General features: G+C 36.0%; 5 protein-coding genes, 1 long non-coding RNA gene and 7 other non-coding genes across 17 annotated transcripts; 2 read left to right on the top strand and 11 right to left on the bottom strand.

Annotated features, from left to right (window-relative positions):
• Positions 1-45,851: 45,851 nt before the first annotated feature.
• On the top strand, positions 45,852-127,411 carry LOC116176281 (sortilin-related receptor-like). 3 transcript variants are annotated; one of them, XM_031494773.1, is made up of 7 exons: positions 45,852-45,998; positions 125,576-125,732; positions 125,793-125,924; positions 126,127-126,477; positions 126,526-126,734; positions 126,782-127,256; positions 127,308-127,411. In XM_031494773.1, the coding sequence occupies exons 2-7, from the start codon at positions 125,603-125,605 to the stop codon at positions 127,337-127,339; spliced, it is 1,329 nt and encodes a 442-aa protein (XP_031350633.1). In that variant the 5' UTR covers positions 45,852-45,998; positions 125,576-125,602; the 3' UTR covers positions 127,340-127,411. The 3 variants fall into 3 exon arrangements, with proteins under 3 accessions (XP_031350633.1, XP_031350634.1, XP_031350632.1); XM_031494774.1 differs by lacking the exon at positions 45,852-45,998 and adding an exon at positions 77,295-77,439; XM_031494772.1 differs by lacking the exon at positions 45,852-45,998 and adding an exon at positions 104,500-105,074.
• On the bottom strand, positions 46,438-60,337 carry LOC116176279 (sodium- and chloride-dependent GABA transporter 2-like). 3 transcript variants are annotated; one of them, XM_031494768.1, is made up of 11 exons: positions 59,996-60,336; positions 59,713-59,955; positions 53,097-53,360; positions 52,960-53,050; positions 52,063-52,195; positions 51,681-51,919; positions 51,419-51,635; positions 51,220-51,372; positions 46,895-47,098; positions 46,673-46,843; positions 46,438-46,615 (listed from the first exon to the last, which is right to left on the bottom strand). In XM_031494768.1, the coding sequence occupies exons 2-11, from the start codon at positions 59,942-59,944 to the stop codon at positions 46,526-46,528; spliced, it is 1,794 nt and encodes a 597-aa protein (XP_031350628.1). In that variant the 5' UTR covers positions 59,945-59,955; positions 59,996-60,336; the 3' UTR covers positions 46,438-46,525. The 3 variants fall into 3 exon arrangements, with proteins under 3 accessions (XP_031350628.1, XP_031350629.1, XP_031350627.1); XM_031494769.1 differs by having other exon boundaries at positions 52,960-53,044; positions 59,713-60,337; XM_031494767.1 differs by having other exon boundaries at positions 59,713-60,336.
• Positions 48,596-48,668, bottom strand: Trnam-cau. Its single transcript has one exon. It is a non-coding gene; the product is annotated as a tRNA-Met (tRNA).
• On the bottom strand, positions 48,743-48,815 carry Trnam-cau. Its single transcript has one exon. It is a non-coding gene; the product is annotated as a tRNA-Met (tRNA).
• Trnam-cau lies at positions 48,889-48,961 on the bottom strand. The gene has a single exon. It is a non-coding gene; the product is annotated as a tRNA-Met (tRNA).
• Positions 49,040-49,112, bottom strand: Trnam-cau. The gene has a single exon. It is a non-coding gene; the product is annotated as a tRNA-Met (tRNA).
• Trnam-cau lies at positions 49,186-49,258 on the bottom strand. Its single transcript has one exon. It is a non-coding gene; the product is annotated as a tRNA-Met (tRNA).
• Trnam-cau lies at positions 49,333-49,405 on the bottom strand. Its single transcript has one exon. It is a non-coding gene; the product is annotated as a tRNA-Met (tRNA).
• On the bottom strand, positions 49,480-49,552 carry Trnam-cau. The gene has a single exon. It is a non-coding gene; the product is annotated as a tRNA-Met (tRNA).
• Positions 71,047-85,062, bottom strand: LOC116176280 (laccase-9-like). The gene is made up of 6 exons (XM_031494771.1): positions 84,733-85,062; positions 72,841-72,940; positions 71,820-72,787; positions 71,568-71,774; positions 71,304-71,522; positions 71,047-71,257 (listed from the first exon to the last, which is right to left on the bottom strand). The coding sequence occupies exons 1-6, from the start codon at positions 84,824-84,826 to the stop codon at positions 71,106-71,108; spliced, it is 1,740 nt and encodes a 579-aa protein (XP_031350631.1). The 5' UTR covers positions 84,827-85,062; the 3' UTR covers positions 71,047-71,105.
• On the bottom strand, positions 95,013-104,457 carry LOC116176278. The gene is made up of 5 exons (XM_031494766.1): positions 104,310-104,457; positions 104,087-104,256; positions 97,335-97,391; positions 97,019-97,283; positions 95,013-96,968 (listed from the first exon to the last, which is right to left on the bottom strand). Exons 2-5 carry the CDS (start codon positions 104,235-104,237, stop codon positions 95,423-95,425), a joined length of 2,019 nt encoding a protein of 672 aa, XP_031350626.1. The 5' UTR covers positions 104,238-104,256; positions 104,310-104,457; the 3' UTR covers positions 95,013-95,422.
• Positions 111,093-111,804, bottom strand: LOC116176282. Its single transcript, XR_004146418.1, has 3 exons — positions 111,600-111,804; positions 111,372-111,554; positions 111,093-111,177 (listed from the first exon to the last, which is right to left on the bottom strand). It is a non-coding gene; the product is annotated as an uncharacterized LOC116176282 (long non-coding RNA).
• Positions 127,412-134,100: 6,689 nt separating the features above from the next.
• On the top strand, positions 134,101-139,417 carry LOC116175980 (RNA-binding protein cabeza-like). Its single transcript, XM_031494379.1, has 9 exons — positions 134,101-134,245; positions 134,393-134,627; positions 134,959-135,129; positions 135,181-135,262; positions 136,035-136,063; positions 137,571-137,695; positions 138,371-138,653; positions 138,702-139,041; positions 139,248-139,417. The coding sequence occupies exons 2-9, from the start codon at positions 134,417-134,419 to the stop codon at positions 139,294-139,296; spliced, it is 1,290 nt and encodes a 429-aa protein (XP_031350239.1). The 5' UTR covers positions 134,101-134,245; positions 134,393-134,416; the 3' UTR covers positions 139,297-139,417.
• Positions 139,418-144,179: the final 4,762 nt, after the last annotated feature.

Raw genomic sequence — 144,179 nt, 5'->3', positions numbered from 1 at the left:
AGGCGCCATCCTGGAAAAAAGGAGCACTTTTTCAGTTTCTTGCCTATATATCGGCAACAATTATTGATACGGAAAAATAGTTCAGATAAAAAATATAGTTTATTAAATTGCCCATAAAAAAGCATATTAACATTTTTCTGTATGCCCAATACTTTAGCTATAATCCGACATCGAATAGGGAATCAAGTATCCTGAGCTCTCGAAACAGTCGCGCAGATATTTTTTTACAACTTTTTACAAATCATTAAAAATTCATTGAAAATTCTACCAGTATTTCTTATATATGCGAAGTCGTCGCACTCAAGCTTGGTATGAGACACGTTTAGTAAGGTTTCTCATAAAACTCTCTCTCAATAGAACTTTCATCTTCAATGTGAGCACTGAGTGTCCGAACAGGGTCAAGGTCATTCTGAAGGTCTGATAACGATGTCGGTTTTAATATCTCTCACTAGCAGGCACGTTATACTTATGCAGATAAGGGCGTTCTTCAGCTTCAGAAATCATTTCGTTGCTCCAACACTTTTACACATTTTCGCTTACCTTTTTGAAAAAAACATGATGTATCATCAAACATTATGTCATTGGTAGAATGCTTTATCGCACGACGATTCTGTTCATTTTTTGGCTCTATTACAGCTATCGATGTAGTCATAAAAAAGACGGCCTCCTATAATATTACGATACGGGGCCTAAACGCGTTCTGACGTATTCAACGTGAGATTACAGCTAAAGTACTGGAGATACAAAAAAAATGTAAATACTCTTTTTTATAGGGAATTTAGTAAACTATATTTTTCATGTAAACTATTTCTTCGTGTCAGTAATAATTGCCGAGACATGGGCAAAAAACTGGAAAAGTGTACCGTTTTTCCAAGATGGCGTCTCGAGCGCAACAGATTTTGACAGGGACTTTTAATATGTTCAATAGAAAGTCCCAATAAATGTGTATACCAAAATTCAGATCTTTACCAATTAATGTTTTTATTTGTCCAAAATTGCGCTAATTTGACTGGACTATATCATTTTGTTTTAAGATTAAGACATTTTCCCAAAAAATGCTGAAAATTTCGCCTATAAGCTAATGCGTCCCCTTCAATGAAATGACTTTACATTCTATGTAAGTTGTACTTAGGTAAATCGAATTACATAGACCTCTAGTTTTCTCAATTTGTAGTATTTAGTATCTTTCTCAATTTGTTTAAAATTAAGTGTTTAACATACAAAATAATAAATGACATTCCTTTGCTTCATTCTACGTTAAATTTTACACCTTCGAAATTGATGTTCTCAGTTATAATTGCACCAAATCTAAAAAAAAACCGCGGAATATCTTCAAGCAGAGAATCCAAATCGTTTTTAAACAAGATGCTGCACGACCCCCTTGTTAATTTCAAATTTTGACAAATTGTCAAATTAGAAATAGGTATCTATATAATTGACAAATTGAATTTACCCCCAACTCAATAAAATGGAAAAAAGGAGATTTCTTCGAAAGGGTGTCTAATTGATAGCATTGTTTATTTGAATGAATTATTATTAATAATTTACCATAAGAGCAAAATGTTTCTCAAGGCTGGCGTAGGTGGCAACCACGTTAATAGAATCAACAAAATTCGGTACGAAAAATGAGGCATCCTACCTTAAATAAATTGTTTCAAATTAATACAGACAACAAGCGACAAACAGACGTACGGACAGAAAGTTCAAATTCAAGAACGAGCTGCGTCGTTTGTTAATAATATGTAGGACATTACCATTGACGACGTACTTTATAAAGAAAGTTGAAAAACTAAACTTTTTTCGGTAAAACGGTTGTTTTGACTTCGTGATGTCGCCACAACGCCATAAAAAAGGTGTCGACTATCGATTAGAATTATTAATTTAATAAACAGTATATTTCGTTTTCATACGAGTGTAACAAAGACATTGAGTATACGATACTTGTGAAACCACCATTTTTGCTTAGAAAAGATAACAATTTCAGGGGATGATTAATTGGGGTTTAACTGCATCTGCATAAGGCAAACGAATTGGAATGTAGTGCTAATTTGCAACTACCAGTTTGGTAGTCTTATATTTAAATATTTAACAATAATAAGGGACATTTATTAGATTACTAGCAGTGCAGAAGGAAAGAAAATTAAACATAGAAACTAAATAATTAGAATTAAAATTAATAGAAATTAATGTTCCGTAAATTTAACGGGTGGTGAGACACCCCAGACCTGCTCTACCACTTAGGCCCACCCTCAAATAAAAAAATAAAACGATTAGTAGAATGAACTTCTATTGAAAAGGAGAGAGAGATAAATAAATCGAGTGGTTCTAAATAAAGAAGAAGAAAAGAAAAGGGAAAGAGGGAAGAAGAATAATCAATTGTTTTGCTCGCGTTTTTCTCTTACACTTACCATTTTTCCGGTCCGGGCCGATTCTAAGTGCTCAAAGCGTTACTCGCTCTAAATGCTTACATTGTTTTCCATGACGCGGTAATTTAAAATACGGGTTTAGACGGAAACATGATCCACAGTCGCCCTTAACATACATTTTTTTAGCGAGATAGTTCTCAACCGAAGCAAATATTTTCAAAATCAATCTTTGCAAGAAGTGCAAGCAATGCAAGAAATTTCTTGTGAATATGAATAACGCTGTTAGTACAAAGGAGTTAAATTAATGTTGGAGACACCCTTCACAGACAATAATTTCTTCGCAATGGATGAAATCATTAATTTGGCGAAAAGTTCTAACTAAACTCGATGTAAGGCACTGTAACATCAAAGAGCAGGTCGTGCAAAACATGGTTCCAATTCAGTTTTGGTGGTTTTTCATTTTTAATCGCCAAACCCTTATCAATGGAAATTACATTATAGTTATTTATTATACAAGACGGTAAATGGATGTTTGATTAACCATCGAGTAAATTAACTTTCAGCTTCCCTTTATCTTTATCGTCGTGTATAATACGAAACTATTTTATAGCAGAAGCCATTATAAAACTTCTGAAAGTTCTGTAGGTATTTAATTTAGACGTCCAAAATAGCAAGCTTAATTTCTCCCGTCGTTTCCATAGCAATAATATTGTATTCTGTCCTGAAATTCATTTTATATCGTGCTTCGCGTCCCATTTTTAGCAAGAATGACAGACGTCATTGGCATTTACAATGATTCGTTTCACTTTATCTATCCTTGCCGTTTATGTGATCACTTTATCTCTACTTACGGTTAAAAAGACACTCATTCGCACCTATTAAAATGTCAGTTTAACATCTGCTATTAGATAAAAAAAATAAATGCCGTGACTTGCAAGTCAAAAGACAATTCTAGACCAAATTTGAAACACTAGGTAAATGTAGTGTAATTGTATACTAATATGGAAGATTTACGACCTCGATTTATAGAGTTTTATAATTAAAACAGATAGATGGGATAGAGAAAATTTAATTTACAAAAACTCACTTCTATATTGTTCTCTTGTGCACATTTTTAACGCAACAGAAACACTAGTTTATCAATGCATCAATGTAATTTTAAATTTCAAATTAAAACAGGTTGCTCTCCACACTTTGGTTACTTTAACGCCATTGCAAATTTTACATTACAGTTTTTCATAAACAATCCCTAAACGTCTCAGGCCAGAACAAGAATTTTTCTTGTAGCAACTAATTCTGAAGGTTTTATGGTGTAGTGACCTAGCCCTACTGGCATTTGCAATATACAAACAGAATAAATGTAATAATAATATAAAGAACGATCAAGACATTAAGTTTTAAAACTGTGAATATTCCTTTTATACGGCGTAATAGAAACTGACAAAACTGAAACGGAAAACATAACGAATCGTACGCGTTTTCACAGCGAAGTTATCAGCATCAGCGAAATAATCCCGTTGCTGATTATGACAGTTTTGCTGTCAAAATGCGTGGGATTTATTAATATCTTGTTGACTGATGATGTGATTGGATAATGTACATTATTGCTTCATGGCAGTACTGAAATGTGGTACTTGCATTTAATAATTGGAGTGCGACTGGTTATTTATGGACTAATACGGTAGGTACATGTCTGTATGATTCACCGAGTATTTGTATATGCAATTGTGGACTGTGGTGGAAGTTGCACTGCGTCCTCCAAAAATACTTCTAAAAATTTTAAGTAAAACTCGGTTGGCACATTATTGGGATGACATTTTTAAAATCGTAGCCGTACAACTAAAGAACTGTGAGCTATATTTAGACTCTATAAATCGCAATGGTGGTTAGCTGACCCTCTAAAAGGAAATTTGGTTGCTTACGTTCAAAGTTCTGAACCTTTTTTAAAATTAAAGAAATGTACTGTACCCTGTTGACGATGGTTTCTTTAAAAATCCACCGATTCTTTCACGATTTTGGCTGTGAAGCATCTAATAAAATTAAAGTTAATTAACGATCAATGTAAGAGAAGTTTCCTTGAAATCCACTCACGTTTAACCTTAAGTAGATTAAAAGCACAGGATACTTTTAAGAAAAAGACTAATTAATTAATGTACAATGCACCACCTAGGTATATAACATTTATACAAATGCAAAACTTGACGAATAGTCCAGAAAAAAGGCAAGCCTTTATCCCCAAACTGCAACATTCTTGTGGCGTTACCATTAATTTTTTACGTTTTAATAAACGTAAACATAATAAACTCACAAGAGATCAAAAGCTTTCGGCTTCGTTTACCATCGCTTAATTGAGGTGTCACTCACAAAGCTTAAAAGTCGCGAAAAGCAAAACACAATAGCCTTCCCCACACCCGCGTTGCCCTAAAAGCGGGACAGAAGCTTTCTTGCGGGATTATGAGTTCGCACAGAGAACGATTTCAACCTGTTAGCGATATTGATCAAATTCTGTAAATAACACACAATTGCTACGTGATTCTTTATTATAATGAGGCTAAAAAAAGTTTTACTGCACGAAGTCGCTTATCAAAAGTTAATAACCCAAAATTTCGCTATCGCTTCAAGAAATTGCGCATGATAAGGGCAGCCAAAATGAAAACGTTCCATACGATTTAGGGTCAAATTTTGATAAAAATCCGCCCCGGCCAATTTATGCGTAAAGCATTTTTTTATGTCTTCATTATTCTACTGGCATGTATTAGACCGACAAGCGCTAAAAGCAGGATAAAATGAATTAGTAATTAACGTATAAGTGGTTTACTTAATTGAGTTCAGGGGTTTTTCGAGTGTGTACTAGTTTTCCCCGTCGTAATGAGTCAGATGGAGAACCCGCTTGAATAAGTCGAACAAAAAAGGCGCGATCTCTGTTTGATATATGCCATTAGTTAATCCTCAAAAACTAGACACAAAGGAAGCTTGCTCTATTAAAAAAAAGTTATTGATTGTCTCTTTTCAAGCAAATCGGTTTTTTTGTACACTTGGTAGAGTGTCAATTTTTTTGTTATAATTACTATTGTAATTTATACTATGGTGAAACCATGCGAGTTTGGCATTAAAGATGGCTAATTTCCATTGCAAAAGGTTACCCATCATCAATTGAGCGAAAAGACAATGAAGATAAAAGAAAATTTAAACTTACCACTTTAGCTCGAAAGTTGACGCATTTTCCAGCAAAGACATGTCCCCACACGCGGCGAGCGCTAACTGACGCCGGCGCTGGATAGCGCCACGCGAAGGCAGCGCCCGGTCCCAGTACGGAGACGCTTTCAAATGCTACTGGGTCAATACTATACTCCTGATGAATTCACCTGGAGTTTTTAACACTGAACGTGCGCCATACCTTTGGCATCTGCAAATTCCTTCTATTCAAAATAGAGTCTGGCAGCCTCATCATCCTTCGCACCGTCCCCGTTAATTCCGCAGCAAAAGCTGAGACTTCCCCCTAATTTGAAAAGTAACTAATTTGTCTATCCGTCGGAATCGTTTTAATACAATTTCAAACACGACCCTTATATGTCAACACGAAAAATTTATTTCAGTCGCCTCGTTAATCATTTAAGTCAATAGGAAAATAATCAATAGTCGTATAAATGAATCACTTTGACTGCACGTCAACATTTATTCTGCTCTCCAGTTTAACGGTTCTTGCACCTACGAAAAATATGGTTTTCAATATTTTCTCGCCGGAAGGAATTCTATCTGTTGCATCCCTCGCAGCAGTCTAAACGGTAATTTTTCATGTTTTACCACGATATGGAGGAGGAGGAGGAGTTCTACTGATTGCCTTACAAATGATGATTACTGTAAAAGATTTAGGCGATGATGCCAAAGTTTACTTCGGAGATTTGCAAGGATCGATGTGAGTCAGAATCTGGGTAGCGAATGTAAGCAACAAGTTTCTTTTGACGACAGTCTGCTTTAAAGCGAAAAGGCGTCATTTAATAATGTGGGGTAAGAGCTCTCTTAAACTGTGAGATTATTTATAAATTAGTCATTCTAAGCTCGAGAATTGTAACGTTAGGGCGCGTTGTAGGGATTTATCTTATGCCGTCTCTTTATTATTATTCGAGGAGGGGTTTTCTGCGACTCATTTAAGCAGTTCGGTTAGTGTGAGCACTGAAGGAATTACCTACGTTTGCGCTATGATCGTTCGAAGGAAACTTGACTCGAATTAGGTCGGGTTGTTTTCCAGAGAAAAGTTGAAAAACCAACAAACCAACAGTAATCATTGTTGTGTAGTAGTCCTTCCTTAGTCATAAAGAAGAGTACACTTTTTCTTATTATCAATTACGCTTTTCAGTATTTGTGAACATCCGTGATTTTTGCACAGAAGAAGTTCCCTATTGACCAATCTCAAAGTGATGCCACTCCTTCAATCAACCCCCGTCAATTTAGCAGTACCATTTTAGATTTCTTGATAAAAAAAGGTGAGGTTCTTTATACCTAGAGCCCCTTTTAGTTCTTTCCCTTTGACTTTCGAGTACGATAGCTTATTCCGGTATTCGTATCAAGTCAGTCAGACTGGGCGTCAGTTTAGCGTCTCCGTTTTAAGAGCTAGCGTAAAACCCTCCTCACTAATTCCGAATCAGTTGAAGGATTATGTCGAGATTAAAAGTTATTTACGAGCTTTAGAGGTATAATATTTTAGAGCTGGTTTAGGTCAGAAAAAATGTATCAACGCCTAAGTAAATTAACTTGTGATTGAACATTCATTTAATTAGTAGGGCAGAAACGATAGAAACGAATCAGTAATTAAAGATGTCCGTTATCGTTAGTAAGGCGCCATTTTGTAGACGAAAATTAAGCATTAAGTAAGAATGGGGTGTTCCAACTAAGGACAAATCAATTAATCGGTATTAGTTTCTTAACGTCGTTAGTAAACAAGAGGGGATTGAACTAGTACTAGCGCATTATTAAAAATGTTAACTTGCAGAATTTTTGCTTTGGTATAAGTCAACAAAAAAGCGTTAATGCCAAATAAAACATGTTAAAAAGAATCCTGCTTGCTTGCAATCTAAACACAGAAGTTAATTGTTCAAAGAAACCACGCACAAATAACTTTTGCTTCACCGGAAATTTCACCGAGAGACATTTCTGTCTCGACGGTTCAGTATTCAGTGTCGTTTTAATGTGAAACTCGGCTTGATCGCTTGATCCTCAACTACACGTTGGACCCTCAGTTTATTTGGAAAGAGTGCTTGCTTTGATCCCCTCTACCACCCAATTTGAGAGATGGGCCATCATTCATATGAAAATGAATAATCTGTCATGACTTTAATAAAAATTGTGAAGGTTACGTGACGCTCTACAGGGTGTTGTTTTTTTTTCAGGGGTCATGTTACATTTGCTACCCCTGAACTTTTTTTCGGTACCCCACTCGTAGATTGTGAAATAATAATTTGATTTTCTGCTTTGTTTAGAGACTTTTCCGTCTCTGGTGATTTTTCGAATTTGTGGTCATTATCAAGAAAAAAATAAATATCCATTTTCCGTAGTTAGCTAAATAAATATATAATTTTTTTAATGATCCAGTAGTTGTACGATAGAACTATGTAGATCGGAAATGAAGGGTGTGCGGACCTATTATATGCTATATGAAATGTTAGTCATAAAATAAGCTCCCTTCCGTCTTTACATCATATCATATTTAAGAACACCCTCCTGTAGATAACTTTTTACCCTCTTTTAAACGAATTCACATGCAAATATTAATTACAATGGCAATATCCTTTCAAAAAATTCTACTTGTCAAATATCAAGAAGGACACGGTCTTTATTGCAATACAAATACGAAAACACAATTTATTGACCTTTTATAATATACATATTATGGCGTCTAAATCTACCCTGCCCCTGCGACCAGTTTCAACTCTCAAACCTTTAAAATTTCAAAAAATCAACCCCATCAAAAGGCTCCCGTTACACTTTCTACAAAATAATTAAATTTCAAATATATTGTTCTGATTTATTTTTGTACCCAAATATTTTTGAAAATGTTTAAGTGTCCACGACCCACCCTTTAAGTACTTATTAAAGTCTCCCAGTTTTTTACGACGACTTACTTTAGCTGTAGTTTTTCTGGTACATACGTTTCCTTGTTTGATATTGATTACAGGGTTCACAAGCCACCCACTAAATGCACGTAAAAGTATAGTCCTTTCCACATTTTAAGAAATACAAATTGTTTAGGACAATGACTTTTTAACAACTCCTCTACTGCGAGGGCTACAATTTTTGTATCACAACAATTTTCGTTTCCTTGTTTAATATTATTTACAGGGCCCACAAACCACCCTTTAAATACACATAAATGTATACTCTCTCCCCGTATCATAAATTACAACTTTTTTATTGAAAACTCAATTTTACATAACGATTCGTCTGCTACGAGTGCTGTAATTTGTGTAGTATATCGAATTTTTAGCTCATTTGATTTTGTTTTACACATAGTAAGAGACAAGTGTACAATCAAGTTTTTAATGCACGCGCAACTTTAAACGTTGCAAGTTTAAAGACCAATTATACACGTGTAGGATTTTTTTATTATACCTGCAATGTAGTTAAAAAGTAAGGGAAACAAAATATAATCATATTGACGTTATACTCGAATACATTTCTAATTAAGTGTGTTCATTGGAACTACCGTGAAAATGTCACTTTTCGTTTGCTCTGTGTAAATAAAATGAGTTCGGTTGAAAAGTATGATACATGATCCATTCAATGGCTTGTTGCAAAAGCAGAAGAAAAGTCGAAAGGCGCAAAATCCAAATCCAGTAAAGAATATGAAAAGTTGTTTTCGTGGATGAATAGGAAACATCTTACGAACAAAGTCTTAACTGCAACGATCATGCTGTCATATATGAAATGTCAAAGGGATTTTCGTCCATTCAAAACGTCCATTCAAAACAATGCTGCAATTAAGAAATGGATTTGGCAACATACCCTAAAGGCCCAGGGTATATAAGACACCCTTTAAGTGCACATAAAAGTATATTCTCTCCTCGTTTCAAAATGTATAGATTTTTCAGATGGACTTACTTTTACATAATGATCCGTCTATGTTCACAGAGTTCACAAACCACCCTTTAAGTGCATATAAAATTATAGGCTTCCTTTCAATCAATTTTGTTATAAAACCGTACTTTTACATAACATTTCCTCTATTGTGAGTGCTTTATTTTTTTGTAGACCCGCGACTATTTTTGTTTGCTTGTTTGATTTTTTACAGACAGTTATTGTAATTTGTACTTATAGGTTAAGTTAGATCGATTTTATTTTTCGTAGTTTGGCTACTGGGCTGCAGTGGAATTCTTTTAGCTTCACGTCGAGTTACTTTTTTAGAATCTTCAATTCAATTAATTCCACTTTTGACGTTACGTTTCCCATTTTTCAAATATCAAGTGCTTCAACTTCTATTTTGAAATTACTCTTTCATATTTTTTATATTTATATAATAATTAAATTATATATGTTCTGAACGTCATTTTATGTCGTGCTCCGCGTCCCATTTGAAATAAGAATGTCATTAGAATCTACCCTCACGGTACTTTTCCTACTCATTCATCTGCTATAAAATAAAGGTATAGTATTATTCATATAGTTTGAATTACCGCAACTACTGCTAGTATTGTCTTTGCTTGGGCCAAAATGTTTTCGTTTGGTTCAAACGTAGCCAAAAGAAAATACACCATCTAACAATTACCTTAACGAAGAAACGAAAACTGTCAGATATTTCCGATTTTGTTCATCTACGAACTCATCCAAGCGACAAATCTAATTTATAGGCATCAGAATCGTTCGTGTTATCGTGATTGTTAATAGAAACGGACAGACAGTCTGACTTCATGGAGAAACGTTCACTTCTTAATAAATTGCGGTCCAGACTAAGCTGACTTCGCTCACGTGCCACGTTTCATTCTACCGTTACCAAAGCCAAAAGCTAAAAATGTTATTTGATTAAGGTGTTATCATTAACCACTGTCTAAATAAATTAATTTGTTCCTATTATCTTAATTTTGAAATAACGTCGTTATTTGTGACTTTGAAAGTTTGTAAATACTTTTTTTCTCCCTTTCCTTCAATTATCCTTAGACTCGCCGAAGATAACACTCACATGGGAATTATTTCCTAATTCCTTTTCTATTCGCTATAAATATAACAATTTATGCGCCAAAGGAGCAAACGACCGTGCAGGTTGACAAGAGAAGTCCGCCTTGGGGTAGACTCTATAAAAAAAAGACACGGTTTCGTCTCATTACACAGTATGCACTCATGCTAAATCGATTACCTTCCGGTTTACTCCAGTCGAATATAAAGTGCATCGGCTATGTTATTTGTGCGCTTCGAAAATTGGACGCCTTGTCAATGGGAATAAATAGAGAACGGTGACGTGCGTTTAATTCAGTTCCTTGTTTCTATTTGTCTTGATTACCTCAACGTTTGTATTGTTTCGGTCTTGACGTTCTAATTCGAATTTATTTCCTTTTTATTAAAGGTTGCTTTAGAAGTTCGTATCGTTCCTTTTCAAAGAGGGGGGCAGTAAATTGGCTTCCATTCTTCAATTTATTAAGTACATCGTGATCGAAATGTTATATTTTCAATTTACAACGTACTTGTTAACTTTTAGGGACACGTCATTTTGTGGAAGGATTGGATATTTGTTTTAAAATGCTAGGGTTGATGAGAAAAAAAATGGTTTATACAGGATGTAGAATCGGTTTACGCACCATAAGGATTTCAATGGTAATTTCTTTCTATTGAAATATTTTCTCTCCTAATTATTTTACGGCAAAGTTGTAAATAATTTTTTGTAGATTGTACAATTCTGCGTCTATTCATGTCCCCATTTGTAATTTTTTGTTGTGGGAATCGGAGAAATTAAGGAAATTAGAAATTAGAATTATAGGTAGGTATGTCAAATTATTGAAACCAAAATTTGATTTTTACGTAAATACTAAATTGCAATTTATTTATTTTTTCCGGTTTCCCGCATTGAAAAATTAGGACATGAGCAGACGCAGAATTGTTCAAGATACAAGAAACCTATTTACAACTTTGCTTTCAATTAATTAGGGGAGAAAATACTTCGATATAAAGAAATTAGTATTGAAATCCCCATGGTGTTAAACTGTTACTCAATGTTTTCTATAAAGGTACGTGTATTGGGATTGATTTTGAATCGGCTATACTATACTACTCATGATTTTCCTAAAAGGTGTCTGATTTGAAGGTAGCATATCCATTTTTTGCATAATATATGTTGAAATAGAAGATGAATCTTCTAATACGAACCATTTTACGTAAGTAAAACTTACAATAAAGTTGGAATTGAACTACTGGTCGTGTCGTGTAAATATTAAAATAAGAATTAAATCTACCTCCAATTGACATTTGCTGTGCAATATGTTTCAAACACTAATAATAATAATAAGTGCTCGGAGGAAGCTCATTATTGGTTTCCCACGATCTCGACCAATCTTTCCCTTTTGTTTGCCAGTTTATGCAGAAGATAATTGTTTTCAAAAAACACTATAAAGTCCTGTTATGTCATACCAATCACCGCCTAATACCAAGTGAGTATTCTAGTTATATACTTACTTAGAATTTGTGATTTTATAAGAGAAGTTAATACAAATGTTTATTTGAAAAAATGTGTATTCGAAGCCATTCTGCTCGAAATGGGCAAATGTTAACCAAAAGAAATTAGTTAATAAGTACTGGAAACCTTCCCCATAAAGTCTGATTTAATGATTGTATGTCAAAGTAACTGCATGTTAATAGTTTTGTTTCAGTAACCTGATGATTACTACGGCCGAAACATGTAGTACTTACTTATTACTTATTAATTAATTTCTTCTGGTTAACATATCCCCATTTCGAGCAGAATGGATCTATCTTCGAATTTCAATGCCCACCGAGAGTACCTGATCCACAGTTAGCTACCTAAAACTTAATTTAAAACGAAAGAGAGCATCACTCAACATCTGGCATAACAACACTGATGCGGAAAGGAGAACTTTTTCCGAAATTCGCCAAGAGTCCTCAATGCCGCCCATACAGGAAAACTGAAGTGGCTTAAAAATGAGCTGTGCCACTGGTACCAACTAAAACTAATTATAATCAACAACCATTTGACGCAAATTTTCACTTCAACTTTCGTCATGAATGAGCCCATTCGCAAGGATGTTTCCGTTTAATTTTCAAATTATTTTAACAAACAATTTTAACAAAATGTAATTTGCATTTATTCTCATAATTTTAAAATCTTTTATTACAAATAAACACTCGGCTTGTTCAAATTACCAGAAACTCAAAATTTACCGAGTTCGAAAACGCACGTGACAAACATAATAAAAAAAACAGTCACTTTTAGACTCTTGTATAGTCTTCGCGGCATGCGCATTTGTTACCTTTGAAATTAGACGCTAGCTTGTTAATTGTTGATTATGATTATCTTCAGTGCACTTAATGCAAAACTGTGATAGAATCTCAACGTCCTCGAATAATGTAGTATAGTACTTTGATTAAATGTGAAATAAATCATTTCTTTTAAAGTTTTGCTACCAACTCGGGGGCTCTTAGACCCTTTTGGTGTCTAAAATCGTACTCTAAATTAAGAATTACTCTGATTATGATTAGTTAAGTACTTTCGTAAGCATTCCTTAGTGTAACGTAGGTGTAAGAGAGGACAACCAACACGTTAACTCTTCGACCTGTACAGTTTCATTTCATCTAAGTGCCCCAACAAAAAAAAAACGCTGTAATGGAAACTAATTTAAGCGATTGTGTTGCCTCTCGTAATACATCGATGCCGGCTAACGCTCTGGAAACGCGAGCTTAATTCGCAGAAATGAAAATTGATCTACCCTCATCCATTTTGTAGCTCGCTAATATTTCATCAGACCGACAAGTGTTCCTTGCGGCAACGCGTCTATTGATCCATTAATTGAGCGTCACTTTTACAACGCCCGGCGACGGGTATAATTGTAACAAACGGCAAACGGTATTTATTTACAAAGGGAGGAGCGCGCCCTTTACGACATAATATCATCTTTCAGGTGAGCTCACTGTATCTTACTTACATAAGTTAACATTCCTCGCAAACAAGATAATGAGGTCGTTTGCTGCTCTAATGTATAATACAATGGGGAGGAAGTGTATGGCCGGCGTTATTTGCCGAAGGCTCTGTTAGAGCAGAAAGTTTTTCCTAGATAAATTGTATTTAATTTTGACTTGACCTACGTTTTTTCGCTGATGCAACCGTTACGGTAGCACTAGCGTGGAAACACCATTGCCTTATATGAACACATTTTGGCTGTGCATAGTTCCAGTGGAAACTGTAGCAATATTTTTAAGGCAATATATAAACACGAGGCTCTGTTATTATCGTTTGTGGGTTAGGGCGTGAGTAGCTTATAAACAGGGTTCAACGTATATTTTTGTATGCGCCTAAATGTTATATTCAAATTAATCTTGCAACCGGAGGGTAGTAATTACAATAATTCCAATATTGCCTTTTGACCGTATTTCGTTGTTTTTTGGCGTACCCTAATATATATTGATTTTTGCTTCTTTCAAGGAAATTATTGTTTAGAGCAGTTTTGAGAAACAAAAGAGGGGATAGAGCTGTTCAGAATTTTTCCTCGCACCACCATTTTGTTTTTTTTTCTGTAGTAAAATTATGGCGTCTTCTGTTCTGCTATCGCCAGGCCGCATAATGTGGTGGACAATCTTTCCTTCGCCAGCTGGGGCCATAATTTCAATAGTGTGTGTGGGTGGGTGATTGACGCGGGAGGGGGGGGGGCATTTTTTCCAGCATTACCATTTTACCTGTTGTGTGTAGGTGGGGTCTGATGAAACAGTTTTGTTATTTGGAATGATTTTTGTCATTTTGTGTCCTATTGGCCTAGCGCCAAAATTATAAAACTGACACCCCCTCTCAACACTGAGGTCAGTTTTCCCTAGCACCACAATCAATTTTGTATTTTTGAGTAAAAGTTGGACATTTTCCGTCGTTCTGACAAGCAACATTAGGTAAGCTTTTGTATATTAGACTTCTGTGTATACTCTTTTGAAAAGATAATATAGTACCTGTTCTAGAACATTGGCCAACTGGTAGAATTTACTTAAACATTAAGTAGACACAATCACGCGTCGATATAAAAAATATAAATAAATTCAAACCAAACATGAAATAGTCACTAAAAGAGCTACGAAATTTCTTAATTCGCACATATGGAGAAGTTTGTTCAGACTTGCAAAAAATAGTATATTAAGTAGCAAGAAATTAAAAAGAGTTTTTGTTCCTGAGAGAATGGTTTAAAGCTCGAGACTTGCCGAGGGCTTTAATATTCTTAAGGGAACAAAAACTAGTTTAATCCAGTGTTGATTACTATTTTTTCCAATACCGACCGATTTAAATCCATTTTTCCAAGAATTGTTCACAAAAAAAAACAAAATTAAAATTTTTTAATCCCTAGGGATTAAAATTACCTGTTAATGCACAAAAATTAGGGATTAAATTCAATAAAACAATGTAGGTATTGGGAAAAATAATTAAACAAATTATTCTTTTTCAAATTTGGACTTACTTACCAAACTTTTAAGTCGCAGTGTTCTACCGTTTCTCTATTCTTTGCTCCTGTTACTCCTGATGAAATAGTAGAAGTTACAATGTCCCTTTCTTCTAAGAGTTCCACTGACTGATGTTTCCTCTTGCAAGACGAAGAAGATAATTCCCGAAATCTCTCATGTCTTAACCGAGTTATTTAATAACAGTATTCTAGAAGGTGTCGTCGAAGCTGTCTTTCAGAAGCACTGAAAACTGCGACTGTAATACCAATATTTAAATCAGGTGATTCCACAAACGTTGAGAATTATAGACCCATTTCTTTGTTGGGCACCCTCTCCAAAATTCTTGACAAAATAATCAAGAAACGACTTTTAACTTTCTTATCGATGACTAATTTTCTACATAGGGCACAGTTTGGTTTTAGGAAAGGTCGTAACACAGAAATGGAACTCTGTCATTTTTTGTAAGAAATCTATGAAAACCTTAACCTCAGGCATAGCGTCACTGGAGTTTTCCTCGACATTCGCAAAGCATGTGAGGCCGTGGGCTATACGCTCTTATTAGAGAAGCTTGAAAGGATTGGGATTAGAGGCATTCCACTGCAATGGTTTCGCGTTAAAATCGGAAACTCGAAAAGTTCTGAGCATTTGATTAAAGTGGGGGTGCCCCAAGACTGTGTCCTGATTCCGATTCTATTTTTGATCTTTGCTAACGACCTTCTCCCTGGTAAACTTGAAGGTTCTGTTCCAGCCTTTGCGGTTGATACTGCTTGTATCTACTCAAATAATAATGCCGTTGAACTACATAAGATAATTCAATCGGACGTTAGGAAGCTCCAATTGTGGTTTATGGGGGCTATTGTCCTATTGTTTTAAATGTCGCAGTGGGAATTCCCGCTACTTAACGACCTAATGAGAAATGTTAAATTATTGGTGAAACGAACTATAGCATGGTCTTATGGATTTGCTTCTCGTCCCAGTATTCAGAGTAATTTGGAATTTTTCCAAATTACTCTTAGTGGTGTAGTATTATTTCACCTAGTACATTATCTTTAAGTTCAGTTTTCGGTTATTTACGCACTGTCTTAATTTTCTTTATACAATTTTACATTTTTGTTGTGTTTGCAACTTTGAAGTTTTGTTTCTAGGTCGAATAAAGATTATTATTATTATTATATATTTCATATTTCAATATAACATTCAGGGCAGTCACAAAGACCTCGAGTGCTTTTTGATGAGAAATTGAAATTCGACCTACACATCCAGATTGTCATTAAGGCGGCGATCGAAGCTAGAATATGCATTTGGTCACCGGATACGAAAAAGCGTTACGTAAAAGTACGGCATAAAATTATATACCTATGGTCTTACACCATTCAGTCCTCGTTAAAATCATGTAACAGCTTTTGTAAAATCTTCACCTTTAACATTCTGGTCCGCTTTACGCATTATTCATCTCAAATGATTAAGTATCTACGACAAAAACGAATGTGGATGCCCTTACATTATGTACCTTTTTAATAACATGTAAAAAAAATTTAATTACATTCACACTATTATTTCCCAAAATGATATTTTAGTAATTGAAAATGCTACATGATGCGGTCACTACTATGGTTTGGTCGAATCGGATCAACATATTACTCAATACGTGACTGTTTTATACATTAAACTTATATGGGGGTGTCTAAATAAATGCTCATTTGAATGCGAGTAAAAAACGCCCAAAAGTAAACGAGGGTATGTGTCATTAAATATTCGTGAAAAAAGTATACTTACCTATTCGCACTGAGATGTCACCTCCGTTTTTTAGTGAACTTCAAAAATTTAAGGACAATTGCTCATAGGAAAAATGAAACAAACACCTATGCTTTAGCTTGAAGCAAAACTTATCCCATCACGAAATCAGAAACATTCCCAATGTTAAAGGATATCAATGCAAACCATTTGCTACATAATACCAATCTCGAATACATACACGGAATATTTCCCGTTTTCCAAGTTTCTGTTATATCGGGCGATCAAAAATGATTGGCTGTCGAGTCGCCTTAGGAAGTTCAAGTTAAATAGGATTTCCCATGTAAACAAAAATTCCAAAGGCGACTAGACAGCCAATCATTTTTGATCGCATTGTATTACACGAATTGGTTGTTAGTATAAATAAATTAAACAAGTTCTATCTAGCTGAAAACAAGGATACAGAGTATGCTTTCGTACTTTTATGCCTAAAATGTTGTACAATTTTGTTCCGCAACTATTTGCACATAATTAAACATAAACATTTAATGAAGTAAGTGAATTAGAGCGACAGAAAGAAAACAGGCTTTCATAAAAGAAAATTGCGTTACACAACCTCCCACATAATACCTACCGTACATTAAAAGATCGTCGGTTTTCATCCCCCTTCCTTAGATATCAAGTTTAAGCTTTAAAAGTTTATTTAACTTGTCTCCGCTAATTAACGTGTTCAAGGTATTCATTTACTGATCCTTATATCAGGTTTTCAGCATGTTTTCCGCACTGCCATTGGGGGAATTTATAAATAAATCAACATCCTAAATGTCGAGCGCTCAATTTTGATACAAGAGAACGAGTATTGGTTTTTTTAAGGTGAAAATCGACTTATTACCGCCAAAGAGTATAATAAAGTTCATATAACTTTAGTATTAAAAATTCCGCGCGCATTCAGTATGGGTTTAAACGATAATTGAAAAATTCTGTACGATCTCGATATGGTTTGGAATACGTTATTGCGTTATTGGCTTATTGGTATTCCAGTTTTGATTTGAAAATATTTAATCACGATCTCATTTTTATTACAGTGTGGTGCAGTTGTCAACTATACGAGTTGGTCAGAGCTCAAGCTCAATTTGCTGTTATGTCGATTCCTGTGGAAATTAAAATTAGTAATTTGCGATTTGAGAGGGGTTTTCACTAATTCGCTTCCGATGCCTGATATATTTTACAAATTTATCCGTTATGTGGATTTCTTTTGAATATGAAAACTCTATTATGCGTTCTCCTCGTAAAGAATAAAGACGTTTTTCGTTCGTAAAAATTAAATTCTCATATTTCTACAATTCATTACGGCGCATCATTAGTGTTCTGTACAAAAAGAGGGAGGATTACGACCTATAGCTGTTTGGTTTAATCCAATGGAAACAGTATCATATAAATTCGATATTTATTTAGGTGAGGCTACAACAGGGGCTACAATCATTGTGTTTTGACAGTATTACAAATACAGCGGTAGAATTTGACCAGAAATAAACCAAATAAAATGTATAACTGCAATAAAAACTCAAACAATTTTAAAACCAAATTCCAATCTACTTAGCGCCCCTGTATTTTTAGAAAAATAATGCATCATCGCCCCCTTCCACGGAGAAATCAGAAGTGGACGCTTTGATTTGCCTGAAATGTTGATTTTAATTTTTAATGTTCAGCGTATGGTATGGTATTTCCAGGGGTATTTCAAACCATCTACTGAGGGTGGACGTATTTTTGGCGACCTATAATAATAGATATTTGTTTGTACAACTAGAGAAGAAAGTGCAGTTTTTCAACTCGAGTTCAAAGTTTATACGAGAGTTGAAAAATACTTTCTTCTCAAGTTTTACACATAATTTTTTTCAATCATAATTGAAAAATTATCGTATGCAATAATGAATTTTCACATATCGCAATCAAGGTTCGGATATGTTTCAATTTTAAATCTCATTATTAAGTTTAACGCAACAATTTTTTTACTTTCCTCACTAGACAGGAAAATGGTATTTTCTTCACACTTTTTAGGGACGAAAGTACTTGTTTCTAAAGTAGTTTCAGAAAGAAAGCACTTTCTTAACTAAACCCGAAAAGAAGGCTAAACTGCCTCAAAGTACTAGGTATACATCATTCAATTCGGAATAAAAAGACGTTTAAGAATATGATATCGGAATGTGAAGGACGCATTTAAAAAAAATGAGGCTAGTAATGGCTCCGCAAAGACAAAACGTCGGATTAAACATTAACAACTCCACTTTAAAGAGCAATAAAGGTTGCTGTGGAGAAGTGTCATTGGTTTTGCTCTAAGGTCAAACATTAATGCCAGAAAAAATCTCCCATTTACCCAATTTTGTATTTCTTACCCCTCTAGAATGTTCATAGTGACCCTCCTGATCTCCGAAAAAATTGCACTTTGTAGCAAAATCAGTAATGCCATGGAATTGTAAAGGCAAACAAGCGCGGCACGTGAATAGAAATTGTTTATTATTACTACGAAAGCTCATTAATTTCTGCTATTTGTGACGTTGACCACATTTTTTGGAGATTACTTAGAATAAAAAGAAATAATACACATCAAACTACAGTAATAATGATAGCGTTTACGTAGCTTGAGCTATATATCTGTACATATTACACTCCCCCTCCCCCTTTTTATTTAACATCCTTTCCCTATCGATCCTTTGTTGCTCTATTGTAGTCTTGTTTTTGGAACTACGTTTGTACAGTAGAATTTCTTCATAGTAATTGTGAATTACGTGTGTCGTTCAGTGGAAGAGCACAAAATTGCTCTCTGTGAACTGCGCCTTTAGCATAAGCGCATGACATGTAATTATGCCTGTTTAGTTTCTCTTTTTATCATAATTTTTCATTCATTTTATGGCCATGCTAATAAAGACATTGTTATCATTATTACTGTTATTACTGTTCCTGATTTAGATTCATAAAATTACGATAAGTGGACCTATTTATAAAAAAATACGATCCAATGAACTATTGACCATTAAGCATTTCCTTTACAATAGAGAAAGTAATGAAAATTTGCATTACAAGTTTCTAACCAATACGGAAAGGAAAAGGAACAGACCGAGCCACTTATGTTGAAGATTACAGGCGTGATCAATACACAGCTCGACAAGAACAATTACACCATTGCCGTATATATAAGTATGTCTAAAGCATTCGATACAGGGTCGCTATTAAAGATGGAACCAAAGTCCTCAGGCCCGTAGCCCGGAAATTCATTCGCGAGAGGCTGGATTTCCGATTGATCACATATTTACATTTGTTCATTATGTTACTAAGTCATATTTATCAACCTACAGCCATCACTCTTACTGCAGACCATCCATATGCGCCCATTTCGACAAGGCCCTCAAACCCCACACGGTTTCTTCAGTGAAATTTCGGAGGGGGTGAAGTCCCCTCTGGCTACGTGCCTGAACTCGCTCTCAAACCGTCTAAGATATAGCCAGTGGCGGATTTACCAACAGGCTGAGTAGACTGGAGCCTAGGGCGGCAGATTTTAGGGGGCGGCAAATTTGGCCCACAAAATTTTAAATTATTATAGAAATAAAAAAACATTATTGTACAGGGTAAGTTTTTTTTTCCATTTTGACTATGGGTATCTTATAAACCGTAAGAGACACAAAGTCTCTTAAATGGGAAAAGTTATGCAGAAATTTATGCTGTTAATTTTCCCTTTTAAAGTACCCTGTACCTTTACAAATAGCGAAGTTATGATAAAAAAAATCGAAAAATTACATTTCCGAGAACCCGCTAACGTTCATTTATTTTCAAAGATATAAAACATAATTTTAACCAACCCTTAGTGATTTTTTTTAAAGCTTTCGAACGATGCTAAAATCCATTTATTGGTTTCGAGTCAATCACGCCAGCTTTCTTATTCCTTATGGACGCCATATTGAATTTTTACACTAAGTAAAGATACCAAATACTTAGTATTTCATTCGGAAGTTAATCTTGCATTTTTGCATTGAAGTTTATATGGTAGATATTTCTTGTGGCCATAATTCCATGGCCATGTTGATGAACACTATGCCATACAATAAACGAAAAATGTTAAGTAATTTTAAGCAAGCCATGGAATTATTTCTATAAGAAATACATTGTAAAGTTCAATGCAAAAATTCAAGATTAATTTTCGAATGAAATACTAAGTATTTGGTATCTCCGATTTTGTAATTTCTTTCTCTATCTAGTAACGTAAACATCCATAAGAAATAACATAGTTGATGTAGAAAGGTGAGAAAAAATCACTAAGGGTTTGTTAAAATTATTTGTTGATATCTTTGAAAATAAATTGAACGCCAGGTCGCCAGCGCATTCTCGAAAATCACATTTTTCGGTCAGAATTTCGCAATTTGTGGAGAAATTTTGACCGAAAATGAATTACCATAAAATTCTGCATAACTTTGCCTGCTTATTAAGCGTCTTTGTCTCCTTCTGGTTTACAAGATCCCCATACAGTGAAAATGAGAATCAGGTGGCGAATTCCTGATTCCTGAGCTTCCTAGCTCAAACCAGATACTAAAAAAAATTTGCAGACAGTCTTACATCCTTTATGTCTAATCAACACGCCAAAATGTTAACGAAATCAAAATACCCGTACTTCCGAAAAAAAGTTTTCGTTTTTTAAAATTAATTTTGCGTTGCCATTTGAAAAATAAAGTTCGATGCCCGGCCCATTGTTTTTCGTTTGCGTATGCCTAATATACTGATCCAACATTTGAACTTTTCCATTGAGCCATTATCTCGGGAAAAAATTTATTGTTGCTTAAAGTGAAAGTCGACATTTGATGTCATTTTGACATGTCCAAAAAACGGTAATCGCAATAGCCACCGAGCTCAAACTAGAAAGTTAAAAAACCCAGTATAACTAAAGAAAACGAGTCTCTAAAATTTAACAAAAATCTCAATATTTTAGTACTGTACCTACCAACTGCAGTATATTACTCTAACGGTAGGTATATGAAAAATTAAACGCTCTATATGTATAGCTGTATTCATATGGGTACATATACGAATTTTTAAATCATACCTTATAGCACCTTATAATCAGTACCTACATGGTTGAGGTTTTTTTAAATCTCAGAAGTTCCTCAAAAACCATTTCCCGTGTAATTTTCACTAAATCGTGGGTTGTAAAAATAATCTAGAAACTGACACAAGGATCCCCCTACCCCTAGTTCACAATAGTCATGCTAGTATCGGGGAAAAAGTATTTTTTTCACTACTAGCGTCTGATGACATGATTATTAACCTTTTTTCCACTTGTAAAGTAGGCTTTCTCGACATTTGTTCAAAGTGGTTAATAATTTTTTATTATTAACTAGTAGTCAATAATGAGAACTGTCACGCTGTCACTTTCAGAAAACACAACCCGAAATTTTGCTCAATGAACGTTTAGACAAGTTCTCTAAAACGAATAATTGCCACCATTCGCAATTTCCAGAGAAATTACATACCTAAAATTATCATATTTTGAAAAAATTCGAACGAAATTACTCTTTGAAAAATCTCAATGACAGAACAAAATACGGCCTGTTTGACTTGTACTTCCACGTACTTGATTGACATGTTAAATTAAGAAACAAACAATTCTGTCCAACCGTTAACTCTCTTATCAATATAATATGTTAATTTAGAGGATTTCAAGTGCTAGTAGTGAAAAAAATAGTATATATACCACGGTAGAGAAGTCTATTATTGCCATCGCACCTTACACCCCTCGGCGCAAGCGCCTCGAGATGTAATCTTGGTGCTCAGGCAATAATAGTGGACTTCTCTACCTTGATATATAATGTACTATTAATGAATAGCACAACTCAAACTTGTAATTTCATTGTCAGGAATAAAAGTAGGGTATCGAATTTCAGTCAGTCAGTTAGGAGCGGCAAAAATGGAATAGCATACAGGCGGCAAATTTGTAAATTCGCCACTGGATATAGCCATGAGAATTAGAACGCTTCTATTTATTCTATTTCTATTAATTATTTCACTTATTTTGAGTTTAAAGAAATTATTTTTTTACCACATGGTTTTTGAGAGCGACTTGAATTTTTTACCCACGAACCACCAACAGAAAAGTGTGGTGGGTTTCACGAAATACTTATGATTTCTTATACTCATACACTTCATCTCAACAATTTAACTAATTATATGTACAACCTGGATTAACTGAACTTATTAGAGCATACAGAATAGAGTAGGGAATCCTTGATTCCCTCCTGCAACCTCTCTTATGCACTTTCCGATTCTGCTTCTTTTGTGGGTAGGTACGTTCTTGTTATTGCTTTAATATTATACTTACTGCAGTTCCGTATTGCTTAGCAGCCTACTTTGCAAAACAATACTTGTAACAATTTGTCTTCCTACTTCGTACGGATATTATTTACAGTTCACAAAAGTTACTAGACATCTTTGGACGATGTACGAGTATACCGACAACAAATAAATTCCAAGGCAGCAAGGAGTTTTCAAAAAAGTTTAATACTTTCTCCTATTTTTCCAGTTGTAGAATTGGAAGATGATTTGTATAGATTCGTATACTTATTTTCTCTACAAAAAACCTTTCGTAAATACTCTAGTGCTCACTTTTACAAACGGTGATTAATGTTAATCACTGATGATTAAAAATATTAGAATATTCGCCACTTTTGATTATAATGCAAGATGGTTCCCATTACTCATTGATTAACCTTAGGTAACAATCTTTTGTACTGGTCAATTTCAAGGCGAAGATGGCTTACTCACAAACTATTCATAACGCAAAAGAGAATCTAGACCAGTTTTGCATTAGTCAGGCTTATCATTTATTTTCGTCATGCATAAACAGACATTTAGTTTAGTTTAATTTAGGTAGTAGTGTTGTATTGATCGAATCGTAGATCGTTTGCAGTGTCGTGGAGTTTTGCAGAAATATTATGGGTAAGTTATTTGTTTAATTATATACGAATTGTGTGATTAATAAAGTGTCTGGCCTAATATTAGAGATACGAGCAAATACAATTACAGTTAAGTCCCCAAGAAACTTCTTTCCGTATACTCAACTGCAAATTTTGCATATTTTATGTTTTGTTAGCATTGCGCCAATTCTTCTTCTGGGTGTGCATTTCTCCCATACCTCAAAAGAGAATTTTGTTAAATTCAAATTCAAATTAGAGCTTCATTGAACATAAAATTACCAAAAATTACAAAAATACACCACACCACTCATTGTAAGTGGCATTTGAGACAACACTTCACCAACTAATCGACTTTTTTCACCAATTAGGACCTGCTGAACACGAAATTAGCGGCCAATTTTATAAAATGCTGATCTTTTCACCCACGCGACCAATTTCTTGGATGTAAATAGTCAAGTCAAGCAATAGCTTAAGCACTAATTTAAAAGTTTTTTCCCCTCGTGGAAAGGGATAATGTTGTCGAAAGATTAGTAAGAGAGGCATTTAGTCCATAAGACCCCATATTGCATCCGACATGCGTTTATATTGCATAATTCTTTTTCATCTTCTTTATAATGTCTTGATAACTAGGTACCTCGCTTTTGAATTTTACGTTAATTTTTAAATGAAAATGAAGGCAGTTGCTAAACTGCGGTGTTTCGGACGCTTCTCAATTTGGTATTAATTACCGTTACTCATGAGATATTATTTGAGTAAGAAACCATAAATAGAAAAGTGAATACCAATTGAAGGTCAATCGTCTTCTTCAGAATTAGTACATTTACAAGGATTTGAAGAACAATCCTTTTTAAAACCACAAAGAACGAGATCTATAGCAGAAGTTTTCGGTATAGTTGTGTTTCTAAAAATACGAAGAAAAATGTAGTGCAATACTGGTTGGCGCATTTTTGTAATTTGGATAAGGGGATTGGAGTATTTGTTATTGCATATAAAAATTATAAACATACAGGATGACACAACGAAAACACTGAATAACTCGTAAAGAAATAGCTTTTCCTTCAAACGTCAAAATATTAGGTCATTGTTCGAGTCCGAGTAGTAGGCGCAGAGCAGATTTTACTTTTCCTTTTCCCGTCTCCGAAGGGAAAAGTGTGATATACAAACACAACAATTTAATTTTCGCTCAATAACATTTTTTTCAACCCCTTGGGCAAAGTTGCCACCCCTTCAATAATTTTATATTGAACGTTGGGTCGAGTGACATATCATTGGAAAGGGCTCTTAGTTTCTCACATGCCGATGGTTTAGTTTTCAAATTGGAGCGATTCTTTTGAAAGGTACACTTGACTGCGCTCATGTAAATTTTTTAGTTTAATTTTTTGAGAAGTATTAGGAGGTTGTATTATGTTGATTTCTCATTGTTATGTTGTTTTGTGTAGCTAATATTTCCCATGAAGGTGTTCATTCTCGTGAAAACTTGAATATCCATGTCATTTGGTACCCTGTATCCTTCAATGGACTCGTGTAAGTTAAGAGCCTTTTCCAATGACGTGTCTATTCCAACGTTCAATTTAAAATTATTATAGGAGTGGCAATCTAGCTTAGGGGGTTGATACCAGGTTATGTAAAATATCCCCTTTTTCAACCAAAATCGACCTATTTTTACGTTTTTTTTTTTCAAAAATTACGAGTTATTCAGTCTGTTTCGTTTTCTTTGTGCCACCCTGTGTATGAAAAGCAGGAAAAATCGCTTAGAAATCGTTACTCGGGGGGATTTTCGTGGTCACTGAATCCAGATCTGCCTAGAAAATGCCTGGAGATGAACGGGGTACAATTACGGGGGTGCCGGGAGGTACAGCGGGGTAAAAAGTTAACTGTATCGAGGAATTTCTCGGAAATCGTTATTCGGTCGCCGAGTCCATATCTGCTCTTTAAATTCCCCAGCGAACGCCCAATAGTGACGATCGGGGAAGGCAGGGGTGACTTATCAGAAAAAAATTGTTAATTTCGATCAATTTCCCGGCACTGTTCATTTTTCACTCCATTGCACCCGGGGCACTCCATGTCGCCATTTTTGATCTTTAGCCAAAGACTGCTCTACCAATCCAACTCACTATACATTTACAAATATCCATGCCCGAACCATGATGCCGAAGTAACGATTTCTAAGCGATTTCTCCAGCTTTTCATATACAGGGTGATTCCTATAGTACCTGCCACCGTTTGGGAGCGTATAGGGGGTGCCTAGGGGAAGTCGTTTCATATAGGACACTTGGGGTCGGAAATCCAAAATAAGGGCGCCAGAACCAAATTTATCTTCTGGAATTTCACGCCTGTATGTAGGCAACCCAACCGACCGACGTTTCGCGCGGAGCGATGCAGAGCGAGTTAGCGCGAGGAAGCGACATGGGAGGGAAGGAGGGAAAACGACAGTCAAATGCAATAACGTTTACAAGTGTTCAACGTGGCCACCGTTGTTCTCAATGCACTTCCTACATCTAGCCAACCACTCCCCTCGAACTCGCGTGAAGACTCCTATGTCCTGGCGAACAGCCTCTCCGGCCATGACGACGCGCGCAATTAAGTCCTCTTCGGATTCGACGGGAGTCTCGTAGACGTGCGCTTCCATCACACCCCACAAGTAAAAATCTAATTGGGTGATGTCGGGCGAGCGGGCAGGCCACTCCACCGCACCTCCACGGCCGATCCATCTGTCCGGATAGGTTTGGTCCAAGTGTTCCCTCACCTGCCGTCCGTAGTGAGCAGGGCACCCATCGTGCTGGAACCAGTGGTCCCAGTACAAGTTCACTGGAACATCCATTAAAAGTTCTGGTAGCACCTCGCGCAGGAAAATCAGGTAATTATGGGCATTTAGACGCGGAGGGAGGATGTAAGGCCCCAGTAGGTTGTCCCCCAGGATGCCAGCCCAAACGTTTAAAGAAAACTTGTCCTGATATCCTCGCGTAAACGTTTCATGAGGATTGTGCTCCGCCCAGTAGTGGCTGTTACGAGGATTGAAGGTCCCCTCTCTTGAGAATCCTTTTTCGTCAGTAACTAGCACGCTCCTCAGAAAGTTCGGATTAGCTTCTTCCTCCTGGACGACTAAGTTGCAGAATTCCAGCCTCCTTTCATGGTCACCCGGCCGTAACTCTTGCACTTTCTTAAACTTACAGGGGTGTAAGTTGTTGTTGTTGGCGATGTTCCACACTGTGTGTTGACTACAACCCACCTGATCTGCTACAAGTCGAGTGCTAGTACGCGGGTTTGCCTCGAAACGTTCCAACACATCCTCCTCTAAGGCATTTACCAACGGGCGATCGCGATCAGCGAAATAGGAGGAGGTCGGTGTAAACAAACAAACTTTTCGAAATGGGTGCTTAAATGACCCAAGTATCGATGTGCATCACGAATCTGTGTGTAAAGTTAAGCCTCCGTCAGCTTACCTGCAATTGCCCTGTCTCGCACAGTCGGAAGTGAACTTCTTGAAAGACCTGTCTGCAGGGTAACTGACGGTTTGGATACCGCTCAGCGTACGCTCGTCGTGCAGCTCGTGCGTTACCATTTGCCAATCCGTACATGAAGTGCATGTCCGCGTATTCCGTGTTAGTAAAACGTGCCATAGTGTTTATTCACTTGATACGCGTCGTTGCAGACGGGATTTCGTGGGTTTAAACAAAATTCTGATCAAGTGTCAGCCACACATCGCCGCCTGAGATCGCTCCGTGTGCACCGCCGGCCGGTTGGGTTGCCTACCTACAGGCGCGAAATTCCAGAAGGTAAATTTGGCTCTGGCACCCTTATTTTAGATTTCCGACCCCAAGTGTCCTATATCAAAATACTCCCCTACGCACCACCTACACGCTCCCAAACGGTGGCAGGTACTATAGGAATCACCCTGTATGTTTATACCTGTATGTTTATACAAATAATAAAGATGGCGCCAACTTCCGGTATTTACAGAAGTGACGCCATCTTGAAATTATTTTCTTTCAATTCGCAATGGTCGATTATGGCTGTGAACCAGAGCTGGGCAGTATTCGATTTTGTAAATACTTTTTAGTATTCAAATCCTTTAAAGTATTCAAATACTTTGTAAATAAATACTTTTATGGAAGCAGTATTTGTATTTGTAACTCAAATACTTTCACAAATATTTAGTATTCGAATACTTCGCAAGGTATTTGAATACTTTGAGAAGTATTCGAATACTTCGCATAGTATTTGAATACTAAACCTTCCTTTTTTTACTAAAAATCGACTACACCAAAATTACTCGGGAAAACACTTTTTCTTATTAATTTTGGTGCGTAGAATCCAAAACAATTCGTATTTTTTCGATCAGACTTCTCAATCAAAAGTTATAGACTAGAAACCAATTTCGAAAGAAAATTCAAAGGGCTGTAACTTTTGATCTAGTAGCCCAATCTTGGAACAGTTTGAAATTATGGATTCTACAGGCCACATTCTATAAAAAAAAAATTTTCCGGGTTGATCTGAGACAATTTTTTTTGGGGGCCTCAAAACAGTGTATAGCCTTCCTTTTTTACTAAAAATCAACTACACCAAAATTTCTCGGGAAAACACTTTTTCTCGGAGTTGATGGGTACTAAAAATGAGTTAAATATGAAGAGCCATTTCTGACCATCTGGACTTGGGGTCCACCAGTATTAGGAATTGATTTTTGAATTATCCAGCAGAATCATTACAATCATTATCCGGTTAGTTCCAAAAACGAATTTCAGTTTCATTCAATACTAAAATTTCCTGTACAATGGCATTATTTGAAATTTTTAGCTTTTATGTTGAAATACGAATGTTCTTCAAACTACATCACTAGAAGTATAGTTTCAGAATCACTCATGAAATGTTTTTATATATACATCATCAAAATGTAAAATTTCTACATCTGACTTTTAAAATTCAGTCTTTATTTTACGATTGTGAATTTCAGTTAAAGTATTATTCTGGGGGATGAAGAATGCTTTAAGTAATTAACATATTCTCTGCAATTTGATGAACCGTAGAAAAAGTGAGTAACAAAGGTGCGTTAGCAGTGACTCTGGCAAACCTGTAAAAGTTGCGATATGAGGGGAGAAATAAAATTGTTGTTGCAACAACCTGCTTGAATAAATTTAGAATTTTTCTTTTATGGAGAACACGTGCGAAAGCAGAAAGCCGAAGTTACAATGGAGTACCTACCTACCTATTGGGTGATATAACATAATTTATCCGCAGCTTCCAATTTATTTTAAAATGAACCTAATTTCTTTCCCGACAAATAGCTTCGATTTTTTATAACATACCGTCGCGTTAAACCGCGATACTTTGATAAAGTTGAAACATAAAATAGCAGCACCTGGGGTTACGTTCATTTTATTGATTTGCTCGTATGCAAAAGTTGCGAGATGAGGTTCGCCAATTTTCTCTCGTTTTCGAATCGAATAATTTCTCGCCGCGATCCTCTGGAAAAGATTTGTGCAAAGGGGTTTGCAAGTGGAAACAATTCAGTTTAAAGAGCGGGTGGTGCGAATCCCTTATAACGTCACCTACTACTCTGATATCCTTGGAATTATCGATTTTGCACATGCCTTTATTGTTAACATGTTGCTTTTCTAGCGAGCACAATTACGACCTTTCCTAGGTTTTGTCTGCTGCATTGACCTGTACGGAACCCAACTGGCCTTGCAAGGCATAAAGACCATCTAGAATAGTCGCAAGGCCATTTTCTCCGCATTTATTTTCCCCATTGACATAACGTCACTTTTCCGACCTATGCAGGGAAGCTATTAAGCGAAAAGCTGTCGGCGCATTTGACTCGTCTAAAATAGATTTTTTACTACCTGCGAGAATGTAACTACTTGTTGAACGAACTAGGGGCGCTAATAATTTAGTTTTCGGAGTTTCAATTGCTAAAAGCAATTAACCTAATTAAAAAGGCTTCGAAAATTGCATATAGGCTAATTGATTTAACCCGAACCCACACGCCAACACTTCCCGATTTTAATTGGACATTGCAGGACATTTTCGAATAAATCACCGTCACAGTATTTAACTCGATTTTCGCTCTCAATCTGATGCAATATTGCCATAATTAACATGAAGGTTGGGAAGATAATAAGCTAAATTGTATTCTGGTACCTACATCTACAAGAACGCTTTTTCGTCATAGCTTGAGCACTACGATCCTCACAATGAGAACCTATACTGGCACTAAAACACTACCTTATACAAATATTTGTACCTACATTACTTTGCATTAACGTCTTCAGCAATACCAAATCGTAAATTTTCCATTGTAAAACTTGTGTAACGTACCCAGGCCAATCACGGGGGTTTGCGCAACAAAATTCAAATTGAATCTTTCCTACCCACGCTAACTGAACCCCATGGCAAAAGTCGCTAACAGATACGTGCTGCTTGTAGCTATGTCATTTTTAACATAATGCAGCGATATATTTCTAAACGAGCCTTTCCTAAATATTAGTATGGGTAACCTCTTAAAGGGGCGATATTTATTTGACGACGCAGTTTCGATGCTATAAATTATCGTAATCGAATCGACTGTATAAAGTTCTAGAAAGGAATAAATGAATGAAATGGATAAAACTTCTAAAGAAAGCACTCGGGAGTCAAATACGAGGCGCCGGTTGTTCCAAAATTCAACAGGTGTAGGGTAAGTTAACATAGTACAAAACACTTAAACCACTGCCCCAGAACATGAAAATAATCTCCCCCCGACATAGAAAAAAAATCACATACCGCCGCGGAATTACTTCTCCTGGCTGTAAGTGCCGTAAGTTTTTTTTCTTTTTAACTTACCCTGTATCTACCTGTTTAACTTTGGAACAAACGGCGCTTCAACTTGCATAATTTTAAAACAAGGTGGAATTTGGTCTTGCAATACGTAGACGGTTACTAAAAATGTACAGAATCGACGAGATTGAATCGTTGCAGTAGAATGTGGAATGTAGTCAGGCAGTTTGTTAATAATATTCAATGCGAATCCACCATAGGAATATTGTAAAGGCAATATTTATTTACTAATTTATATTGAATAATAGAACTGAATACGTAATTTAATATCGTTTTTGTTTATATTTCGCGAAATTAAGGTGCGTAAATGCGGCCGATGGGAGCGTGGGCCGAGGACGGACTTAATTAAACATAACTTTGTCGAAAATATGCATTATGATTAATTAAAATTAGGCATGCGTCGGATATCGGTCATTTGTAATTAGAAATTAAATTTGAGTTTACTAGTAAATTATATTAACTTAGCTAAAAGGTTGAATTAATTTTTTTTATAGTGTCTTAAATTTTGGGTTCTGTAGGAAACAGTTCTAGGTGAACTACGCCTAGTATAATAGTTGCTGTAAACCACAGGCCATTTCAATCCCTTCTACCACTCTGCGTTTCCGTGGCCAATTAGTGCCGAATACTACCATTTATGCGTTTGCTCATAGTAGACGGCTTCTGGTTGCATTGTCCATCAGGCTGCCTTTCCTTATATGCGAGTGTGTGGTGTGTCACTTTGGCTTAGATTGAGGCATGAAAAGCGGCAATTCTGTGCTAGAAACCAAAAATTTTGTATTACCGTTCAGACTTCATCTAGTTTTGTAGCAATTTGGCCACAGTTTGTTCAGATTATTTTATTCAGATGTTGAGCTGCAAAACATTGGTTGAATAATATTCTTGAGCGTAAAGTTTTCCAAATAACGAAAGCTTTTAATTTTAACTTAATGAAATATGACTACTGCTGCTATTAAAGCTGAGAAGTAGGCATATCTAGAAATTATTTTTAGATCAAAAAATACTAAAGCCACATGACAGACGAGGGAAATGAACATAACCTGTGTAGCGCAATTAATTAGAATATTAGAATGATTATCAATTAAATTTATGAAATGTCGAATCATAGGTTCCACTGGAGTTTATAAAAAAATTATATTTGACACACATAAGAAAACTAGCAATAGGTTCACATGGTTTCGTCTTTAGTTCAACAAGAACTGCCTGGTATTTGAACACGCTAGGAGTTGGTCACTGTTAAAGTGTTAAAAGAATTTCGTACACAAGGGATAAATACAATAAAATAAGTGGCACAACGGGAACACACACAAAAGGCCAACTAAAATAATCGATTAGCAACATCAGCAGAGTGGTCCTTTTCTAAGACACATAAAAACAGGTACTTATAAATATATCTCTGATGTATGTCAGGCGTACTGTGCCCTTTTTACTTGTAACGTCCAAAGCGAGATCATCAATCAAATTATACCTATTCACATATCCGAAGCACCTTGCTGAATATAAAAATGCATTATTACCTGTCCAAATATATAGTGCAAGGAGCATTCGGTACGTTAATTAACATTACAGTCGACTTGACACTTGCTTCCCCATTTTGCGCCAATCATCGTTTAGAATGGTCTGTACATTCAGATATATTAGGTTCTGATCATTGTCCCATTAAAATAGTTTTACATATTAACTCCAAATCCGTCCACTAATGGAACACTTCTCGCGTTGGTTAGCCTGCTTTCCAAAAGATCTTAGAAACCGCAATTATTTCCTATTTAGCACCTTCAAATAAATTAAGTAATAAATATAAGATATCATATCTTTTTAATGCCATCTCTTTTGAAAAAAAATCTTTCACTCCAGTTACCCCAAGATCTTCTTGGTGGGATGAGGATTATAAAGAATGTTCAGGTCTAGTTAACAGTAGGAAAGAAGCCTTGAAAGCTTTCAAAAACTAAAGTAACTTCAATAATTACCTCCACTATCAAAATATTGCTCCTAAAACTAAATGTGTATTTTTAAGTTAAAACGAAGAGGCAGTTAGGCATCATTTTTAGACAGGCTAAATAAAAACACACTGGTTTCTGGTAATATCGCTAATACGAACGATACTCAATTCAATTTCCACTCCAATGCAGATTCATTGTCCAAATATTTTACACGCACTGAATTGGAAATAGCGCTAAAAAAAGAGCAGAAACTGGATTGGACGGTTTTACATATAACAAATTAGACAATCTTCCCTTAACTGGAAAATATTTTCTATTAGAGATTTTTAACGAGTGGTGGATGAAGCAGAAATACACTTCTGCTATTAGTAACCAGATCTTCCATCATTTTTCCGACCATCTCTTTAATGTCATGCGTTTCGAAAACCTTCAAAAGAATGATAAAATGTAGGCTAGAACACTTCATTGAGAAACATTCACGGTTTTTCAAGAAACAAGTGTATGTTGTGTTTTTTATTGACTTAAAAGGGGCATTTGACTTGGTTGATTTGGATATCCTATACTTAAAAATGGTAGGACTAGGTATCAATAGGAAATACAGGGTGGCCATTTGAAAACGAAACAGAGCCTATTTTGGAAACATTTACGAAAAAATCCTCGGACCCATCAATTTTTGATTCAAGGGGGAACCATTTTTTGCTAGTTTCGCCCCCCAAAGCAAACCCATAGCGGGGGTGACAAGCGTCCCCAAAATTTTAAATCGAATGGGAGGGTCGAGTGATTTTGAAGGTATTTTTATGTGGAAAAATTGAATGTTTGGACTGGCAATTTGATAATCATATCGTAGGTCCCTTCTTTTTACATGGAAATTTAACAGGAGAGACGTACCCGGAGAAAATACGATTTATCCAGAGTCGGTGGAGATACTAGAAAATAAGTCTTGGAAAATCGTCTAGTATTTCAGCAAGATTATGCGCCATCCCCCTGTGCTGCAAGGGTTCGTTAATATTTGGACCAAACGTGTCCAGGACAATGAATTGGATGAAGAGGAGCTATTGAATGGCATCCTCATTCCCCGGACTTAAGTCCGTTAGATTTTTTATGGGGCCATTGAAAAACTAAAATTTATGCTAGTCAGCCAACATCGTTAGACAACTTGCGACAAAGAATAATTGATGAATGTCGTCAAAACACCCCAGAAGTTTTTCAAAATGTACGGGAAAGGTTTGAACAAAACCTGTATTATTGTATGGGAATCGAAGACCAACATTTTCAACATTTACTTGATTGATTTTAGCTTTAAGCACTGAAAATAAAATTGATTTAAAACTTAAGCGTTATAATTCACATAAAAATACCTTTAAAATAAGGTTCGACCATTCGATTTAAAATTTTAGGAGCACTTGTCACCCCGGCTATGGCTTTGCCCTCATGGGGGCGAAACTAGTAAAAAAAAATGGTTTCCCCTTGAATCAAAAATTGACGGGTCCGAGGATGCTTTCGTAGATGTTTGGAGGTCCCCAAAATAGGCTCTGTTTGGTTTTCAAATGGCCAACCTGTATGTTAATCTTTTTGTAAATAGAAAATAGTATATTAAGATACAAGTGTATAATCAAGTCTTTAAAGCACGCGCAACGAGTTTAAGGGCACGACGCAAAGCGGAGTGCCTTTAACGTTGCAAGTGCTTTAAAGACCAATTATACACGTGTATCTTATAGTATTTTTTATTATACCTGCAGTATAATTTAAAAATAGGAAATACAATGAAATCATATTGACGTTATACTCGAATACATGTTTAATTAAGTGGGCTGGGTGTTCGAAATTTCACGATTGCCATGGAAATGTCATTTGACGTGTGCTTATAAAAATCGTCGTCTTTGTGAATAAAACGATTTCCGTTGAAAAAGATAATACACCGTCCATTAAATCGCTTGTTGTAAAATCTAAACAAACGTTGGTAGGTGTAAAATCCAACACCAGTAAAGCCTATTATAAAGAATATGAAAAGTTGTTTCCATGGATGAAAAGGAAGTTACTTACGAATAAAGTCTTAAATGCATCGATAATGCTGGGATATATGAAGGAAATGCTAAAGGTATTTAAATCTCCTATCTTTTGGTGCATTAACTCAAAACTTCAAACAATGCTGCGATTAAAAGTGGAACAGATTTGGAAGCATACCCTAAATTACGCACGTTTGTGAAACCTTCAATCAAAGGATAGGTACAAGCCAAAGAAATGTTCTGCATTTACAGAAAGCGACCTAAGAGGATTTTCTATTTCACCCAGCTGACAGTTTCAAAAGTCATACTTGAAGTATCGTTACTTAGCAACTTTAAAGCACGTGTGTTTTAAAGGCCTTTTTTCGCACGCATTTGAGTGTTTAAAACGGAGATTGTGATTCAGGTATAATAAAAATATTTTTGCGTGATTATAATAACCTAAAATTCTCTATAACGGTCGCTCACAAGGCTCAATATTGAGCCCATTCCTTTTTAATATATATACTGCAGATCTGTAGGGTTTGGTGGACGACACTATCAGAATTGTTCAGTATGCCGATGGTATATGTTTATATACCACCCACAATTCGTATGATAGGTGGTTAATCGACTTGAAACGTATGTTTAATTGCTTGAAAGAAATACCAAGTTATAATTATCGATAATAAACTCCTATGGAGCAGCTACATAAAGTACATTAAACCAAAAAATAAGTTCCATATTGGATTATGGGTGTACTATACGTATACGCATTGAATAAAAACACTATTTTTATTCAATGGTATACGGTTCAGCTTCAAATTATAATTTATTAACTGTGGATCGGATACAATTTAAAGCCCTAATAATGTGTCTGGTCGCCATGACGTCTTCACCAAATTAAGCAGTATTAGCAGAAGCACAGGAACTGCCTCTATATCTTCGGAGGCAGTATACTTACGAAACAAATATTTAATTAAATACAGGACGTTTAATGCAACTTTATGGTCAATAAAATATACTTACCTAGTTGGTAACGAAAATTTGACAAACCCTAGGACAAACCCTTACTGGAGAAATAAAAATTCTTGGAAATCTCTTTACAAAGAAATTGCAAATAACTCTAACAGTCAGTACTTCAGTATTCATTCGTCCTTACCAAAAACCATTCCACACCTTTAATTATAAGAAAACTCATTCCATTTTTATAACCCGATTAAAACTCAAATCATGGCCGTTTTCGAGCTCATCTTCATGGGATTGGTATAATTGACTCCACCCTTTGTACTTGTGATAATGCAGATCTAAACCATATACTCTTCAATTGCAAGTTAAATGCAGATCCCACTTCTCTATACTATATCAAGAGCTCATTGATATTAATATTCCTCTCCCCATTAGAATCTCTACTCTTTTGTCTTATTCATTAAGTTGTGTGCGACATTTTAATACGATTTTCACTTAGATCAAAAATTGAAATTTACAACATCAATTCATGCTATCCAATAATAGTTCTGTGGCAAATAGACGTAGTCTAATGCCATAAAAAATATGTCGTGGCAAAATATTAGTATAGATTAATGAATCCAATGCCAAGTGCAATTATTCAACATTCTTGAACTAAATCAACTCGCCTCCAGATAAAGTAAGTGATAAACGTTACGTTTACATATCGGCAATGAAATAGTGCATGAAATTCAATTAAAAAAGAAACAATTTATCACTGTCCACACTGCAGCAACCAAGGAACACAGCTACAAAATCAATTTATATAATTTAATTCTGCTCACGCGTATTGTATGCCTTTTGAATCCCTCCATAAGTGAACATACTGTATCTAAATATAAATATTTAGAAATACCTAAATCTGCAAAGTGAACCAAGGAATTTTTATTAGGGGCTGCAGTAAACAAGAAACAGAACATACCATAATGCATTTGTAGTTCAGTGACATGACATTAATTTAGCAATAATGCAATGCAATCATGTAATCGGTAATGTAATCAAACAAACTAAAGACAAAAGGAAAAACATTACGTGAGGAAATGCAGCACAAGTGGTGCTTGCATATTTGCTTCTGAAGGATGACACCGTTCTTTGCAGTGCAAAAGTTCGGTTCAGAATCGATATACATAGATGCACCAGACTTGCATTGCATCTATGAAAAATCGAGAAAATTCCATCGTAATTAATTGAAGTATTCGTGCGTTTTTATCCTAGTCTTATCCAGTAGTGTATTAAAGGGGGAGTGTTTCGTCGATTTGGGGTCCATAAATAAAAATTTAGGAAACTTTTCCCCGTCAAATTGTTACGCTGTTCTTCGAGTGTTTTCAAGAGCATCACTTCGGGAACTGGGAAAAAGGCATTGTAGGGGTTGCGTGATTACTACTAAGATTGAAAGAAGGAATATTGAACTATGTTCGTCATTTGACTAAGTATCAATCTTAATCAAGTTAAACGACACATTTTTAATTAAATTTCTAGAGTATGATAAAATTCGTCCCCGATGAGAGTTGCGATATATCCTACTATATTCGGTTTCGTTTTATTTATATATACAGGCACGCGAATATAAGGTGTAGAAAATAATCATCTAAAGAACACACCCCCCCACCCCTCCCCTTCCGAAATAGGCGTAATGCGCGATATCACGATATCAATTTTATTTCGCAACATCGAAAATAATGCGCGCTAAGAGTGATTTAAGGTCTGTTTCGGAGCATAAACTCAATTTGGAAACTAAATTGAATGCTTTTGTATCATTTTCTGAAGGGGCTGTGGGAGCGAACAGGAAGGGGAAAGTCGGTCCGTTTCGATGGCTGATGAAAATCCACAGGTGAAACTTTCCTCCTGTTGCTCATTTTAAAGGTTTTCCGTTCAAGTACAACCCCGCCGCAAAATAATTAACGGTAATTTGTACGCAGCGTAAAAGTAAAAAGAGGTTTTTGGCTGCTGGCGTGAACTGCAGAGGCAAGGCACCACGCACGATCCGTACAAATTTTTTATAACAAAAAGTTCCCATAGGAGTTCTAGCGCGTATTTTAATGGTCAAAATGGCACGTTGAGATACTTGACAAAAAATGTTTTTGAAAGCTGTTTCGCATCGTCTTTTATATTGCAAATTTATTCAAATTAAGAGAAAGTATCAAGTTGACTTTCGCATGTTGACGTGCTTCCAAATTCCTAGAGAGAGAGAGTGGTAGCGCAACATTTTCAATGGCATTCATTTGAAATTAAATTTATACCTACAGATTTATATTTGAACTCAGTGCTACCAGCTCTTTGTTTTTAGGGACATTTATCAATCACTACTGCGATTTATTATGTCTCAGTCTTCAAGCGATCAGTATATTTAACTATGTCAGTATTGTGTCTTTGTAACTAAAAGAAAACTAAAGGTTAATTTTGGGTGATTAATATCGTAGTTGTATTTAAAGATTCTAATCAGAATTGAATTGAATCATTTCCAAAATAAACAAAATAAAGTCGCAAAATTTCAAAATTGCCATGGGGACACGGGTCTAATTTGGGGAAAAACAAGCTCGATGGGAAAAAGGTAAATCTGGCATAATTACTGCATCTGCTACGTGCTAATTTTCCCCCAAACATCTAAATAGTAAGCTTCCAAACACTTTACGCATTATAAAAGCTCATGTCAATTTAAGATAAGATTAATTAACTTTGAAATTAATCGATCTGTACATCGCTTTTATCTGCTATGAACATGAAAGGCAACGTTTATGCAGAATGAACCAACTAAACTAAATTGAGTTATAATTGCCATTCTGAAAATGCGACCTGAAAATTAATCTGATCATGTGTGTAACATGTAAAAACCAGAGCAACCAAATATAAGAAGTTGTCTTTGAATTGATCGAAAAGCTCAATACGCGTAGTTTTTCCGGGAATCTACATTTTTGGCGACCGTGACACGACTTAGGTGAATCCTCATATCTAAATACTTACTCTCCACAGGGTGGTTCAAATTCATGGCTTACCATTGGGATCTCCGCAACGGTGAGAGATACAGTGTAGGTTGAATGGGAGTTACCTTTTTTTATGACTAAAAAACCTTTTGAAATTTTTGAAAAATCTTTGAAAATAACTGAGATATTACCGAAAAAGTGAAAATGTCACATTTTGTTTACATATTTTCCCAGCTTAAGTGGCCGGAGATAGGCGGTTCCAGTTAGCACCTTTTTTGGGCACTTTTTTTCGGAAAATACAGCTGCTACTTTTGTATTTCTTATAGGGACAAAAAAGAACAAGTTAAAAAGTAATCGTAAACGACTTACATAAAGCGCATTTCCACTTGCATTCATTTCCCATTTATAAGATGCAACTTCTGTTAAAATCGTAAAAATCCGGCCACAAATATGAAAGATAGCGTTGCACATGGGCAATCCATTGTTGACGTGCTACTTCAATTTCAGTTTATGCGAAGAATTTCATTTCAATGCTTTTTTAAATAAGAAAGTTGGAACTGCGCATGCGCAAACCTAAATTTTAAAACTAATGTTAGATTTTCCTTTGTTCCAAGCGCCTAAGTATCAAATTTCACTTAAATGGTGGCATAGATAACAAAGTTGGCACTGCGCATGCGCAAAAGAAAATTTTGAGACTGGCGCTCGATGATCCTTTATTCCAAGTGCCTATGTATCACATTTCATTTAAATTCTTCCATAAATAAAAAAGTTGACACTGCGCATGCGCAAAGCCAAATTTTGAAACTGGCGTTTGATTTTCCTTTATCCCAAGTGCCTATGTATCAAATTTGATTTAAATTCTTCAATAAATAAAATAGTTGGCACTGCGCATGCGCAAAACCAAATTTTGAAATTGGCGTTTGATTTTCCTTTATCCCAAGTGCCTATGTATCAAATTTCGTTTAAATTCTCCCATAAATAAAAAAGTTGGCACTGCGCATGCGCAAAACCAAATTTTGAAATTGGCGTTTGATTTTCCTTTATCCCAAGTGCCTATGTATCAAATTTCGTTTAAATTTTTCCATAAATAAAAAAGTTGGCACTGCGCATGCGCAAAACCAAATTTTGAAATTGGCGTTTGATTTTCTTTTATCCCAAGTGCCTATGTATCAAATTTCGTGTAAATTCTTCCGCAAATAAAAAAGTTGGCACTGCGCATGCGCAAAACCAAATTTTGAAATTGGCGTTTGATTTACCTTTATTACAAGTGCCTATGTATCAAATTTCATTCAAATACTTTTATAAGTAAAAAAGTTTGCAATTTGGTTTATAAATGGTCGAGATGCGAAAAGGGCACTGTGAATTTTGAATCGATTCGACTCAACTTTTGGCATTGCGTATTATATGGCTAAGGCTATGCCCATATTGAATTTCATGCAATTCAGTTCATAACTAACGGAGATGTAAAAGCGATCGAACATTTCTAAACAAAGTTATTGTTCACACGGACAGATAGATGGACAGACAGACAAAAGAAACAGACGGACAGACCAGCATACAGACGACAGATAGCAATGCAAAATTATAAACGATCTCTAGGATCGTTAATAAACGGCAAAAGTGTAAAGTTATGGAACATGTAAAAAACGGTTTTTTGTTTTTTTTTACAATAACTTTTTTTGTAAGCGGTACAGAAAAAATTCCTTCCTTGGTACAAGACTCGACACCATAACGAACCAAATAGCGAAAAAAAGTAGAACAATAGCTCTTAAGATAAAGAACTAGTAGCGTCGCAAAACGAGCGGACGGACGGACGGACGGACAAAGTGGCCACAATAGCGCATTTTTTTTTATTTTTGTGGAAATGCGCTAAAAATAATGACATGTCACACTGAATACATTTACTAAAATTTACAAGAAACATTCAAAATCACCTGTTCTGCATCTTGCTGATTCAGCATTGCTATGACGGCCATGCATTCAAATGAATTTCTTGTTTGTGTATCTCAGCTCGTAAAAATTCAATATCGCGCCCATAAGAAATAAGTAAGTAGGAGCCTGTAGCTTCTACATCTAGTTTATTATGGAAATTCTGATAACAGATTCAGATTTTCAAAAAAAAAGCACTAACAGGAACCGCCCATCTCCAACCGTTTAATGTATAGAAAATGAAAACGAAATTTGACATTTTATGTGAAAATAGTGCAGATACAAAAGTTGCTCATTTTTTAAATTTCTATAACTTTTACATTTAACATTTTCGTCTAAAATTAATAGTTTTGCCACAATTTGCAAAACACCACTTTCCACCCCTTTCAACCCCCGTGATTTCACCCGCGGAAAAATTCAGCTGTTTTAATTATTTTTTCCCAATTTCTATTCATTTCACCTACCTGAAAAACCCGGTTTCACCCTGTAACTCATTTTTTTTAAATAAATTATTTTAGAGCTATTTAGCCTGGACTATATGGAAGAGAACGAATTCATGGGATGTGGAAATACAAGATGAAACAGCAGAAGTTTATATCATGATTGAAGGAGGTCCAGGAAGTTAGTCACTGATATGAAGCACCAATGACATCACCATGCAAAGTCCTTAGTACTTCGTTAGTGCTTCATTGTGGATCAGAAATTAACAATTAATTAACAATTAATTGTCTGATGAATAAAAGTAACATTTCCATTAATTTCCTTTGGTCTCTTATAAAGTAGGTATAAGGTTGGCGTTATTATTTTGATTATATATTATCCATCGAATGTAGTATCTAAATTCTTAGATCTGCATATACTTATAGTTGTGTTTTTCTCATACACTTCCACTCGAGGTAATCTAAAACAGTGAATGGTAATTTCTTTCAATGCGATTATGGCACAAACGGTATAGGTTATCGCCGTTTACGGCTAAGCTATTCGTAGGTAAATTTAAAACTGATCGGCATCAAGACTTCGTATATTTCCCTAGAGTTTGGATTCGATATGTGTACAATTGATCCGACAATTTATTCCCCTCGAGACTTTATGGCTCAATTAAATTTGAAATTTTCGTTTAACTCGCTATATACGAGACAGTCTCACGAAGAGGATACTAATTACACATTGCATAAGTGCATCGTATTTTATTCGGTATATTTAACACATTCTCTTTCAAATTAAAATATAAAGCATCAAAAAGGTGCTTGTATTCTTGTAGTCAAAACTGACAAAAGCTGTCTTACAATTTTTGTGTTGCTGTTTACGTTCAAACTGATCAAGTGTTGTGTCTCAAAATCCAGAGAAATGCAAATATTTTGATATCTCGCATTAATATCTTTCTGCAGAATCATGAAGTGGGCTATACTCCATTTACATTGTAGAAAATTCCCGGAACACGATAGGAGGTTATTACAAAAATGATCTTCCGGACTTCGATCGAAAATATTATTGGGTTAATATGTTTTAATGCCACTTCAGTTGGTACCACTGGAAAGAAAAACTCTCGAGTCGCTTTTTTTCTTACAGCTGACAGTTTGTAGGATGTGTAGGCCAAAGAAAGAAAACTTGGTTCAGTAGCTTTATTTGGCACACCAGATATTTCTGACGCTTATCGCTGTCCTTCTTTAGTGGACCCACTAAGTAATTAACGATTAATTTAACAAATTTTTCAAGCGTAAACACTTACAAAATGTTATATTAAACACGTCCAGAAGTTAAAATTAATTGGATAAACCACAATTTCTAAGAATCTCCTTTTGTAGGTGTTTCGTTTTCTATGATTGTAAATTTGTGGAAGTTGAAAATGTGACCTGTGAGTTGTGAATGGTTACTTAACGCTGTGGCATTCAGTTCGTTTCGGTTCGCGGTCGAATAAATCAACATCTCACAGACCACATTTTCAACTTCCATAAATTTACCATCTTAGAAGAAGAAACTAACACCTACAAAAGGAGATTCTTAGAAATGTGTCACATGCAGAACAACATGGAGACTTGTGTCAACGAAAAAACAGACATCCAATGCCCTTAGCACAACCTACACATTTCTACTATTACAACCCTGAACCAAAAAGAAAAAGAAAGTCAAATGCAGTTTTCAAACAACATCCTACTTAACTTAGTCATATCTCCTCCCGTCACACTCTCCTTTCTGGGTTAGGGAAAAATCATTCTAAATTTTCAATTAATCTTTCATTAAAATTTCAATATTCCGAATGTTCCGTATTTTTTATATTTTCAATATCACTTTAGGCCTGGCAAGCCTTTGACTGCCAAACCAGTAATGTTTTGCTCCAAATTTAACAAGTAATGCAGTTTTAATGTGCCATTTAGAAATTTCAAAATTTATGTTTACATTCCGTATATAATTTAATTGTTAGTCTCTTTTTAAGAAACACCCTATATATTATACCACTTAGGGATTTTCACCGTCACTGTAGTTGGTACACTGTACTTTCTAGTGTATTGGAATTCTAGTGTAGTGGAATACCTGAATACCACTTGTCATTGTTTAGAAGGGGCACCTACTACAATTCAATGAAATTCTTTAACCATCTCCCAGAAAGTATTAAACTGATTAGGGATATTAACGAATTTAAAAGAAGACTAAAACAATTTTTAATAAACATGGAACCCTATTCCATTAACGAATTTTTAGAATAGTAGGTAAATGTAATACATTAGGACGTATTTCTTCTTATGCATTGAAAAGACTTCATACTAAGAAATGTATATAGTAAGAAATAAAGAAGTATTATTATTATTATTATTATTATTATTAAAATTTAAAAGAATTAACACCTGTCGGCCGCATGGATTGAATGTTATAATCTTCGCCTTTTTAGCTTTTTAGCGCATTTCCACAAAAATAAAAAAAACGCGTTATTGTGGCCACTTTGTCTGTCCTTCCGTCCGTCCGTCCGTCTGTCCGTCCGTCAGAAAACTGTTCTAATTAAATTTGTGATCACTAGTTTCGGATCAAGTTAAAACATTGTGAGTTATTGTAATCGATTATATCAACAATTTAACTCATGTATAAATAATCCCATAAACCGCAGTGGAATTGTCACCTTGACAGCGGCAAAAGTTACCTGCAACTTTTCCAGCGACAAATGCACTATTAAGCGTAATTTACACGGAATAGTAAACTCTCAATTTTTGTCAGAGAGCACTCATAATGTAAACAGCGATAGAGAGCTCTCTCCCAGCAAGTCGAAAACTTGCCGGCAAGTAATTGCTGCTATAAAATCTTGCACGTCTAAACAAGTTTTGACAGAAGATTGACATTTATTTCAATCTTGTTGAAAGTTGGTGTGTAGTGCTATATTACATGGAGGGAAAACGTGTGTGATCAAAAGAAGACACGTCTTCTTTAATTAACACTTTTGAAGAATTTCCGGAGTTGTGGCAAATCAAATCAAAATTCTACTGTGTATACGCGCATTCAAACACTTGCTGAAACCAAGTTTCTGAGAGTACTTGATGAGAGAAATTGCTTTTACCAAAAATAGTCATGCGTAATTTCTGTCAGGAAATTTGAGTTTCCATGACAGAGGCAGTGCAGACTACGTTTCTTTCCGCTTGTCACTTTACTGGCCGCACCGTCACTTTACCGGCCGCATTTGTGACATTTCCAAATGTGTGTAATGACTCCTGTCATCACTGACAGATTGACATTAATCAAAAGTTTTATATAAACATTGAAATTTTATATTAAAATACGATTTCGGGTAAAATTGAATACAAAACTTGTCAGTAAAATGGTATTACCTGAGCCGGAAATTAAAGTACTCGGCCCCAAAGGGGACTCGCATTTTAATATTTCCTCGCCAGTAATGTATCTTTTTCCTGACTTTGTTGTATTAATTTACTATTATACTATTTACAACTGGCTTATTTGTAAACGCTGGCGCAAGTTACTCTCAGAAGTACTACCGCAATTTAATTTCCCGTATAAACTACCCTTTAGCGGTTTTTTTTCACTTATTCATTTTCTAACCAATTATCGCATTATCCGTTCCCACATAGACAATGAGAGAGAGAGAGAGAGAGGATTGATAACGTGTATATACGACAACGTATGAATTTTGTGAATTAAAATAGTTGACGGTCATTATTTTGGTGCCAAAAGTCGTAGTGTCACCATCAACGTTTATTTTTGCCTTAAATATTGAAATTTATTAATTATAGACAGTGTTTATAAGTTTATTAAAGTGGTTATTTGTTCAGCTTATAAATGTAAAAGCCGTAGTGGCAAAAAGGAGCCAGGAATTTCGTTTCAAAGGCAACGATTTGTTTGGTAAATTTTATCGATTTATTTGATTCTATTAAATGGTTTTTTTCTAAAAAAAAAAGCTCCCTACGCAGAGGGGTGAAGACTTGGGTTCGTGATTTGTATCCCAAAAGTTGTCCCCCTCGAATACAAAATTGACGTGTTCGAGGATTTTTCGAAATTTCTAAATTTAATACCCTAAAAGCCCTCTGTATACTTCTCGTTGGGCCACTCTGTATATCCAATTCACATGCCAAATGCAGCCGAAGCAAGCGGAAGCTAACTAGGTTTCGTACGGAAAATTCAATGACAAGGTTCTTTTTGTTGAATGCGAGCTTCAAAATGAACAACTCTCTCTAAACTCATGATTTAGGGCTTCTGAATCAATTGTTACATGAATTACTTCTATAGAATTCAACAATCAAAAAACACTTTATGTATATTACATACTTAGTAACGTCGTAAATCCAAGCTCTTGAAAACAATGAGTTTGTATAAAACTGGTGACGGGGAACGCAAAACAAAACAGAAACAGGAACACAAGAAGCAAAGTGGTGGTGGTGGTGGTTATCAAAAATGACGTGAAGCACAAACTGTCAAAATAGTACCAGTTTACAATACTCAGAGAGCGTATCGTTCTAAAGGCTTTCTATTGTCCAATTTGAATTATTTTGAGTAGTTCACACATATTCCATTGCCAAGGATTAAACTCTAAAAAATCCATGTATTCTGTTTCCTTTTAGCAATGGACTCGAAAAACTGTCAACCTAAAAATACTCCACTTTAGGTGTTGCCAGTTTTTCTCGTCTGATTGCTAGGCAACAGATTTGCATTACCTAAACAACCCAAATTTACTCGATAAAACACAAACCTCTTGTACAATTATAAGTGAATATCACATTAATATTTTTAGTATTCTGATGCAATGCCAACCTAAATAGAGAAATTTTATTTAAAACGCGGTCTTTACATTTGGCCTACCACCTTAAAAAGCCTAAACTCCCAGTAGCGTAGATATATTATTTCGATTTTTTCTAAGCATTACAAAATAATGGACAGCAACCCTACATGAAATTTTAGATGCTCATTGGCCCATTTGTTGAAGATAATACTTTTCGTCTGCAAACTGTTTTCGTACGGAAACTCTATTCGTTCCAAATACTAATAATAATAAACTATTCTATATCAAAAAACTTGGCTGTTTTTGTTATATACCATGTATCACGACACCCAGTATTTTTATACATTCATGTCGTATCTTTTTTCAGCGTTCGAAAAGAGTCCGTCTCCCAATCTACAAACCCAAAGAAATACGCAACAACAATTATCTGGATTATGTGGGACCCAGTACCAGGCGCTTGATTAGTGGCATTGGAAAAGTGAGCAGTGATTTTCGCAGTTTGTTAAGGTAAGAATCCTTAGCGTTATAAGTGAAATTTGAGGTAGTAGAGACGGTAATAACTGCACAAATCGTGCAATATTTAATAATTGTAGTAATTTTTTCACTCCCCATTGGGGATATTTTCTTCCCACCTCCATTAGGAACAACTATTACATTGTAATTCTCAAACATACTTCCTTCTATAATAGTATGTGGGCACCGTAAGTTTCATTACATATGTCTTAATGAAGTAGGTATTGGAGATTGGTATCTGGGGGCCTCTCTCTATTACTGGAGGTTCATATGACATATGGATTTCCTTTTAAGTACGAATGCGCAAGTTCTGCATACAAATTAAAAATATGACACTAAAAATGTGTGGGTAATAAAACACATCATTACGTTTCGCGGTTTTTTCCCGCAAAATCGTGTGAGATTCTAAAATAATAATTAATTAAAAAATGTATTCTTTTTTCTCAAATTGTATAAAATGGCGCTAATATCGATTAGTTTCATACATATCTAAGTAATTTGTTTTAATCTAAATGACCTAATTAGATGAATTGCTCTATAGATGCGAAGTTATCATCGGTTTTGCTAGGCATGCGGCGTATAAATTTCGGTTTCAACCCCAATCGCAAATTCTGCAATAAGACCCAACTCAATTATAATGAAACTGAACGGTAGCACTTTGCTATTACCTCTAAGACGCTACCTTTTCCGGTTAAAACGTAATAAATAGCGTAAGCCGGTACCCATACCATCGACGAAAAGCTAATAAGAAAACCAACATACTCCGCCCAAGTCGGATAAGTGTAGTATTTACCATACGTTAAACTTTCATAATTAATACAGTGCGCCAAGAAAATTATCTGTAAAGTTCAAAGCGTCGTTATGTAGTCGATTCATCTGTTTTAACTCACCAGTATAACTAAGGGACCGCAAAATTTCCAGCATATTACTAAAAATCGGTTCGTCGTCATCCCGATCATTTCCTTAATGCAGTCGCAGAGCTTCTCCGTTCCGAATACCCAAGAGATTGCGATTGTTTGAAAGAAGCATACCCATAACAAAGACATCCCACTCGCTGAATAGTAATCCATTAATTGGAAAATATACACTCCTCCCTGTAACAATGTTACTAATTAGTTCTTTGATTAACAATATACGATTCGCACCAACGATTGAGGATTCCAATCTCGTATATGTAATTGCCTAGTTTTCGCTTCGAATTAAATGTGGGGAAATAGGAGTGTTAAATTGCGTCATGAATGAACTCCAACTCCGTTGGGGGTTGGGAAATTTTCTGTTGGCAATATGTTCGCAAGAGAACGTCTTCCGGTGATAATGAAAGGGTGAAAACCCTGGTGAAAACGATCTCGCGGCTTTCAAGTTACAATACTTAGCGCATAGGCTCATCAAGCATTTTCGATGAAAAGTTTCAAGTGTGACCTAACATTTCCAAAATATATCTTCATAATCAGAAAAAACGTGCTATTCAAAAATGTGAGATAGATTTCCGGTTAAACCGAAAGCGATACCGGAAGTTGTCGTATATAAAATTATATTTGACAAATTTTTCGTAGTTCGCAAAAAAAGGAGATATTAAGGCGACCCTCTTATTTCGAACGCACTGTATTCATTTGGATCAAAACATGCCAAAATCGTTGTTCTTGCGCCGAGATCGTTGGAAAAAAGACCAATGCTCAACTCTCAAGACATGAATTAAATAATGGATCAAAGTTGCAAGGTAGTTAAAAATGTAATGGTATAATCCTGCGACATTCCGTTGGATGGGTTTATTAAATTAAGAAACCATCTAGGAAACTGTGGATTTTATTTGGAAATCTTCCAATATTTTCAATTCTAACCCTATTCTGTATACGGTGTTTTCAAATGAATCTATTATTATTCACCACACATTCATTTTCGTTCTTGATGTAACTAATTCTTTCATAATTTAATTTACCTAAAGGGCGTTTTTTTAACAGAAAACTTCTACGGTTTTAGAAACGCTAAACACAAATTGGGGTGCCGATTCAGGGGGCTACCTTAATTAGGGCGATTTTTCGGCACTTAGGTATTTTAAATGGAAAACAACTTTTATACCTTCTAACGGAATTTGTGCACGAATATACGCCACTTCTTTGACAACAAATCCGACAAATATAAAAATTTAACCGAGTCTTTAAGGATATTTCTAATTACTGTCTCAACGTCAAAATTGCAACACGTCAAAATCCCTAAAATAAAGCTGTCCGTATTGAATATAAATAGTGAAAGATACGATTTACCTGGAACATGCCGCGTTTAAATCTACCCTATGAACACAAACACAGTTTCGGTATATTATCCGTACCGACTAAACATGTACTAACTGATTCAATTCAATTCAAAAACAAAATACGTTTTCAATATCTTTAATGAGACACCCTGTATCTTTCCACGCCACCGAAAAGGTTATGATTTTCTGAAATCGCTTATAGCAACGAAACTGACACTTTAAATGGTCGCCCTGTAATATGTTTTATTTAAAGAAAAGTGAAAAATTCAAAACTAGGACGTTTTCAACTGTGAAAAGGAACTTTTTTGAAAGTATCAATTTTGAAAGCGATTCAAAAAACTGCCCCGGGTGAGGATCGAACTCACGACCTTAAGATTATGAGACTTACGCGCTACCTACTGCGCCACCGAGGCGGATAGAAGCTCTCAAGGTGGACGAGGAACTTTTTTTGAAAATGTGTGGAAAATGTGAATGACATTCAAAAAACTGCCCCGGGTGAGGATCGAACTCACGACCTTAAGATTATGAGACTTACGCGCTACCTACTGCGCCACCGAGGCGGATAGAAGTTCTCAAGATCGGCGAGGAACTTTTTTTGAAAATGTGTGGAAATGTGAATGACATTCAAAAAACTGCCCCGGGTGAGGATCGAACTCACGACCTTAAGATTATGAGACTTACGCGCTACCTACTGCGCCACCGAGGCGGATAGAAGTTCTCAAGATCGGCGAGGAACTTTTTTTGAAAATGTGATGTGTGGAAATGTGAATGACATTCAAAAAACTGCCCCGGGTGAGGATCGAACTCACGACCTTAAGATTATGAGACTTACGCGCTACCTACTGCGCCACCGAGGCGGATAGAAGCTCTCAACAGCGACGAGGAACTTTTTTTGAAAATGTGTGGAAATGTGAATGACATTCAAAAAACTGCCCCGGGTGAGGATCGAACTCACGACCTTAAGATTATGAGACTTACGCGCTACCTACTGCGCCACCGAGGCGGATAGAAGCTCTCAAGATCGGCAAGGAACTTTTTTTGAAAATGTGTGGAAAATGTGAATGACATTCAAAAAACTGCCCCGGGTGAGGATCGAACTCACGACCTTAAGATTATGAGACTTACGCGCTACCTACTGCGCCACCGAGGCCGATGAAAACTCTCAAGACCGACGAGGAACTTTTTTTGAAAATGTGTGGAAAATGTGAATGATATTCAAAAAACTGCCCCGGGTGAGGATCGAACTCACGACCTTAAGATTATGAGACTTACGCGCTACCTACTGCGCCACCGAGGCTAGTGAAAGTTAATCCAAGGTCGAGAGTGAGAGGTGGTTTATTGGACTTTGGCGCATTTACAGGGTTCGTACAAATTCCTCCGGAAACAACAGAAAAATCTATCAGCTCGGTTAATACGATTGAATCATCGTAAAGCCTTCACTTTCTTTCCACTGGCATGTTTCAATTTGCTATGCAAACTACACAATTTGGCGCATTAGTTTTGTATCAAATAACCAGTAGCCAACAAAAAATCAGTTAATTTCGTCCAATATTTGCAGTATGTATTTTTTCCGTCAATTTGTAGTAGTTGAAACTACTATCGCAAATTATTTCGTATTAAACTGATAAATAAATAATTGCAATTTGCATTATCTTATCAACATTGGGTAACTTTTTTTTAATGTTTACAGTTTTTATACTGATATAGTGTTATCTAAAACTATAAGTTTATGGTCTGGAAGCATTCACTGTTGTTTAAGCCATTTAGAAGCCCCAGGGGGGGGTCGATTGACCCCATTTTACAGGTAGATTTAAATTTATATATATATCATCATTATTTTTCGAAACAGGATTTTGATTTTTTGACTTTTTCTTATTTGGGAACTAGATTAATTAAATGACAAAGTTTCATTATAAATTAGAAAATTTTTAACTTTTACCTGTGGTACTTGACTAAGGTCAATAGACCCCCATGTTTTTCGTTGAGTTTTGTACTATATTAGATAACATTTGCTATAACTTACTTTTGTCTCATTGCTAACGCATCGGTTATCGTTTCGTCTAATTTCCATACACATTGTTTTAAATTCGTTTTATACATAGGATTTTTCATATACAGTATGTTCGAGATAAGAGTCACCACAATATCTCTTTTATTTGGCGATATTCGAAAAAATGGTTAAATACAATGCCTATTTTTTTTAATGAACAATCAATCTGCAATACATAACACCATCAAAAACGCATATGGTTGATATGCCCAAAAAATGAAGAAATTCCTGATTCAATATTTGGAAAACTTATGAAATCTAGCATGCAGTGTGCTGTCACGATGCGTGGTGTCTGTTGTGTTACACAGAAAAGACTTACATCAATTTGTTCAATGCTGCATTTTAAAGATTTACCTCGCGATACGATCTCCCCATGTAACACAACAGACACCGCACACCCTGACAGCACACGGCATACTAGGTGTTTTCTAAATACTGAATTTTTCCAGTTTTTGTATGTCAACCATATGTATAATTCACTTTGTCGTACAGTTCTTTTCAGAAATCTTAAAAAAACATAGGGATTGCATTTGAAAAACAAAAGTTTCCCCCATTGGCCGGAAGTGGTGCCAGAAGTATAAATATGTGATCGTAATGTCGCATACAAAATTATATTTGTCAAATTTTTCGTATCTCGCCAATTAAAAGAATATTGAGGTGATCCTCTTATTTCGAACACACTGTATATGATAAATAACAAATTTTAAGAAATGTATAAGTAGTAACGGTAATTAACGAACTTCAACATAATGTAGTAAACCATCTAAAAACACGATCGGAAACACAACATTTTAAGTTAAAATACATATGGGGTCAATTGACCCATCGCGTCGTGGAGCCCGTAGGGTAGGAACAAAGTTTGGGTCTTCTAGTGTTAACCTGTAAGGTACTTACTATTAAAACCGTCTACTTACGTGAGTGACCATTGGAATTCCCAACAAAAACATCACAAAACAAATACAAATCGTCAATTTTCCTCTGTGAGGGCGTAAAATTTTGGGCCAGTTATCGACGACTCCAGTTACGAAAGATTCCACCAGGCAAAACGCGCTGTCGACGCCTAAAAGCTGCAAAACGTCTGATTTACTACGTCTTTAAGTCCGTGCGACTTACCAACAGCATGAAGAAAAAGGCGGCCGCCCAAAACGGAGCGCCTGGTAATTTGAGTACGATTTCAGGATACGTTATAAAAACGAGACCTGGTCCGCTTTGGACAACGTTACTAATGTCGCTACCTTTTTCTAAGGCCATGTGTCCCAATACCGAGAATGTGACGCATCCGGCCAGTATTGACGTGAGCGTGTTTACAATGCAGGTGATCACGGCGTCCCTAGGGGAATGTTGGAGGAATTAGGTTTCCGGGTGCCACCCTTACTTGTAACAGTTGTGGTTGAACTTGTTGTACGAGCCTAGGGCAGGCAGTGCGCCGCAGCCGATGCTGTACGCGAAAAAAATTTGCGTCGCACCCTCCATCCAAGGGGCTGGTGCAAGAAGCTCGCTCCATCGAGGGGTGATGTAGTAAAGCAATCCATCCGCAGCCCCATCTAGTGTTACCGCACGAACTAATAAAGTCATCAAGATTACATATGGGCAAAGTGCCGTAAACCAAATGATCTAAAAAGGAAATTCACCTTATGACAAGTCCTTTCCTCAAACGCGAGATTCGTATCTCGAGCCTCGCAATGCAAGAGATAAAAGAGAACCGCATGAATTTTAAATTAGGAAGGAATGCGTAACGTTATATAATTAAAAAGTACCTTCCCGCTTTGATGTAAACCCTTACGGATTATTAGATATATTATAAACCAGCCGAGTACAAGGCATCCGAAGAGTTTCCACTGTATCCCGCCGATGTCTTCGATACCGGTCGAGATATGCAATATTTCTTTTCTGAAAATAAAACGTAATATATTTCCACATATTTTCCTTTTGACGAGGGTTGTATTTCTTATAACGGCATCGACGAGCAACACTTCCCTTACAGCTCCTTTCTTATGTCTTCCTCTAAATTAATTTGATTGTTTACCCTACGTTTTGATGTGGCGTTTTTTGGACGGCTAGAAATTGGCACCTTTTTTATTTTTTGTTGCCGATATTTATTGAATGAACCGCCTACGCATATAAAAGAAAAAAAATGTGCCAAATCATCAAAGAATTATTTGTCGAAATGAAAGGAACACGTAAAAGGATTATCTGTCAAGGGCATCTCTTAATTTAACAAATTGACAATTCCAATTATGCACACACGTGAATAAATTATGAACTTCTACACCTACTAATGGCGTTTGTGACACAATTAATTTATTCCCGTCACCCTTGCATTTCAAAGGGGTAGGTGATTCGCACTACAGAAAACTACCTTTCGTGATTGCGTGCAAGTTTATCTGTTATAGTTATTATGAATTAATATTACGCTGGAAACATAATTACAGATAGGTACAGAAATCGTAAATAGCTCATCCATCATCATTTCATTCATGGTTGCACCGTAGTTATAATTTCACTTAGCTCATTTACTGGGTAAATTACCCACCGATTTATCAAATACAAAAGCAGCATGATTTTGGCGCTCAATCATCACCGTCATAAAAAAATCAACTCCTTCCAATGTTTCTAAATTACGTAATAAACAAACCTGCAACGAATGAACTCACTCAAAAAATTCTTCAACAGGAGACCGCAGTAATTCCGATCCATTTACAGCCTGATGAGCACCTCGGCTTATATTGTAACAGTCTTCTGTAACTTTAACACTTCCTTACGCAATCTGTCCATAGTGTCCTGTACTTACCACACGTGGACCATGGTAAATCGGGAAGCTTCAGAAACGTGCTTATAAAATACAAAAGCGTCCACGCTATTATTATGCAGTAATAAACGTCCAGAAGGAAAACGATCGTCATCGTCGAGTAACCGACACCTTTAAGTAACGGGCATAGCTGTCCGACGAATGTCATGCCTCCAGAGCCGAGGTACTGCCCTATGGATACCTCTTGAAAGAATATCGGTATACCGCAGAATATCATCGCAATGAGATAAGTGACGAGGAACGCCCCTGGAAACAAAGACATCAGAAGTGCCTATAGGGTGACAAGTCCACCCACATGATCTTCAGTTGCTTTCTCAGTGCAGTGAAGAACGCAACTGACTCACGTAGGAGTGAATTAATTCTGACAGTAACTGTACAAATTTAATTCTCAATAAAAGCCACTAAAAGCTCATGGTGCAAGTCACTAGAACCGAGTACTTGCGCCAGCAAATACGATTGCTTTCTATTACTTGACTCGTATTGGCACTCTACTCGAGTACTATAATGACAATTTACACGAAACGAGTAGTACTCGATTTGAGCAACTACTACGAATTACTAGCATCGTGTAAAGCAGCCTTAAGGAACCGATTTTTACTTTGAATTTCGTTCGCATTTTATTGATAGTAAATACACTATATTATCAGGGGCGGACTGGCCCGGGGGGGGGGGGGGCGATTGCCACCTGGCCTGTACGTCATAATGGCCCGGTGGAAATTTATAAGTATGTGCTGTATTTAGTTTCTTGCACTATTAATAAATTATTAACACGTTTCTCTAAATCGGGTTGATGTTGGGTTGTTAAAAAATTTAAAAGTTCTGTTTTAATTGAAGTGTTTTACAATGAATTTATCATTTTTTGTCATAGCATGAAAGTGCTGAAATACAATGATAGGCGACCCGCCTCGTTTGGATTGTATATTTTGTTACTTTTAATTATCAGCTGCAATTTAAAAAAAACCTGTATTGTAATTGATTTCCGAAAAAGGAGTACTTTAAAATGAAGCAAAAAATGTTTTTGTGGTGCACCGCAGAGCTACCCTAAAATTTTTTTCCGGGTCGATCTGAGACAATTTTTTTCGGGCTCAAAAAAAGCAGTGTACCTTCCTTTTTCACCAAAAATCGACTGCACCAAAATTTCTCGGGAAAACAATTTTTTTATTAATTTTGGTGCGTAGAATTCAAAACAATTCGTACTTTTTCGATCAAAGTTCTCAATCAAAAGTTATGGACTAGAAACCAATTTCGAAAGAAAATTCAAAGGGCTGTAACTTTTGAACTAGAAGCCCAATTTTGGAACTGTTTGAAATTATGGATTCTACAGGCCACATTCTATAAGAAAATTTTTTTCCGGGTCGATCTGAGACAATTTTTTTTTCGGGGCTCAAAAAAGGCAGTGTGTAACCTTCCTTTTTTACCAAAAATCGACTGCACCAAAATTGCTCGGGAAAACACTTTTTCTTATTAATTTTGGTGCGTAGAATCGAAAACAATTCGTACTTTTTCGATCAGACGTCTCAATCAAAAGTTATGAACTAGAAAGAGGGGCGGACTGGCCCGGGGAGGCGGGTGGCGATTGCCACCTGGCCTGTACGTCATAATGGCCCGTTGGAAATTTATAAGTATGTGCTGTATTTAGTTTCTTGCACTATTAATAAATTATTACACGTTTCTCTAATTGGGGTTGATGTTAGGTTGTTAAAAAATTAAAAAATTCTGTTTTAATTGAAATGTTTTACAATGAATTTATCATTTTTTGTCGTAGCATGAAAGTGATGAAATACAATGATAGGCGACGCGCCTCGTTTGGATTGTATATTTTGTTACTTTTAATTATCAGCTGCAATTTAAAAAAAATCTGTGTTGTAATTGATTTCCGAAAAAGGAGTACTTTAAAATGAAGCAAAAAATGTTTTATGGTGCACCGCAGAGCTACCCCCCGCCACCTTCATTACTACACTAATACTTTAATGGCCCGTAACCTATGCAATTCCACCTGGCCCGTAAGTACCCAGTCCGCCCCTGTATATTATTATAAACTGGTACAGGACAACTCCCGATCAAAATCCCCCCAGACAAAATTCCGTTCCATTAACTCCCGGGAGACAATAACCCCCCCGACAAAAACCTAGGATAAAAAAAAAACCCTATGGGATTTGCTACAGTTTGTAGATATGTGTAGGTGGATTCTTCTCTAAAGCAAACTCATACAAAAATTCTAGGTTTTTTTAAGTTTTAAGATATTTTTCTTAATTTTCAAGGGGTGCATAGGATCACATTGTTCGGGGGGGATAAATGTATTTGACTTGGAGTAATTTGCCCGTGAGCCTCATCACAAACACTTTGAGATTTCAACAATTACAGCTTGAGGAGAGTAATCTGCATCTTCATTACATTCTTTAACAGTTTTTTTCTATTGGACTTTACATTATTCGGCCCCCCAAGTACGATCATGAAATTGATAAAAATTGCTAGAGGGCATCTTAATTAATCGTTTTCAACAAAAAAGTTTTGCGGGAGGAGCCCTAAATTCTGCACAATCTTAATACAAAGTTCACCTCATTTCTTGGAAATGTGAGGTTATCTTACTTACATTTCATGACTAGTTTTAAATTGGTAAGAGTGTGAGCAACTTTCCAACCTCAATTTCTTAAGACATTATGTGATTTTTGCACGATTTAATAAACGTTAAAGAGTTATTTATAATCTTATACATGTGTTTATAATTGTACCATAATAGCAGTAAAAGTTCTCGACATGTTTCACTTCATTCCCCTTTCGAGTGACAAGGCGGTTGAAGTTAATCGGCGATTGCTAACAAACAGGCGATCTATGGAAGAAGGGTTTCCTCTCTCGATGGTCGATACGGAAAAGGCGATCCTTGCCCGATGCAAATTGGAGCCCTCTCTAGATTTTTCTTTCCTAAGGCATTAAGTTTAGATTGTATGCGCTTCCAAAAGTGGTTTTATTAAAGTGTATCCACGTGTGACATTGACGTGTCGCTTATTTTGTGTATAATTGGGACTAAACCACTTTTCAGTTTCACCAACTTAAGAATGACGAAATATAAATAACATAATCTCAGATTTCGACGGAATTAAGTAAACTTTTAATTAACATTGGGCAACATTTCGGGCTTTCTCCGCAAGTTTTTTTGTGTTGAAAACGCTTAAGGTGCCCCTAGCCATCTTTATTAATTTCATGGTCGTACCTGGGGTGCTTTATAACGACACGTACACCACGTTTTGAATAAAGTCTTAAATGGGATGTGTTCCTGAACTTATAATCCTTTCAAATCCTATCAAAAGATGGAAATGACCCAAAGAATACCTGGTGGCAGTATCTCATTTTCAGATCAAATATTGGTGGAGGCATTTCTAATAAAACAGGAAATCCAAAGACCTTTGGAAGTGGAGCGGTGTTGTATCTTTTTTACAGAGACAAACTGTGATTTTACTGTACTGCCGATTCTGTTATTTGATATTGGAATCAAATAACTTTCTTTCTGCTAATGCGAATGTTCTGGAAGTTTAAGGCAGGGTTCTCATTTATCTTTGACATCAATGTCATAACGTTATTTTAATTCATTAAACGTGGTAGCACCATATGGTTTCAATATACAACTGGCACTAGTATTGTTTTAAAATTGAAAAAATATATGTTTTCCCTTGTTATAAATAGAAGATACAACAAATCAGAATGTTTTCAAACGCCTTGTAACGGTAGCTCCAGTTTTGGATTTATTTTTAAAGTTGGGATTTTTGTAAAGGTTCGAACAGTTTAGGCATTACATATCGTAGAAAGTCTGCAGGGTGTAAAAATTAGAGGGTCGAATTTGTATATATATAGACGAGTGGATTTGCAATTTCTGAAAATTTTCGAGCTCTAAGACATGAGTGCTTGTTGGGATCAAAATCATTTATGATCCCCAACAAACACGAATGATCGAAAACTAGAAAATTTCTAGAAATTTCAAACTCACGAACTGTATTCGGCATAACAATTTAAACAAATACGGGATAAAAGGTCTGTGCGGTCTCTATTAAAGGTCACCAATTTCACATAAAATGGCCAATAATCTGCACTATTAATAATTGTTATAACTGTCATTGTTTTGAAATCCAAAACTTTAATTTTACTAATTCCCGAACTGTTAGCGGAAATCACTTTTGTTGGGTTTCCTTTTTTGCACGAAGTTTAGAATTTAAGAATTCTATCTACGAGTTTTATTATCAAAGTTCTCGTGTGAGATCGAAGTGCATTTTTGTGTGGCAGATCAGTATTCTAAAGCTACCCTTTGTCGGTACCCTCTTCTGACGTCCCGTTCACCCGCAATTCGCGTTTGGAAGTTTTCACTCCACCATGAGTAAGATCTTCTCGGGACCAACCACATAGTACACAAGTTTTAGGACACTTCTCATAGGACATCAAAATGTTACCGAAATGGAACGAAATTTGGTCTTCCGACTGGTATTTCCGATTTGGAAATTCCACTAATGGTATTTCCACCTAATCTGATCGTAATTGGTCGGTATTTACAACATAATGGCATGCTATTGGTTACATCATTATGAGTGGAATTGTCCAAAAAATTATATTTGGTGGAATTGTAAAAGTCTATGGATAGGTGGTAGAGTTAGGGTCGTTTTTGTTATACCTCAGGGAACTGTATACAGTATGTCCCAGTTACAACGCACCATAGAGAAACGGCAATGTATTTTTTGGGGAAGGATCCTCGAAGCGTTTGAAATTAGCGTTCAACGTACTACTTCGCTCTCTTTCTAGCATCAGACAAGTGCAATAAAGACCGTGACAACGAAAATTAATCTAGGCTGAATTTACAAGTGAAAACCACAAATAGGAAAACCTACAAAGGGAATTAAACTTGGAACTTTTCATTATTTGATTTTCTTACGTCAACATATTCGAAATTTTACAGTGATTTTGGGTTTAATTTGCGAGTAAGCATTTGTAAAAGTAGGTTTTGAAGTCAATTTTGCAGAAAAAAAGAAACCTTCAATACGCCACCGTAAAGTTTATGCCAAGGGCTATGCCGGATGGCATTTAATTATTTTACTAAAGAATTTTCAAGTTTCCCTAGTTAAAATGAATGAATTTTTATGTTTGAAACAAAATCGTTTTGTAAATTAAAATATTTGATCCAATTCACTTTAATTGTTCGTTGTCTCAATTGTACTCCATCTATAATAATTTAATTCATGCAACATTTCATCAATTGGACATTTAGACGATCATATTTAATATGTATCACAAAAATAATAACAAACAAAGTTTTTCTAGGTCGATGTTGTCTTAAACAATTCGTTTTTGGGGATTTTGTTGATTCTAAAGGTCAAAACATATTAAGATAATTTGTTTGCTGGTTGATTTTGGAGGGAAGGTTTTTTTAAAAAATGGCTATCAACCCATTTCGTTCCCATCTGATTTGAGGTAATTTTTATCTTTGGTCGATTATGGTAAATTCGCTATAACTTCTGATTTAAATTGGATCGTAACTTTATTAGAAAGAGCAGTTATTTATCTTTTGAATTTTTTTAAACATTTTGATTTTATTTTTTTAATTTAGGACTTATATCAAAACTTTGAATCTTAAATCTTAGAGAGCAATAAATTCTAGACATTTTGGTATGCGGAAGATTTGACAGATGTCAACCTAGAGGAGGTTGGGAGAAGTGACTTGGATCTTTCGATGGACCGTTTTGACCTTATTTTCTAGTCAATGTATAAAGATGTGGTGTATACGGTTGATGCCAAATTCCAATTCTTAATTTCAACATTTAATCCTCTTATTCATGCTAAACAGAGTGTATAGGTATAAAAAATTTTTTTTAATCGTTCTTTTATCAATTATTCAAAAACCTTTCAGCCGATTTAAATAAAATTTGGTAGGGTTATTTGTCGACATAAGGGCCTTCCTTTGGTGGGAATAAAAACCGATTTTTTTTACTTACACAACCGGTATCTAAAAAACGAAGCATATATGAAAAAATTTCCTATTTTTGGCTGGTAAATGCGCCCTCAAAATCATTGCGCTCAATTACCCTGTATAGTGCGAGGGGGGAGGTACACAGCTTTATAAAATAATCTGTTGGACTAGGTAGAAGAAGACTAAATTTATATCTTGGGGCTTAAGAGATCATAAATATGCAAGAATGCGTTCTTAAGAAATAAAGCCAATAATTAAGCTCTTTTCCGTACTGCACACATAACGTTTTGAAGGACTTTTATAATATTGTCAACGATCAACTCACGAACACACTTTTATCTAATGATTTTTTAATTAATATTTTCATGACCGTTTTCATTTATTAAAGTCCAAATAATATCCTTCCGGTAAAACATAACTCTATTGGAACACGCGGTAACTAAATAGTCGAAAAGCTGCTTGAGCAGTCCACTTACTCTCTAATTAACCCAAAGGCATAATTTATAGTGTATCATTTGTTTTCCTCGGTAACTTAATTACAAAAGTTTCAGCTAGATTACGTCACTAATTAATTTAGACAAATTAATCACAAAGCTGTTATAAGACAGCGCTCATCTACGTACCTACGATTTTAGGGAAATGTATAATTACCTCCACCGTTTTTGTAGCACAAATACGGAAATCGCCAGACGTTTCCTAATCCCACGGATAAGCTAATGCAGGAGAAAAGGAAATCTAGTTTATTCGACCAGCTGCCACGTTCCATCTTGTCTTCCTCTTCGGAACTCGGTAAATCGAGTTCGGAACTTGTAATTGGTTTTGTCACAATTATGTCACTTTTAATCGTAGGAGACTCGCTTAATTTTTCACTGATCGTTGCCATTTTCTTTAAATCTGCGATTTGTAAGTAAATTAGTAGGTTCAAGTCACTTACTTTTCACAAGCTCTTCTCGCGCCAAAAGTCGAGTTTCTTATAATAAATTTTCTCTGATATTCGTGATTAATTTAAGCACTAATCGAGGTAATTAATTGCGCGGTTGCTAAATCAAAGGTTGGTCACAAGCGACTAGTTTCATTGCCAAAATTGTAAAATCAACTAAAGGACGTAATCCTTTACAATGCCGGTACTTATCTTGATTCAACACAAAATTAATTGGCCCAGACGGTTGCGACTTTAGCAAATTTAATTAAGATTTTTATTATAATACAGCGTCCATCTGCTAAGGGGGGCGTTTCAATTTGTCTAAAGCGATGCCAATAAATTGCAACGCTTATTATTATAGAAATGGCCTTTGGTCATTTTAATTTAAGTGCTCGATACTTTTTAATAAACGATCAATCGTGGTTCATGAGCCGGGCACTGACAGTATCACTGCCAGTGATGTCGTCCGAAATCTGTTCCACTTTTCCATGGAGACAGGTTAAGAAATTTCCAGCAGGTGGACGGTAGTGGTAGCAGTAGGTCAATGAACCACACGATATTTAAAGTAGATACAGGTAACTAATGTGACGAAGGCAAATAAAAGTCGGCTTATCTGGACGTAAAACCTGGGTATATAACTCAGGTTTTATAGTGAATAACTATTTGCAAAATATGGTAAATATACTTGGAAAGTTTGTTTTAGAGTCTAGACGGTTTATTGTCTGACCACATTCTACAACCTTTGATTCTGACATCACTACCAGCACGAATTACTCGTGACGATTTGGCAAACATGCCAGCGAAAGTACATGGAGATAGTGGCCGAAAGTAGAATTCATTGCTACGAATCTGTGAACTAATTAGTACTGTACCAATTTTTGGATTCGAATTCGAGTCTGAACCGCTCGAAAAGACTTGTTCATTATACTCATACAAAAATATTTTGAATGCAAAGTTGAACTCGAATCGTTTTTGTCAAAATGTGAACAAATCAGGATTAATTTCATCCACGTTTCGTTAAGTTTGACCGCTTTGGAACAAGTGAAAACTGCCCTTTAGGTCTAGGACCATTATCTAGGGTTTGACTTTTTTTGGAAAAAAAAATTAAATTAGGGCAAATTCCTTGTATCTTAGCGATAAATCAATTACCTACATTTAAAAGATCATTAACATCAGGCGTTTAAAGTTAATACGGCGAGTGACAGGTTACTTTAATATCAGGGGATAACAAAGGCATTAATTTCGTAAATGAATTATTACAACACGAGAATAAATTAAGATAAATGTAATGAAAAATTGTTTCTATTTAATTAAAATTACGACTGTTCGCGTGTGTGTTTGCGACATAGGCTGCTCCATTTATTAACACGAAAACATTTATAATTACGGAACTGATTGTTGTGGTATCATTTTATCCACATGCATTAATTGTTATAAAACGGTGGATTCCCACATAAATGTATTTTGCAAAGAATGCGAGGATGCATGAGAATGTTTTGACAATAACAACACGCATTGTTAAGAATTGTAGTTGAAGGTTCAGAAGATATTGATATGAAAAATCTCTGCATTGTTATCCCATAGCTTAGTTATAAGATGCTTATCCTACAAGAAAGGTCCTTGTATTCCAACTACTTTTGTAGATATCGAGGTACGGCATTTTGTATTCGGTTTGATATTTTGTGAATGCTTTCCGAAAACCTAGGGAAGCAGCAACCAATTTTAAATCTATTGGAATCTTAATCATTTCGTTCTACTTTGTTCTTTAGAGTGTAACGATTGATTTTCTCTATTACGAAGCATTTACTACTTGTCGAGGAACACCCGTACCATTTGAAGTAATTTGATAGATAGCTCCACCCATTTTTCGGCGCAGAAATGACAGCGCATTTCCTTGTCTTAAATTTTGGGTGTCCATTCTCATGCCTTTTTCCTCGTAAGCCGCATCGAAGTACACGTCGATTAAAAAAACAACTAAGCGTAAGGTAGAACGTATGGAATTCTAATTTCCATCTTCCGAATACATATTTTGGTTTCTGACGATTGAATTCGTAATTTGGGAATTCCGAAGCTCACTTGTTAGCGTCAACGTCTAACTTTATTCTAGGTAAGAGTTGCCTTATATATTTTACTTGTACTTGACCATATATGTGCGAATTTTTGCCCGGAATATAAAGTCATTTGTAGAAAGGTGTTTTAAGATTCAGTAATTAGTTTAATCGATCATTATTGACTTGGGGGAAGTTAATTGGGAGTTTTCTGTGAAATGACTTCATCATTTTCTTAAATGAAAGCTACAATGTTGTAATAACTACTTTTTCCATAAAATCAACAATTAGTAACTAATGCATGAAGTAAACGAACGGATTTTTTTTAACTTTTAACATTTAATGAAAACTAAATCAACCCCTTCGTTACATTCAAAAGTTTCGTATACATTAAAATCTGCTACTTCTTCCTTTTCTTCAGTGACGTTTCCACAAGTTGGCAGTTTGAATGCGCTTGTACACTTTAAGTTATTAGCATTGCATAATGGTAGTTGTCAAGAGCCAGCTTGGTAATTCTACGTGAGGTGATATGGAAGCCAAACTTAGGGTTATCTTTGATCTATTTGCTGCTTCCGGAATAGCATCTCTTTGATTTTGACGTACATTTTTTTTGTTTTCACATAACCTATGTCAAATTATCTGGCACAATATACACCTTTCCATTAATATTAACAAACTCTTTGCTGACCTTATGGCTAAATTAAGGGCAGCTGGAGGAATCAATTTTCACTTTTATTTTCTTCGTCATTGAAAACTAACTAAGGCCCGTTATTATCTATGTTGTCAGCTAACGTTGTTGTTAAGCCAAAACATCCAATCACGCGCCTTAACAACACCGTTAGCTGTGACAACATAGTTGAGGTTGAGTATAATGGTTTTATAATACTGGCATCGATGACATTAGTTTCGATATATCTACATAGATATCCGTAAAGCTAGTTCTAACACGCCCTCTCGAAGGATGAATCTTCGTTCTAACGTGATAAGTAGTGTTTCTGAAAGTAAATCAGCTTCAAGTGCAAGGTATGCAAGATAAAAATTAACCGGAAACCATAAAAGTTATAAATCAATATTGTATTGTAACTTTGTAAACACCATCTTGTAGAACTATAAAGTTGGCAATGAGGAAGTGTCTTTTATTTCGTGATACGAAACGAATACGAAATCATGATATTTTTCTAATGCCTCGGGGACTAATCATAATTATCTAACTGTCTAAACCGCATATTATTAACCCCTTAACTGTGGAACTATGTAACATCTGCATGTTTCAAATGCAAATTGATTTATACAGTTCAGAAGTGAAAGTCTATACTGTTGGTACATTGTTGCTTCTTTGCCATTGTTGAAATTTGGCGGTTTCTGGGGTTTTTAAACATGAAAATAGCGAATCCAAACTTTTTGACAACTGCAATGTTTGCTCCAGTCACAAACATGGTCAGAATTTCTTGAAGGGAGCCGAAACTTCCATCCCAGATTTCTTAATATAACGCATCTCATGTTTTACGCGTCGATATTCAGTAACCTAACGATTTAATTCAACAATAAATGAACATGGAATGTGGAGGGCCATATGAAGCGGTGGAAGTAAGGAATCTAACAAAAGTACTAAAGGACTATAACATCGATATAGCGGCGCTACAAGAAACAACACAGAAAGGCCTTTTTGGCACTTAAGTATAGGGGAGTATGAAGAGAAAGGAACCTTTGGGGTGGGTTTTATGATTAAAAAAAAGATGAAAATCGTTGGCATGCCCCGACGGAAGGAAAAGATGGAAAACTGACCTGTACTATGAGCAATAAGAAGTACTTCGAAGTATATCTAGGTCTGACCAAAAGTTTATTATTGGCGATTTTAACGCAAAAATTAGGAGAGGAGGATAAGTACCGACACATCACCGGAGTCAATAGAAAACACCAGAGGAGTAATGAAAATGGAAATTATGTTCTGTGTGGAAAATGAAATGAAAATTATAAGCACAACACAAAGACATTCATAAGGGCACCTGGATATCTCCAAATGGCGAAACAGTTAATCAAATAGGTCACTGCTTAATAAAAGAGAAAATGTTTGTTGGTTTGGTGTTAAGGCTAATGGAGTTTGCTGATGAACCGGTTATAGGAGATTACCCTTACCCTGGAGATTACCAATGTGGTTTCAGGCCGTATTAGGTCGGTTAGTGGCCTAAAGCACACAATTAATAATACAGAAGAATTTAACCTGCTGGTGAACATGCTTTCTATTGATTTTAAACAAGCCTAGGATACTATAAACCGGGAAAAATTGTTTGAAGCTATGAATAAACAAAATGCGCCCAGAAAAATCATTAGACTTGTGAGAATAACTTTGGGAAAAATAGGATGTAGAGCTGTACTAGATGGAAAAATGTCATAACTTTTTAAGGTCAACCAAGGATTACGGCATGGTGCTCAATTATCCCCCGTGCTGTTTAAATTAGTGTTAGAACAGATCCTAAGAGTTCTACCGACATAAACATCAGGTCTAAGAATTACATTACGGTCTAAGAATAAACGAAAATAAAACAAACTATTATTTAGAAACGACAGGATGGGAATTTAGAGATGGGGAAAATCTAGTAATAGTGGAAACCAGAAACAGTACTGCTTTGAGAAAGTGAACTCGTTTGTCAACGAGCTGCAAAAGTAAGGCTGTACTCGACTCCAATACAGCCTGTTCTATGTGATTGTGAGTCGCGGGGATTAAACAAGGCAGAAGAAGATGTTAAAGAAGAGGAGGTTGATGGGTGGAGAAGAAGAACTCATGCTGAGTTAAGGGATTTGTACAAATATGCAAAAATAACGATTAAAATAAAGATCCACAGACAGATGGCTAGAACAAGAGGCAGTTGAAGGCATGGGCCAAATGGGCCTATAGAGATATGTATACAAAGTATTAATATTAAAATTTCCAAGTGGGGTCGCTGGGGGGCGATGGCAGAAACCTAGATTTCTTTAGGTAGGTACCATTTTTCCCTCTCCATATCTAAATCGACATGTTTCCCCTCAAAGCAATCGGGTCAAGAGTTATTTTTAAGGGTGGATACTTTTAAAATTAACACACATTCCTTGCATCAAATGTTTTTGTGCCCGTTGTCGACATTGTTTGAAGGATCTACGAGCAATCCTTTAATTCCCCTGAAGAATAAAATTCTTTCCTATTTGGAAACTACGTATTTAATTAGAAAATTCGCCTTACAGGTCTTCAATTGCGGGGGTTGTAACTTGTGTAGTACATCAAGCATTTTTGCTTCTAAAATAAAATTACGAACTGCGCCTTCAGGTAAACAAATAGAGTTGACTGCCCTAGATATAGCGTAAACAAATTTCCACGCACTTTAACCGTCGCAAAACTCGGCAGGAGCGTTTTCTCGTCTCCCGTATTTAAGAAAATAGCACTTCCACCATAAAATAATCTCCTTCTTTATAAAATTTCAAATAAATCGCCAATTACAATTAGACTGGACACATCCCGGCTTCGCCAGAACGCCTCTCACTTCCCCACTTCCGCCGACATGAACGCGCAATTCTTCTTTATCATCACTAGATGTTCATTTCCTTGAAATTAATTAACTTTTGTCTGATAGACACTCCATAATATCGCAAACGACCAAATCTAATCTTATAAAACAAGCAAATTTAATCAGACGTGTCTTATTTCTAAGAGCTTACCTAAATTGAATAATTAAGTAAAACGAAAAAGTTTCTAAGAGGAAGAACAAACGCTGAGATACAAATTCAAATGAAACGAACTAAATTTGTGTTTATTTCGCAAACAATTTTCCAGTTTTGCTTAATAATATTTTTTTTTTTTTTTTTTTTATTAATATATCTGCATATTTACAATCTACTCAGTAATACAATTGAGTAATGAGTAAATGTTATCTTGGATATGTACATGTCATAATTGGGTTCAGGCCATTACCGTCTTCCCAGGGTTATACACTAACATGAAACAGTTAGGGGAGTAAATCTAGTGGCCAGGTGCGTTGGAGTCTTCTTGGGGCTGTTGGTTGGCGCGCGAGGTGCCCCACAAGGTCATTTGCATGTCCTGGTAATTTAATGTTGTATGCCTGTGCGAATCTTTGGATTTCAGTTGTTACATGGGGGATTTTCAGGTCGGTGTGGATAGAATCGTTGCTTATATACCATGGTGCGTCAGTGATTATTCTGAGTATTTTAGATTGTATTCTTTGTATGATTTTTGTATGGGATGCTTTTGCACAGCCCCAGAGTTGGACACCATATGTCCAAATGGGCTTTATGATTGTTTTATAGAGCAGGACCTTGTTGGATAACGATAGCTGCGAGCGCCTTCCTATAAGCCATTGCATCTGTTTTAGTTTCAAGTCTATTTGTTGTCTTTTTTTCTTGATATGCGCACCCCAGTTGAGTTTTTCGTCAAGGTGCATACCTAAATATTTTATTTCGGACTTAGTTGGGATTTGGATGTTGTTAAAACTAGTGGGAGGGCACGCAAGTCTTCTATTGGTGAAGGTTATTTGTGCTGACTTGTCGCTGTTTACTGTGACCCTCCATTTGTTGGTCCAGTCTTGAAGGAGGTTGAGGTGGTTCTGTAAATGATTTGCCGCTGCTTCAGGTGATTCACTGGTTGAGAGGATGGCTACGTCGTCGGCAAACATGGCAATAGTTGTGTTATTCGTGGTTGGTGAGTCACATGAGTAGATCAGGTAGAGTAGAGGGCCTAACACACTTCCTTGCGGTACTCCTGCTTTAATTTGATGGTATTCCGAGGCTGAGTTATGTACTATAACTTGAAAGAATCTTTCGGTGAGATAGGATTTTAGAATTAAATAGATCTGAGCTGGGAATTGTAGTTTGATCTTGAACAGGAGGCCATCATGCCAAACCTTATCAAAGGCTTGCTGTATATCTAAGAAAGCAGCTGCAGTTAATTTTTTTGTTTCAAGACTTTCTATTATTTGATTGACAATCCGGTGGCATTGGTGTATCGTCGTGTGGGCTTCACGAAAACCGAATTGGAAGGTCGGAATTATCTGGTCGAGATTAACAGTTTCTTTAATTCTCTTCAGGAGGAGTTTTTCAAAGAGTTTGGATAGTAGAGGCAATAGGCTTATCGGCCTGAAGGAAGATGGGAGGTTGGGTGGTTTGCCAGGCTTTGCGATCATAGTGATCCTAGCATACTTCCATTGTAGTGGGAAGTACGATAATCTCAGGATACTGTTGTATATTGTGGTGAGGAGGACAACTGCTTTTCTTGGCAGATGTTGCAATACTTCACCTACGATCAAGTCATAGCCAGGGGCTTTTTTTTTGTTCGTGCGGTTGATTTGCTGGCGTACTTCTGACGGAGAGAATGGTTGAAGAAATTATTCTCATATACAGGGTGTCTCGTCATTATATTTGGTGTTTAGGCAGAAATAACGTCTAAATAACGTTGTTTACACAACAGTATTTACATTTTCCCTTCTAGATATAACAATCCTCAATTGCGGGGGTTGTAACTTTTGTAGTACGCCAAATATTTTTGTATGTCGATGTGATTTGAATGGTGAAAGAGCAACACTCAAAAAAAAAAAAAAAATGACGTAATTGTTTAGAAAATTCACGCTTATAGATATTATGATCCATAATTGCGGGAGTTATAACTTTTGTGATACATGATGCCGTTAATTAGCGATGTCTATGAGAAAGCAAATGAAAAAAAGCGAAACAATTCCCCCCTTAAGTTAAAACGTAACTTGCAAAAATGCGAAAGGCAGAAAGGAAAAGGATTTCTTACGTTTCGGTAAAACACCCCAAAGAGAAAAAAAGATCTTTTCTAAACAACGGATTTACCTTTTATAAAATACGGCTATGCCACGGAGGGAAATTTCAAAAATTCTTTAATTAATTTAAAAATCTGTAATTGGTCCCAAAATTCAAATCAATTAAGAGCACTTCTTTTGATACCCCACGCGACTATGGGGAATGACGTTTACTGCGGCGAACTTTCTCCGGAAGCTCGCGTACCAAGAGTGGCTTCGGTTCTCCTTCACAAAAAGAACGCAACTTAAACGATGTAATTACAAAATGAAATTTATTTACAGTAATCAGAAGGTTTTGGGAAATCCTGCTTCTAGTCAGGATTCGGAACGATGGTGTCGGGTGCTCCACGTAACTTAAACGGAGAACGCAAATGCAAAGAAACACATTTATTTAGTTACGGTTATTTTCACTCACTTAATTGGCTGTATCCAAATTTCCAGAATTGGTATTCCAATTAACACCCTTTCCCCATTGAAAGGTCGGAATCAACCGGGTCGACGCTAAGAGGCATGGCCTAATATATTAGGCCATGCTAAGAGGCTCATAAGTAGAGTGCGGACTTATGGAATTTTGCCTACACGTTGCAGAACATAATGGTTTTGGATATACACGTTTCATGGAAAAAGAAAGCGTTTGAGGCTATTTTTATTTTGCCTTTTTTGCTTTTTTTTAACAATGGTGCTTTAAATGCCTTTAATCGCTTTTTTTTTACATTTCTACACTGAGATTAGAATAACATCTCGCATATTACCTTATGTGGGCAAGAATGTTGGGATTTGCATTTTTTTAATAAATAGCGCACTGTAAAAAATTAGAATTAAAATCATTTCAAAAAGACACAAATAAGATAAACGGTCCCATAGCCAATATAGTTCAGAAAAAATTCTGGTTTTCATATTCTTTCGAAAATCTCCAAAAGCCTAAACGGAAATTTCGTTGAAGATTTAGAAGCACATACTACAGCACCATTAAACGTCTTTAAATTTGCATCAATTACCTCTCCAGATGTCGAGAGAAGCTTTTCCGTCTATAAAAATATTTTATCGGACCGAAGGCAACATTTTTAATTGCAAATTTGGAGAAATACATAATTGTTAATTGTTTTTCCGATAATTAGAATTAGTTTCATCATAATCATTTTTATTGAGGAATCCAGGTTTTTTTGTGTGGATGGTTGATGGTGCATTTGTTTGCTTACTTTGCCTTTTTTTTAGCTTTTTTTTGCGCGTTTTAATGCATATAATAAACGCTTATTTTATAAAAATAAATGCATTTTTATCCGCAATCTACTCATAAGGGTTCTACTGGTATGGCCTTGCAGTTCCCATGTCCGCTTTAAATTTACCATAGAAAAAAACCTGCTAATAACGGCTTACCAGGTCTGAAATTCTGAAAAACTAATTTGCCCTCTTTTTTTCTGGGAAGAGAGCTTTCGGTGGCTGTAAAATCAATTTAAATATTCTACAGAAACTGTTACAAAACTGATAAGTGCGTTATCGACGGTAAGACAAACAATTAAACAAAATGAAAACACACAAAACTCACTCTTCGTCTCTTAGAGCAAGTAAGTTAATTCAGAAACTACTTAGTAACGAAGCACCCAACTTAAAACGCTTCTAGATATCGGGTGTTCAAGCTGATCGACTTCAGAAATATACCGTGTAATCGTAACTTCGGGTATGAACTCGTTACATTACATTTATTCAGGTACTGTTAATTTCATTTACTTAATTAGTCGGATTGAAATTTCTAAAATCGGTAGTACAATTAACACCTATTGTTAATTGCAATGTTGGCATCAATCGATAGGCTCAATTTTAGGCAGGGGTGCATCAACTGTTTTTGTTTCTGTTGATATTATTCGAACGAACCTGTTCCATTTAGAGATTTTCTTTGATAAATCCGTCAAAAGCAATGTAACAATAGTGTTCAAACACGCCAATTGTGTGCAAGTCTTACAATTCATCCAGCTAAAACAAAGTTATCATCCCCTTAATAGTGAAAACACCTTACAGTCTTCTCTAACATCGATTTGCTGCTAAGAACAATATACTTATTACTGAATCCTGCATCCGCATTGATATTTCCACTATTGTAAAAAAGCGACAAGCTAGAAATACGTTATGCTTGACTCAAATTGTAGTGATGTAAAGAAGCATTTAACATGCGAAAAATACAGTGTCTCTTTGAAAGCTTTCATTGGGTTTTATAGGTACAAAAGCATAGTGAACTATTCAAACTCGTTTCTATATAGAAATGACAGTGGCATCAAACTCCCCAGCTGATATGAAACCATCCTCAAGCTTCATTTATGGACAACTATTGAGAGGTTATTTCATACAAAGGCATATAAAAAAATAATTTATTGGCACAAGAGGATCCTGTAGAAGTATAGATGGAGTGTCACTATGGATTTTCGGATAGGTATACATACTTTGTTCTACCACTTAGGGTTTCACTACCGAAACAGTTTTCAGGATTTTACTATACCTTTTACATTCAATTAAACGAAGCCTCCATTTCGAAGTATGAACTCTTGACTGTGTTAACCAAATTGGTCAAATTAGATTAGAATGCGACAGCGAAATGGTAATTAATGAAATTAATTCAAATTCTAAAACAACTTTCCATTTAACTTCTCCGCAATCGATTCAGCATTTAAAGATTTAATTCGTTGGATAAGAATTGTGATATATTCAACGGCTTTAAATGAAATCAGATTTTGCGCAATTTAGACTAGAACTTTCAAAATTGATTGAGAACGATTTATGTTTAATGAAAGTTACCGAAACTTAACAATTAGATCGGAAATTTTGTAGTTTCTTTCACACCAGAAATTATATTCACATCATTATCCTTAGAGTGTTGCAGGTTTATTTGTAGCAATTCGTCGGGGTAGTTTAGAAACGCTGAAGCGGAATAACGATGCGGAATGTAGGGAGATATTAAATTAAATTAGGAGGAGAATGTTTCGTTTAATGCAACTGATTGCAGTAATAAATTAGATGCATTTCATATACATAATTAAAATAAAATGGCTCCCGGTTCGTAGCGCCATTCGTTAGTATCTTAATTGGATTGTGTTACCATGTTCTACTTCTGACGCAGTCCCATAAACTCATGAATAAGCAACGCTCTACGTTTTAATGTTCCTTAACGTGCATTAGCACTTTTTGCTATCATCCTCAGTCGGTAGTAGGAAAAATCAATAGTCTAGCACCAATAAAAGGTGCCCGTGGAAGCTTTTATTTAACATTAACTTTAAACTAAACTAGGAAAAAATCAGGACCAGTCCAACTACCACAGGTAGGAAAATTGTTTGGTTTCGTAACCATATCACAGGTACCACCCACTTGGAGAACAACGTCCATTCCTCTCGACCACTGCTCCGAGTGCTCATCCCTTATCATCCAATAACCTGCAAAACACATAATTATCCACGCGTTATAAACGCATCCTTATACCTGGATTATTCGCAATAAACCTTACGACAACCACTCCATTTTTCGGAACACGTACAGTGTCCTTTATCACAGGTTTTGCAAAATTTCTCTTCAGTAACAATCCTTGATCATTTAATCCTTTCAAATGGTCAAGATTTGGTGCTTTCTTAAACTGCTTGTACCCAACCACGTAAAATCGGTAACCGTGTAAATGAAAAACGGCCTCCTGAGCGTCGCTCCCTGAGAAACATTTAAAAGCCAACCTTTCTGGTCGATTGCACTTACCCAAATCGGCGAATACTAGCTCGACTGATGCACCCAGAGTAATCTGTTCAATGTGAACACATTCGCATATCTCCATATCCTTACACTGTCTTGGTTTCGTTGCGGAACTGCAAATGCTTGCTTTGTTCACGTCTCCCTTTTGAGTGAGTAAAGGAGAAGAGGGATAAGTGAATGTAAGGTTGTTCATTCTGTACACTTTCTGTGTATCTATCAAATACGTTTACTACAAAAAGTTACGGTGTCACCACTTACCGTTTGAACCGTGGACACTCTTATAGTCAAAACCCAAGAACACTGTCTCGTCCACTTTCTTCACTAAGTCCGATGGAATATTCTCCAACGATTGAATACCATTAATACACACTCTGTCCACTGATGATTCGCAAGCGGCGGTTTCCATTCGTAAATCTACGGGTGGGCTCTTAGGGTAGTAACGTTGAAGCGCATCGTTCGCCATACTTTTGTACTTAATGGCTGCTTCAGCGGTCACGGCACATTCCGAGGTGACTTTCAAAAAGTAGCTCTTCGGCTCTTGCTTGGTTGACACGACGAAATCTACTCGTTCGCCCTTTGAAAAACTAACAGAAGTGACTTTCTGCGGGTTAATTGCGTAACCATCCAGCGCCACAACGTTGAGCGGATGTTTATCGACCGACACTGTAACTGGACAGCTAGCGCTTCCGCCTGAGTAAATCGCCCTAAACCGATACCTTTTCCCCCAATCGACCCTGATTACGTGTTCACGCGCAGCTTTTCCGTTTATCATCAACGATCTGGACGCGTCTGTGGAAAGTTCAACGTTCCTCTCCGAAATGACGAGAACCTCGTCGGCATCGTAGAGGTTTTTTAACGGGTCGAGTTTTCCCGCCTGGTTCACTACCAGGGCGCCGAAAATTCCGTCCGAGAATTTGGCGCCGGCGTGCGCGTGCCATATGTGCGTTCCGGGCATAGACGCCCTAAATTTGTACTGGAACGTGGTGTAACTCGAGATTGGGCACTGGGTAACCATCGGGACGCCGTCCATCATCGGGGCCTCGACCTGCGGCTGCCCGCGCCAGTGGATCGTCACGCTTTGGCCGGGAATTCTGTTTATCACATCGACGACGAGAATGTCATTTTGGCACACGTGGATTGTTGGGCCGGGTAGTTGGCGATTTACTGCGATTACGGTGGTTTGGAGATCATCTTCTAGGCTGCAGTTGTTCGAGCGCCATTGAAACCTGGAGCATACACGTTTAGAGGATCTAGTTGTAATTTAGGTATCTGTACTTACCTCTGGATGGTGTTGTAGTTTTCTAATGTGAGTTTGATTCTGCAGATCATTGGCCAATCCAGATCGTGGCAAGGTCGGTTACAGTTGAGAAAAATTTGATCTGTAAACAAGAGACATCTGTAGATTTAAAAATAAATTACATTACAGAAAGGGTTTCGGGGTTACCACTTTATAGTACTCCACGGTGATCTAAGCATAAAGTCGTGCGTGCACTTTGAGGCTAAAAATGAAAAACATCATACAGGGTGTAACTTAAAGAGGTAGCTTTCAAAGTTTTAGTTCGAATCGAATGAATCAAAGACATTAAATGCTTTGGAAAAGAGTGCCACATTTCAAATACTTTAAATTATCATCCCTGCCAAAGAATACTGCAATCCGTCAAACGTTTTATTAAATTCCGTGTGCGTGTTAAATCGAAGGTATCAGAAGATAATGACACTTAATTTAAGCAAATCGTTCACATCGCCGAGTTACCAGGGGTGGTTTGTGATAAATAAAAGTATGAGAAATAACCAAGTATTATTAGAAATTACTAAACATTTCCTATGAATGATAAAAGTATGCGCATTGCCACTTCTGGCTAAGTATCCACATTCTGGGATAATGCAATGGAGTCAATAAAAGTAAATGCCCTCAAAACAATTCCTTTCCTTACCCGAGGGACACAGTCCTTTTTAAATCATACAAATATTGGATTATTATATATACTTTTTTTTTAGTTTTAGCAATGAACCAAAAATAAAAACCATATTTTTTACGGTTTTTCAATAGTAGTCCATGGATTTATGGAGATTTTGTTTTTTTTTATTGTATTCATAACAGCCGGTACCAAACAATAAAAACGGCTGAACGTGTCTTTTCAAAAATTTGAAAAATATATTATAATATTAGGTACTTATATAAAAAATATAGGTTTGTGATACATCAATGTAATCAGGAAGACGATGCATAAAAATCGACGTTGCATTTAAAAAATACCAACTTTGGGTCCAATCTCAGAAACGGAGGTCCAAAAATTTATTTTTACTACCCCTGTGTGTCCCCTAATTCATTGTAAACGTTTCGGAGTGATGCCCTTACGATGTAGCTTCCGTTATTGATAGGATTAGTCTTAAAACTGCAGTAACAACCGAACGAGGTGGCAAGATTTTTTGAAATTCACAGGAAATAAAGAGGTTTTGTTGACACTTTCCGCAAAGTTTGCCTGAAGAAATCTTGACAGGCAAGTAGTAATCAATATAAATGAAATCATTGGCAGGTCCGTGCCCGGAAAGTCTCTCTGATTTAAATGGGAAGAGTACAGGCCTAGACGAAGATGATGCACGCATTGTTATCCATACCTACGAGTATGACAAAGTACAACAAGGTAAAAAGAGCATCTTGGTAAAAAACAAAAGTTTTAAATGTAGTTGTTTTATGTATTAGCCTCATTTTCTTCCTGTAAAAAAAAGGTTTAAGAGAACTTTGGATCAGCTATGACTCGGGAAGTACCAGCACATTTTATAGCTAAAAAATTAGGTTAAACAAAGTCAATTGCTTTACGTGGCTTTCATGCCTGTACGGGGTGCGATAGCGTCTCATCGTTTGCTCTTAAATGCAAAAAGAGTTGCTATAAAATTTGGAAAGACAATCGTTACCATTGCATATTTTAAGAGCTTATTTGCAGGCTGAGCATCTGTGGGGTAATTTAAACATTATGAACCAAAGTCCTTCTCCAAAACATTGGGTTTAGAAATGGGCGGATGACCATTGGTTGCATATATGGACCATCAAGCCAGCAGTTTATGAAGCAACAGTAGAATGGACAGCTGCAGACAAGGTTGTTCTTCTGTAAATTGTTCATGCAAATTCTCAAATTTACGATGTACTTTTTTATACAAACATTGCACGATTTATCTGAAAATTGGTTGTAAATTTATGCTGGTTCATTGACTTTGAGGTTATATTTAAGCGGTTAGAGTTGGAGTAGAACAAATGCATGAATTGATAGGGAATTTTATGGTCTACAAAAAAGGTTTTGTGCTAAATTTTTTCTGTAAAATGCTAAGAACAAAAAAATGCAGTTTTAAGAGTTTCCACCCCCTCTCCTGATGGGAGCGTATCACCTTTCTAAAATTTCGGTTTGGTCCAATGGTCATCTGTTGTCATAATTAAATACTTTGATGTCTAGGTAATGAGGTAGTAGAAGGGGGCGGATGGTACTTTTTGAATATTTTTTTAGTCAACAATTTTTGTCATAGAGTTTCCTTTTGGGTGAACATTTTTTTGAGTAAAATATTTAGTGTTTTAGTGAAATAAAATCATTCTCTAAGGCTTTTTTTGTCGAATATAAAAATGTTCATCAACTTTGAGGCTATGTTTTACTGGTCGGAGTGGCGATAGAACAAAAGTTGTATGCTCTAAAAGATTTTTGAATAAAGGGCTTAGTTTTCCTATAAAATGCTCACCGTCACCTGCCAAAGGGAGGCGGACGGCTCCCCTTCTACAAATATATGTTTTGGGCCAATATATAAGTGTGCAAAGTGGGTTGCTTTAATCATCAAACGCCCTATAATTTCATGTAGGGCTAGGACTAAATTTTTTCACGGTATTTATGAGAATTGAAATAGGGGCTTTTTATTCCCTATTTTTGATATAAATTTTTACTATTTACATTAAAATGTGATATATTTTATTTTATATTATTATTATATATTATTTTACATAATCCAACAAAATTCAAATATCTTTAACAAAATGTATACTATTTTTATCTGCATTTTTGGGGTTTCACCCGAATACCTCCACGAATGTTAGATAGGAGAATAGCAATTGATACCACTTTTTTTCCCATTCGCATACTGTAAAAAGTCTCGTCTCCATAATTTGCATGGCTGTTGTTTAAATAGTGTATACAGGGTGTAGAAACAGTTTACGCACAATAGAGATTTCAATGCTAATTTCTTAATATCCAAATAACTTCTCCCTTAATTAATTAAGGTTTCTTGTAACTTGAAAAATTCTGCGTCTGCTAATGCCCTTATTTATTATTTTTCAATTCGGGAAACCGGAGTAATTAAATACATTAGAATTTATCATTTGCGTAAAAATCGAATTTTTGTTTAACAATTTCACGACCTTTATGAAAATGCTAATTTAGAATTTCCTTAATTTGTCCGATTTCCCACAACAAAAAATTACAAATGGGCACATAAATAGACGCAGAATTTTACAATCTATATTTATTTACAAATTGCTGTAAAATAATTTGGGGAAGAAAATTTCAATATAAATAAATTACCATTGAAATTCCTATGATGCGTAAACCTATTCTACACCCTGTATGTTCCCGGCTCATTACAATTCAGGTACTCTACATAATTGCTAGGAAATGTGTATAATAGAGGGAAGGCAAAATGTTTACACATCCCCGGCCCCTCGAACATGTCAATTTTTTATTGTCAAAATGAGGAGATCGCATTCTTTATCAAAGATGATCCCACGCTAAACGGCCGGAAGTGACTATAGGGGGTGGGTGTGACGAGTAAGTTGATGGTAGACGAAGACGTTTATTTTACAGAATTAAAGAGAGAAATAGGAGGGTTACCACCCCAAAGGTCAATAGAATCAAACTTCACTTTCGAGGGGAGGGAGCTGCCACTGCAGACTATTGAGCTACCCATTACTTTTGTGTTGTTGGGAGTATCTCCAAAATTTTCCCTTTTCATAACTCATTGCCCAAAAGCAAAGAACATCAGGCATTTGTAACGTAACCCCACTACAAATCATCTGAAAGAGTTTTTGTATTAACTTGTAGGTCCGTGACAGAGCCGGATTAATGCATAAGCAGACTAAGTACCCCCGCCAAAAAATAAGGGAAAAGAACAAAAAGAAACATAATTAATTTTAATTGTTAAATTACAACCCTGTGTGTATAGTATATGTTTACCGATCTGTACGTATTTTGCCAATTATAATTAGTCGCTGCAACGTAAAGAAAAAAAAATTCGTTAAGCCGCTTGTGGGCAAGAGTTGAAGAGTGCACTGTCAAATTTTGCTTTTCGATTTCAATAGCCTTTATGGACATTTCCTGCCTTAACGAGAATACAAACATGAAATAATTATTAATTTCTGACAGAATGACACCAATACCAAGCCCGTAAATGGTGTAGTTTCGCAGCCTTTGTGGCTCAGACAGACAGACAGATATCAAGAGCGAAAAAGTACACTTTTTATTTTTTTAAAGTGAAAGTGCACTATAAAAGGGGCCCCAAACATTCTCATTTCTTAGATCCTCGCAGGGCATTAATCCGGCCCTGTCCGTGTACGTATATTAATGGAAAAATTGTGCAAGTGACCTTGTCGACCGGTATTCGCTCATTCAAATATGTCGCCATTCGGCGAGAATCGATTATATGAGTAATAAAATCAGTCTTATTGCGACAGTGGTGGTTGATCAGTGTATTTTTAGGGAGAATATCTAGCCGGCGCCGGCGCGGCGTACGTGTTGTATTTTCACATCAGAAGCAGGATACATAATTAATGAATCTGCTAGGATATGGTAAAACGCAGTTCGAGTGACTCAAATGATAGTGATGGCGAAAGAAAAATTGAGGAAAGGTCAGTGACACGTTTAAAATCCTATGACAAAAATGTTTAAATCATAAAATTCCAAAATAATTTGGAATTAAGCAGAATCGGTACTTTAACGACAAATGTACACAAATTGCAGATTGCCACGTTTGAGGCCAAAATACTTGCAGATAGGTCTGACTAACACGCTCAATCGAGCTTTGAGTGTTGGACTGAGTGTCTACGTGTCCAAACAGCTTAAAGTGTCCGATGATAACAATATCCTTAAAGAAGCATGTTTGGTTTTGTTGAGAATCTACTCAATTGTTTATAAGGAAAGTCGCGAAAAGCTCAAGTGGAAAGATTCATTTAAGGTAGACAACCTGCAATTGGATTACTTTTATTGTAACAAATACAAATGAGATGTGGGTGGGCAGTTATTATGCAGCAAATTTTAAGGAAGGATTGCCAAAAACAAATTCTGTGAAACTTTTTTACATGGATAAGTGAATTAATACGAACGTGTCAGTTTGTTCATGATAAAGGTTTATTGCATATTGTATAAACTAAAAACATACTGGAGCAGCGGTGGGTAGGCAATTGCCGTCGCAAAAAAATATTAATATATTACCCTATTCAGTTAAGGACAAATTAATCAAGCGTGCGAGTATAATATTTTTCTCCATTACAAAGGGACTAATTGTTTACGTTTTCAAACTTTATCATTGTTAGAATCGCCTGCAGCTGGAAAATTAGTAATGAAAACAGGGTGCAAATTGTTACTTAGTAAACATTTCTCCTGTTGTGGTAATATAAGAAACATTTAGAACATTAACAACAAACCGTTGAAAAACCCAGAGAACATTTACTTCTCGGGAAAATTTACCGAAGGATTTCGCAAAAGAGAAGTTCCAATCTACAGCTTTATTAGTTAATTTTCTGCATCGATATCGTTGTACGGTCATTGACAAAAGTAATGATCCCTTAATGGGTTCTGCAGCATAAGCAACCAACATGCCTACCACATCGGGCTCCGTCGGTTTCTTCAAGGAGGAGACACCTTAATTTGTTGTTTTGCATTTCCAAGTTGCACATGGTTTCAGGATTTTCCTATACGGCGATCATTACTTTTGTCAATGACTGTACATCATCGCCTGCAGAAGGACAGTTTTCTATGAAGTACCGTTATACTATTTATGTTGCAAATTTGTAAGAAAAATCATCGTAAATTATGTTTAGTGGAAATTAAGAATTATCAAGGAAAATTAATGTTTTCTTAAATATATTAATCTTTGGGAAAGTTTGAAGCCGTTTGTGTTGCATTACCATTTATGAAACGGACATTAGAATTTGGATTTGGTCTCATTTAAAGTTAGTTTGTTCAAAATTCATAGATTTCACAATCCATGCAACCATCGAAGACATTGGAAATAATAGCTGTATACGCCATATGTAAAACATAAATAAATTTTAAATATCGCAAGCTCGGAGCTCGAGGTCGTTCGTCATTTGGAAAAGTAAGGGAGAAGTTTGGGTGTGTCTATCCAGCGCTGCTTGGTATTTATTATGTTATTTGAATATTGCGTCCATCTATGATCTAATAGTAAGAGTATATTATGTATCTCAATTTTAACCAAAATTTAAAAAAAATTATTTATTTATTATGCCTCTCTTGTTCTGCTAATTACTGTTCGGCGGTGGTCGAATTCCACTTCCTTCTTATTGCATTCTTAATGATGTATTCGCGTTTTTGGCAAATATGACAGAAATTTCCTTCGAATAATTCCTCTAAATCTACACTAATTGAAAAACTACACAAAGGGAATAAAAGCGATGTAGATATAATAGCTTTGCTTTACGAAAAAGTTCATTTAGCTACCAAATTTAACATTGAGCCCAATTAAAATTTAAGTTGATTCTTTCTCGCAACTTCTTTTGATGATATTTCAATTATGAAACAACGAAGCAATCCTCTGAGCCTAAGGTTACGTGAATGAAGAAAGTAAATCCGGCGCTTTTTCTGATTCATGAATATAATTATTATTATGATGGAGAAAGTATCGCACGTTGGGTTCCTTATTACCGTTATGGTTAAAATGAAGTAACAAGTTACATTTTGTATAACGTAACGAAGCGTTGATTAGTTTACTTACACTTTCTTCTTACATTTACGTAATCTTTCGATTTGCTTCCGTGATACAGTTTAGAAAATGCTAACTTTCACTTTAAAAATGCAGCTACCACAGTCTAGATGTCTACGCGTAACCCTTTACGTAAAGTGCTTTGTAATTCGGCGGTTTTTTACCTAATTTTTTCTTTCCTTCATATTTCCTTGCAACTTTGTCTACTGCACGCATTATTTTATTTCCGTTTGAGGTTGAAGCGTGACAATATTCGGCTTTTAAATGCTTTAAATGTGGAATGTTTCTTTAAGATCAATTAGAATCATACAAATTTTCTTGTTCTTCACTGTAAAGAATAGCATACTTGTACTAAACGTTGTTCTCCCAAACCTAATACCGAAGAATCAAATTTATGCTGATTTGTGCCCACAAAATGAAGATACTGATACTGATACTGAAACCCTAAATTAATTTGTTCCTTTCAGTATGAAGGCACTGTTATGTGTATCACTTTCCATATAGTCACATTGTAAATCTGAATCTATTCTAGAGGATCTCTCCTCAACTTCTCAATAAGGAAACGACAGAATAATTCAGGGTAGAAGTCCGATAAGAGTCTCTTGTCATGCCTCCCCTTCATCATTCCCTAAGTAAATAAACCAGCGAAATCAGTCAGAAAGAAACGCAAAACAAACAACGCCCCGGAAATTGTAGTTTCTGAAGGCCCATTTGAGTTAACTTGTGGGCTAAAATGATTTGATTGGATATTATTTCACAAGTTGACCAATCGTGTTTCTGAAATTTGTCAGTTAAACTAACCTGAAGTTTAAACTGACGTTGTATAACCTTCATCAAATTTTTAAGTAACTCATAATATGGATAATAGCGACCCATACCAAGCCTTAAAATTTACTAATGATATTAAGACTCTATTATCCGATATGCATACGATATACCCATTCTTAAATGAAAGATCCATTAAAAATAGATTCACTCGATTAACGAAGAAAATCAAAACACACTTTGGCTCAAAATAACTAGAAACTGGAAGTATCTCACCTCGCCGAAGAAGGTTTTAGGTCTCAAACTTGCAATACAGATAACATCAAAAGTGTGTTCGATACCATCTGATTTTTTTAACTGACCGAACAGCAAAAGTTTAATCCGGCATCCTACCTGCACGCAATTATATTGCATTATTTTCATTATTTTTGTTTCGCATTGCAAATGCAATTAGTTCCTGAGCAACTGGTCTATTGAGACCTGTAAAGTGAAGAAAAAGAATTTCTGCCGATGTATAGCTGATTTTTTCCGACCTCAACCATCGGTATCTCAGTTATTAGAAAAAAAGTTACTGGGCAGAATTCCATTACATTTGTGTCCCATTTTCAACAATGTTATTCCCCATAATTGTTAGCGCCATCAAAAAAGTAATGTAGGCGTCACATGTGCTCTTTTTGGGTTAAACTTAAAATGGTAAAATCAAAATTTGCAAATATTCGCTCGTTTAAGAGACACGGGAGAAAATCAGAAAATTTCATTTATCGGGCCTAACCTCATTTTTTTAAATAGGACACCTTGTATATTTTATTCCAAAAAATAGCATATTAAATTCTCTTTTCAAAAATATAATGCACTAGAGCAATTTTTAAAAGATGCAAGTGATTCTACAGTTAAAGTATTAATGGAGGTGTTGATCTTATCATTCCACAGTGTGTGGCTAAAATATGGAACAAATTCATTTAAAAATCAGGTGTTGAGTTTTAAAAAAATGCTCGCACACGTCTATCATAATTTATTCTTGCGCATTTTTGTAGTAAAGACAAAATATACAGTGCATCAAAAAATGTACGTAAATTGTGTTATGTTTTTTTTTTGCTTTTGCGTAGAATTTGCTACAGAATTCAAGAATGGATTTTAAAAAATACTGTTCTATTTCAAAAATCAACTTTTCCCTAAAATCAATTTGTTCCATATTTTAGCCGCTCGTTGTATATATAAATATAAAGTTCTCCAACTTAACACTTTTGGACCCTGGTTTATGGTGAAAAACTGATAATATTTACGTATGTTACACTCTATATAGTCAGGTTTTACGTAAAATGGAAATCCCAATTATTTAGTACTTAAATTCCGGGTCAAATTTCTCAGATTGAAAATTGGGACCTTGATTTTTATGGAAACACAATTTTTTTTCTTGCGTGAGTAAAATTATACTCTGGAAACTCAGGGTAACTAACTAATAAATTTGACATGTAAGCTTGGTCAAAATTAGGCATCAACCGATACCGATATTAATATCGGCATATCGTCCATATATGCCGGCCGATATTTTGGCCGATGCATTCGTATCATTACAGGGGGGCAACAAAGCGGGATAATCTGGAAAAAAGCCCCTAATTAGCGGTTCTGTTATGTAGCCATTTCGATTGTGAATGCATCTATTACATTTACGTGCGTGTGAAATGTTCCAAATATTACAATATGGCTACATCTACCGAGCGTTCAAATATTTTTACCATCCGCACGTTAGTATGGGGTAAAAAATGCCCCCCCCCCCACTTTTTTGACATGATGATGATACGAATTAAAGAAAATGTCGATGATATTGATCGGTCTGTCTGTCTGTCTATATGTCTGTACTCTCATTTCCGGCCGAACCTATTCTTTGTACACATATTCTTAGATACAAAAGGGCAGAATTGCGCATGGGGCAAATTTGTTTTCAATAAATTATAGCCGGCATGTTTGGCGCAGTGGTATGAAAGCTTGACTCCGGTACTAATAGTAGAGCTCGAAATCCACTGAACGAGAGTGACCAAAATTTTAATCGATGTAGTTCTACCACAGAACTAAAAAACATTTTAGAACACATTCATTGGCACTTGAAGTATGGTGCCTTGGTAGCTTATGTTTAGCACATTTTTTATTCTAAAAAACGAGCTTAAGTTTCACTAACTGTCGGCTATTCGGACGTCTTTTAAGCTTTTTATAAATCGGCAACGGAACATTATTATAACATCCCCTCCGGCACCCTCCGTTTGTTAAAATAGCTTAAAGTTTTCTCGACGGAATTGGTTTTGTTACGAAATTGTTGTGGAGGGGTGTATAGTCCGGTAAAACTAGTCATATACAGTGCGTTCAAGATAAGAGGGTCACCTTAATACTTCTTTTATTGGACGAGAGACGAAAAATTGGTCAAATATAATTGTACATGTTACGATCTATTTGGTCTCATATTCAAACTTCCGGTGTCACTTCCGATTTAACCGGACATTGACGCAACTTTTGTTTTACAAATTCAATGCTCATGTTTTTTACGATATTAGAAAGAGAAAACAATTTTCTGTATGACAGGATAACGCATATGGCTGATATACAAAAAAAATTCAGAAATTCGTGATTCAATATTTAGAAAATTTATGAAATCTAGCTTGCCGTGGGCCATATCATACAGAAAAGACCTACAATAATTTTTTCAATGTTTTACTTTTGCACGATATGATCGCCGCATGTTGTGCACTGGCACCGCGCATCCTGACAGCACACGGTATGCTAGATTTTATAAATTTTCTAAATATTGAATAAGGTATTTCTCTATTTCTGTTTGTATATCAACCATATGCAATATGTTGTGCAGCAAATTGATTGCTGTTTTCGAATATCGTAAAAAATATAGGCATTGCATTTGAAAAACAAAAGTTGCATCAATTTCCGGTTATGCAGGAAGTTTGAATATGCGATCAGACTTATCGTATAATGTGACATATAAAATTATATTTAACAAATCTTTCGTATCTCACCAAATAAAAGAGATACTGCGGTGACCCTCTTATCTCGAACGCACTGTATATGTTGTCATGGTACTCTATTGAAAGCAATGGTTTCAGCCACTTAGAAATCTCTGGAAAAGCCGCATCCAAAAGCATGTTGAACCTCATGGAACAGTTAACTTCTAGGTTTACCAACTTGGATGAATACAAATACTACAATTTAAACTTTCCCCATATTTCTGCTTAGGAAACAGAAATCACTATGCTGTTTTCACTAATAATTTTACTTTTTCATCCTATTTGAAAATATCATATAATAATTGGTGCATTCGAAACTTTCAAGAAAACCTGCAAAGTTCATGTTAATGTTAAACAGCGCCCTCTACCACTCATCACGTTTACTAGAAAGATTGTATTCACTTGCCGAATTTGGTCTTCCTACAAAATTGAGGGCATGAGAGGAGTTGGAAGAAGGTGTATTGATAAAAAATACTGCTAGGCCAATTTGGTTATAGTACGAAATTGGGCGAGTGTTGGTGCTGGAGTTGAGGAGAAAAATTAAAATTCTTCTGATATGTTTTCATAGTGCGCCAATAAACTGTCTTGAGGGAAGGAATGGTTTTCCACCATACGGTCCAAGTTATTCGTCCACTGATTTGCCGCATCAAAAATACGCGTAAATCTAGTGACTTTTTTAACTTGTTTTTAGTAAATCTTGAGGTTTTCAATGTCACCACCGACTCACTTCAACCGTTAAAATTAATGTTATGGTAATTATTTATGGACGTTGTGGTAATAGTGTCTATTTCCCTGTAAACTAGTTGACCTTTGCATAAGGACAATGTAACGTTAATCACCAACCCGCTATTAACAAAAACTTCCCTTTACACATGTGTCCCCCAACCATTATCCACAAGTAGCAGCGGCGGAGCGACTCGTACAAATCTCTTCTTCAAGGTGGTGGTTGCTGCGAAGGTCGGCACCCTTATACTCATTATCGACGAGCAAACTCATCCATTGCTAATTGGCAGTTCAGCAAAGTGTGTGATCTTCATTTGTCATTGTTTGTTACACCAACGTAATCTAAATATTAATAAACACGGTATTTAACTTAAAGCGGAACGTATAATGAACAATAATACCCTGAATTTACAAAGAGAGAAAATTAGCATTAATAATGCACAAATTAATTTAATGGCTCCCCGATAAATTCGTCCTTCCAATAGAAACAATTTTATTAATGTAGGTAATTGTAGCTGAATTGTAAAATCGTCAATTACAACATAATGGTTAATTAAAATTGTTACTCGAAGTGTGTCGTACGGTAATAATTTATTCAAACGTATATTGCATCACAAGTTTTTCCTAATAGGTATCGATTTCATTAGTTGAAACAAAAATGCGCTTTCTCGGATGAAATGGAAAGGAAATTAGGAGTCATTTACCTGGTGTGGGGGTGAAGTACAAAATCGTAACGACAGCAACCCCCATCCCCAGCACGATAAGAGTTCGCACCAACACATTTTGCACCGCATACATTTTTGTTAACGAATTTGCGTGAATGCACTTATTAATTATGCACGGTTAACGTTAAAGGTATTTGATCAAAGCATTGTTCGTCATTCGCTTTGATTTCTCCAAGTTAAAAATGCAATAGTACAACATCAGCATTTATGGCCATTGTCCAACTACTTACGCGGGTACACTAATTCATTACACTTTAATCAGGCAACGGTTTGAACCATTAAATGGTAGAGGAAGGAAGACTTTCTACCGTTTTAAAATGTAAAGGAGTCGGTTACCAGTACCACAAGCAGTGAAAGTCCTTCACTGTGTAGGTCATGTTCATGATCTTTTTCTCATTCTCATTGTCAATAAACGTAAAAAAAAACTGGTAGGTTTCGATCAATCACTGTTGATTTTTACAAACGAATTTTAACCGTATGGCCAAATACAATTAAAACATAGGTAACTTTCTACTTTTTTAATGCGGTAGTGTATACAACTTTAGAAAACACGTACCATTTGTGTCTGAAGTTTACCTACGAAAAAATTCAAACATTGTTGAGCCCTTGACTGTTGCTTTTAATCGCAGGTTAGTCGTACATGACTTTCACGTTTTGGTGTAACTTTCATATAAACAAGGTTTACTTATCATGAAATATTTTAAAAAAGGTGTCAAGTCAAGTACTTAGTCCACAGATAATTCGCTTTCACCACCTTCCTCTTCTGAAAGTTAAACGATCCCGAAGCATAACCGATTCAAGAACGTAACTTGTCATTTAGACTTGCTTTTTATTTTTGCAATTATGATTTATCTTCTGTTTAAATATCATGACTTACGATCAGTACAGTAAATTTATCTTACCTAAATTGTTACTTTTCTCCGAACCCGAAATGAACAAAATATAAGTAAAGATTTAAAAAATAATCCGTTTCACTTGCCAATAAATGCAACCGGAAGCAAAACGCACACGCATTTTTTTGCTTTCTCATAAGGTTTGGATCAATGGAGAATAAAACGTAAACCTGCATTTTGCTTGTTACTTTTTAGTCTAACATAATAGTTAGTTGGTGGAGCGAGGGCGATTATAATAGTATTTGTGATCATTTATGAACAAATGCCTTTAAAAGCTGAACGGTTTTTGAATTATTTAAATGCAAATGTACGCTTTCACAAAATAAACTGCCGAATCAATAGAATTTAAAAAGCAAAGCAGATTAGTAATCACGATTAAATTGGCTTTCAAATAATGTGCCATTTGCCATAGGATACCATTTAAAATTTTAGGGGTAAGCCCCCTAATTAGAGGGGTGAAGACTTGGGTTCGTGATTTGTATTGTCCCCCTCGAATACAAAATTGACGTGTTCGAGGATTTTTCGAAATTTCTAAATTTAATACCCTAAAAGCCCTCTGTATACTTCTCGTTGGGCCACTCTGTATATACTTCATCAATGTCTTTACGTTTAATTTTGACAGTTCCAAACGTCGCTCCAACAATGTGCTTGACTTCTTCTGACCCCAGGTCAGGTGCTACGTGACAGTTGACATCTGCACCGACGACTACTCCACTGCTGAAAAAATGAAAAAAAATTCTGTTTAGAAAGTGCGAAAACTTAGTTTTTCTATGCGGCTCTCCATTTTTATTTATTTTGCATTTCGAACCACCATAAAAGAATGCGAATCTTTTTGTACAGCCCGGAAATCATAATTCTACCACGCAGTTGCGAAACTTATAGCTAGGTATGCTGAAATATGAAGCTCTGGCAGGTTTTTAGTTGTGGAAATGTAGGCATTTCCATTTTTATGCATAATTTCCATGTCTCTTTAAAGGTATCTTACTTTTAGGAAGTGAAAAACTTGAATCTCTACTCTTTGTTCAGTTAAGTTTTTGTTGCGGAGAAAATTCTACAATCATTACTTATGCAAGAAGCTCAGTATACCTACAGGCGCCCAAAACGTCGGTTTGATATATAACAAAAGTATCAAAATTGAATTTATTTGTATTGAGAATACGTTCGAACGAATTGACTCGATATCAATCCATGCATTTTTTATGGCTAGACAATAACTCATTCGCTATGCTTTGACCAACCGAAAAATAAGTAATTATGTCAAATAAAGACAAAGTAGATGTACAGAAATTGACACAAAACGACTGGTCACATGCATAATCTACTAACCTCAAAGAATTAATTAATTATTATTTATTATAATTAATTAATAAGGATACAGGGAGACACATTTTAACATATTTTTAAATTTGTTTCTCAATTTTTAGGGGTGGAGGTAACTTTGACATTTTAAATGAACTTTTGTTTTTAAAATTCGAATCTACATAAAAAACTACGTATGTACTAATATTCTTTGTTTAATTGCTTCCATGGTTACGGAGACATGGTGGTACGTGCTATGGAAATTCTGATAACAGATTCAGAGACTCTCCCCCAGAAGGTACTAAGGAGAACCGTCCATTTCCGACCGTTTAAGCTAGAAAAAATGGAAACGAAATTTGACATTTTCCGTTGTTCGCTGGTATATCGGCTATTTTAAGTTAAAAATTCAAATAGCGTGTTTTTAATCACAAAAAGGGGCAACTTTGCTTCGATTTAACCTACAAAATTTCGGTAGGGTTGGTAATCATTTTAAAAATTTGGTATTAGAAAGTATACAGAGTGTCAAAATTAGAGGGTCGATTTTTTCCGAAAATATTTCTAAAATTCTAAAAGTCCGTGGAGGCTAGATAAGTTTGGCGATCATACGTGATTGAATTGGAGATACGCAGTGATCTGGAAGTTTTATTAATAACGCGCCATTTTGAAACGTTTATTAATCAGAAAAGATAGGTAGGGATTAATCTGGAGTAGAGTTTTTCGAGGTGTTCGGGTTTGAGCCACCGATACGTCAAGTGCTCTAAAATAGAGAAGTAGAGTAGAGAATTTCGCGTTCAAGTCACAATAAAGTTGTTCCGAAACAAAATCTCACCATTTTAAGGTTTTCGTGCATGTGATTCGAATAAATTTCGTAAACCAGGTGGGGTGTAATTGAATTCTCCATTTTCCGCTTAAACATTGTGTCCCTATAATCAATAATGCAATCTTCCCTGCTCATTTTTACCCACTTAATGCGCTCTGCATTTACTCTTTGTTATTGTTAGAGTGCTATTGATTTAAAGTCAATTGTGCGCATGCTTTAAGTTACTTTTTACTGAATACTGCATCCTTTTTCTGTAAAAAAAACCGTTCGTGTCTCTTTCCCATTCGCATTTGATTCTCAACAATTAAGTTACCAAGACAAGAAATTGCACTTGTTTAGCCTGATCACAGTAGTTCGGTGGTTCTTTTGGGTAAGGGGAAGGATAGAAATTTGTGTGTTTGAGCATTTTGATTTTTAATTAGCCAAAACTCATGAAACTTGTTCTACTTTAGCGATCATTTTGGATCAAAGAAGCCCAAAATTTCCTTGAGGAAACGGTTAATGCATTGATAGAGAAAAATAAAATTGGCTCTGTTGGAAATTACGGTCAACTCTTTGGGTCATTATTTATTATGTGCACTTTTTGAAAAAAAAAATAGATTACGCATGCGCAGACCCAACTTTCTTATTAATGGAATTTTAAAGGAAGATGATTCCTAAAAAAAAGTGCATACATTAAACGTACATAAAAAATAGGCTGTGCATACGCAAAGTGAAAAGCTCAATAAAATTATTACGCGTCCACAGACAGACAGATACATTGTTTATTTGTCATCCAATTCACCTGAAATTTTACCCGAAAAGACAAATTGAAATCAAGTGCCAAAAAGTAACTAATTTTTTCGGACAAAGACTGCTAATGTGGAAATGCGCTTTTTGTAAACCGTTTACGATTACTTTTTTAACTTGTTATTCTCAAATTGTTTCATTTTTCTATTTTTGTAAGTCAACCAATTCAAACATATCTGAGATTAGTTTGAATTTTCGAACAGACACAAATATCTATTACAATGAACACAATATGCTTTATAAACGTTACATAAAATGTGTTTACACCATTTAAACGAAACTAACACAATTTGTCGATACGTGACGGAATTATTATAATGCCATAATGAACGACGAGTATTTGTTCCGCTAAATAATTATTTTGTAATAAGAGACATTTCGAATACATATAAATACCGAGTGTACCAACGGAAAACATCAGAAACATCAAAATGCGTTCAGATATATTCGTATTGTTTATGGTGGTTATGTCTGCGATTATAGGTAACTATAAAGATTTATTCGTGTGAGTTAACTTTTCGCCCCCCTGTTGTAGGACTCGCTTGGTGTGCTCCTGCACCCTCAGTGGACTTGGAGGTACCTCCTCTCGCTAATGTTAAAGTGCCAGGTCTAGGGCTGGACGTGCAGCTTTAACTGAAGTTCCACCCGCATTCGACGTACTGGCAAAGAAATAGTATGGCATTTTGCAAAATAGTTAGCCATAAATAACAATCCAAAGTATGTACAATACAATAATAATAGAACCACCAAATATGAGATAGAGCCAAGTAAAGTACGTAATTGCTGGAAATAAATTAGTTTGGCAATAAAGCTTCTTGTTTAAGTTCATAGAAATAAACCGCCCATTCGTGAGTCGCTCTGGACCGTTTTTAGGTTAGGGCAACCGTTAGGCCAAAGAAAGATCTGCTACCTTTCAGCACGTCGTCATTATCGGCAGAGGGAGATAACGGGTGTTTTGCAGTGGCCTTTCTCCGGAAGGTTCTAAACAATCCCCAAAGTAATTATTAGGGGGGCGCTGGAGAATCAGGCTCACTTTCTTTGAGTCCTCCCCCCCTCCATCACATAATGGTTCCAAATGGATAATCATATTGACTATCGTCGCGAGAGTTCAGTATAACGCAAAGCTACCTTGGAAATTTTGAATTTAGCAAGTATTAAAATACAGCCGTTTGGTATTGGTGGAAAAAGAGAATTTAACCAATAGAAAAATTAGGTATCACTATATTAAAAATATTCCGCCATTTTTGGACACAGTAGTTAAAGGGGAATTACTTTTAGAGAGCTTCCAGGCTTTCGTTGTTAAGAGTTTCAAGGCGACCAGATAGGTCCTAAGAGATTCGCGTTATCGTTGGGGTAAATAGAATTTCCCGGCGGATCCAAAACTAAGGCCCAATTTAAAAAAGTTAAGTCGTGTCATCGTACGTGTCCGAAAACTCCAAAGCTCGTGGAGAAATTTAGTTATTTGGTGGAAGCCCGCACAATTATTACCTACATTTGTATGTCTAAACAAAAGGTGAAAATTTGAAATTCTTGTTTACTTCTCTTTTCCGGTACTGCGTCGGCTATACACATAATAGTCCGGGAAATAGAGACTGAAAATGGGCAATTTCCAGAAAAACGAGAAGTAGTTCCAATTTTGTTTGCATGTCATGGAGGTTGAGGTGGTTTTCGACCTCCAACTCCTTGTGCTTCCCCCGTACCACCCCTAAAGCCAAAGAACTGTGGTTGGATTTTTAGTTTTTCAATCATATATATTTATACATTTATACTTTACAAAAAAATATTGTTATTAGAAATTGTAGACCATACAATTTTACACAATTTTTTTAGATACTTCTTTTTCGTAAATTTTTTATTTAAAAAGATACAGAGCTTCAAAGTTAACTTTATTTTGAAGATTCTGAAATTTCTATGTACATATTTTAACAAAATTGTATACGTTATTTCTGTAATCAGTCAAGAGTCATATGAAAAAATAGGTCGAATATAAAGTTATGGTGCTATTAATGTTGTGCCCTGCACCCCTATCAAAGGAGATGATAGCACTTCAATTCCTTGGTGGTGGTAGGTATTTGAATCACTGTGTGATTATGGCGCTTTCGCATACAATTATCAAAGAAAAGCTCATTCTACATTTCTTCATTTCATTTTAACCCCTTCCATGCCCTACAAAAAGGGGCGATAATTTCAACCTCCTCTAGTAGTGATTGTTCAGCTATCTAAGATTACATTGCTTTCTAACATACATTATTTTATATGAACATGAATTAAGTATTTTGAGTTTTCGAAAAAAAAACGACGTTTATATATTTACTTTGGCTTTTCGGTGAATTGGCAATGTATAGGCCAAAAAATAAGGAAAGTCCTTTTGGCATCTCCGTTAGTTATGAACCAAATTCCATGAAATTCAGCACAGCTTTAGCCATATAATAATATACGAATGCCAAGCAATATCTATACCCAGGAGCTGGTTTGCTATACTCTTGTGTAGACATTTATTTCAAAATAAGAAACGAAACAAATTTCAGCATGATGCAAATTAAAGTAACACTAATAAGACAGAAAAATGACATCTACAATTTGGTGTTCAACGGCATCTACCATCAATTGAAGACATGTGGGGTATGATGGGTGGATGGATAAATGATTTACCTGGAAACAGTTTAGCTTTAGATGATCTTTACATGCGTCTTTTAGAATCTTGGGACAGTATATCAAAAGCTAGCATCCATTCGCTAATTTCAAGTATGCCCAGTCGAGTATCTGAATGATTAAGAAATAGTGGGGAGGATCTACACATTATTAGTATCGTTTGAACTTGTTGTAATGGTATTATATCGAAATAAAGACAATTGTCCTGAAACTTTCATCAAAAGTTATCAAAGTACACTCCGTGTTCATGTATTTCAGGGGGTACTGTATACATTCTTTCAAACTTTAATGGTTCCTGGCAAAATGTAAGGCTCCACTAAAAGATCTGGCTTATTGATTTTTTCGCTCCTGAAGGTGTAAAAATTTCGAAATGCATCAAGAACATTTTTTTGCAAACAAAATTCGTTCCTAAAAATATAAGGGTTGATTTATCCCCGCTATTCCTCAGTCAGGTCTGCAATTCTATGTTTGGATATTATTGGAGAAGTATTGGACAAGTTTTCAGCGTGTCTCAAAATTGTACCCAAAAATGTTTCTCAGCTCTCGGACTATAAGTAACTCAACGCATCGAGTACTTTCCAACGTGTTTTTATATTCGAAATGTCATTATGCAAGTGTGATCTAGCAATCAAAAACAGAGGATTAAACCATTCACTTCAGTAGGGGGGTGGAGAGGGTTAAACTGGAACGAGAGGATTAGAAAATATAAGTAATAAGAGTTGTACTCTCTGACTAAATTATCAATCGCCACAAGGGGGTTGAAATATTCATCCTTTCCAGTGGGGGATGAAACTGAACTGAAGTGAGATAATTTTTTATTTCAAACGTGTATTAGAAAGCGCTACAATCCAGGCCCATAGCCAGGGGGTGGCAAGGTCTTTTAAGGATGCTGCCAGACCTTTTAAAATAAAAATATGCAACAATAAATTTCCCCATTCGTTCCACATTGTGCATTGTGTCCACATGTGTGCCGCGAATTTGTAAAAATTTGAGTATTTATCATACTAGTAGGTAGGTAAATTTTATAATTTTTCTTTTTTTTTTAACTTTTCTTAAACCGCGTTGAACTTGAAATTTCATATAATTTTCGTGTGCGACGCAAAAAGCTGCCCGCTCTTACCATCCGTTTGCCCTACCTTCACTTTCGGTCTGACTACGGTCCTGCTACAATCTTACAGTGATTCAAATATCACCACTAGGAAGGGTTGAAACTAGGATTGAAAGCCCCTTTGGTAAGGGTGCAGGGTAGGGCGATAAGTTCAAAGCAACTTTAAAGCTTTATCTTTTTAATAAACATTTCACAAAAAAGTAGTATAGGTATATCATAGTTGTGTAGAATTTTATGCTCTACAATTTCTGATAACAATATTTTTTCCAAAGGGAACCATTAAAAAGATATGATTGAAAAACTAAGAAACCAACCAAATTTCGGGGGTTTTGGGAGTGGTACGGGGGGAAGCACAACCACCAGATGACATGCAAAAGAAATTGGAACTACTTACTTCTCATTTTGCAAGTTAAAACCCTCTATTCCCTGGACTATAAGAGTATTAGAGTTGTAAACCGGTACCACCCTTAATGGAATCGATTATCAACCACTCGCAAATAATGTGTATACTAGCAGTCAATCAATCTTTATTATAGACGCCAAAATGGCAAAACCTTTTACAATTTAATGTATGCAATTCCATAACTATGTTCTCTTCTTCCTCTCCACATATCCTACATTTTATTTCTTCTTGTCGCCATTTCTCTTTCCTTCTCTCATCATTTCCACATCTGAATCTTGCCATTATTTTTATATTTTTTATTCCCTCCCATAAATATTTTGATAACGTTATTAGATCTGTGTAACCACGTATTCCTCGTGCGCTCTCTTTCTTATGCGTATACTTATTATGACGTAATTTGCGAATGAAATCAGTAAGTGGAGTGATACGAGGTGCGATTACATGCTTTACTAGGCGGAAAGTTTACCATCGAAAACTTACCATCAACACCAACCCAGTTTATTTGTTGTTATTTTATCTACCAACTTTGGTATCTAATGCAAGAAAACAACGCCATGATACTTCATAAAGTCTTTCAATAAGGAATAACCAGCGAAGGGTTTCTGTTCTGATCAAGAGAAGCAAAAGTGAAGCTCAAAGAATTTGAATCAATTTATTTCAGTTGTATGAATGTGTTAGGGGTAGTTGTTGAGGATATTCGATTTATGTTGTTATTATCGACTGAATTGACTGAAAAATTGTACTCAATCGTACAGTATCTGTGACTATTACCTTTAGTTATGACAAAAACTGTATTTGTCACTTTTTAGTAGAAATAGTTTACCAAAGTAAAGGTCTTCAGTATCAGTCGGTACAATTGTTTCTATAAATAGTGACTTTTAGCAGTGAGCAGCACTGTATTATTAGGTACATGATTACATACATTTACCATTTACACTATATTTGAAGTTAATGCAGCACCATCAATACCAAAAAAATCGTATTTACGAGATATCTAGTCAGAATTAATTTTTCAATTTTCTCGCATGAATAAGTTAATTAGAAGCTGTAAGAAATGTCCCAAGCAAATGGTGGTCGTGATTATGTAAAAAATATATCTGGTTAATTGTAGATCAATGGAAGATCAATGGGAGTTGTCTCATTTCAATGAGCTTATGTTATTTAATCACTGGAACCGCCTCGAAATCTGCGTATTGGTTAATATTGCGCCCTTTTTAATAGGAATATAGTATTACATTTATTAGATCATCATAAAGATCAACTCACCGTGGAAATTTTTGAGTCAGCTTGTTCTGAGAAAGAGATGGGATTGATTCACGACCTTTAAAATCGTCTAGGATTGGTAGGAAAAAAGACACTAACCAATGAAAAACTACCATCGCTATTTTGAAAGTTAATCCGCTATTGTGTGCGTTCACAATTTTACGTAGAAACTAAGGGGGGATTAGTCAGATTTAAAAAGATGAATTAATTAAACTCTTGAGTATCCCAGCTACCAGAAGTAAGCCGAATTTTTTTGAGTATATCTTGTTTTGCATTCGAATTATCAATGATAACCGAGTGTTAGTTAAAAGCAAAGAAAGTTATTGGTGAACATTTTTCGAGTTTTCTAAACGTGTCGAACAAGTCCTTAAACCGAAAGTTACATGTTTTTGGAAATCGCGTAAAAATTTTCATTGGAAGTGCGACAAAGGGAATGTTAAAAAATCGCAAATAGAATTAAGCAAATGGACGTTTTAACGCCGAAAAGGAAATTAAATAACGGGTGTAGTGACAAAATTCTTAACTAAATACTAGTATTGTCTGGGTGAGAAAGGATACGTCAAATAAAGGAGCCTCTTGATATCACGCGGAACGCTGAAAATAGAATGCCTACTTTCTCGAAGCAAATTCAAATCCCAAAATAGCCAGAAACATTTGCCGCCGTGCTGGCAAAGTATACATAACAAAAATATCGAACCTCCCTATTCAAAGGGTTTCTCGAGTAACGTTATTTTCAAATTTAATCTATAAACTGCCTAGCAGATAGGCCACTCATTACACACATAATTGTTTGATGCAACAAGTAAGTGGTTTTCATGCCATGAGCACAGTATATCCTCTTTAACTGTGCCATGAGTATTGAAAAAGTACTACTATAGCATTCAACTACGATTCGAGCTACTTACTTTCGACAAAATTGCTCCTAATATAAAAAAATTGAAATTGTTGACTCGAGAAAGAGGTTTAACAGAAAATAAACCATAAAGAACTTTGAATCACAAAATAAAGAAGGGAGTAGGAAGAAGAAAGTGATTAAATTTTCAAAATATATTTTCCCTGAAATTAACAATACTTTTGGCAATTATTGGCAAATCAAGTTGACTAGTATACATAGGACTAATTGGTGTTACATGAATCCCAATTTCACACTATATGCTCGAATTTCTAATTTGTTTAGCCAGCTAACTGAACTGAAATACTGTCGATAATTGAACACCCTATATTAATTTTGAAATACTCTATCAGATTGCGACCACTCTTTACATATTTCTGTTACCTGGTAGTTGTTGCGTTGCCTCTGGAAATTGTTCTGTGCAAATCAGAGGTCATACCATTATTGTCTGCTTGAGTTCATCTGCTCATTTGGGGTTGGTTAATCTTTGTGTTAAAAGACACATAATAAATTAGGTACTTTCCATTAAAGGCCTCTGTTCCATCTTAAATTAATAGAAAAATTGTAAAATATGTGTGGCAACGGTGTTGATCATACTAGATATGTATGCATAACTTCCATGACAATAACAATACTTTTTCACTAAGGCGTCGGTTACGCACCAACTGTTAAAGCTATAGACGTCTAATCTACTAACGCTACCTTCCATTTTAAAAATGGGAACGTCAACACCAATACTAACAGTCCCTTGAAACACAGCCTGCGGGTGCGTCTCAAAGGTTATCAAAAAATATAAGTTACTTCTATTTTTAATATCACAGTTAACGGATACGCCAGAAGATATTATATTCTTCACCTCGAATTCCGCGCAACCCCTGTCATTAGCCATCCGCTGCACTTCGCGAAGAATAAACTTAACTGCTCTTTCGACTATCACTCCATTGGAAGGAATGGAAGTGTAACCCCTGCAAGTGCACCAGTGATTCTCAATGCCGGCTTCTTCACAAGAACGATCACGTTTGGCGGCTTCGAAAAGTGACTTACACTCGGGACATGCCGAGCTAGCCTTCATCGAATACTTCTTCCCAGATAAAACCAGCACTTCTTGCAAAGTCATGTATAAATCATAAGGCGTTATTAACCTATTCGAGTTTAGCACCAAGTTACTATACTTTCGTGGAAACTTGTTCTGAAACCACTTTGGCACAGTCATATAGAAAAACGGCAGCCTCTCCTCCAGCCAACCTGTATGAGTATACGTCACGGTACCAAATCTGATACCGTGGTCGCTTAAAAAAATTACAATACTATTGGCAAAAACTCCCGTACGATTAAGGCTTACTAAAAATTCGGCGAGCTTCACGTCCATTCTCGAAACGGAATTAATCTCGTTATGACTGAACGAGTTCATCCAGAAGAATCCGAAGCTGGCGTACTTTCGAAATGTGGACGTGAAATCGCGCGCCAAATTCATAATTCGTTCGCCGGCACTTTCGGGACCCGTACAGTATTTGACCCCCTCCAGTACGACGGTTTTGAGGTTTTTCTCGGCCGCTAACATGTAGGGGCGGAAGTAGTAGTCGGTCGGTTTTCGCTCGAAGCCCTTCTTGAGGTAATTGAATGTGCTGATATCGGTTTCGTCTTCAGCGTAGGCGGTAACGAGGCCCAGTTTCTTGTAGTCGTACCAGAGTAGGTCGCATTTGTCGAGCTGCCCGGTTACTTTGGGGTTGCAAATCTTGAAAGCGGTTGATACGTTCATGCCCGTGAGTATCCCCATGATGTTCGGGAAGGTGTTGTCGCCGATTTTGTTGTAGCCTTTAAATTCGATCCAGTCGTTTTGTTGGAGATAGTTGTAGGTGTAGGGAAGTGAACGGATCATGTTCAAACGTGATACACTGTCGACTCCAATGAGCACAACGCTTAGATGAGTGTCGTTTTCAGTCTTTTCGAGCTTATTCTTGATCTCGTCGGTAACGGTGACGACGTAATGAACGTTTTTGTACACAACCTGGTCCTTGTGGGTGTTTCTACACCACACAACCACCACGTCATCTTCCAGACGAACAAAGTTTGAAAAGTCGATACACTTTGAGACCCTAAAACAGAGGTACCTAACAAGGAAATAGTTTGCGCGAGCTTCACTTACTTAACGACGAGATCAAACGTTTTCCAGCTTAGGCTTGAAGCAACGCTCTTGTAGCAACACTGAAGGTTGTCGCTGGTATACTCCTTTTGTGCGGTTTGGTTTACGTGAAGCGTGGCGACGTTGGCCTTCTTACTTACGTACGTGAGCAACGGTTTATCACTACAGCTGATATAGCCTTTGGGATTGTAATACGGTAGAATTTCGGCGTTGAACGGTTCCAAGCTTGGTATTTTACATTTTGTACTGCGTACCAGATAATTTTCGGCTAAAATCTGAGTGCTGGCAAAGATCGTTATAAAAATTTGAGCATGCGTACCTCTGTCTTCCGTTGAGTTTATTTGTGCGGTTAAATTTAGAAAGAATTTCTTTAAATCTGAAACGAAAAAAGGCAATTACAGTAAAAATATGTATTGTTTTGAACCTTATACAACTCCCTCATTAACCTCTTCATCCTTTATTGATGCACTGTACTAAACCTAGAAGCGTAATGGTGTATTTAAATTTTATCGGCTTGTTAAAAATTTCCACTACATTCTTTGGAGCAAGGGGAGAAATTTGTTTACAATGGTGTGTTGTTCCCTTACCCTAAGGTACCATTTAAAATGTTTCGGTTGAGGAGAAGAGATTAATAAAGGAAGTTTGACCTCCTATGATGCGTTTCATCATATATCGAATCATATATCATCGTTCGGTGACCGAAAAGATTCCTGTCGTTCCATTGGGCCCCATTTTTTGACATTTTTGGCACATTTTTGAAAAACAAGTTGTAAATCAGCATATGCATGATAAAACGCATTTTTGGTAATACCAGGGGCCTATTCCATAAAACTACTTTCCAACTTTTCACTTGTCATTTTGCCCTTGCATAATTTTGAAGTGCAAATATTATTATCTGTTCCCTCAAATATTTTAGTCAACGTACCACTTTGTGTGTTATTTAAATAGTCTTTATGGACCAAAATATTATCTAAAAATTGCAAAGTGACAATTTTCCCCTCTTTCTTTCAATCTTTCCGAACCATCTCGTCGTCAAATATAACTACCATCTGTTTTTACGTCGGTGAAAAAACATCTTCTTATCTTCAGTTAATTAGTTTACGCAGTGATAACGAAACTTCTTATCGCAATGGCCGGATATTTACAAGAGACAACTTTAACAAAACATTCGCCCAATTAATTCCAGATGTTCGGTAACTGCAGTAAAGTTGGAAATTCTGTGACTACTAATCCAATAAGAAGATATTTCAGTCTTTTGAACTTTCACTATGAATTCGAGTTATCTCGAACGATCTAACGCTTTTAGATTCTCCTTTGACTTCAGATGCCGCAAAAGTTATAATGGACAAAAAACTATTGAAATTTCAACATCTGTTTACAAAATTAGTAATACTTAATGCTCACACTTCGTTTTAGCTACTAAGACATTTCTTGATCATCCCAAAATTAATAGATCACTTACAAAGGTGAATTCTTGATAGGTACTTTCGATAACGAAAACTTTACAACTTTGGAAAAAATCGTCAACATTAAATTAAACATTAACCAATCAACAGTGGCTTCCTTACTTATCCAACACGGAGGCCTTCGATTTCAAAAACTTGCTGATATTTTTCCAAGCGGTTTTCTTTCTTCTGTAAATGTAGTTTCTGGTTTAATCTGCATCTTATCTCTCAACGGAGTAGAACTGAATCCAGTGGTTACAAGGAATCTTTGAAAGTTTGGACAAACAGAAATTCTGACAAGATTCCTACAGAACCTTCCTTGGGGACATCATCAACACAAGCGGAATATGTGATAAAATTAAGATCGAATGTGATAGAGACAAAGCAAGGTTCCTTGCTTCTAAATCCCCAACTTGAGGGGCTTGGTTGAATACTCTCCCTTGTGTCAATCTTGGTACTTTACTTAATGTGTGTCCGTATTGGCTGCAATATACAAGGTGAGTTTTTTCTCATTTTAAGCATTGGATCTCGAAAACATACAGATTCAGGGAAATGAGGAAAGAGGTGTCGTTTTAAGAGCTTATTTAAGATACGCTTTTGTTTTTTGAAAAATCCACAGTTTACTAGATATGAGCGAAAAACGGATTTAGTGATTTTTCATTTAACTGTTGTGGAATAGTTGTTAGAAATACAGCAAAATGACACGAATAAAACTTGTAGACATTTTAATGCTTAACATTATGAACATACTAGTAAATTTCTTTCTATATTTTACAATTTTTGAGTTATAATCGAGGTTATAATACAAACTTTAATTTTTTTTAATGATAGCCATAGTTGGCTTTGACATTTTTAAAAAGGACAACTTTTTCTCTTTATGACGATATAAGGCTTGCTAAATGTACTTTAATAAATAAACGCGCTGCAGGAATTTTCCTATTATTGAGGGGAAAATAAACAGAGTTTGCCATGGAAAACAACATATAGTGAGATAGGTAATAAACTGTGGCACATTTAACATATTTAAAGGCCATTTTGGAAAATTCACTATGAAAGTTAATTAACAATTATATTCAATACACTATTAAAAGTAGATCGTATCATGCCATGGAAAACAATAAATAAACAAAATACTGCGGCTTATTGTTGAAGACCTCAAGAAGACTTGGATTTAATGTTTGGTGCGGAATTATTGGATCACGGACCTTTAATTTACGATTAAAAATTGGACAGGCCAACGTTATCTTCATTTGCTATCAAATGAATTTCAAGATATGTAGATATGGGTTAGATTTGGAAACACGACGTAATTTACGCTGCCTCGTTGTGCAACGAACTGCAAGTACGAGAGCACCTAAACCAACTATTTCCAAAGTGATGGATAGGTAGGAACCGGTCGGCCCTTTAGTCACCAAGATCGCCAGATTTTTCAATTTTAGATTTTTCCTTTTCGGTGTTCTAAAAGGGTTTAATTTATCAGCGAACTTATGCGATAAAAGACTATATGATGCTGTGGTAAATGCCTTTCGCATTTTAGATGGTAGGATAATATGGAAAGCTGTAAATTCTATCGCGAAAAGATGCCGCTTGTGTGTAAATATTAATGATGGGCACTTTGAACATTTTTTACATGTAATTACTTCAAAGTAGAAATTTAAATGTAATATTTCGTACTCGTAATTCTTTTCGTTGTCGTTCTATTTGTGGCGCTAAACTTTTAAGTTAAATATTATAATAGACTGAGTAATTAAGGGAACCAAAATGTTTCCCATGGTAAACTCAGTTTTTACTACTCTTAATAATACAAACAGTTCTGTATCATGTTTATTTGTCAAAGTAAGTACAATGAACCTTATATCATTATAAACAGAAAAAAATGCACTTTTTAAAAATGTCACAGCCAACTATGGTTGCCATTTAAAAAAATGTAAGTTTGAGTTATAACTCGAAAATTATAAAAGAAGAATGAAAATTAATAAATGTACTTTACTAAACGCAAAAAAATCTACAATGCTTGGTCTTTGTATATTTCTGTATTTCTAATATTAACGATTCTACAACATTTAAAAGAAAAATCACTAAATCTGTTTTTCGCTCATATCTAGTAAACTGTGGATTTTTTTCAAAAAACAAAAGCATATCTTGAATAAGCTCTTAACACGACAACTCTTTCCTCATTTAACCGAATCTCTATGTCTTACGGTTTCCGAGATCCTAATGCTTAAAATGAAAAAAAGCTCACCCTGTATGTGAGCCCCGCCGTTGTATTTGCGGAGAATCTGTTGATCGTCAAGACACTCATGGTTTTTCATGTTCTGAGAGTGCTGGGAGATAATCTCATCATAGAGTACCTAATTAATGATATTATCCAGAAAGCTATTCCTTCAGTTCATATTCCTTCAATTTTGGAACCCACTGGATTGTGTAGAAAAGATGGAAAAAGAGCAGACCTTATGACTATGGTCTCATGGTTTTCACTTAGTTTGGGATGTGACTTGACGCGATACACTTGTTCCTGCGTATTTGTTAGCATCTGCAAAGTCTTTAGGAAGCGTGGGTAACTCAGCAGTTGTTAACAAAAAGAGGAAATAGAAATAGAAGCAGGCTTACTTCCTTTTGCCTTAGAAACTCTCTGGGACCTTGGTATTTTAATGCTGTTGATTTTGTTGGTATGTTAGGAAAAAATAGTGAAAGCTGTTAGTGGTGAATCCCGTTCTAAATCCTAACTAATTCAACGCATCAGCTTGGCTACACAGCGCGGTAATGCTGCTAGCATTCTGGGAACAGTTTCATCCACTATTCCTTTAGATGAGTTATTTTAAAAAAATAAAATAAAAAATAATAACGAAAAATAAAAAAAATTATCTAGATTGTGTTTAATCTCAAATTACAACGAAGATTTTACGGAGTTTTCACAATTTGGATGGAAGTTGAGCCGTAGGTACATGGAGAATTTTTGGAGCCGTCGAAACATATTTCTGTGCGAGTGAGTAGGTATGTATAATAACTCGCATTTGGCTGTGAAATCATACAGTTTATAGCCAAGAGCTTCGCCCGCTCTTGAAAATTTCTTAATATGGCACAATATAGCATGCTCATAAATGATCAAATATTTCCTAAAAAATTTAACAAATGGAGAGATAGAAAACTTCACCATTTTAAGTGGCGATCCGCGGTATTAATTAAGAAAGTGTTTCAGGTTGAAAGAGGGATTTAATATGGTATAGTACACTTTCCTTCATTAAATGAGTTAGATTTATTTTGTGTTTCCGTGGTTGCGTTTCCCAGGTTGTGAACCCATAAATAATATACCTACATAATATATTATTATCATTTTAATCTTTTTTGCCACCTACAATATGTAGTACAGGTATAAGAAAGGTTCACAAACTTCCCAACTGTTATGACAGATTTTGGATACGAAGGAACTCGATATCAATGATCATCAATCCACCTGTCTGTGCACTTATTTCCTGCTAAGTCACCAAACCGAAAGTAAGTAAAATTGGCTCACCTGTTCATAGCCGTAGAAAAGCTTTTGAAAATGTGCGTATTTTTTTATTTATTAAATCAATTAAACGTGGGTATTTCCTGCGCAACCTACTCACGTGGGCAGATGGACAGACTAGTTTTAAAGTCAATACGATGCACATGTATCAATCGAGGTCGATCTTTTTCCCAAAAAAAATTGGAGCATAGAAAAGGATTTAGATCGATTTAAGGCCAGAAAGTGATGGATACCAAAATTAATGTTTGATTATATGCACGTCTGGAACTCAAGCTTTCATACAGCAAAAATCTAAAATCGATACGAGATCTTCTTCCCAAGAAAATCGGTCGGTACATAAATAACGATTTTGGTATTTTTTGCCCAAAAACATGTTGGTCACCAAAAATTCACATGGCCATTGAGCAATCGAGTTTCCCAAGAAAATTGTGCATAATAAACAATTATTTTGACATCCTATGGGTAAAAATATTTAGGTGACCAAAAATACACGTGTATCATTTCTCGGTCATCGAGCAATCGAGAGTGATCTTTTTCCCAACAAAATTGGGGAATAAATATCGATTTTGACCGATTTAGGGCATAAGAAAGTGATGAATGCCAAGGTTAATTTTTGATAGTTGCACACCTGGAACTCATAAGCTTTAATTCATATAGCGAAAACCGGAAGTCGATACGAGGTCTAGCGACTGAGCTATAGCACGGAATGACAGACAGACGGAAATGTGAAGACATAAGCCCCCACTTTCGTGGGTTGCTCAAAAAGCAAATTTCTTGAGCCGGTGGTATCTGAGCTAGACACAGCAATTATTAATATTTCGCCCGCCCGTTCTTAGTAACTAGTCTGGCTACGGCCCTGACTTTTTTACACACTTTTTGTGGGAATTTATGGTAAAAACTTTTCAAAAACAAAAACGGCCAGGTTAAACTCGATATTGACTTCATTTGTAGTCCTTGTGATGTTTACTGTTTAAGGCATTTTTCTCTGGGGAATAGTTTGATGCAGTTTTGTTGGACTATCCCATTGGCAGTGTTATTTTGCAGTTTAGATGCATGGTAGCATGGAAGTTGTTTAGGTTTATTTATAGATTTTGTTTACTAATTATAATTCCTGCGCCATTTAATCTCCCATTATCAAGCGGACTTCACGATATGCGAAAGTCGAGCCGATTTACAAAACAGCATAACCATATATCTAATATTATTTTTCACTTATCCAAAATTGCTTCGGTTTGTTGAATGGAACGCTGAACACAATTATTTCTGGGCATATCTTCTCGTTTTCCTATCATGCGATTAGAAGAAACTACCCTTGATGAATGAGCCTTATCGCGGAGGACAATTGATCCCTTTAACTTGAATATGGTCTGCATTAGGTAGGAGGTTGCCTTCTTTGTCATTTAATCAGCTCATGAAGTCATGACAAACAGTAATGGGACGATTCGAAGCCTTGGGAAGCTTAATATTTTACTACACGCCTCATTACGTCGTGGAAACTGGAACAGACGTGTTTTGAATTCCTCTTCTTCTTCTTCTTTCATGTGGCTCATCAAACGTACCTGTTCTAATAAACTACTGAAAGTGCCATGCTTAAGTCGCTTTGGGGCAGTGGCGAAATTTAATGTTGGTTTAGGTCTTTATTTCAAATACCATCTTCGGCCGTGCAATGAGAACTCAAGTTATCAAAGGAATCAGTTACCTAAGCAAAAATGCTTCTGAATTTGGATCAAGAGGGTTGTCATCTTCGTCAAGTCGTCCTATTTCGGAGACAACGTTGTTTTGCTGTAGCAAAAATGAATGCGGGTCAATCTAGATCATGATGGTTGTTAAAAGAATGGATTTACCAATTCTCTCATAAGGTACGGTTGGTTGTATAACATGCAGGCGTCGGAGCTTAAAAAGCGCGTAATAATTTATGCACCCCTTATTCATAAAATCGATTAAGCGCCCCTTAATTAAATACAAATTTCTCGCGAAGCGCGAAATTTCCGAGGTCCGGATTACACAATAAAGACTAAATTCGCGTTTTTTCCATCACCAAAACCGCCCCAATTCTTTTTAATTAGATTTCTGCATCAGAGCGCTCTAGATTAAGTTATATAGGTAACTGCCACTCACCTGCTTTGATTGTATACTCTAATTGATCTAGCTCTACAGCTGCGCTTGATTTTAACGGGGGTTGAAGATAGAATACGCATAGTAAGGATAAGATTAGTAGGAACAGAACGTAGACGTATTTGCGATACCCCATGAGGTGCTTTTTCAGCATTTCTATAGCGTGCAGGTACCTGAAAGAAACCGTGAAAGATTTGAGCGAAATCGCTCCTGTTGTGCCACTCACCGCTACTGCTAATTTGAGAATGTGGGATTAAATTTTACATTGTTTATGACTGTGTTATTTATTCATCGAACTGGAGGTTGAAAATATCATTGTGGTTAACATTGTGATAAAGACGTCAATGTTGCGACGCTTGCGCCTCTTATCCTTGGAAATATTCGCGACCAATTTTCGACGGGCGACGCCACCGACGCCGCGCCGATAAAATTCTCCAATTATTGCGATGATTTTACGATTCATGCTGCGCTTGTAAATCTAACGTATTCGTTAAGGATGAAACAAGCATTTGCATAAGTCAACGATCGCTTCGCGTACGCATTTCCCGAAAGCAGGTTTTTCTCAATTTCGTCCGTAAATATCGACGGTGGCCACAAAGGTGACATATGCCAAATAAATTGCGTATTGAAAGGGAACTCGATCGATCAGATTCTGATATATTCGAAAGCAGCAGCGCTCTTTCGACCAATACGAACGAAGAATGAAGAGCAATCCAGAAGTGTACAACGAGCGAGGGATTGAATCTTATAAGGATGTCATAGAAGAGGGGTCGGTCTGTTGGTTTAGTTTGGTATAAGCATTGCCGCATGCAAAGTTTACTTCTTGTATGTGATTCTGAAAGCTACTTTGATTGAACTGGAAGACTGAAATGTGTTAAATGAACTCGCAACTTTTTTACGCTTTATTATAGTACGCGCGCTTTGTGTTTGTGTAAGAAGAATTTTCAACTTCAAAATGAGTTTTAGAATTTTTAGTCTTTCGTGCTTATTAGTAAGTATAATTTTTTTTAAATAATTTTGCACATTTTTGTCTTTGACAAACTGACACATTTTAAAAATACATTGAGGTGCTATTAGTGAATCAAACGTACCTTTCTACTATAAAAAATACCTCAATTTTTAACATTATTCGGTGTAATTCAAATTGATTTTAAAGCTATTCACTTTCATCAAAAGGGGCTAAGCTTTTTTTAATTTACGTCGTAGCCTGCCTTTAAAGTTTGATTTTGGGCCAAAAAAGGGACATAACGTATTTCTCATACCATTTCAAGGTAAATATATTGATATTTCTTATATTATTTTTTCACCATCTTTTTCCAAGATTAGTTTAATCCAGTAACATCATGCCTCCTATACACCTTTTAGCTTGAATTATATGATCATTTAAATAAAACAAAGTGGGTAGGTAATTATTGTACAGGGCATAAAAATGTTTGTCTTTTTCTTTTTTTTGGAGTAGATATTTCATGTTTAAAGGGAAAAAAAGGTTCAGCTTCGGGTGTAATACTCTTCACAAACTCAAAAATTTCTTTCACAGAAAAATCTGACTTTCATATAAAAGCTTGAACATAGGGGAGCTTTAGTTTAGCTTTAGTTTCTAGGGTAGGTTTTTGAAAATGTGTACGTAGGAGTTACTCTGAAGGCCGAATCGATGTAAAACATTTTCGAAATGGTGGCATTTCCGAAAATATCGGAAGGATCTAGTAACTTCGTTATTGTAAATGACAACCCCTATTTTTTATTGCATTTTTGGATTCTACGTGAAATTTCAGTTCTTTTCATAGACATGTCGATATCTACAATTTATGGTTAAGTTATTTTGACTTGGCGGTTGCAGACGGACAACTGTACCTAGAAATTGATTATTTGAAAACTGTTGTAGTTACAGCAACTCATCTTTACCAGTGCATAGAGAAAGAATGGTGCTTTCTTTTAGTGTACTTAAAAAAAGTTCAGTTGCGTACAACCGCGCCTATATGGATATCCAAATTTAAGAAAGTTCAAAGAGTAAAAATTCAGTTTTATCAAATGAAATGACCATTTTCTTACTATTGCATTTGATAGAGAATATAAATTGGCATATTTTGATGTTATATGTTTTTACAGCTATCTTTAACAATTTCTGATTTATTCCCATTTATTGAATTGATACCATTCTTTTTCTTTTTAGTAGTGGACCGTGACATGTTATAGGTATAGTCCTTTATTTCAATGGTTATAGGGTAACAAGTTTTTCAATAATGGTGAAAATGAGTCACAGAAATGGACAAAATCGCAGCACGTGCTCGGTGCTTGCCGTACATTCATTGATAAATCGATATCAAGACAGACCGCGTCCTAATGATCATACCATTCGAATTGTTTGAATTTTGGAAACTTTATACCTCCAAAAGAATTACCCTAGAGCAAGACCCATTGTTGAAAATGAGGCTTTGTCAAAATCCTTGGATATTTCACGGCGTACCCAACTAATTATTTGAGAGACGCGGAAATTGCTTAAGTATTAGCTGCATCCTAAGAAACTACCATTATCGCCCGTTTTCTTTTCATTATTCGATGCAACCCGGGGACCTCCCAAGACGAATTGAGTTTTGCGAATGGCTAACGTTAAAGGATCAGGAAGAACATTCTTTAATCAGATTCACATTACTGTTGCGATCAGAATTCTCTTTTGAATAGGTAGAGAAAGTACCTACACTTCCAAGTGTCTCAAGTAAAGTTCAACGCCGACCCTTAAATTTTACGTAATACTGTTGTTCCTGCAACAGAAGATCCGCCTCTGCAGGAATATGTTACTATGCATGCATTACCAACAAGATGGTGTGCCTGCACATAATGCCGGAAGTGTTTTCGAGTTTTTAGATGCCACTTTTCCAGGGAATTGGATCGGAATCCGCGGACCATATACAGGGTGATTCAAATGCGGGAGCCACCATGGGTATAGGTATCTCGGAAACTGTAAGAGATATATTTGTATTTTGATACTTAACAAAATGGCGTTTTGAAATTGAAAAAAAAGAAAATGGCTTCCATAAGAAAAAACAAAGTTAATGGTGATTAACCGGAGACGAAACGTCTGACTTATAATTTAAAACTGGCATCTTGTAGAGGGACAAAAGTGACCATAATAATGTGTCAATTAATTAGGCTCGTACGCCATTTTGGAACCCACTGACACTGACTTAACGCTTGCAAAACATTGCATGTCCTATTGATTTTTTTAACGTTTATTAATGCAGATAAGATTTGACACATTGAACCGTTTTTCTGTGCACAGATTTGGACTCCAAAATGGCAAACGAGTCTGCTACCTTAATCGAGTACTGTAGTGTCACTATAGATTTGTTTTAATTCCATTGTCATAAATTCATGGCCCACTACTAAAAAGAAAATCCGAATAAAATGGTATCAATTCAATAACATGTTGATCATGTTGATTTCGAAAAAATCAACTTTTTAGGTTTGAAGTAATGAAAATTGACCATTAGTATTAACACAGCCTGTAGAAAGGCGATCAAAATTTAAATCATTTTCATGTAGCATCAAGTCAGTATTGTTGATTTGAGCAGACGTTTTGAAATTCAATCAACTGAGTCATAGGTACAAAGCAGTCAAAGGTCTAAATTTTAAAGAATCTTGAATAACTTGAATACTTTTGAGTTTCCTTGTAAATTTCAAAAATGTAATAAAATACAGGGTGTCTTTAAAACAAGAAAGTTGCTAACTACATCCGGTGAAACCGGAAGTGAAATGGTCATGATAATATTTTCTTTCAATAGATCATGAAAAGTTATGTTACTATGCATATTTTCAAGTTTAAATTATCATTGAGAGCCTGAATACTTGAATTTTCAGCGATGTTCAAAGGATACTAGTGAAATTAACTATTTCCATACTTGAATCCAGCAGATTTCGTCTTTTTTTAATCAACTAAGTAATTATTCTTTAGCTGCTTATTAGTTATCTTTAATTGTGAACAGTACAACTATTTTTACGGCTTAACAATTTTATATCCACCTTGAATTTCATTTTCCCAGTATTTTTGAGTGTGTTCTATCAAAAAAAGGAACTTTTATATTTAAAGAGCTATTTTTTAATTTGGCAGTTTTCGCAGTTTTTTAAGAACTTTTCAATCAGCCTGAAGACACAAAACTCAATCTGGGACACATTATAGTAAATGAAATTTGGCAAAAAAAACATAAAAAAGTGAAGCTTCGGTAAATGCTTTAAACTGCCGACTTATTTAAAAAAAAAGTGCCAAATTCTTTACAAAACAACTTCCTAGCTCAATCCAAAAATAGCGTTTTTAGAAGAGTGTCTTCAAAAAATAGTAAGTGTAAAGGAAAAACGCTTCCTACGAAAGTTCATTATTTTCCGATGTAGAATAAGAATATTCCATAAAATCATAAAATCATTTTTTGATATCTCCGCTAGTTTCCGCAATGATCGACTGTCTCAAGATAAATGGGCCACCCTGTATATAAATTAATTAAGTCACATTGAATGAAATGTACAGAATTGGTAGTCGCAGCTTATAAAAGAAGTGACAGTTACGTCCTGGACTACACCTCAATTTGTGACGCTCTAGAAACACCAATGAATCATCCCCTGAAACTGATATCTATTCTAGGCAAAAATGCTTGCTTTTTGACTATTTTTTAAAGAACACAGTATTTCTCTAACCTCTATGGGTGATGTTGAATGAAAGGAAAATCTTATTCCGGGTGAAACTAGTATGTTATCACCAATGTTGCTTACTTGCACAAGCATTTTCTTCGCCTTAGTATTTGCAGTTGCAAAATATGAATTAAGCGATATCTCGGGAACAAATGCAGATTTTAAAATTCTTAAAACTTTGTTAGAACTGTAGACTAGGGCCATATATTTTGTGATAACAATTCTTAAATGAAATGCGCCATCGCCAGGTGGCTCTACCTAACTTAATTCTTTTAAATGGAATACCGTACTTTTTAGTAGATTTTTGGAATTTACAACATATTTCTGATAACTTTACTTATAGGTAAGTGTTTACTTGTCGAACTGATGCCTACAAAATACAATCGTTTATCATTAATTTGATATGAAATTTATCTTCATTCATTTGATTTTTTTAGCATTTACTTTCATTAGCTAACTTTTTCTCGAAAAAACTACAAGAGACCAAAAAGTTTCAAAATAAAACGGAGAATTAATTTTTTATTTTACAATATACCAGAGGCGCACCAAAAAGTTCAGGGGTAGAAAATGGAACATGACTCTTGAAACAACATCACTCTGTAAATTCTCCATTGACACGACCAATTATGTAAAGCCCTTCAGCGTAACTTATATTTCATATTTGAGCCAAATATCTGCAGGAGATACGAGTATAAAGAAAAAACTTAAGAAATGGCGAAATTATAACACCCTGTAGATCGATAATGCACTTTTTGTCATAAAATATAAAATAGGTACATCATATTTAGAAACACTCTGTATGTGCAAATACAACAAAATCACTGATTGGGTAATCATGGAAGGATCACCACCACGTAAGAGTTATTTTTTACCCAATGGCACTTTGTAATTTGTATCTGCCAATTGTCACTTGTATTTGCCAATAGACGCTTAGTAAGTGTCTTTTAGCATTCACTGTCTACTAATTTACTCTTACATTTTCAAAATTTCCTACAAGCTTCAAACTTAATTCAAAACTGAAGAGCCTAAAGAGGGGTATACATCTGAATTTCGAAAGGTTTTAATGCCTAGGTTTTAACTTTAATCGTCAAAATTGTAGGTTCCAAGTATTAAACATCAAACTACAAATTTTAGTCCGCAAACTTAAAGCTTCGTAATTCAAGCCTGAAACTTCAATCCGAAACTGAAGCTGTTGTTCGACAGCATTTGAGATTTAAGAAGTTTTAGGAATTAAATTAGTAAGTTTCAAATTTCGAATGTGAGGTGTTGAGGTTCAAAATGAAACCGCCCAATTTCAAAACTCGAACCGAAATCAGCAATCAAGCTTCGATGTTTTTGAAATGCCTAGTTGCCTAGATGCCTAGATCAACTTTGGACGTTTGAAAAACAAAGGTTCAAGCTAAAACTTGAATTTTATAACCACATTTTATTGAGGTAGATTGAGTATTTTTTGTCCATGGTAAAAGTAAATTGAAAAATGTTTTAATTAATTATTGTAGGACTGTGTATCTTCAAGTCAGATCCGCTTTCGTTTAAATAGAGTGAGAGGCATTGGCTTTCATTTGGAACTGAAGCCGTTATACCGTTATGTTTAATTCTTTTTTTTTGTTCTCTAACTTCATTTGCTCATGAGATCAGAGATCAAAATCGTTAAGCGGATATTTGGGTCATACGGATCTTCATTACAGACTAATTAGAAATGATACATATATTGCAATGTTTTAAAGCATTACAGAACGAGCAAAAGGACTTTAGTCACATGTTTAATTTTTACAGAAACCTCAAAACCTTGCAAACATTTTATTTGTGAAAAGAGAGAGATAAAAAATGCTATATTCATAGTCATACCTCGATTCTGTTCTAGTGCAATTTTACAGCATGTGGTCTGGCAACATTGGGCAAGTTCACAAGAAAGATCTAATTAAAGATAGCGAGATGAAAATGATTATTGCATTATAATTAAGAATGCGGTTATATTACTATGTTCATAAACTCAAAAGTTGGGGTTTGATATTATTGGACAACTACTTTAAAAACTATTTTGTTTTTTGAAAAACTATCCGATGTCATTCTGTCGAATGTGCACAAGCTGGTTACATTCCATTCGGTGTTCCGTGTTTTGGCTCTTTTTTGAGAATAATGGTATGTCGCACATTTCAGCTTGTGGGATCCATGAACCCTCTTCTGATTGGAAAGTTCATGTAGCTCAAATGAAAATGAATAGTAGAAAGACTGCATTTTATTGAAAGTAACAGTAACAGTATTTCCTTCTTCGTCACATTTATAATAAAACTAAGTGGATACTTAAAAACAAGCAAACAATTTCGACTTTGGGGCGTCGGATTAGGGACATTGTGTTTCCTTGGCCTTGAACGCCACTTGGGTTCTCCATACCCAAATGAAAGCTGCTATAGATCCTGTAAAAGACAAGGAAGTGTGTTAATTTGTTCTAACCAACAGCGGCAAAACCAACAGGGAATATGTAACAATTACAATTCAAAATAGAAACTGGGCTAACGCGCCTAATCTCTCGTACCAATCTAAAATAGATATTCGTTGTCCTAATAATTACCATGTCACAAATTACAAATTTATAGTGCGCACACAATACCTATAGTTTAAAAAAGGATATTCATCTCGCAGTTATCTCAAAGAATAACAGATGTCCAATACAGTCTTCCGTTATAGAATATAGGTGCAAATTTACTTCTTCCACGTTACAGTTATGCAATTCTTCTTGGACGGCGCGAAATCAATTTTCTAAATGGAATGTTCTACCTTTTTTTATTGCCACCTTGAGAAAATTAATTACTTCCACTCATAAATGGATTAAACTTACCGATATACTAATTTTACGAATTTGACACAGTTTTGATCTTTGCGACCATTGAAAGTGTGGAGTAACAAGTACTCATACTGGTACTTAGTAGGTATATATTAAGGCTAACTAGTTGCAGGTTCACACGAACATGTTCAAATTACTACATTTTCTAGCTGGTATTATGGTATCAGGTGGTTGACCTAAAAATCTGATAAAAGTGTAACAATGATGTGCCTAATTAACTTTAAATGATACCAATTCGGTAGAACGTATATGCACTTCCTATATACAATAATTAAAAACTCTACTAAATTAGCCGTGTCGTGTTTATATTCACAATATGTTATTTGCCTTATGGGAATTTGCGTAGGTGCACGGCACATCATCCTTCACGGTTGCGAAATTTTTCAATTGGTATAATTTTGGGTGATACTTACGGTCAAGTACCAGACGTTAAAGGATATGCCGTTAACAACTACAAAGTATAAGTACTTGTAAAGTGTAACAATTACACTCTACCAGTTTGTTTATTAATTTCTTTATTTAAATTTATGCTATGTTTACGCAGGGTCGTTGACACTTTTTTTCATTAATAATTGCGTTGGCAGTTAATAGCACCAATATTTCAGATGAAACTGGTACTGCTAGATGCTTATTACAGAATCTTGTTCGAGCAATCGGTATTTTCCGAAATCACTATGTTAATACGCTGATGTCATCAGAAAGGAGTTGCATTTACTCTGAACAAACACTCGTTCCATATATATTTGGATAGAATTGAGATTTGTGTATATCCCGAGAGCTGTTAGACATTTTTGGGTATGTAGGTATTTGAGGCACCCTGTAAAGGTTTCCAAAATTTCTCCAATAATAACTAAACGCAGAATTGCAGACCTGGCTGAGGAGCAGCGGGGCTAAATCAACCCTTATATTTTTAAATATACGAATTTTGTACTTATGCAAAACATATCCTTAAGGCATTTCAAAATGTTTATACTTTTAAATTTAGTATTTAAAGAGAGGAAAAATCGATAATCCAGATTATTTAGTCGGGCCTTACACTGAAGAAATGTATACTGGCCGCCATAAATACATGAACATCCAGTGTACTTTGATCAATTTTAATGAAATATTTCGAAATAAGACACGATACAAATTTTAACTTGATACAATTGCAATTACTAATAATATGTAGATCCTCGCCACTGTTTCTTACGGATTCAGATAGGTATTCGACTGCGGACTGGGCATATACTTCACTTGTGATATACTGTCCCAAGGTTCTAAAGACGCGTTTGAAGAGCATATAGTGTCCGAAATTGAGTGGGGTTGCTTGGGTAACTAGGTGATCATTGGAGATGGATTAGATTAATTGAACAAAAAAGCATTCTTGTATACTGGGTAATTATTTTAATCAAGTAGGTATAATTTAGGTCATTACATTAGGCACGATAACATCAAGATCATAAATATCTTGATACTTTACATATTTTTCTAATGTTCACAACCTATACTAAATACACTATTATTCATCTTCCCTCATAAGTCAATAGTTTAGCCGTTGTGATTGTTTTATAGTTCTGCCTGAAAAAGTAGTTAATTTTGAATTTGTATCTGATGGTACAACTGAAGGCTTCTCTCGTGACGGAATACGTATCAACTTATCACTATGTTCACCAATTCCATCAGGCTTAAGTGCAACACGGACATTACTATCAGAAGACCCAGAACAAGATTCGGGTTCAAATCCTTTTAAATGAATTTTATGAGGGTAACGAGATTTCTTCGTATATAGTGTTAGCCTGATAATCCTGTAACACATATAACGACTGTGTCTTCTTCAAGAATTACAGTTTCATATTCCATAAGTAAAAATATCTGAACCCACACTTTCCCATGGCCTTTGAGGTATTGTAGACAAGATATTTTGTTTAAAGTTTTTTCCGGAAAATTCTCACAAATATTACAACTTTTCAATATCTGTTGTAATTCCCGCACAATAATAGTACATTGTGTATCTAGTAGTAAAAGCAATACATTCCCGGACGACAGTATAAATTGTTGGCCGAGGCGTTAAGCCGAGGTCAACAAGCATTTGAGTCCGGGAATGTGCTTTTACTACGAGGTACACATACTATTTTTTATGAAATCACAAACAACATTATTATAAATCAAGGAATTTTTATAAATGCATAAGAATTTTTTGTTACCATCTTATGGCCTATGAAATTGTTTTCTTGACAATACTGTTAGATATATTTTGATGGCGTAGGCCGGCAAACATTATCCCGGACCACTTTCGGTCCAGGAAAGCTCGCTGCTTAGTAATGGGCTAAAGTATTGGATTGATGTATTTTGAGATCTTATATAAGAATAACAAATTTTCAGACACAATAGTTATTTGCATATAAATCAGGAAAATAACGCATAACTCGCAAGGATGTATTGAAGTACGAGGCCCCTTTGGGACCGAGTGCTTTATTTCCCGAGTCAAGTAGTGTCATTTTACTGACGAGTACCCGAAATTGTATTTTAATATAAAATTTCTATTTTCATATAGAATTTTTGATTAATGTCAATCTGTCAGTGATAACAGGGGTCATTATTGACAGGGTTTCAAAACGATTTTGGGTTAGAATTTTTCCTTGAGATAATAATATAAATAATAGACTCTAACATTATCTGGAATTTTATATTTTTGATCAGGCCAACTATCTATGTCATTCTCTGTCCTTGGGCTGAGACAGCGCGTTAAAGATCCATCCATTTTGTATTTCCTGGCTTAGGTATACAGCGTGTCCCAGATCGCGTGGGATTGCATGGGTAACTTTGTTATTATTAAAGATAGAGAATTGGTTAAATGGGAAATGTTTTGCATTATTTAAGATTTCCTTATGGAAATTCAAAATGTCGCATAGGTTCGTCGTAAATTCAAAAAAAAACTAAAATTGGTCATTTCCTTGAATGTCTTATATCATCGAAAATATAAGAGATATAAAAAAAAGTTTTATATAAAAGTTACTGTCTTTGATACGTTAAATTTAGAAACGATGTCAAAAAAAATTCAAGATTTCTACTTTTGAGGAACATTTACCAACTTTCTAAAGTTAAATAGGCGCCATATGGGATTTTTAAATTACTTGATAGATTTTTTAATTCTCTTTTCAACGAGCCATCATAACATAAGATTGAAAATAAGATACCAGTTATATCAATGGTTTTTATAATGTACTCAAGGAGTCTGTGATGAATTAAAAAAAACAAAACAAAATCTATTCGAGGCAACAAAACAATGACAATAATTACATCAGATGTTAAAAAAATCAGGGGCGCACTCATGAGAGGGGGGGTTTGGGCATTAAGTTCCCTCCAAAATTTTATATAAGTAGGCCTAAAAAATTTTTGATTTTTATAACATCACTTATTGACTATCTTATTATCCATACTTACATACCTACAAATGGTGGTATATAACTACAAACTATCCCCTCGAAAAAATGTCATGCCATTATCCAGTTAAACACATTTCAAGACACTTCTCTTTATTTTACACAATGTATTATCATTGATGCATTGTCCCAGGTCACATTTTGTAGGTGGTTTATCCGCAAAAATATCGAAACTAACATATTTAACGTATTTTTCTAACTGCGGAGTGTTCAAGTCGACATAGGTATAATGAACACTACTCGTCATAGGAAAACCTACATGTTGTAGCTTCACGCCGAAATCAACTGATATTTTTTTAAATTAATGTATTTTATGGCATAATGAGAACTCATGTAATTGCACCGATAATCTTTGATGGATCTTTAACTGCTCACCATTATTTACAAATTCTCCAATAAACTTCCTTAAAGGATTTTTCTCGACAACGTATGTTTCGAAGAAAGGGTTGGTTTATGCTACCTATCAACAAGCTGTCTGCTCAGGTCACAATTCACGAATTATGTACAGTACATTAAATTATAAAAGTAAGTACTTAATTAAAAAATAAAAGTAAAGTGGAAGTAGCTACCACTACAATAATAATAATAATAATCAATGGCAACACGTTGCCTAAACTAAACTGTCTTGAAGTATGTTTCACTAATAATGGCCAGTATTTGAAACATTTGCTGTAATTATTTTCATTGTTTTGTTGCCTCGAATAGATTTTGTTTTGTTTTTTTTAATTCATCACAGACTACTTGATTAAAATAAAAAACCGATAATATAACTGGTATCTTATTTTCAATCTTATGTTATAATAGCTCGTTGAAAAGAGAATTAAAAAATCTATCAAGTAATCTAAAAATCCAACATGGCGCCCATTTAACTTTAGGAAGTTGGTAAATGTTCCTCTAAAGTGGCCATCTTGAATTTTTTTTTGACATCAATTCTAAATTAAGCGTATCAAAGACAGTCAATTTTATATAAAACTTTTTTTTATATCTCTCATACTTTTGGTCATATAAGACATTCAAGGAAATGACCAATTTTAGTTTTTTTGAATTTACGACAAACCTATGCGACATTTTGAATTTCCATAAGGAAATTTTAAATAAGCATCCAAAACTGCAAAACATTGCCCATTTAACCAATTCTCTATCTTTAATAATAACAAAGTTACCCATGCAATCCCACGCGATCTGGGACACACTGTATACTGTATGTTAAGATCATACTTCCGTCGTTCCAATCGCATTCTTAAAAGTTTCGCTGATGCTGACTGAAGGTCTTTTTTAAATATTACCTCTAACGGTTTACGCTCACTATGTATTTTTGTGGTCATGCCATAAACGAAATAATGAAACTGTTTACAGCAAAAAGGATGGCCAGGGTCTCTTTTTCATTTGAGCGTAAGCTTGCTCAGTTTTTGTCAAGCAAGAGACGCAAACGCCTTTGGTTTAACTTACTGCAATAGACAAGCTCCCACCCCATCTGTACATGCATTAATTTCAATTTCGATTGGATATTGGGAATTAAAGTAGGACAACACAGGAGCGCTAATTAGCAAATATAATAAATCTCATCTCTTTCCACTCCAAAGTCAAATTTCGCAAAGGTTCAGTCAATTTGGAAAGATTAGGTATATATTTTACCACCCCTAAAAATCTTAAGACATCAACTTTGCAACAGGCATTTTTAAAATTGCATTAATATATTTTTTGTTTACTTCTATCCCTTTCTTTGAAAAAATATGTGTCATAAATATAACAGCCTCTTTTTTGAACTGTATTTTGGTTTTGTTGAATTTTATATTATAGAGCTGCTCTTTCTAGAACACCCTTTAAATTCCGGGTAGGTCACCAAAAAACTCAATTTTTTTAATACCTCAGGGACTGAGCACGGAGTACCAAAGGTCATTAAGGCAGAGCTATCGTTATCTGCATAATACTTCTGAATACGTCCCAATTTGAGTTCTCTACATTGGGATCTCGGAAATTGTAGGAGATAGCAAGTCGGTTAAATAGGAAAAGTTTTATAAAATTTAGTTCTCAAATAAATGCCGCTTTGAAATGATTCTCTTTTCGTTTTGGAGAAGAAAAAAGCTGAAATTATGCATTTCCGAAAATATCTTGTAATTACTTTATTTATGATTTTTTTTTAATCTGTAAAAACTTTCTTTCGGCAACTTTTTACGTAGAAGACACCTGTGATGTCAGATTTTAATTTTCCCGTTTCAGGTTTTTGGGGCCCTCTTCAATTTCCCTCTAACAATTTTTGGTACAATCTTTCGCGAGTGAATTAATATTGTTCTTCCAATTTAAAGAAAAGTCAAGCTCAATTCCTAATAACTTAATATTTGTTGGAGTGATTTGCAATTTTGTCTTTAGTAGGCTTTCAGTGTAAAGATGCTGACGAGAATAGAATTGCATAGAGTTTGTTTTGTCTAAATTTCAAGATTGAGTAGATCGATTTTGAATGTCTTTGCTAAGGAACTTGTAAATTTATTAGAAAACAATAAAGTTATATCATCAGCAAAAGCTGTGTAATGAGTAGACATATGTTGACCCAAGTCATTACAATACAAAATAAATAGTAAGGGTCCCAGAACACTGCCCTGGGGAACCCCGACATCTATTTCCTTGCATTGGCACGTTATGTTTAAATATTCCAGCTATTTTGCCTTCTAACGGTTAAGTAGCTTTTAGCAAGCTATTCATTCACACTACCTCTCAATCTCAATCCATATTTTTCAATTTTTTCTAGTAGGATTTGATGATCAACGCAATAAAATGCCTTACGAAGATCGAAAAATAATGCACAAACTTTATTTCCTTTGTCAAGTTCTCGGGAAATTTTGTTTAAAATGTCGCAAAGAGCAAGCGTTAGAGATTTCGATTGTCTAAAACCAAATTGCCGCAAAGAGAGAACTGTGTTTGTTTCTAAAAATGTAGTTAGCTGTTTGGCTAAAATTTTTTCAAACATTTTTTAAAAAATAGACAACGGTGCTGTATAGGCACTATAGCCCTTGAAAAGACAAACTACCTTAGAGATTTTCAGTTCGTTTGGAAAGTAACTATTTGAGAAGCATTCATTAATTAAATAAGTAAGTGGGTCTATTATGTAGTTCGCACAGTAAATATACGAACCTGGATTTTTTATTTCGGATTTTAAGAGCTTGCGGCGCCCCAAAACCAATAACGTAACACATTTATTAAAAAAAATTGTATGAATGGCACTTTGCATATTAGTTCAATGTGTTAGAAAGAGAAAAAACATAGGTACGAAGGCATCTCTCTCTTTCTAACACATTGACTTCTTATGGAAAATGCCATTAATAATTTTTTTACGCCTACAAATAAGGCGCAAAACAAATTTCTAAATATTTATTACAGTAAAGATTGTTATTAGTACTACCATTGTTTAAATACTTTTAAACAATGGTACTACCTAATTTACAGTTTAAATAGTTTCGTATCCTGGCCTTCGCAGAGCTTTGTAAGAGTCACCTGAAACATAACAAAAATTATGAGCAAAATGAGACCTCGAAAGGGTAATGGTATAATAATCCACAGGGGGATGATAGAGCGACCCGCGACCCCTCGACTCGGGGATCTCGGATGCGAAAAACCCCGGGTCGCGCAGTTTTCAAATTCGAATTAACCCCCGAATCCCATCGCCGCACGAATACGGCCCTCCGCGTCTCCCACGATCTCCAGAAAATCGGAATGCTACGTCCCTTTTTCGAACTACAAATTTTATTTCCAAAAATTTCGATTTTTCGCTTCTTCCGGCAGCTACCCCGACGGATGTTGCAGGAATTTTTTCGAACTTGCCGAAAGTTGTGGTAATTATCGGAAACCCCCTCTCCCCTTCGAGCCGGAACGGCGACCCCCTACCGCGAACCGTATAGATCCGACGAATTTTTAACCGCGCTCGTACACCTCGACGGCGATGGTCTCCAGCCGCCCAACGAAATCTTCCCGGTTCCATTTCCTCAGAATCGATGCGTATCCAGTTTGAAAACAACAGGTTCTTCATTAACTAGTAAGTAGTCCACATTGTTTCGAAGTCCTAATAATAGCATTCTGGTTTCCTTGCGAACACTGAGCTTACGTTCTTACTTGTAGGAGCATCAGGAATCCAAGAAGGAAACCAAGAATGCTAGTAAAATTAATTATTTTCACATTTTAATGAAGCAAATGCAATTTCTAGTTCATTTTAATTAACTATACTTTAGTCGATCATATACAACTGGCCCATACACTATCTTTTTTTGAGACCCGGAAAAAAAATTTCTTATAGAATGTGGCCTGTAGAATCCATAATTTCAAACAGTTCCAAGATTGGGCTACTAGTTCAAAAGTTACAGCCCTTTGAATTTTTTTTCGAAATTGGTTTCTAGTCTATAACTTTTGATTGAGAAGTCTGATCGAAAAAATACAAATTGATTTGGATTCTACGCACCCAAATTAATAAGAAAAAGTGTTTTCCCGAGAAATATTGGTGTAGTCGAATTTTGGTAAGAATGGAAGGTTATACCTATCCCTCATATACTTTTAAAGTAATCCCCTTCCCGATCCCGCTCTATTCGAATTTTCCATTGTTGGCGCCAGTGTTGCAGATCATTATCTACCAAACTGAAGAGTGTTCCTCCGATATTTGTTTATCGGCTTCCATCAGGGTTTCAAATCGTGATCCCTTTAGCACCAACTATTTCTTTGAGTATAGGAAAAATCTTTTTTTGCCTCTTCTTTCGAATTCTTTCGTAAAGGGAATCTCCCCGTAATTTTAGGATACCTCTACGACATCATGTGATAGCAAGCATATGCAAGACCTGCACCAACCATGTATTCCAATACGAAACATCACAGACACACATTGTTCGTGGGAGAAATAAAAAAAAATATAAGGGAAAGATGCGAAATGTCAAATGTAAGAGAGAATCGAGTGACTATGTGAACCAATGATCGAGTGGTAAAGATCGCAAAAGATGTCCCGGATGACCGTCCATAAGATGGAAAAAGAGCTGAATTAATCGAAAAAACAGGGCGAGGTGCATTTGCAGCAAATACAGGACAGACTAAAGGAAACCAGCATATTCCTTTCATAGACGTTTATTTTTTTATAGTGTTTCATAAGCACAAAATTGGTTTCTTATTTCCTAAAATGTCATTTTTGTTTTAAAGATTTTTGAGTTTTGAAATGTGAGTTGCAATCTCATCTTCTGTGCGTTTTCCAACTAAAGAACTCTATAAGTCTATAGGTACAATATATCATATCAGTCATAAATTGTCTTCAATATTTTCATCAAACTCTCATACCTCCCGAACATTTATTAATGGTCTTAGGTCATATCTGTCTGCTTGGGAAAAAACTCATACTTAGGTAAAGTAACTTTCACTTCACGTGATTCACTTCCCTGTAACGGTTTTAACAAGGTTAATTTTCCTTCAATTACAGCCATCCCTCAACAGCACCTTACCAGTAGCCCAATTTACAGTTCAGTAACATCTATTGTTATAATTGTAATTCTTCACGCAACTCTGCTGCATGATAATGTGTTAAATTATCATTATTAATGTTTTATATTTCTGACATATCTACTATTTATTCAAATTTTAATTGTGAAATACTTCACCCTATAGGTATTGCTCTGTACTGAAACCATCATCTACACCATTTTACCAAAACCCATAAATGTAGATGTTTTAACAATGAGAGAATCATCAAGAACGGTATGGCAAATAAAACCTTGGTACAGTCTCTACATCAAATTAATGTTTTACAAGCTGACAGATGTGCGGACAGAATCGCAGGTACTGTATGCATCGGTTTGAGCCGTTGGATTTAATAACAATAAAACTGCATTTTACCATAATACAGGATGCTTACCGTGCAATTACCCGGCTTTGGCTTAATGACGAACTTGCCTATAATTAAATAAATTATATTTTTAAATTGCAACCGTGTCACGTAAATGCTATTTTAAATTACAGCTTTGCACGTTAGATTGGATTTTCTCACAAAACGCTCCTCCGTGTTATACCTAGATGTTTATGCAATATCTTCCTTGAAACTATCCGTTTCGAATAATAACGAAACGAGCGAAGATGGGTGACTATAAAAAAGCTAGAACGCGTACGAATCTTTATACCGCTACGCCGAATTTGTATTATGTAAATACTCATTGTTTTACAGTTAGCAACTTGACAGTGAGCAATGAAACTTGAATTAGCCAACAGGCTTTTCATTTAAATTCATTGCAGTTTGTAACTTATTAATCTCGATTATACTTATTTATAATTTTTTATGGATTTGTGGAGCTACTTCATTATTAATTCAAGCCATGGTCAATCGTTTCGTGCAGAAGCTCCATTGTCTGTTACAACTTCCTCCGTATAAAGCTGAAGATGATTTACTATTCGTTTTTAGTATACTAAAATATTTTGTTTTTTTCTTGTACGTGTTTTCTTTTTTCATTGTCAGTAGGTCCTCCATTAAAAGAATCTGTTTTTTCATTATGCTCGCACTGCCTTGTTTTCTTGGACAGGCCAAAATTTGCACACTCTTTGGTTCTTTGCACTAGAAAATAGAGCTTCAGTAGTGTAATAAGACATACACGCAAAATAGGTAAAGGTAGGAGTTCTTTTCTGGTTGTCCATTCGTGGGTGAAATTGATATGTAAAACAAACGTTAAACCAAATTATTCATATTTATTTATACAAGTCGACAATAAGACTAACAAAAGTCATCATTTATTTATGTATTCGCGGTGTAACTTAAATAATCTCTACTGACGCTCTGGCATTCTTTTGTTTTTTATTATCACACCTACTCTGGGGTATAAATATGCAATTAATTAATGGGCAGGTACCTACTTTTGTGAAAAATGATGGATAATCTAATCTAAGTCTCTTTAAGCACAGGACACCTCTTATCAAAATTGAAGAGAACACAAAAGACAATCGAGTAGTGAAATAAATAGTGGTAGTTCAATTTGTAAAAGAATAGTTATGGCACTTTGAAGTTTGTACATTTTACCACCCTGATTCACTAAATCCCTTTCTCATTATGACAGTGTTGGCCTTTACTCGGATTAACATTATTGATCAATTGTAGTTCTTAACTTCAAAATCAAGGTCACTACGATTTATTATAGGCTTGCTTATAGGGATCTATTCGGAAAACGTTGGCAACATTGACAAAAACCCAAAAAGTGAATAGGTTTCCATGTAGACGTTAACAAATGGTATTGATACAAGTAAAAAGATGCAGGATGTTCTATTGAAATATATCAGTTATTTATTGACACCGTAAAACTGGAACCCCCTGTACATTCAAAAATAATTTCTGTAGATGCACAACCATCTATAGTTGACATTTTTACAATAGGTTTTATATTCTATGATGATGTTATATTTTTTACCAGGTTGCAGGATCTATAATATTGAATCGACAATTTTTAGTGGTTTTTTAAAAACCGGGAAATTTTGTAAATTGTAACATTTGACTCTTCCGTTTCAATAGGTTGCCGACTCCTGTCCTATGTCTACCTGTTACACTTTCCGTTTTATTTTAGATTTTCTAAAATTGTGACCGTTAGGAATTTATTTTTAGCAATTATGAGAATTCTCATTGGTTTCAACTTGATGGCGCGCCGACTCATTCTACCCACGATTCTTATATGCCTTTGAACGTTTTTGAATTGGTCCTACAGGTGCGCGGCGTCGACCTATATATCTCCAGATATAAAGCCACGGGACTTTTATGCGTGGGGCCATAATAAAAATTTATTTCACACCAGTTGCTTTTAGTGAAAAACTGGAAGTTAGGGTGAGAAGAGCTTTTGATGAAATGATTGTAATAGAAATTCGAGAGATGACTACTCGCGGAGTTCATCGGATGATCCTATTATGTATGGAAAAAAAACGGTGGCTTAGGTAGGCCACGTGTCCTGGACGCCTTTCTAAAGGGGGCGCTAAAATCGCCAACTATTAAATTTAAAAATCAAAATAAATTACAATAAACGACATCATATCAAACAATCCCTGGAATGAGTGATGGTTAGCGCAAGAGATGCCGATGAAGAACGCACTTGTTCATTCGAACACGACACTTCTCGTGTAGTTTATTAAGCGGCAGAGCAAAGCGATGCAAGCTTTATAGGGGAGTCGATGGTGTTCGTCTGTCTGTCTGTCCGTGAACACGATAACTCTCAAACGCTTGGACCGATTTGGTTCAAACTTTGCACAGTTGGCCTATATACCACAAGTAATAAGCCTATTGAAAATGGGTCAAATCCATAATGACCCCTTAGGATCACGCCTCTCTGTCTCTGCCAAACGTTTGAACCTATTCGGTTCAAACTTTACACAGTTAACATAAATACCACATGTAACAATCCAATTGAAAGTGGGTCAAATCCAATGACTCCGTGGGATCACACCGAGGTGCTCTGCCGCTTTTTCTGGGTTTTTTGTCTACTTTAATTAATCCCGATCGACGGATTGCTATTTAATCAGCAGCCCCCCCTCCAACGTCTCTGTAGTCACGATGAAATAGAAATTCAGTCGAGTTCTGTTCCTCATAGCGAAGAAGACTCCCCTTGGTCCTAATGTTCAGTGTTCACCCATAGCGTAGGATTACTCTCATTCGTGTTACGGCTGCGTTTGACATCTGGGTCACCTCGGAGTTCATACAACCTCCAAAAGTGTATCTGTTTTTTAGGGGAATTTTTCGAAAGGAAACCAATCTTGCTATTAAAAAAACAGAAATAATCTTTTGAACTCGGAAACATTTTACGTAATATTTCTGGAATGAGTCTTAGAAAACTTTGTAGAACTTTTTCTCCTGAAAACCTTCTTAAAAAACACCTCCCCCGCCCTCCCTCTCCTACAAGCATGTTTCGACATTACAACTCCTTCATATTTTCCTATACATTTTATACATCTTATAGTTTTCTTAAGAATAATCTCAGGTATCTACTCGAAGTATAGGAAACTTCACTATAAATCTTCACAAAAAGCTTGAAAGCTTATTTGAGAAAACTACACGGAAATCTTTTTAGAAGTCTTAAAAACATCTCGGGAAACTTGGAAATGTACATACTTTCTTGGAAAAATTCTTACTAATTTTCGTAGAAATATAGACAGTAGAAGACTGTTCAGAAACTTTTTTCTAAATGCCCATTAAAAATTTTCCGAGGAACCTTTTTCGAAAAATCGTTTGGAAATGTGTTTAGGGAACATTTAGCGTTTTAGAAGGGTTGTCTTCCTAGCCACTATGGAAAACTTTGTAGGAATTTTCTTAGAAATTTTATACTTATTTCCCCGAAAATAGTTTTAAGTTGTAGCAATGGAATATTGCATTTTATCCCAAAAATTGACCTGTACACGATGAAGGAAAGAGGGTTGTAAGTCAATTGATATCTATTCAAAGGCACGCTGGCAGGCTTCTACCGAATTATTTGTTTTTGGGAGGTTCTGCTGGACTCTTTTGTCACAGTTCCACATATCGAGTTCATAATGAAGAGTTCTTCGTCTGTTATTCCTGGTAAGTCATCCTATCAATGTATTCAAAGTAATCAACGATATTTTGCGCTTCTTCAGAAAAGATGGAATCAGTCAGTTGATTAAATGCTTCGCTGTAACATGGTAAAACTATGGTGCAATGCTCGGGATATTGTTCCATGGGGTCTTATTAGATAATTACATCGATACTCTAAGCGCCACCGATATCACTTGGCTTTGCAACCCATGCGTGATTTTATCCCAATAGAAGAAGAAACAATGCCTCACAATCCCAGAACTTGTCGGAACCATCTACTACACGAATACGCTTGCAACTCCCCAAATTTTTAAATGGGACAAGGTGCCAAATCAGCTATAATTTGAACGGGGTTTTCATTAGTTACCCACCCGTTTTTATTTTTTAAATTTAATTACGCGAAATCGATATGATTCGACTTTGCAAACCATGCGTGATGTGATCCAAAAGAAGAAGAAACGGCCCTATGGATCACCCGTCTCCCTTGTCCGTTCCTCCTGTCTTGTAAAGGGAAATGTTGCGGTCTTGTTTGTTCTTTAAACATTTGTAAGGAGGGAGATTCCAACAATTGATCATCAGGTCTAGGTCCAAAATATTCCTCTATTAATCCCATAAAGCACATAGGTCTACATGGCTTCGAAATTATCTATCAGAAGCATACCAAGAGTTGTTTTTATTTTCTTAGGGTAAAGGAAATAAAAAAAGAAGCGAAAATCTTACCAAATGTTTTATTTTTTAAATAAATTTACTTTTACCACAAGCACTATAAGGTAAAATCATACTTTTGAGTTTTATAAAAACATTTCTTTAGATTCACAATATTAGACACCAACAGGTGTACCTACACATTGTATCAGTATTTGTTAATTTTTAAAGGTTTCAAAAGGGAAATATAGTCTCAGGCTTAAGAGACAGATCATCTATCCCCAAAGCTACCTTCTGAAAATGTCATTTCATGTCTTTTAAAACGAATTTGATTTTTCAATTTGGCCAAACATAATTAAGTTACATTTCAGGTATTATTCATTTACGAAACTACCTCAATGAAACTAGGGGATGAATGCAGCAATGACTGGGAATGCAAAGAGACAATATCCGGATCACAGTGCTCGCACAAACACTGCATCTGCCAGCCTTACTATGCAAAAGTTAACGAAACTATGTGTCTGCCATGTGAGTATTTCCATTTTTGGTAATTAATTAAAATTAGTAAGCCGCTTAATTTAATTTCAGCGATTTTACTGGGATACGATTGCATAATACCAGATCAGTGTGCAATGAGAGTCGCGAATAGTAGCTGCTTGGAAGGAGTATGCCGATGTGTAGACGGCTTTTTACAATTCCGAAAGCATACATGTCTTGGTCGTAAGTTTTTGCACTTTACTTTCATTTAAAAATTTGGTCACGTAACGAAATAAATTCTTACGGATTCCTTATTAGTATGTCGCCTGTGCTCGCTTCAGGACATCAACCTTACATCATACTTTTTTTTCCCTTTGATTCACTTCCTTTTATTAATGATCGGATTGTTCGTACAACTGTTTACTTACGAGGGTTCTTTTTTCAGCTGCACGACCAGGAAATGTGTGTTACAGTAACGCGCACTGCCGCTTATGGACTGCCGACAGTCACTGCGATTTTTTAATACCGAACCTTTTCGGACGTTGTCAATGTAATTCGCCGTTACGTCAAGTTGGAGATTCGTGCGTACGGTCGGCATTTCAATTTACATACTCTACTAATCTTCCACAGGATACGTCTCCAACTACCCCACCCCCAACTAAAGACATAACGTCCAATGAAATTACACATACATACGACTTGAACAGTTCACCCGAAGAAGATAACAGTATACCTCTAACAACCCTTCCTTTAAAAACGCCAATAACCCTACGAACATCCACCGTCCCACCTTCCGGTAACTACGTCAACTGTAGGTGCATATTCGCTTATTAGACTCTTTTAGAATCTCCAACAACTCAGCAGTCGCGTAGTCGAATTAACGACGGATACGGTGCGGTTAGCTTGGGACTGCCATGTGTGACTGATATGCAATGCAGATCTGCGGACCCGGCCTCAAAATGCATTTCGGGCGTGTGCGACTGCATAAGTAAGACAAATGAAACTTTCGGCTGTTCTGCGCGCAGACGAGGATGCATCAGGGGTACCTTCCAGGTGAGCAGCACTTCCTTCAATGCGCACGCACTGATTATCAGTTTTAGTGCCGGAGCACCGGTGTGTGCATCAGCTGGTTCTTCGTGTGCGACGGCAGGAGTGATTGCTCCGATGGTTCCGACGAAGAATGTACACGTGACAGTTGTCCAACGGAGGCTTTCAAGTGTAGCTCCTCAGGTCACTGCATATCGAGAGCTAGCCGCTGCGATGGTATCAGAGATTGTCCGTCCGGAGAAGACGAGGTTGACTGCCAGGCGCTGGGGAAGAAAGGTTGTCCAGCCAATACCTTCCGATGCAAGGATGGAAAATGTATACCGGAGTACGAGTTTTGCAATGCCATAATATCGTGCAGTGATGCTAGCGATGAACCGGCTCACATATGCAAGGGGAGAGCCAGAAGGAGACTGATTGACTATTGCCCACTTCGATGCGGAAATGGAAGATGTCGATCTAGTGCTATTGCATGTTCTGGTAGAGATGGCTGTGGTGATGGAACTGATGAGAAGCAGTGCTCAGTGTGTAGTAAGTTACGCTATAGCGAAGCTGGATGGCGGTGTCATTTTCTATTTGTAGGATGCCCGGTTGTGAATGGAAGAAGTGTATAATATGCCGACACTTGCTGGTTAGACAGTTTTACAATACCAAATATGTAAATCGCAATAGACGCCTTTTTATTTCTTGGGTAATTTTTTGTAATGTGCCCATTATGTGACTTTAAGGAGGATTCCAAGGTAGCAAGACAAAATCTCTTAATATTCGAAAATAAATTAAGTATAGGGCTCTTAATTTTATTTTCACCTATTCATCAAATTGCATTTGTTACCACCAAATCTGCACGACAGCCACACGATTATTTGCCCATCAAAGCAAGGTGTTTTCATACATTTGGTTCAGTGACCAATGTGAAGACGGCGATGTGGCTACGCTGTACCAGACACCCATTTGCATCTACTAATTTTTCATGAAATTCCTGCTCATTTTTCTGTTGTGCCACGATATTCATTTCCCTTAACTTCATTAAAAACGCAAAATATCACCGCACGCCGCTTGGATGTTCTTTGCTGGAGCCTGGATGGGTGTATGGTAATCATAGATTAAACGCCGTTTTGGTGGAACAAGGCCCTAAACGTATAAAACGTGAAGGTATACCACACAAATCAACAAAGTCTAATTACAACCTGAAGATGTCGATAAACAAATGGAGCTCTGGAGTGTAAATACCTATAAGATAGACATCTGCGATTGCAGCACTCCACAGCATCATTGAATAAAAAATTAATTTATTCATTGACAGCAGGAAGTTTCTCTCTAATTAGAAGGGTCCAAAGATGAATATTAGATATTTAGTTAGTGTACTTAAAATATTGAGGTGTATCATACTTTCCATCGTGGTGTCATCGTATGATGATGTTGACTCGTGTGCGCAACGCTTATGAGTCAATGAAGGGTGAGCGCGGATGCAGGTTTTCGAGCTGGTGGAGCGTAGGTTGAGGAAGCAAAGTGAACTGGTTCTGCAGGCGGAGACCTGGTTGTTTCTTGTAGCGCCGTCGAAGCAGGAATTTTCTTTAGAGAATTTGGAGTTTTGCTTTTATACGTTTGCGGCCAGGAACGTTACGATGGCCGTTTTGACCAATGAGGGTGCAGCACGTTATTTTTTGCTGCCTGATGTGCAAGCGGCGCGTCGCCACAGTGACCATTTTCAAATTGTTAAAATGGTTGGTTGAGTGAGTGAATTTTTAGGAATATTAAGCATAAACATTTTTTGTCTTGGGAGTATTTGATACGGACGAACATTTGGAAGAGAATTATGTTTGAATTTTTTTATTTTATGGTTTTGTCCGCCAGTTCCTCGTCTAACTCGAAAACGAAAAGAGGCAGAAAGGGCAAACCTTCGCCAATCGATTTCTACGAGTTCAAAGGTGAGTGCTATTATGTAGGTGTCAGATTAAAAGTCTGCTTTCCGAATACGAGCTGAGTGGCAACAAATTCACCTACTAAAAATCGGATACGATTCTTCGTATCTTGTTTTTAAAAGATGCTAGTTTTTTTGTAAGTAAATATTGTAGAATTTAACTGCTATATGTACTAATTGAAATGAAGAAAATTATCATAGTGGCAGAATGCATAAAACTGGATAGCTCAACTAAGAATTGTAAAAGTGCATTATCGATTCAAAAAACTACTAATTAAGTACATGTAAGTAGGTACATGGAAACAACTGCTATAGAAGCAGGATTGTGACAACCCTGTGTAATTTACGTCCAATTGCCCTATGATTTACATGCTGAACTTTAAGTATCACTCGCACTACTCGTATAGGGCAAAGTAATTAAAATTTAGCTGATCTTTTTAATGCATATTCATCCAACAAAAAAACTATATATACTGTTTATTAATTCCGGTGCTTTATAAGGAAAGCAACTTACGAATTTGGAGGATGAATCTTGATTGGTTAACTGTACAGATATGCATTTTAATTTTATAATCTGGTACAAAAAAAATAGGAATCTTCTGTCTTATACTATTGTTTCTGTTTAATTCTGTTGCCATGACTAGATAACATGGTCAATTGGAGATTATTTGCATGTAAGCGCAAATTTCAATGTTTAATGGTCTGCGGCAAGTCAAAAGCATAGGATAACATTGATATCAGTATGGGTCCAAGAATACTTTCCTTGTGGGGCACCATTTTTTGCTCAAAAAAGTGTTATTATACTTGACCACTTGGTATCTACTGCTCAAATAATTTTGAAACCAATAGCACAGAAATAAGTGTCGGGTAATCTGTGCGAATAGTGAATGCACTGGGTTCAGGCAGAATAGATACACTGGTTCAGGAGAATGAACAGAAAACGCACAAGGTTCAATTTGCATTAAGAGGGTATTCAATTCTTCGTATGACAATTTTAAGTAAATGCCACTTGACACCATTTATATTCGATTCCACACATACCATCAGAGCTCCAGAGGCAATAAAATTCCACTGTATCCCCTTTATATTCAATTCTACTTCAACTTCCGCTTTAAGGTTTTCCGATATAATCAAATTTATCTACAAAATTACCAAGTTATTAAATTACCAGGTCTGAGTATAACCTTTGATTATAAATATATTCAAAGGTATAACATAGGACATAACCCGCCTCGACCTAAGCATATTTTAAATATGCTTGTATAAAAGCCAACCTCTCTCAATACAAACCTCTTTTATTGCAGACATCTTCAATGGATGCCGCCCGCGACATCTTGGTTCGCGTCGAGTTTTTAGCGGAGATCCGCAACCCTGGTGGGACTTGGCTCACTTTCAATTTTCTCTTTGTCGGTACCTACTCCGACATCCCTTCCACAAAATAACACTCAATTTTTGGGGCACTTCTCATAGCTCGGACTTCTATTGGCGACGCGAAGAAGAGAAACCGCGGTTCGAGCTTTAAGAAACTTTAATCCGCGTGACAAAATTCGCAGCGGAAGACACCTTTTGGGCGCCCGAAGTCTACTACCCCTCGTAGACGCGCCCCTATGAAGAACACAAAATTTCGTTACGCAAGGCGTTTACAAGATCTTTCTGACGACACCAATTTAAAAACAATCGAACCAAAAATGTAGAAGACGCATCATGTAACCCCGTCCCGAAATCTGTTAATTACACGGCCCAGGTGGTGTACATGTACACTCCTCGTCTTTCTACAAACGTTTTTCTACGGGCCCGCATTTACTGCCAGCCAGCTACCCATCCAGCAGCCAGCCAGCCGACCAAAGTGAGATTAAAAGCTACCTTTTTACAAGTAACTTTGCAAAAATGCACTAAAATCTGATTGCGAGCAGTCCTACCCCAAGGTCGAAAACATGCTTTTTATTTCAAGATCCTGACCTCGACAACATACTAAAACATTACTTCTACAACACCTTTTGTAAGGCAACAATCCCTACTGACTGGACTATTAACTTCATTGTCAGAACTCTTTCCAAAATGTATCAAGAACTCTAGAACTTTATTGGGGGACTCCAGAAGGTACAATTACAAAAAAAAATGTATTAATGAGGGGTAACTTAACATGTGCTTAAAATGGAGCCTCTGGATCTTATGATTGGGGGAATGTTTAACTATAAAGGCCAACACTTTTCAGCTGTAAATCTATTCCACATTTTCTCTATTCTAGATAATTTCCATTGTTGGTTGTTCTTGGATGTTTTTTGTCATTTGAAACCATACTGTTCCAATTGACACTGATGATAAGGGTAGGGCTGTTCCAATCAAGGTAAAGAAAGGATATTGGTGGATTTTGATACCAAAAAGAATCTTACGAGGTTTGGCTATTGGGGGATGAAATAAGAACACTGACGCTATAAAATGGTTTTATTGTAAAAATTATGAGACATGAAAAAATTGTCCCTTTGAATATAAATCCCATGAAGAAGTTACCAAGTGCGTAAGTTCTCTTGCGAATAAACCTTTAAAAATGATCAAAGTCCTCGTGTGAGATCGAAGGGACTTCAGCGCATTTTTGTGTGGCAGATCAGTGTTTTATTAGCCAATAGCACAGATCTACACATACACAGATTGCTAACCTTATGCATTTTTTGTGAAACAAATTTAGGTATACTTAAAAGCGCCCTCTATTGCGGAGCAGTATAAACATGTATCGTTTAAAACTGTAATATGACGCTTATGGATTTATGCATTAGATGTCGCTGCAAAAAATTTAAAGCTAAAGTCACTAGATATAAAAAGTACCGCAATCATCCGCCATTTTTGGGCAAATTTGCTGGCAACTTAAAAAAATTGACAAATAAAATCTGAATAGCTGTCATTTTTTATAACCTAACTTCATAGTACTGTCATGTTTTATAAAAATATATACAGATATCTCCAAACAGGTGGAACAATCCCTAACATTAAAGTTACTAGAATCTGGTAACTTCCGCCATTTTTGGGCAAAAATCATGCGTTCTCTCTCTAACACACGAGCCCAATGGATTGCGGTACTTTCTATATTTAGTGACTTTATTTAAAGCTACCAATCTAGGGACTTTATTTAAAGCGGTAAAGTGTGCATATAATCCAGTTTAATTGTATTTATACCAGGAAAGTTGTGGGGTAGTTTTGATTTCTTTGATTCTATATGTATTTTGGGGTGCTGAATCCGAATCTGAGGTTTGCTAACAAAATTTCATGACGCAACATTGAAAAAAATACAAAAAAAGTTGAAAAAGATATTTTTTTAGCAGTTTTGTGCTTACAACTCGAAAACTATCAACTTTTCGAAAATAACCTCCCTATCTTATATCTTATCGGCGTGGTAAAGAGTGTAACGTTAATGATGGCAGAGATATACATAGTTTTTAAGTATGCCTTTGTGGTTAGCAATCTGTCAAGACCTTTAAAGCCGCAAATAGTTTCCGCCAACTTCAAAAAACCTTCACGATTCTTTAAGAACCTGCCCTATGTTCGTGTGCATCTGTGACCACAGGGACCCGCTTTTAATAACTCGCTTATGACGAATGAGTAGCTCCAGTGTTAAATTAAACAATTATGGCTCAACGTACACTCCTATCATATCATACCACTGTAATAATCTTCGATCATACAGTATGATCGAAGGTAATAATACGTATATTAAGGAATTCGAATTGTGCAAACTAGCGCTTTAATTTTGTTTCAGCGACATCTAACACATAAATCCATAAGCGTCATATTACAGTTTTAAACGACACATGTATATACTGCTCCGCAATAGAGGGCGCTTTTAAGTATACCTAAATTTGTTTCCCAAAAAATGCATAAGGTTAGCAATCTGTGTATGCATAAGGTTAGCAATCTGTGTATTGATGTAGATCTGTGCCAATATTGACTCCACCATCAATAAGATCTTGCCGAAAGCTACCACGTTCACTTTGTCGGTACCATTTTCTCACCTACCGTGCACTCGCAATTCGCGTTTGAAGTTTTGACTCCACCATCAGTAAAATCCTTTGGGGGTTACCATATTCCCTTTGTCGACACCCACTTCTGATCACCCGCAACAATTCGGATTTGAAGTTTCGACTCCACCATCAGTAAGATCTCGTCGGGGGTTACCACATTCCCTTTGTCGATACACAGTTCCGACGTCCCGTTCATTCGTAATTCACATTTTGGTAGATTTCGCTAAAATCCCGGCATAAAATCGTATTCAACTTTTGGGTACTTCACATAGCTCGACCTTCTATTAGTGACACGAGAAAGAGAGACCGCGATTCGCGCTGTAAGAAACTTTTGGGCGCCCAAAGTCGACTACCCCACGAAGCGCGCCGCGCAAAAGGTGGTTTATTTCGCCCCTAGGAAAAAAAACAAAATTCCGCCACGCAGGAGTTGTGCGCGTTGACAAGATCTTCCCGAAGACACCAATTTGAAACAATCGGAGAAAAACTGTAGAAGAAGATAGATAAAAACTGAAAAATCTCCAGGTTAGTATAATACGCTCGGGGATGGCGTCCAGATGTCGTCGACTCCAAATCTTGTAGCCCCATCCCTAACGTTCTTAATTACACGGCCCCGATAGTTACATGTACACTCCTTGTCTTTTTACAAGCGTTTTTCTACGGGCGCGCATTTACTGCCAGCCAGCCAGCCAGCCGGCCAGCCAGCCAGCCAAAGTGAGATTAAAAGCTAGGTACTTTTTACAAAAAAAATTTTTGCAAAAATGCGCTAACAAATATAGCTAACGAGCTCCTTGGTGATTGAAATTGTAATCAGTCTTTCTTATAGCAGAATACTGAAAACAGAATTGAAAATTCGAAACCGTTCGTCAGTATCTACATAAGCAGACGGAGGTATCATGTACACAGACGGACCGATAGAAAGTCCAAATGACCAAAATTTAATCAGGTAGACTGTCTACCTATGACTTAAAACTGAATAATTCGAAATCGTTCCCGAGGTATCGCGTATACAGATGGACGGATGAACGGATAGAACATCCAAAAGCATGAACTCGCTGTGCAACCACTTTTAATCTGTGTTACAACTTCTTTACCACTTAAAAAGCAAAGTAAAACCATTGGTAAAACCTTTGAATATAATAATTTTAAATTCAAAGGTAAAACGAAATACGTAAATGATATGTTGGTTGCCTAAGCGACAGGTATGCGGTATTCCAAGGACAATGAATGTACGTACTGCGTAGTCAAAAATATCTACTAGATAATGACCCTATTAATTACGCTTTAAGTTATTCTACAATTTGTTGTTATTTATATAAATTAATATCACATTAAGTGCGATACACTTTGCTCCTTAAGTTGTTTTTCCGGTTTCGAAACGGTTGAGATTTGAAATACGTCACAGAGAGACGCGCCGACGTATTTCCGGCGAAAGTGCTACGGCCAATCACATAGCCGCTTGATTTGTTTGTTCGTAGTTCAAGCGCGACATCATATCCGGCTTGCTTTATTACACGGACACGCCATTATTGACCGCGTACTTGGGCAAGTAAGACCGGTGTTACTCGAACTTTATTATCAATAAATTGGTGAGTACACGTTTTTCTTATATTTTGCTCGTTTTGGAGCTGGTTAACTTTATTTTTTAATTTAATAATCGTCCCACGTTTTGTAATTATACGTGTATTTACTTCGTCATGATAAACCCCTTACAACATGGTGGACTGTTTTTTCAGTGAGAAACCGCTTGGTTTACTATAATGGCAGATTACAACTCGTACGAGTCTAGCGGAGGAGGTGGCGGTGGCGGTTACGGCAATTATTCACAACCACCACCCTCGCTTGGTGGCAATCAGGGCGGAGGAGGTTATGGCGGACAGGCGTCATCCGGCAATTACGGAAATCAAGGGGGATCGTGGACTCAAAACCGCGATAGCGGCGGCGGTGGTGGCGGCTACGGCTCTTCGCAAGGTGCGTAGTTTCTTTATTTTCGCACGAAATGACATAGACAATGCTGCGGCTTGTCTTCGTAGATCTTTTGTCGCAATGTTTAAAGGTTAGGAATTCTATCTCTAGTAACAATTGCAGAAAGATGCAATCCTTTTTCCCTGGTATAAAATTGGCGCCAAATTCAAATTTGCATGCAGCATTTACAAAAGATTGTTGCATGTAGGTATTTGGAGGGAAATTGTTTTCTGTGGATGCACCTGCCATCTTGCTATACAGGGTGTCTCCCATTTTTACAGCCACTGAAACAAAGTTCAAATAGGTCATCTAATACTTGTTTCGTTCCTTTGTGCAGGAGGCGGAGGTGGCTACGGAGGAAATTCGGGCGGTTACAATTCCGGAGGCGGAGGTGGTGGTTACGGCGGCTACAGTAGTGGCGGTGGAGGCGGAGGTGGAAACGGCTATGGAGGGAATGACAGTTACGGCGGAGGCGGTGGTGGAGGCTATGGAGGGGGTGGGTATGGAGGTAAGCGCAGTGTATCTTGTAACCGATTTCTTTGCTAATGACCTGATTTAGGGGGCGGTCGTGGATCTGGCGGCTTCAGTAGTCGTGGCGGTGGCGATGATCGCAAAAGTGGAGGGATGAGAGGAGGCTTTGGGTAAGTTATCAATACTGTTTATTCTGAAGATTCTGGTTAGCTTCTTTGCGAGAAGTGAAATTAAGTGTTACAGTCGACTGTGCTTGATTGGTTTTGCATTCACTGCAGTTGGTTGTATTAGCATCTGCAGTTGAAAACAACAAGGGTTTGCGTATATGTTTATTTTTCTTTTATACTTTTGAGGTTATGTTTGTGGTAAGCGTACCGTGCAGGTCAAACAAGCAAAGTTAATCAACGTTTGCATTTTACATACTTATATACATATATTCAGTGTATGTTTGGCAATCATTTTAAAACCCCCCTGGGGGGTTTTTGAATGAGCTTGCTTCGTAGAGTAGGTACCCAATGCCGCATTGATATATGTATATAACTTTCATGGTTTCTATTTGTAAACATATGGTCTAAATATACATCATTAATATGTATTAAATGGTTTCTCAGCAGGTTCATTTTGTTCGACATGACTATTTTTGGGGATATTTTTTTTTTGTAAAGTTTAAATTGCATTGTAAATTGATTTCTTAAACGTTTTTGATTTATATTCTGTTTTATCAATCTTTCCAATGATCTGTAAGGGTATTTAATTAGGGTGAACTGTAAATTGTAAATACAGGTTGACCGAACAAGACTGACTGACGCTTACAGAACAGTTTACAAAAAACTCTTTCAGAAGAAGATTTTTTATGTGTACTCTTGGGTATGAAAATGGCAACATGCGTTTCACCCCCTTGCTTGGTGTCTGCAACTACTGATCGTTTACCTTCTGTTTTAGCGGTGGGAACAGAGGTGGTTTTAATAAAGGTAAAAGCGCCAGATATGCATCTGGTGCATTTTATGGTTTCTTGTTGATTTATTTATATTATGAAAGAGCTGCTTGGGTATTTTTTATTTTTGTTTTTACTAAAAGTTACATGCAAGTGTGTCTGCCAATTTCCTGATTGTGATATAAATTATCTCACTCTGTACATGAAGAACAGTCTGAAATTTACCTAACCTTAACATAACCTTTTAAAGCAAATGTATGGTCTAATCGGACATGTTGTCATATTGCGTGATGTCTAAAATCGTATTCAATTGGTAATTCCATAAAAACTTGCGTATTTTCTCTACAAATTTCGAACAAAGAGTAACACACATTTTTTACGATAATAAACAAATAGGGGGGCAGTTTATTAAAATTTGACTGGAAAGTACAAGTAAATTTTTTGTGTTAGAGCTCTCAAGTTAAAACAAAATCAAATTCCACTTCTGGTACACGATTCACAATTAAATAACTAATTATGTAGGTGTTTCGGTTTATTTTGTGTCCACATTTTTTCTGACTATAGAATCTTGATAATCGTAGTACTTACATGACATGAAGCCAGACTAATTGACTTGTAATACAATGTAAATTTCATCAGCGATGTTTAATTAATTTGGTGGTCATTGTAACATGGCCTTCTGCACTGACGGTCATTTCCATAGGGTGAAACCATTAATTAATAAGTTCCGAACAGGCAGTATTTTTAAATTGTGACCAGCAGCGTACATTACTTTTATTGGATTGGTTTTTTTAATCTGGGTTAAGCTTTGCATACTGGGATATGTAAAATTGGGATCAAACTACAGTTTTACAAAGGTCTAGATTATTTTTAATCCGAGAGTTTTGATTGGTGTCATAGTGGGCGTGTCTATGTCCCCACTGGATATTGTCTAAAGGTATTAGTTAATGACTGTTACGCTATTACTGCAAAAGAGTACATGTTTATTACACAAATTTGGCTTTTGAGGTACAGATTATGGTGTTAAAGTTGCAAAGAGAGTGTGTTTTATTACACAACTAATGGCTACAGCCGGTGACACTTGTTTAAAACAAAGATGGTATAAAGGTAGCTTCTGATTGAAGTCCGAATGGCTTTTTGTATTCAATTGAACTAGGTGGTTCCGTAAACAAATTTAGAATTGGTTATTTGGTCCTTAACTTAGAATCTTAAGCTTAACATTTTGCGGGTACTTTTTTTCATTTAGGGTAGAAACGCGTAATAAGGACTAAAGAATCAAGTCTAAACCTGGTAACAGCTCTTTCATATTCTTTATATAACCGAAATTAGGGTGTAATGAACATGGTGATTCATTTTTGTTTAACGATAAAAGTTTTGTTTTGGTAATTGGGAGAGTAGTACAAAAACAATAGCAAAGCAATCCCGCTTTATCTGGTACGGTTTTGAGCATTTGCTCTACGTAATTAGATTTTTGATTGGGTTAGAGTTATAGCTTAAGTAAACATTTCGCCCTTACTTTTTTATTTGCATTATATTAATTATAGGAGGCGGCAGTAGTGGATCGGGCGAGATGATCGTGCAACAGGATACAATCTTTGTTTCTGGTATGAATACCGATATATCTGAAGAGGAAATTGCTGAACATTTTGGATCGATTGGAGTTATTAAGGTTTGTTTCTCTTACTTCAAGCGAACCGCACTTTGTGGTTAGACCTTCAATGTCTAATGAACATTTTGAAGTTCGCAATAGAATTATGCAGATTTACCTATTTACTAGAAGTCTCTTTTGCCAGCTCTAGATTATTGTATCTGCGACAGTATCACTGAATTCGTTTTGTTTATTCATAAATTCAATAACAAAAACTTTTTTCTATTTCGGTGTCACAATGATGATTTTGTACAACTGTTTTGAAAACAGTTGTACAAAGACAGTGATTATAGTCGTTTTTTTTTGGTAACTCATCTCTTAAGTTGGCAGTTACTAGTTAAGTTAGTACAAGTAAGTACTTCGTTGGGTACTTGTTTGAACTTCAAAATGTCAGTCTTACTACGCTGCCAACCTAAAACTTAACGGCATAAAAAGTGTTCCCAACATAAAACATGTTAGTTGTAATGTTCCCTATAGTTTCTGATAATGATTTTTTTAATTAAATTAAAGCACCGAAATAGAAAAAATAGTATGAAAAACGCGTGTTACAATGCTTTATTGTAATACTCCTATCTTGCGGACACTCGTGGCTACGCTTCGCATCGCCACTCGTGCCACAAGATAGTCGTATTACAATAGGTCGCATTGTAACACTTGTCTTTCAATATACTATTCTAATTTCCTTTTTGTATGCAGTTGGACAAAAGAACGCAGAAGCCCAAGATTTGGTTATACAAAGACAAAGCTACAGGCGCGTCAAAAGGCGAAGCGACAGTAACATACGATGATACAAAGGCTGCCGAATCCGCTATTTCATGGTTTGATGGTAAAGAGTTCAAAGGGTGCAGTATTAAAGTGCAATTGGCCACCAAAAGAGATAACTGGGGCGGCGGCGGAATCGGTGGAAGACGTGGCGGAGGTGGTGGATTCGGTGGCGGTGGCCCCAGACGTGGCGGCGGAGGAGGTGGAGGCGATCGCGGTGAGTGATTTTTATTAAAATGCTTGGTTTACATGTTTGCTGTTCTAGATGGAGGTGGCGGTGGAGGATTTAGAGACAGAGAGAGTAGGGAGGGCGACTGGCGATGTCCCAGTGAAGATTGCGGCAATACTAACTTCGCGTGGCGCAACCAATGTAATCGATGCAGTGCGCCTAAACCAGAAGGAGGTTCGGGCGGTGGAGGTGGAGGCGGCGATCGACGTGGCGGTTCGTCATTTGGAGGACGCGATAGACGAGGTGGTGGGGGCGGCGGTAGAGGAGGTGGTGGTGGATTTAGAGGAGACAGAGATGGTGGTCGACCCATGGGTGGCGGCGGAGGACGCTCTGGGCCACCAAGGGGCAGAGGTGGTTTTGGAGGTCGAGGTGGCAGGTAAAACGAAACTCCATATAATCATATCCCTTTTCTCAACAATAACCAGAACATTTTTCTGGCATTTGTTGATCATTTTATTAAAAGGGTATAACAAGTTCTTTATAAAACGCACACTGGATGTTTCCTGAATGTGTATCCTGTCTGAAGAAACACTACTTTTCGATAGCTTTAAAACATAACTAATTTTATGTTGCTTGTTACAGGGGTGGAATGGATGGTGGTGAAGGTCGGGATCGTCCTCAGCCATATTAGTTTTTGTAATATCTTACTTGGTAATTTTTAGTCCTTAAGGAAAACCTAATGTATAATTTTTTTTATTTAAGTACGACTAGTAAAATCTTTAATAATAAATATCTCTCGATTTGTTACTGCAGTTTGTCACTTTTCTAAGAGTCGGAATCACATGTAAATCATTAATGGAGAAACAAACCCGTATAGGTAGGCAGTTACACTTTAGTTTTATTTTAAAGAATAGTACCACACGCCATTGAGAAAGACCCAGCCAATATAGAATGCGTGCGTGCTATTGCCCTTATTAAAAGTAATTTTATTTCGTGACGTTTTAAAATATATTACCTGTGCGTAACAGGGTGATTTGTTCCCTTAACTGTCACTATACCTGCATAGTTCATAAGTATGATTGTCAACTTGTCCCTCATTTTCCCTATACCTGCTTTGAACGAGATCAAGGCATTGATAATAATTTTATTTTATTGCTTTGATGGTAATTTCAAAACTACAGTCCATTATTATTCAGAAACATTTGGTCCTTCGAGCCGGATTAGTTATCACATTTTACAAATAGCACAAATCATATTGTTGCGCGCTCGTTTTCACATTGCAGATTGTTAGCTAACGTACTTAATCGTATACTTATTTATTTAGAATGGTATCAAAACAGCAATTATTAAGTATTTTAACTTCAAAAAAGTGCAATATTTCGCACGTATCCAACGATTATATAGTAATAGTCGCGATTTAAATACAACGGAAAAAGTTAATCATTTTTGAATTATGATATGAAACCCTGAAGGACAAAGGCAAAATTTTTAGACGTGTTGGATGAGATTACAAAATTAGAGTATCAAATTAACAATGAGCATGTTCCTAATTATCAGGTAAGTATTGTAAAGCTTCGATGAGTGGATTTGCCACATAGAATCGGTTGCAAAAAAGGTAGGTAGTTGTTGCAACGCGACCCGAACAATCTCAATCGACACAACGCAAAATGGTTACCCCCAAAACAATTAGGAAGTATACCCGAATTGCCTTATTTATTTATTTTCTAATAGAATCTGGCCTGTAGATTCCATCATTTCAAACAGTTCCAAGATTGGGCTACTAGTTCAAAAGTTACGGCCCTTTGAATTTTCTTTCGAAATTGGTTTCTAGTCTATAACTTTTGATTGAGAAGTCTGAATAAATGGCAGTTCAAAATGTACGGAGTCTTGCAAGATCTGTAGCGCAATTGTAGTTTAAAGGCCCGGTTTTTGAATAGATAGATTAAATACAATAAGTACTAGTGCGCCATCTCCATGGCAATCCACACACTTCCTATCAATTATAGTTTTAGAAGTCTAGTTGAGATGTCGCCACGTACGCACTTTCTTTTAAAATTTTATTTGAATTTATGCGATTAATAGCAACGTTGCACTTATTATTCCTTAAATGCAGTGCCGTTTTTAAGTTTTTCGGGGCCCTGGGCCATTCCTTCGTCGAGGCCCTCTTTACCCTCAATAAAAACGGCAGATTGGGGAGATTCAAGCAAATCCCTAATTTGAATATGGGCACTCGATATTTGTGTAGCCTGGTTTGTAGGCAACACATCATGCTCAATGAACAGAAAATATTTATTTTTGCAATTCGTAACTTCTTATGCATAGGAATTTATTTAAAGCCCTTGGAAGAACAATTTCAATAACAGGTACATTAAACTGAACCGTTCTACAACAACTTTCACACGAAGATCGCACAAACAACACATTTTTTCGTGATTGCAAACTGCGTAACGCTTTTGCCTTATTTCGCTGCCAATTTCCCTACCGTTTCTATAACCATAGTTCTATCAAATAAACTCTAGGCTCAATTCTTTAAAGAATAGCTTCGCACCATCGCCAGCTGCTGCAATCATGTAATCATTCCGATTTTAACCTTGAGAAGTTTGAATTGCATTAGAATGGGTTTTCTGCGAGTTCTCCACGGTGTCCTCCTGTTTTGGTTACAAAGCATTTCCCTTTTCAATTTGTGTTGTCTGAATTCAATGCTAACGTTTCTCATCCATCGAGAACTACATGTCTTCGATTGCACGACCCAGAGCGAACAGTATCATATTCCGCAAAGGTTGAGTCTGACGATTTCCTGTCACTCCCAGTAGCCAGTTCCCTAATTTAAACCTGTAAGCGAAAAAGGAATGATAACAAAGTTTAATTTTTTACTGTAAATAAACATTCATTATGCATTTGAGTTTAAAACTTCATACATCTATGGTTTTTAAAAACTGCGCTCTGACATCTAACGTTAGTTTCATAAAGTACATTACAAAATTTGTGTGGCGACATCTTTGAGGTGTAAGTTCCAACTAAAATAATGGTGGTAATTAAGTGTCCTGCATTTAGCGATAAAATGTTAGTCCCCAATAATAAAGACAGATGTCAGCACAATGTATTCTGCTTTACAGTGACTTTATAGAGACAGTGGCGACAATAGGAGTTCGGCCGCCATTTCGCGTCAAAAGTTGGCAACACACAATACACGTAGGCATGTGTGGTGTACACAGCGGTGGTTGCGTTACACATATTGTGAACGACTATTTTCTAAACGTTTTATTAGTACAATTAGCGATATGAAAACTAAATATGAATATGAATTTGGTTGTTTCTAGTAAGAAACAAACCCCTACAAGTATTATGAGAACATCTTTCCTTTTTAGATGAAAATTTATAACAATTGGACTGAATATCAGAATTAAGAACATTTATTCAATGTAAAATTTTGAATATCTTTGCAAGTGAAGAAAATGGAAAGACAGTAATATCAAGAAGAACGGATTATTACACTTATTAAATAAAACACAATTCCTCTCCAATCTATTTATTACAAAATAATTGGTCTAAGCAAAACACGTATAATTATCATTTTCGCTACCATTGAGTAAGTAATTGAAAACACTTTTTGATCATCCCACAGGTCACAGATCAGTGGGTACTCTGCCTCGTCAACATAATCTCTTCGCTGAATCCAACTCATAGAAATTGTTCGATGGGCTATTGCACTGCGAGTCGAATATGGTATCGCGTTTCACAACAATATCCTCAATTGCTGCCCCATTGTCACACATATTAGGTTCCGCCAGGTTCGTTTTCAGCTATTTTTCGATGCCTTTGTCCTCCAATGCTAATTGCACGCGGAAATACAATTAGGTACTGAATTCACGGCCATTGAAACACACATTTTTCATCCCCAGACGCTGCCATTTGACTACAGAAGTCGATAATGTCAGGCTGTCATCTGTCATGATACTATTTCTTGTAGGAATATCATGGCACCTGTACTTCAAATTTGTCAACCAGTGACGTTTATAGAAGCGCGGGAATGCGCGTGACATATCTATTACCGGAAACACGTGACATTTGACGCAAAATGGCGACCGATCTCAACGACCAATCAAAAATTAGACACTCTATTGTGGCCACTGTCTCTATAAAGTCACTGTATTCTGCTTTGATTCCAAAAACTCAGGCAAGGCTATAAACATTTTGGGATTTGTGCCTTTCGCTGTCAAAGGAGTAAACCACGAAACTCGAAAATTAAACATTTCGTTCCTGTATTATAGCCTATTCCTTTGCGTCATAGCGTTTTTAGAATGCCAAAGGACAGGGTATACCTATACCTAGATTTTTGACGATTTTAATAAAGTATCTGTTCCCAATACACGAGTTAAATCGCCATAATGGGCTACTAGTTCAAAAGTTACAGCCCTTTGAATTTTCTTTCGAAATATGGTTTCTAGTCTATAACTTTTGATTGAGAAGTCTGATCGAAAAAGTTCGAATTGATTTGGATTCTACGCACCAAAATTAATAAGAAAAAGTGTTTTACCGAGAATTCTTGGTGCAGTTGTTTTTTGGTAGAAAAGGAAGGTTGTACACACTGCCTTTTTTTGAGGCCCGAAGAAAAAATTGTCTTAGATCGACCCGGAAAAACAATTTTCTTATAGAATGTGGCCTGTAGAATCCATAATTTCAAACAGTTCCAAGATTGGGCTACTAGTTCAAAAGTTACAGGTTTCTAGTCTATAACTTTTTTTTGAGAAGTCTAATCGAAAAAGTACGAATCGTTTTGAATTCTACGCACCAAAATTAATAAGAAAAAGTGTTTTCCTGAGAAATTTTGGTGCAGACGATTTTTGGTAAAAAAGGAAGGTTAAACACTCTGCCTTTTTTTGGCCCGAAAAAAAAATTGTCTCAGATCGACCGGTAGAATCGATAATTTCAAACAGTTCCAAGATTGGGCTACTATAGTTCAAAAGTTACAGCCCTTTGAATTTTCTTTCGAAATTGGTTTCTAGCCTATAACTTTTGATTGAGAAGTCTGATCGAAAAAGTACGGATTGTTTTGGATTCTACGCACCAAAATTAATAAGAAGAAGTGTTTTCCCGAGAAATGTTGGTGCAGTCGATTTTTGGTAAAAAAGGAAGGTAATAACTGTCTTTTTTTGAGGCCCGAAAAAAAAATTGTCCCAGATCGACCCGCGTTTAGATTAATTACCGTTAGTCCACATGCAGTTATGCAAAACGTAGATAATGAAAGATAATAGAGTCCCTTAATTAATGATCGAGCTCCTTGGCGCTATTCCAGATCGAGTTGCAGTCTACGAATTATGGCGTGGGACTTAAAGTTCGACGCGTACTCCTCTCACCTCTCCAAATTCACTTAATAGCGTCCTTCGTAAATATTCCAAAATAATCGTGGGCTGGTGACAACGCTCGCCCATTAATGGAAGGTTTTATATTTTCGTCGATGGAGAGCAAATACGTTTTCTTACCCAAATTTTTTAATGCTTTGTAAAGTAAACTTTTTCCAGTACACTTCTTTACGTACACTCTTCTTTTTTAATCCACCTAGCCCTTAACTAT

This window comes from Photinus pyralis, unplaced genomic scaffold (assembly GCF_008802855.1).
Source record: "Photinus pyralis isolate 1611_PpyrPB1 unplaced genomic scaffold, Ppyr1.3 Ppyr1.4_LG7, whole genome shotgun sequence".
Classification (NCBI taxonomy): Eukaryota; Metazoa; Arthropoda; class Insecta; order Coleoptera; family Lampyridae; genus Photinus; species Photinus pyralis.
Note: the sequence above shows the minus strand (reverse complement) of the source record. Positions and strands in the feature narration are given on the sequence as shown.

Bases quoted from the DNA above. Each gene is read 5' to 3' on its own strand.
- LOC116176279 (XM_031494767.1), bottom strand. From the start codon at position 59,944: ATGGCAACGATCAGTGAAAAATTAAGCGAGTCTCCTACGATTAAAAGT. The intron at 53,051-53,096 runs GTAAGTACAGGA...GAAGTGTTAAAG, and splicing joins TTTACCATGGTCCACGTGTG to TTACAGAAGACTGTTACAAT. The intron at 51,920-52,062 runs GTACTTTTTAAT...TTTCCTTTTTAG, and splicing joins GTTTACATCAAAGCGGGAAG to ATCATTTGGTTTACGGCACT.
- LOC116176280 (XM_031494771.1), bottom strand. From the start codon at position 84,826: ATGTATGCGGTGCAAAATGTGTTGGTGCGAACTCTTATCGTGCTGGGG. The intron at 72,941-84,732 runs GTAAATGACTCC...TCTTGTTTACAG, and splicing joins GTACTTCACCCCCACACCAG to ATCAAATTTTTCTCAACTGT. The intron at 71,775-71,819 runs GTAAGTGGTGAC...CGTATTTGATAG, and splicing joins GAGTGTCCACGGTTCAAACG to ATACACAGAAAGTGTACAGA.
- LOC116176278 (XM_031494766.1), bottom strand. From the start codon at position 104,237: ATGCTGAAAAAGCACCTCATGGGGTATCGCAAATACGTCTACGTTCTG. The intron at 97,392-104,086 runs GTGAGTGGCAGT...TTTTCGTTTCAG, and splicing joins AGAGTATACAATCAAAGCAG to ATTTAAAGAAATTCTTTCTA. The intron at 97,284-97,334 runs GTACGCATGCTC...CTCAGATTTTAG, and splicing joins AAACTCAACGGAAGACAGAG to CCGAAAATTATCTGGTACGC.
- LOC116176281 (XM_031494772.1), top strand. From the start codon at position 105,039: ATGAGTTTTAGAATTTTTAGTCTTTCGTGCTTATTA. The intron at 125,733-125,792 runs GTGAGTATTTCC...ATTTAATTTCAG, and splicing joins CGAAACTATGTGTCTGCCAT to CGATTTTACTGGGATACGAT. The intron at 126,735-126,781 runs GTGAGCAGCACT...TATCAGTTTTAG, and splicing joins GCATCAGGGGTACCTTCCAG to TGCCGGAGCACCGGTGTGTG.
- LOC116175980 (XM_031494379.1), top strand. From the start codon at position 134,417: ATGGCAGATTACAACTCGTACGAGTCTAGCGGAGGAGGTGGCGGTGGC. The intron at 137,696-138,370 runs GTTTGTTTCTCT...TTTTGTATGCAG, and splicing joins GATCGATTGGAGTTATTAAG to TTGGACAAAAGAACGCAGAA. The intron at 138,654-138,701 runs GTGAGTGATTTT...TTGCTGTTCTAG, and splicing joins AGGAGGTGGAGGCGATCGCG to ATGGAGGTGGCGGTGGAGGA.